This window comes from Scomber scombrus, chromosome 11, assembly GCF_963691925.1.
Source record: "Scomber scombrus chromosome 11, fScoSco1.1, whole genome shotgun sequence".
NCBI lineage: Eukaryota > Metazoa > Chordata > Actinopteri > Scombriformes > Scombridae > Scomber > Scomber scombrus.
Window position 1 is genome coordinate 10289579 of NC_084980.1, and position 120836 is coordinate 10410414.

The 120836-nt window shown below is 40.0% G+C and overlaps 13 protein-coding genes across 13 annotated transcripts; 6 read left to right on the forward strand and 7 right to left on the reverse strand.

Moving 5' to 3' along the window:
* Positions 1 to 462: 462 nt before the first annotated feature.
* Positions 463 to 3384, forward strand: zgc:153115 (uncharacterized protein LOC768186 homolog). The gene is made up of 2 exons (XM_062429317.1): positions 463 to 1186; positions 3054 to 3384. The coding sequence occupies exons 1-2, from the start codon at positions 682 to 684 to the stop codon at positions 3296 to 3298; spliced, it is 750 nt and encodes a 249-aa protein (XP_062285301.1). The 5' UTR covers positions 463 to 681; the 3' UTR covers positions 3299 to 3384.
* Positions 3385 to 12080: 8696 nt separating this feature from the next.
* Positions 12081 to 16341, reverse strand: LOC133990783 (procollagen galactosyltransferase 2-like). The gene is made up of 12 exons (XM_062429187.1): positions 16100 to 16341; positions 15647 to 15757; positions 15371 to 15488; positions 15136 to 15270; positions 14834 to 15038; positions 14300 to 14419; positions 13929 to 14002; positions 13716 to 13822; positions 12899 to 13031; positions 12688 to 12815; positions 12403 to 12609; positions 12081 to 12297 (listed from the first exon to the last, which is right to left on the reverse strand). Exons 1-12 carry the CDS (start codon positions 16339 to 16341, stop codon positions 12081 to 12083), a joined length of 1797 nt encoding a protein of 598 aa, XP_062285171.1.
* A 749-nt stretch (positions 16342 to 17090) lies between these two features.
* On the forward strand, positions 17091 to 19118 carry tsen15 (TSEN15 tRNA splicing endonuclease subunit). Its single transcript, XM_062429368.1, has 4 exons — positions 17091 to 17207; positions 17289 to 17370; positions 17905 to 18040; positions 18134 to 19118. Exons 1-4 carry the CDS (start codon positions 17139 to 17141, stop codon positions 18303 to 18305), a joined length of 459 nt encoding a protein of 152 aa, XP_062285352.1. The 5' UTR covers positions 17091 to 17138; the 3' UTR covers positions 18306 to 19118.
* A 796-nt stretch (positions 19119 to 19914) lies between these two features.
* Positions 19915 to 26391, reverse strand: zgc:55943 (uncharacterized protein LOC406337 homolog). Its single transcript, XM_062429238.1, has 7 exons — positions 26330 to 26391; positions 26074 to 26223; positions 24977 to 25118; positions 23197 to 23276; positions 22838 to 22908; positions 22589 to 22652; positions 19915 to 21133 (listed from the first exon to the last, which is right to left on the reverse strand). The coding sequence occupies exons 3-7, from the start codon at positions 25065 to 25067 to the stop codon at positions 21095 to 21097; spliced, it is 345 nt and encodes a 114-aa protein (XP_062285222.1). The 5' UTR covers positions 25068 to 25118; positions 26074 to 26223; positions 26330 to 26391; the 3' UTR covers positions 19915 to 21094.
* Positions 26392 to 26433: 42 nt separating this feature from the next.
* On the forward strand, positions 26434 to 30036 carry sec22ba (SEC22 homolog B, vesicle trafficking protein a). Its single transcript, XM_062428647.1, has 5 exons — positions 26434 to 26650; positions 28244 to 28353; positions 28935 to 29095; positions 29197 to 29343; positions 29635 to 30036. The coding sequence occupies exons 1-5, from the start codon at positions 26576 to 26578 to the stop codon at positions 29787 to 29789; spliced, it is 648 nt and encodes a 215-aa protein (XP_062284631.1). The 5' UTR covers positions 26434 to 26575; the 3' UTR covers positions 29790 to 30036.
* Positions 30037 to 30169: 133 nt separating this feature from the next.
* Positions 30170 to 33953, reverse strand: imp3 (IMP U3 small nucleolar ribonucleoprotein 3). Its single transcript, XM_062429431.1, has 7 exons — positions 33745 to 33953; positions 33083 to 33190; positions 32003 to 32077; positions 31814 to 31893; positions 31643 to 31694; positions 31112 to 31184; positions 30170 to 30958 (listed from the first exon to the last, which is right to left on the reverse strand). The coding sequence occupies exons 1-7, from the start codon at positions 33879 to 33881 to the stop codon at positions 30932 to 30934; spliced, it is 552 nt and encodes a 183-aa protein (XP_062285415.1). The 5' UTR covers positions 33882 to 33953; the 3' UTR covers positions 30170 to 30931.
* A 5788-nt stretch (positions 33954 to 39741) lies between these two features.
* On the forward strand, positions 39742 to 46586 carry slc35a3b (solute carrier family 35 member A3b). Its single transcript, XM_062429189.1, has 8 exons — positions 39742 to 39786; positions 40931 to 41177; positions 41414 to 41568; positions 42956 to 43078; positions 43260 to 43434; positions 45890 to 46008; positions 46187 to 46320; positions 46493 to 46586. Exons 1-8 carry the CDS (start codon positions 39742 to 39744, stop codon positions 46584 to 46586), a joined length of 1092 nt encoding a protein of 363 aa, XP_062285173.1.
* Positions 46587 to 49315: 2729 nt separating this feature from the next.
* Positions 49316 to 50914, reverse strand: fam78ba (family with sequence similarity 78 member Ba). Its single transcript, XM_062429339.1, has 3 exons — positions 50580 to 50914; positions 50118 to 50397; positions 49316 to 49558 (listed from the first exon to the last, which is right to left on the reverse strand). Exons 1-3 carry the CDS (start codon positions 50912 to 50914, stop codon positions 49316 to 49318), a joined length of 858 nt encoding a protein of 285 aa, XP_062285323.1.
* Positions 50915 to 51957: 1043 nt separating this feature from the next.
* On the forward strand, positions 51958 to 57406 carry cmpk (cytidylate kinase). The gene is made up of 6 exons (XM_062428885.1): positions 51958 to 52191; positions 53261 to 53407; positions 54223 to 54375; positions 54484 to 54560; positions 54835 to 54931; positions 56022 to 57406. The coding sequence occupies exons 1-6, from the start codon at positions 52048 to 52050 to the stop codon at positions 56061 to 56063; spliced, it is 660 nt and encodes a 219-aa protein (XP_062284869.1). The 5' UTR covers positions 51958 to 52047; the 3' UTR covers positions 56064 to 57406.
* A 604-nt stretch (positions 57407 to 58010) lies between these two features.
* Positions 58011 to 63974, reverse strand: bcl6ab (BCL6A transcription repressor b). Its single transcript, XM_062429412.1, has 9 exons — positions 63927 to 63974; positions 61810 to 61981; positions 61503 to 61724; positions 60565 to 61422; positions 60334 to 60461; positions 60064 to 60228; positions 59830 to 59960; positions 59593 to 59730; positions 58011 to 59399 (listed from the first exon to the last, which is right to left on the reverse strand). Exons 1-9 carry the CDS (start codon positions 63955 to 63957, stop codon positions 59256 to 59258), a joined length of 1989 nt encoding a protein of 662 aa, XP_062285396.1. The 5' UTR covers positions 63958 to 63974; the 3' UTR covers positions 58011 to 59255.
* Positions 63975 to 104882: 40908 nt separating this feature from the next.
* cldn1 (claudin 1) lies at positions 104883 to 106739 on the reverse strand. The gene is made up of 4 exons (XM_062429059.1): positions 106517 to 106739; positions 105497 to 105661; positions 105233 to 105317; positions 104883 to 105045 (listed from the first exon to the last, which is right to left on the reverse strand). The coding sequence occupies exons 1-4, from the start codon at positions 106737 to 106739 to the stop codon at positions 104883 to 104885; spliced, it is 636 nt and encodes a 211-aa protein (XP_062285043.1).
* Positions 106740 to 107926: 1187 nt separating this feature from the next.
* On the forward strand, positions 107927 to 111502 carry zgc:153913 (carboxypeptidase N subunit 2). The gene is made up of 2 exons (XM_062429390.1): positions 107927 to 108060; positions 108221 to 111502. The coding sequence occupies exon 2, from the start codon at positions 108226 to 108228 to the stop codon at positions 109801 to 109803; it is 1578 nt and encodes a 525-aa protein (XP_062285374.1). The 5' UTR covers positions 107927 to 108060; positions 108221 to 108225; the 3' UTR covers positions 109804 to 111502.
* A 7059-nt stretch (positions 111503 to 118561) lies between these two features.
* LOC133990743 (transcription factor HES-1-like) lies at positions 118562 to 120000 on the reverse strand. The gene is made up of 5 exons (XM_062429145.1): positions 119922 to 120000; positions 119721 to 119886; positions 119534 to 119629; positions 119329 to 119416; positions 118562 to 119013 (listed from the first exon to the last, which is right to left on the reverse strand). The coding sequence occupies exons 2-5, from the start codon at positions 119826 to 119828 to the stop codon at positions 118562 to 118564; spliced, it is 744 nt and encodes a 247-aa protein (XP_062285129.1). The 5' UTR covers positions 119829 to 119886; positions 119922 to 120000.
* Between the last annotated feature and the right edge of the window lie 836 nt (positions 120001 to 120836).

Sequence of the window (120836 nt, forward strand, 5' to 3'; positions counted from 1 at the left end):
AACCCACTTTCACCACACTCCTCAAGTCGTGAAATAATGGCGTGAGAGTTGGTTTTTATTTTCAAAACATTAGATATACCGAATGTATTTTGTATGCCAAGATAGAAAATAAAAAATTAAGTAAATTAAGTGTCATATATTAGAATATAACGTCTAGACGCTGCATTGTGCGTTTGTGTTTTGTTATACAATTTGTGATTTACTGGAAGACCCAAAGTAAGATGTGTAAGTTGTCAAATCAATGTGGTGCTTATTAGAACAAAAAAAATATTGATAACATTTTGGCTTTTTGTACAAAATCAAAGTATAAACACCCAAATTTTGTTTTGAACCAATAGACCGTGAACGCTTCGTTAGTCCGGGGCAGGGGGCGTAGGTTTGACCGGCTTCTCGGAGGCTCAGACACAATGAACCGTCAGACTGTGAGGGGCACGCATGTTGGGCTGGAGGTATTAGCACGGTTGTAGCATATTATTACTCCAAAATTGTGCCTTTATTTGATTTACTTGACTATTTTGAAACTGTTGATACACTGTATGGCGGTAACGAGGCTCAGTTGGGAACGGTTGCGTCGTCGAGTTTGATGAAAACGAGGTCAGGATCAGACTAACGTTAGCTCCTCCTGGCGGATTCCTCTTTCGTTATTTTAAGGTTAAACTAACTTAAACTAGACAGATAACAATGTCGTGGACTGCTTCGTCTGATTATTTTGCTGCCGAGTGTCTTGTATCGATATCTAGTGGCCCTGTGCTGCACAGACCCACCCCGGTCGCCCCCGCCAGCCAGTCGGCCACGGTGGGCCTGCTCCCCGGGGAGCCCGACGGGTCGAGCGAGGATAGGGAGGTGCGGGAGACTCTGCGGCTGGAGGGGGCAAACATGATGGCAGTGGCGGGTATCCTCACCGATCTGCACGGCAAGTTCCGCCCAATGTCGGCCTACTCTGAGAGCAGCAACTCCTCGTGTGGTGGGGAGAGCGGTTACACCACGTTGTCCGACCCCACCACCCCTACAATGACCCCCTCCGCCACCCCGGTCCCCGGACAGCAGCAGCAGCTGAGGGGGGGAGGAGGAGGAGGCGTGGGGGCCCCGCGGTCCCCGGTGAAGCGACATCAGTGCACGTTTGACGGATGCGACAGAGTTTACGGGAAATCGTCCCACTTGAAGGCACACATCCGGACACACACAGGTATGAAGACAACAACACTGTGCTTTCACCAGCACTTCATTTGTGATGTACATTAATATTTGACCCGTCAGCTTAACTTTGTGCATAACTTGAGCCCACTTGGTGCCGTGATCGTCCACACAGTCACTGCCATTATATCGGCTAAATATGAGAAGTGTTGTGTTCTTTTGTACTTTGAGGGATTATGCACTAGTAGCGTGGTGGTGCCTATTTTTTCTTTGGTCCAATAACGTGGGCCAAACAAAGGGAGAAATACAGAAACTCCCCTTTAGAGACTCTGACAAAGAAGTAAACTAACAAAAGAACTGGGCTGGACGTTAAAACCGGTGACGAAGGTCTTCCTCTCGACTGGATTTGCATATGAAATGAACGTAAGATGAAACCTTAACGTCGACAGAGGAGAGTTCATTGTCGGACACAGCCTATCCTGTTGATGGCAGCAGTCAGTGCTGGATGTTTTGGTATTTAGTTTTTTTTTTCTCTCTCTCTCTCTCTCTCTGTCTCTCTGGGAATCACCTCCCTTCCCTGGCGTCCACTGGCAGGTTGTTGTCTGCATTGTTGTCAGCAATGTGTAACTTACTGATAAAACGGACGACAAGTGCTGCAGAGGGAGGCGCGTCCGATAATGGATGCGTTACCCCCCCACTGTGTCTCATAATTGTACATTTTCACAGCCGATGTATAATGTTAACGCTTAGCTGTCTGGTGCTACTATGTAAAAAGCTAAATGAGCATGGACATTGACACATGAATCAAAATGATACCGAAACTTCACTACTGATTTGAAAATGTGCACGCGTTTTCTTTTTTTGCAAAATGAGGGGAATTGGTGTGTTCAGGGTCATTGAGCAGGCGCAAACGGATTAAGGGCAGGAAACGGCTCAAAGAAATTGTGGTGGTAACGCCCACAAAGAGTTCTGCAACAACAACGTGGCCTGGCTTTGTGATCTTGAAAATGGCACCGAGCATCCTACTGGCTTGTCCCGGTTTGACTCACGTTGCCTGCAGGAGATTAAGGATAGTAGTAGTTTAGGAAGACTATTCTGGAGTATCTAATTCCTAGATATGGTTTGTCACGTATAGAGCTTGATATTTTGTCCACTTAAAATCCATAAAATAACTGCAGGCAGTAGATTTGTGTCTCTAAATTGGTGTTTTAATGGACTCAGCTGAAACTCAAGTTTGCTGTAGGGGTGCAATCACACACTGCCTGCCATCATTTACAAACACAATCTGATAAGGGGAGAAAACCTTTTCAGTCCTTAATAGGTTAATTGAAAGGCAATTATCATAACAGCTTTAAGGAACATGTTTTACTATAAAGTGAAATCGAAGTCAGATGCCATTGTATTAAAATAATCATTAGATATTACTATTATTATTGGAACAGTTGAGCCTGATGCTTGGTTTTTATAAACAGACATACAAATACAAGAAACACACACACACAGTTGCCCAAATCAGAGCTGAAATGAAAAGTCAATTAATTGATTAGTCAATGGATATTAAATAAATCTGCAGCTATTTTAATAATCAGTTAATCAAGTAATTCATTTTTTTGAAGTAAAAATATCCCACATTCTCTCATTTCAGCTTTTGAAATGTGATGATATGCCACTTCTTGTTGTCTTATGTGACACTAAATTGAATGTTTTGGAGTTTTAGACTGTTGGTTGGACAGAATTATATATTTAGATGTCACCTTGGGCTTTAATGAGGTTATAAACCAATCAATTAATTAAATAATCTGCAAAGAATAGGCAGATTAATCCATAATTAAAATGTTAGCCGCTGTTTAACCATTCTTCTGCATGGGTTAACGCTTTGTTAATGGTTCTCCCTGCTCTTTTCTGTCTCCGTGCTGCAGGTGAGAGGCCCTTCCCATGCACCTGGCCAGACTGCGAAAAGAAGTTTGCCCGCTCTGATGAACTGGCCCGCCACACCCGCACCCACACAGGAGAGAAACGCTTCCTGTGCCCACTGTGCGATAAGCGTTTCATGCGCAGCGACCACCTGATTAAGCACGCTCGCCGTCATCCTGACTTCCAGCCCTCCATGTTGGGACGCAGCAAGGGCACATCCCCCTCTCCCGGCCCAGCCATGCACCATTGAGTTGGGGGCGGGGGGCAGGCTTACCTGCTTACGGGGGTCTGCAGGAGCACAGAAGGTCACAGTGGTTTCAAGATAACCAGCTACAATCAGATCCACTGATTAGCATTTAGCATTGCTGTGTTGTACTCTACAATGTGCACATACACACTCGTACACAAGCCAACACACACAGAGCTGGATGTGAGGAGGGAGGTAGCCTCATCTCTCCATCCACACAGATGAGTCATGTGATCACTATCAATCTGCTCAACATAACCAGGGTTGGGTATCAAGAACCGGCACTGAATTGGGACCGGCTCCGAATCCATAAGAACTGCAGAGTCAATAAGAAATGTGCTTTTCGATTCCACTTATCGATTCCTGAATGTAAGGTTTGGATGCATTGCACTATACACGCGTATCAGCACACGTGTATAGTGTTTACAATATGGCGGATTGGAGCTAGCTTTCAAAAGTGTGGCTAAGCTTCACAAAAACCAGTAATAATACAGTGAAATGTAATCACTGCATCAGTAAATACACACAAGGGAGGAAGGTCTTAGTTGGCGATTAATGTACTACAGAATGGTATAATCATGCAGTATTTTTTATTTTTTTATGTCCAAGGTCTGAACATTTTTTTATTGATAAAACCAGATGTCTGTTTTTGGTAAATCTGCTGAATTAAATACCTGACAAAGACAGGTAGTTCATCACATCGATGCAAAAAATCCTGTAAAACCAATAATGTTATCAAGCAGTGCTGCTCATTGATCTGAGAAGTGCCAGAGAGTAAAAACTACATTCATACTTCTTTTAAATGGCACAACAGATTTTTTTTCTTTTTCTTTATCTTAGAACCAAAAAGAATTGGAGCATACCATTTGTGACACATTTTTACCGTAACACAAATCCACTAAAAATAAAGGTTTTTGCTTTCAGCACATTTTGGTTTCTATGTTTCATCAGGATTCGATAAGAATTGGAATCAATAAGCAGATTTGAATTGATAGAATAAACCCAACCCTAAACATAACCTTGTTTTCTCAAACTGAAAACACTTTCACAAATTGCAGGGATTTTTCACGTTTTCTGTAAAAAATCAGCACACCCATCATCAGCCAAAACTCCTCAGTTTTCTTGTGGTTAATTTGTAGATTGTTGTTGAGTACCCTTTTATTTACCATGAGTAGCACAATATTGTGATGTTAGGTAGCGAGGCAGTGACTAGAAGCTTTTTTTTTTTTTTTTTAAGCTTTCTTTGGTTTATTTTTTAGCTTTGCAGATTCCATATTCAAGTTTTAGTGGTGACACATTCCTTAATGTTTTATTGCATTAGTCAACATCATCATTGAGGTGATATTTGTCAATATTTTTTCTTGTATAACCTATATAACTATAGATCAAAAATTAATTTTGCCAGAAAGTGGATCGAGCTTCACTGTAGAAGAGCTGTTTGCACGCCATCCTTAAGACTAGATCAGTTATCACCCATGAAATGCTGACACATAATACACAGTAGTATTATGTCTAATACTGATGCAAATGTATATAAGCTTTAAGCTTTTAATGTAGAATAAAATCGTAATGCTACTAGCAGCAGAATTAATACTGGATTGTAGTCCTTATATTAGGGGTAACAGTATACGCTTGATAGGATGGCATTACCTGTGAGTGTTGGTGTGTATGTTTTTTTTTTAAATTTGTGTTTTCGTTAGTGACAGAACTTGGAAAAGTGTGTATGTGATATCAAAGATATTTGGGGGGAAAAAAAGACATGAGCTTGATTTTTTTTTCAGCCTGCTGCCTTTATAAAGTAAAAACGCTCAATCGCTCTTCAGGAGTGTGGAGCCTGACAGCAGAGCACATTTCAGCATCTTCACACAGTTTTAGCAACAGATAAACCAGAGTCTTATGTGATAGTGCTGAGTAATTAAAAAAATAATTCCTATTATATCAAGCATTTATTTGTGTGGAAATCATAATGGGTAAAATCCAAATAATCAAAACATTGTCAGTCTGCTGCTAGTCATGAAGTAATACCAGTGGACTTTATGACCTTTTGTGGCAGGAAAAACTGGTGTAACTAATAACATTAACAATGGCTCTATTCTATGTTGGTGTGTCATTAAACCAACATGCACAGTGTCAGGCCGCTGTCGCTCCTTAATGCCATGCAGCCATTAATAATGTCATTAGTTACACCTGTGTGAAAATCAAAATGCCCACTGTGATAAATGTGTCACCGTTTACTATATTTGGTGGAAATGTTTAACTTTTGAGCAATCTGGCACTCAATGAATTAATCTTGTCTTGCCAAAAAACAAAGATAAAAATTAACAGTCATTTATTTCAGGAAGAATCTCTCAAAAAGATAACATACAAATCAAGCAAACCTCAAATAATTTAGATGTTTAAAATCTACTCGAGTACATACAGTATCCAGGTCTGATTCTAGAGAGGTTGAATCTTTTTGAAAATGTTTCCACACTGTTTGTCCAGCTCATGGACATATTCCTTTTATCTCAGTGAACAACACTTCTTCAGGAAACTCTGAAAGCCTTAAACTATGTCATAACTACTTTGCACCATGTTTACAGTTGGATCATTGTATAGGTATATATGGCCTCTTACGGGCTCATTACAGATACTCATTATGCAATATGGCACTTTTTCCTTACAGGTGTATTTGGCTAAATAGTGTAATGGCTTGCACTGTTACTATGCTTCTCCAAGAGAGCACAGTGGAACTTTGCTAATGTGTTGATAACCAATGGTTTGTAAAAACTGCCTTTTGTCCAAGTGCTTTAGAAAGTGTGATATAAGAACTGGGTAGTTGTTGATTTGAATTTGTTCTTGTTGATTTTAGTGTTTGCTTAGTCATCCAGGCCATCTCTTGTTGTGGAATTTGTGGTTTTTTTTGTACTATTATTATTTTTATTTTACCAGAAGGGACACAATTCAATGCTGTTCCCACATCTGTTGACATTGTTTCCTCCACACTAAGATCGAAGAGAATGACCGCAGATGTCTTCCTCATTTATATGTCAAACCACCAGTAGTCCATCTTCATATATCTCTTCACTGTTGATCTGGGTATTTTAATGGAAGCTGTACTCATCGGAATGAATGCAGTGCTTTGTACCGGTTCCTCTCCAGAGGTTTGATCTGTTGACAGTTTTTGGTTGCTGCTGGCAGTAACCTCAAACGCACGGACTGTTTAACAAATGAACTCACACAATGTACCTGTTTTCTACGTTTTCAAATCGAAACCTTTTCTTCCATCTCTTCTCACAAATGGAAGTGTCTCCTCACACAGACTCTTTCCGGGTCTCAAAGCTATAATATCACAATAAGAACATACCTCACTTTTTTTTTTTCCCGCGGTGTCTGTACAAAATCCATCCAACCTGTCTTTCAGAAATTCTTATAAAGCCATTGAGCCTTGGATTTAAAAAAAAATGTAATTATCAGCTGCACCAAGATGGTCTGTTATGTACCGTTGTCCTTATCTTGTCTTTATGCAACATCACTACTACCTGTGTAACAGAATTCCTTTCCCCTGCCTCAATGAAGTTCTGTTGTTAATAGACGGTGGTAAATGAATCTACTGGATAAATCTTGCACCAACAGCCCCTGTCTTTGAAGTCCAGCAGGTGTTTTGGTCACCAAGGGAAAGACTCTGCTGGATGGGACAGAGGCTTAAAAAAGGGGTATTGAAATGTAAAGCAAAAATACCTGTAGGTTGTCACTTCACTGCAGATATCGATTGAAAGAGCTCAGTCCAAATCTATTTGTTCATATCACTGAATGTGGCTTGATGACAGACGAGCATTATCCACTTTGGATTTAATTTTTATTGCGCTGCCTCGCTGAATAAAAAGCGATAATTTCTCTTGTCACCACACTAATTCAGATATGCACATTGTACAGAAACGGATGTTTTTTAAATTGATGCCTAATTTTTACATTAATGTAATTTTTTAATCCTCTTATCAAAGCTTTAGTTAAGGAAAATAGGAGGAACTGTGGAACTAAATAATTGCTGCAACAAGCTGTTTTGATATTTATATTCTCAGGTGTCTTAAATTTTGAGCATTGGTTGTTTCAATATTTCCTGTGCAACACCTAAGTACAAGCATGTTTTATTTTTTACTTAATGCTGAATAATTTATTACAAAAAAACGTATCATTTGTTTGGTTTAATTATTCTTTTCATAACTCATTTTGTGATATGGAACAGTACTAATATTAAATGGTTCCATTGTTTGCTTGACATGAAAATACCAGTGCTTTTTGAAAAATAAAAATCCTTAAGGTGGTTGCTGTTTCTTTCTTTCTTTCTTTCTTTGGTGGGAGTTTCTTATTCTCAATGATGATGACCACTGGCATCAGAGCATTTATTTCATATGCTGTGCACACACACACACTTGCAGGGAAATGACGCCTATGGGTTTTTTGTTTTTTTTACTTAAAATGAGCACATAGAATGAAAAAATTTAAACATTCATTAGAGGAGTATAAAATTGCTTTGATCTCAAATATGAGTTATATGCACTTTAAATACTTCTCTTCACACATAACATCAAAACTTGTAGTGACGTGTATAAACCAAGAAACCTGTCATAGTATAACATGATATAGTGTATGTTATTTTAAAAAGAGACTTCCATATTTTTGTAAATGGGGAAATTTGTTATAATGTGAAAAATATCCAGTTGAAAAGACAAACTAACTGTAACTCATTATGATATAATGTTAACAACAGAATGGATTCACCAAAACTATGTTGAACATCAGCTTCTTTATTCACTGTATCATTCATATAACTGCATCCTGATCCAACTCCATCCACAAGCTAGCTCTGCAGTATACATACAAATACTGTATTTACAACACTAAAGAACAAAGTTTAGCACTGTAAACCCAAAACAGAACACAGCATGCATGAGTGCATGCAACCATGAGTTGTGCAGAACAAACGGCAACACTACAAACCACACAAAAGCACTTTAGAACACTTGACTTCAAACACTGGTCAAAGCATTTTATATGCAGTCTTTCCCATATAAGGGAAATACATGGCCTGTATGTTTGATGCGCTTAGGAGACACCACTGGCATCAGAACTACAGACTCAGGTCTCCCTCTTGACCTCACAGTGCAACAGACCACCACCCTCCTAATTGAAAACATTTAGAAGTCAGTCAATAAACTGGGATACACCACCAGCCTTATGGTTGAGGGGGTGAATAAGAATAAAACAAATACAAGCTAATAAAGTAAAAAAAACAACAACAATATTTGCCAAATAATAACAATTTTCAAAAGTGTTTGCACAATTACATCTTGACAAATAATAAATGAAATGGAACAAGGCATATAACATACAGAGGCATGTTATAGTGCAGTTTGCAGTTTCCCGAAATGGAACACACTTTTCGGTGTCACAACTCCATACATCACAAAGAAACTGGACCTTGAACTTAAAGCAAAGTCCTACTTCCCCTGTCGTCTGGTGACCAGAAGTTCAAGGGCCTCTTTCGTTGTTTGGCTGCATGTTTCAGCCAAGCCTGTTTTTCCTATTGCAATGCAGCCCTCTTGGTCTCCTCAGCGCTACAAGATGGCGGGTAGCCATACTCCTCTGACCTCCTCCTGCTTTTCATCAGACTGTGCTGACATCTGGCTAAGTCCATCACTCCTGCTGATGTAATTTTTTGACACAGCTGTCTGCCTTTCCATATTTTGTGTCATCCCTCCTGAACATCTGCACCGCTGTCTTGTTGCTGGAATTCAAAGTGTATTTACCAGTTTGTATTGCGTTGAATGTAGATAATGCCATGGTTGTGCTCTTTGGATCAATGATGTCACCCATTTATAGAGGATTCCACCAATGGTCCATGAAATACAGACAGAGCACCCTTCACCACCTTGCTTAATTCAAGGTACTTTGCTGAATCAAAGATAATGTTGCCAAACAGGGATCCACATTGTACCTTAAGATCTCTAAAGGTACATAACTCCCTGTGGCTGTGAGGTGCTGCAGTCTGGTGGCCAGCTTCTTCAGGTGGATTCCATCCTGTAAGTGGCCTCTGAGGATGGGATCCAGAGCAGCCAGTGACTGCAAAATCAATCTTTCCGATTGTTTTCTAAATGTGCTCAAAACTCAGAGAACATAGTATCTTTCTTGTTGAGGTCGGCACGCAGAGACATTATCCTCTTTTGTGGCTTCTCGCTCACTTAATGTTCTCTGAAGAACTCCTCCAGAGGCTCCTGTAGCGTTCCTTGTCCTCCACACTCAGGAAGCCATAGTACAAGATATTATATTATAGGCAGGCAGAATGGTCTTTGTTGTGATACTCATATCATTTGCAGAGAGCCAGTGATGGGGCACATATCTTGGAGGATTGGAGGCAGGGATGTGCCTAACAAAGTTAAAAACAAACTGACATTCATCTGTGGAGCAACAATGTGTTCATGAAATAAAAAAAATGTTTATGTGTCTCTGGTGTGTTCTGGGGAAACATTTAAAACGTAGCCAACATTAAGGTTAATAGCTAGCCGTAATGGTTAATAGCTAGTCGTAATCTGCCAATTTACATGATGATCACTTGCTTGTGTTTTTCAGGTGTTTGTGTGTGTGTGTGTGTGTGTGTGTGTGTGTGTGTGTGTGTGTGTGTGTGTGTGTGTGTGTGTGTGTGTGTGTGTGTGTGTGTGTGTGTGTGTGTGTGTGTGTGTGTGTGTGTGTGTGAGTGTGTTCGAATAGAGGGTGAGACTGATTTGAATATTCAAATATTTTTAATGAAGGAGGAGGAGATGTTATTTTAAAGATTTAACAAGATAATTAAACTTATTTAGCAGAAAAAATCAGACACAATTATTTCAAGCAAAGCATTGTATATGGCTGGAAACATGAAAGGAGGGGAACTTTAAAGTAAGAAGCCAAAGATTACAACCGTTTCAGATTTGTGAAACCTTTTTTTCTGTTTGTGAGAAGAGACAACTACATGTTGCATCAGGCCTCCATTTCTGCCTTAAATCTCCTGTTAGCACACATTGGGCACTCTTACCGTGACAGAGACTCCTGTTAATGGAAAGGAATTAAGTACTTTTGTCTGTTAACAAAAACTGTATTATATACAAAAACCTTCAGTTTACTGTGAAAGCTTTTTTTGAAGCTATGAATATGATACCACGATGAATACATCAATGCAAACATACAGACCTACTTTTTTATGGACTTACCTTTGGACATAGTTCGTCTCATACACCATAGTGTGGGTGGTTACAATTTTGGAGAGATTAAGTGCTGAAGGGATCGGCCCTGGATAGTAGTGGCAGGTGTTTTCAGAGGAGATAAGATGTGGTGGTTATTGTTCCTGAGTTCTCAGTGTCACAGATAAGTCCTGCAGGCGTCAGATGCACTTTCGTGCTGAAAGGTATTCTGAGTGTAGTTTTTTGAGTTTTCATATTGTGTGGCTCACAAGTGATGCTGCTTTCAACCATGTGCCTTTCCAAATTGTCAATGTCCTCCCTCCTGCATATCTGGGGTGGCCACTAGGGTGCCTGGGGACTCCTGGAACATCCATCACATTCTCATCTTACAACGGATACAACGGTGTGATTTTCCCGTTCCCCAACACTGACAGTTCCACTGTCCTGCCACTGCATCAAATGTCCTCCCAAACTGACTCCACTTGTGTGTTTATTTCATTTGTGAACACTGAAAAAAATACCACTGTTTAGAGTATCCATCATCTCCAAAAAATAAACAACAGCAATCACACTGACCCCTCTGCAGTTGGTGTGAAGGAATGTTTAGTTCCTCACATTTGACACCTCACTCAGAGGTCATCATCCTTCCATACAGCCATATGCATTTTAAAATCTTTCTCATTGTAAGCATACTTATCACAATATCATCTACTGTGCTCAATAACAGCAGATTCTCACCATGTCTTAACCCAAGCAACAGATGAATGACAGACACTTATCCTAGTATATACAGATCTTGAATTAGCTGTACTTATAATGCATATTTATATCAAATATTTGTTTGTGTACTGTGGTTCAATTTGAATTTGAACATTTGGATTGGTGATTAAAAAATCTAAATCTGATAATCTACCAATACATACCCTATCCAGTCAATAGGGTATAGCTTTGGCTTGCAATGCAAGAGAGCATTATGAAATGACCTGGGAGCAGCTCTGACACAAAGGTGGGCAGTGATCCTCTTTTTATGATCCAGTTGACACCCTGCAGATTTGACAGGTCTGTGAGGTAAGTTTTAAGTTTTATTTCTGTATTCAGTTGATTCATTAGAAGGCGATGGAAAGTTTTTGTATGTGACACATTTCATCCATCAGGGCAACTCAAAAGTATTGAGTTTTTTTTTTTAATGTATTGCATTAAAAAAAATAAAAAGGTTTTTGTGAAATATACAATCCACTCTGAAAATATTAACTTAATGCTAGAGAACATTCCACACATCTTGGTACAATAAAAATTAATAAAAAATGGTGTTGTTAAATCAAGTTTTGATATGCATGTATGCGCATATAGACAATGCAAATCAAGTTTGTGGAATCTCTAAATTAACAAAAAATAATGTGTGCTGTCAAATTTACAGTGTGGTGGCACATATTCCTATGTTATACAAACGTGGTACACGTGCATACGATTTGATTCATATCAGAACAATCATATTCATATTGAACGTGGCAGATCACCAAACAAGGAACACAAAACACACACACACACACACTTAAACAGCAGCAGCTGCCGTGGCAGGTCAGTAGCCACTATTTGAGCTTGCTGTCTTTTGTCTCCTGCTCATGCCGGCGTTTAGCAAGGCTTCTGTCCCAGTCTGTTTCCACAGCCTCATCATCCCAGATAGTTGACGTCTCTGTGTCACTGAAGTAGCCAGGCTCACCAGTGTAGTGTGTGGGAAAGAGCAGCAGAGGCTCCACTGAAAATGTTCTCAGGTTCCTCTGCTCAAAATACTGCATGTACTCGTCTCTGAAGGAACAGGAAGGTCGTCAGAGTTTAGACAATAGAGATTTAGTACAGAAGGCTGTATATTCAGTAAAGCCAAACTAAAAATGTTTGTTTAATAGCACTCACTTGGGGTGCTTGTCGAACATGAGAGGTAGGAACTCATCAACAGGCAGCATTTTGTTGAGGGGTTTTGCATGCAGGAGTTTCTTGGCCCCCTGCAGGGACAGCACATATCCCAAAGTCCAGTAGGAGTAGCCTGGGTGCACAAGGTTACTGATTCCCTTTACCCAGTGCTCTGGTTCCTTCACTTGCAGCCTCTTACGGCCTACATAACTTCAAGGACACAGATATGTAAGTAAACAAATCTTTTAATCCAAATCCAAAATGGACACAATTTTAAAATTGTCTTACATGAGGTCCCAGTCAAGTCCCGATCCCTGTACATTTTTCATGATGGCCACAAGCCGGCTGCAAAATCTGGGCTCAAATCTCACATCATCCTCCAGCACAAACACCTGCTGCAGTTCCTGCTGCACCACCTAGAGGGCGATACATAATAGCCATGACCTCTCCATACTGCCACAGGAGTATCACTGCACTGTTGTACAGATAAAAGCTGTACCTGTTTCCAGATGTTGTAGTGGCTGAGGAAGCAGCCGATCTCCCCTCTAGTCAGCACACGGTCTGAATATGGGTCTTTGTAACCAGGCAGCATGTCGATGCCCATTGCCTGCAGCTGAGAGGAGTTCAAGGCTCTGAAAGCAAAATAGATTTGCTCATAATCACAGTCAGCTGCAAGACATTCAAACTGACTGCAAATGTTTCCTGAAAGGTGAAACCTTGTTTCTAATTTCTTCTGTCAATTTCTAGAGCAATAATGCAAAACACCCCATTAAAATTGTATACTAATACAGCCTATTAATCCAGCCATATTAAGTCCTTACATCTGGGCAGTAACATGTGTTTTATCACATAGGTAGGGCATAACGAGAGTGATAGGAAGAAACTAAGAAAAACACTGTCATGTATAATTTTGATGTATTTGTATTCTGTCTGGGTATTTCCACTTTAAATCTAATGCACATGTCTAAATTATTAGTTTCTTTGCTGATAATCAATGTAATCACACAAATATGATTACATTGCCATGCAGTAAACTACATAACAGGACATAAAGTAGTTAAAATGAGTTCCAGATCAAACAGCTAAAACACTGATAACATATTGATCAATTATGCATATCAGTACTTATATAATCCAACAACATAATACATATTAGAGCCTTAAACTGGTCATTCTAAATGATATGACTAATTTCGATACTTTTCCCGAGGTAATACCTTTATTTTTCACTGGACTTTCACTTGTAATGAAGTATTAAAATGTGGTTTAAGTGCATTCACTTCTGAATACTTGAGAACTGTTACTGTATGTCATACTTGCCATCCACCGCCTCTGTCAGTGTGACATTGATGCCTAGGACGGCGAGAGAGCTCAACATCCTCTCTCTTCGGTCTGCTCTGCGCTTCAGATTGATCAGAAAGATCTACAAGTGGAGGAGAATAAAGTGTTTGTTGAATTGAATCAAAACATCATAAACAGCACTAACAGGCTGGAAAATATTTCCTCAGTTATTAAAAATGCATCAATACCTCATCAAATCCTATCTTTCCTGGTTCTTTAGGCGTATAATGTACATACTGTGAAGGCTCCATGGTGTAGGAAACTGCAAAGAAAGTTCACATGAAGTACAGTAAATCTACCATTTCTAGCAGTCTTTTAGTTTCAATGGAATTTCTTGGATAAGTTCAACATCTACAGTAACCTGTGTGTACATTTTGAAATAAGAAGTGGAGGAAGTGAAATGAGTGGAAGTAGGCTTTAACAGAGGAGTGAGACATCTGTCAGGACTGTGAGAGCAAAAAGAGACCAAATATGCTCACACAGACAAGCTGAGGAAGTCATGAGCAAAGATTGAAGATTGAGAGCGGGAAAATCAAACAGTTGTATGCGTGGTGCTTACTGAGTGCTTCGGTCAGTGTGTGGGCAAAACTTTCTTCTTCCTCCTCCAGGGTCTGATGCTGCTTGAGGGGCACTGGTAAATATCCATAATGGTCCCTGTTGCACACGTACATCTGAGCACCTGCAGACGAGTCAGCTCATTCTTTTATACTATCACATAAAAATGATGTAGTCATACACAGCACAGTCTGTTTATTGTTATACAGTGAGTTGACTATGACATTAATAAGGGAATCAGCGATTATAAAATAATATAAACTTCATCATTATATGTGCAGTCATACTGGGGATTGAGTGAATCTATTGCCCACTATGCTCTATAGTGATGTATTTAAAGAAAACCTAACCATACCACACTTGATATGGTAGAAACCATCACTTTATTTAAGATGTCTATCTTCCTTGTTACAAACTGAAATGATTTATGAGTGTGTTTGAGTTTAATCTTCACATCAATAACTTAACTGTATGAGGTTAAGAAAAGGATTGTGTGGGTTGCCACTTAATAAAACATAAGTTGTAGTGTTGGTCTGACCTGCTTGCTCAGCAGAGAAAGCAAAGGCCATGATGTCATCTATATTGTAGGGGTACTTGGTGTGTGGAGGGTGGAAGGCCAAATCCTGGCTCACTGTGCGCCTCAGGTCCAGCAGGTAGGTGGAGTGTACCATCGGGACTGCAAAGCAACCCTTCATCTGCCATTTGCGAATGGGAATATATTCTGGTGTTCGCCTGTAGTAGCCCTATTGGGGTGTTGGAAGACCAAGAACAATCACTTTCTCAGAATTTCCACCAAATACTCTGCTCATGCTCTCCATTATGCTCTTTTTCAGATGGTACCTGAGGAGTCACGCCACACCAGAAGTTGGAATAGAGGTTTTTTGATTCCAACATGGGCGCCACAATTGTTAGATTTTTTGCTATCATGTCAGTCAGCACCTGACGGTTTGTCAGTAAGTTGTCACTGTCAACAAACTGAGGTACAAAAACAAGACTTGAACATCACATTCATTCATTCATACAAGTCATATCATATTATACACTCTGAGATGATGGATGGATATAGATATCACACCAATATATAGTCAGCCCAAAGTTGCCTGGCAGCTCTGACTGCTGCCTGCTTTAACTTCATCACGTGCACAACCCGAGAGTCAGGCCAGTGCTTTGGACCCTCCTCATCTGCATATGTGCTGAGAGAAAGAGAAAGAAACAGAATCAGTTTTCCCTTTATCGACATCAGAATTTATCAGATCAACTACAACTCCATTAAATGTAGGCTTAAACAGTATCAGGATGGTGAATGGGCAATGAAGCTGTTACATCATTTTATTTTAAAGCAGTGTTTCACCTCGGCTGCTCTATGGGTCTCCACTCCACTGAGTGGTACAGGTGCCGAACTCCTCTGAGCCACTCCTGCAGCATGGCTGTACTGTTGTCCTCACTGTGGTCAGACGCTGCCCTGAGATCACAAGGAGCATTACTCAACACAGACCTTTCTTTCTTTCTTTCTTTCTTTCTTTCTTTCTTTCTTTCTTTCTTTCTTTCTTTCTTTCTTTCTTTCTTTCTTTCTTTCTTACTTCTTTCTTTCTTTCTTTCTTTCTGTCTCAGCGGAGCCTATTTTTCTCACTCTTGTTAATGTTTTAATCCTATTTATCATTAGTTTTTTTAGTGTTGGCTCCATAAATCAAATCAGCATCATATAGCTACAGAAAAAGAGTTTCTATAGCTTACAACTTGAGTCTATATATTCCCAGAAATATAAACCCATTTAGATAAATTGATTGAATAAATTAGATTTTACCAGATGGAAATTCGGTCCTTTGGATAGTCCAGTCTGTCAATGCATCCCAAGAAGTATGGCAGGCTGTGCTGCGCGTTGCGTGCAAGGATGGTGATCAGTACTGTGTGCCTGAGCAGAGAGGACTCCCGCTCAGCTGGATGGTGGAGATGATCAGCTGGTAGCTCCTCTGCGCTGGTGTGCAGTAAGAGCTCTCCTGCTAAAATCACAATAGTTAATCCTAATCCCACAAATCCAAGAGACATATTTCCAGCAGGGCACCTTGATGTCTCTGTAGCCTCACACCAGTGCAACAGAGAGAGGAGAGAGAGAAGAAAAAGGGCAGACTCACACACACACGCTAACACACACATGCACACACACACACACACACACACACACACGCAGACACTGACTGACTGAGAGGAAAGCTGAGATTCAGATATTTGAAAAGTTGACATATTAATATCAACTGCTGACTAACCTATTTGACCTCGAGATGACCTCATTTAGTTGCTATTCTGGATCTTTCACTCAGATCACATGGTCGTCATCAGCAGATGTAATTTGCTGGGTTGTCATGTAAATGTAGATGTTTGGGTTGTCAAATTAGCATTAGTATTAGTTTTTTAAGGACTGCCCATGTTGACTTGATAAAAGATGAACTTAAATTGATATAGTCTGTCATATACTTTATTCTAAATCAATATAATTATTCCAGTTTGATTTTAAATGGTTAATGCAGTCATTCAATGTATTGTGTGAGTAATTATATAGATGGAATAAAATAAGTATGAATAAATAAAACGAATCATTTTCAGCAATTGAGTAAATTATGGACATTTCTCCCTGAGGAAAGTCTGTAAGGAGTCTTTTGGGCCTGTCTGACAGCCTTCGCGGAACACAAGAACGACTACTAATTTTCCACCCGGACCATTTACAGTGTAGCACGCCGGCAAACATTAAAAAATTGCTCACATGCCGTGACAGAAGCAGGATGTCCTGAGTCGAGGTTGCGCTGAATGAGAGTGTATTTCTTCTGCAGAGACGTTTAGTGACTGAAATGTGTGAAGCAGCAGACAGAGCAGATGTGTCCGAGAAACCTCCAAACTGGATCCTGCAGCATCCAGCGGTCAGTGTCATTGCAGCTATGTTGTGCAGTCTGAGGTCTGCTGATGGATCAACCTTTAACTATGTTTTTTCTCTGTTTTAGTTTCAGCAGATGAAGAGTCTGGAGGTTGGGGACAGTGCTCAAGTGCATACAGCTTTCCTTGTGTATATGGATCTGACTGAAGGTGAGTAAGTTCATTTTCCCACTCCATTCATTCAACTCATCAATTGTATTGTCTTTAAAATGGTTTATCTCAACATAAACATTTGAATGCTACTTTAAAGCATTCAGCACTCCCAAATGATTCTGCTGCTTTAGTAAATCCATTAATTGTATATGTTGTATATGCCTTTAAAGCCCACCATGTGTAAGTTGTGTGTAATTAAAATTTCCATATGTCCAGAAAATTCAAAAAGTGAAAAAAATCTGTTGTTTGAGAAATAAAAAAAACAGGAAAAGACAACACTTATGCCATATCACAATATTATGATATCCAAAAACTAAGACTATATCTAGTCTCATATCACAATATCGATATATCAATATATTGTCCCACCTTATACTTACCTTTTTAAAATCCACCTAATAAGCACAACACATTTTTACTTAACTTGACTTTTGACTCCGTACACATGAATTGCACACTAAAGAAGAGAAGTTTGTCCACCTTATCAAGAAAGCACTCACAGACTTGCCCTGTGTATCTTGTACTTCACAGTGCGACGGTGGAAAGAGGTATCTTGTGTCAAGAGTACTGAACTTGAGGCTGTTTTGCTGGAGGCGAGGGAGAAGGAAGGATCGCCCATCCACACAGTTCTCCCACTGCCTGTTCACCAATCTCTGAGCCACAGAAGGTGATAAGACCAACTCCCATGCGTACCCCTTCACAGGTCATTTCCCTCCATATCTGCACATTTACCACTGTTGTCCTCCTCTCTACTGTGCAGTATACGACATGTGCTGGACAGAGGGTTTCCTATGCTGTTGTGTGCGGTGGCATCAGACTCCACTCTGGTCTACCAGAGGATGACTGATGGGTTGGTGACACCAGAGCCACCTGCGGGCCCCTTCCAAGATGCGGGACGGCGGCAGCGCAGGAAGAGACGGACCCAGCCCTGAGTGTCCTGTAGAAGGAGGAACCTCGATGTAGTCGTTGAACTATAGCAGACAAGAAGAGTCTTTCAGTCTGTGTAAGCTGCTGCCAAAATAAGAGGTGTGCCGATGACATGGCAGCTGGGGAAAATGGATGTATCCTCAGTGCCCTTCATGGATGCTGTATGTGGTTATGAGGCCTGCCCTCCCTCTCAGTAAGAAACCACAGGCTACTTCCAAACAGTGAGGTGTAGATACATGGGTTTAAACCTTTCAGGCTTGTGACCACTTAAAATGGAGCAACCTGTGACCCATATTCACTGGATGCATTTGTCTCTGGTTACCAGGTCAAACAAAGTTATTTATGTAAGAACATTTTTACATGATGTGAAGAGGTACCATGATGCAATAATTCATAAGAAAGTTAGGGAAACTTTAGTGTAGTTCATTTTCAGAGAAACCGTTTGGTAACTTTGACAGAACTCTTGCATGTTCTCCATAAATCCTTTTGTTTGGGAGATTTGTTCTATATCCACAGTATAGAGTTGACTAGTTCGATATAATCAGGGATTTGCTCACACCACCTTACACCATATGTGGTCACATGCCTCCTCACTAACCTTCAAATTAGTTGGCTCCCAGTACAAAACATTTTGGTTACATTATAAGTAAAGCCTCTACGGTACTGGATGTTTTAGGTTTCTACAAATATTGATAATTGATGGTTAAAAGATGTTTTTAACTATCATAAACATATAACAAACATTTTAATGTAAATGACTCCAATATACATAAATGACAGAGTTTTTGGCCAAATAAAGGTACGATTTGTGTTCTTAATCATATTTTGTTAATTGCCTTTTATTTATTTCTTTAGCTGCAGTCAAAAGCGTCAACGAGGTACGTTTTAATGAATGTGTGTTCACATGTATGTGTTAAGTTAGCTAACTTTGTGCTGCTGTAGCTATTATCTGGGTTAGTTTGTTACATTTTTGGTTTAGCTTGTACACAGGTTTAATGAAACACAACATTCCATTACACCATAAATATTTGTTTATTTTAATAAAGTCCTGACTGTTTTTCATTTGATTGAAATGCTATGTGACCAATTGGCTTCATATTTATCTAACAGCATTAAAATAAACTTACCAGTGCTCTCTGGTGGACAAACTATGTAATGGCGACACTAAATGACCTAAAACATACAGTATCTTTAGCACTGATATATTAGCCAGCACTAATATCTCTGATAAGCTTAAACTACAGAATATAATAATGTATGTCCTAATTAGGGCTGAGACTAGGAATTATTTTCATAAGCGATTAATCTGTCAAATGCTTTCTCGATTAATCGTTAGGTAATTTGATCTATAAAATGTCAGAAAATTGTGAAAATGTTGATCAGTGTGTCCCAAAGCCCAGTTTTGTCTGGACCAACAGTCCAAAACCCCAAAATATTCAGTTTAGAGTCATATAAGGCTAAAGAACCAAAACATATTCACATTTGAGAAGTTGGAATCAAGAGACTTTGGAAAAGGTGTTCTTAAGAAATAACTCAAAACAATCAATTGTCAAAATTGATGGCAATTAATTTAATAGATGGCAACTAATCAGTTAATCAACTAAATGTTGCAGCTCTAGTCCTAACTGTATTTGAAGTGGTCCAATAATCATCTTATCACCCACACCCACAACACTTAAGTGTTTTCAGGAGCTCCAATGCATTGTGGGTATGTATGTTTGTATTACGTTGCACCACATTTAGACTTCGACCATTTCTTAATACAGTAATGTGGTATTAATCTTCAACAATACAATATGTCAGCAATATGAGTATATTGTTGACAAAATGATTCATCATCCAGCTTTATTTAAACCAACACACTTCTGCCAGCTGTGGGGATAAATTACTGAAAACACTTTTTTATTTTTTCTAGAAAAACAAAAGTTCAACATAGAAACTGAACACGACAACATAATACTGGTGAGCGAAATACTGAATCAGACTAACAATGTGACTTTGCAGTGCCCCCCCCTGTGGGGTTAACATGGAACAGATACTGCAGGGGGCGTCAGTATCCCTGCTGCGTGAGTGCATGTGTGACTTTATAATGGTGCAATAGTGTCTTAAATGAGAGGAAGGACTTGACTACATGAGACAATGATTACAACACTTCAACCCTGAGCCTTATATAACATGAATACTCTACATCGTAACAGAAACGGACAGGGAAAGACAAACACATCGTATTGGCCAACATATTGTAGAAAAGAGGTTCATACTGTGTCTTGGAATGCAGGAAGTTTCCTACCTGTTGACTTTTCAGGGAGGCATTCAAGGATGAAATATTCAAAATGACGCAGAAAGAGAGATTATTTTCACTATGAGTCAGTGTCCACAACAGCACTGGTTGCTTCTGCTGTATAAATGCCTACAGGACATCTCGGTAACAGCCATGTGTATATTGACCTTTCAGGAGTTATCCAAGCAGGGAAAGAAAAGTTCCTCGAGGTCCCAAGATCTCTGTCATAGTGTAATGGCTTCATCAGGTATGTAAACCTGAATATTGTTCTGCCCCACTGGAGAACCATGAAAACTGAACCATCTTTGACTTTGGTTGTAATCGTTCCTCTGGGATTGATCAGATGAGCAGGACGGCAAAAAGGTGCTTGATTCAAGTCAGTCAGTAATCCATTCTTGTCAGGTGTGTTTAATACAGTCAAAAACAAGACAGGGTCCCCCTTAGACATTGTATAACATGGTGTGGAGTGACAGTTCCTCTCATACTGGGACTGACGGATACACAACCACAGCGCTATGTCAGATCGTCCTCCTCTGAGCAGTAGTCCCGGCCCTGTGTACAAAACCGTGAAATATTACATTAATACTCTGTATTTTTTTCCCTCATTACCCTGGATGAAATCACTGGGCATGAAAAAGACAACATGGCAAAATATATGTGAAATTGCATGTCAAATGAATGTCCAGCCCAAATAAATGTTATCCGTGTTATGCTTTACATAGAAATACACTGTAAATGTGATTTAAAAAAAACTTTCAGTAGCTAATTTTGTTTGGTTTGACCTCATTAACATACATGAGGGGAGCAAAATATTAGAAAAACGTAATATAAAGCACTCCAGTACACCACAACAACCCACGACAACTTCAATAATAAACATAAAGTAGGATTATCACCTTTGTGACACTGTCAACAAAAACTAAAAATGTATACGTTCTGTGAAAGTAGAACTTATGGCAGCGCTGTTGTATTGGATTGCTCAGGTGTTCCTAATAAACTGCTAAGTGAGCGTAAAAATTGCACAATTTCCCAGAGCCTAAAGTGAACTTAGCTTAAGTCTTTAAATTGCAACAACAGACCAAAACTCACTCAATTTACAAAGATAGGACACAGAGAAAAGCAGCCAATTATCACATTTAAAGGGGTTGTTGATTAAGACTAATCAATAATATTGAATCGTCAACCAGCCCCCTTACACACCCATAGATGAAGTACAAAGCACAGCACACAAACTTGACAAGTTTAATTTTGCCTTGCCATCAAGTCACTCACAGAATTGACGTTAATTAGCAGATGATTTGATTCGCTGACATCGACATTTTTCATTTTAACCCACAAAAACTTTTACAGCAGCTATAAAGTTTTGTACTCTTTGCCAAAGAGAAGGAGCGGGTTAAAGAGAGTCCATGTCTCAAGAAGCTGTGTATTTTGCCAACTAGGGCGTCAGAATTCAGAGTCCCTGCTGTGCTCACATCATTTTCACAGTCACACACTCTAATGTTCACCTTAATACAAAAATGAAATGCTGCACTGTAAGCTGTTGTAAAGAGGAGCAGTGCTGTCACACAAGCAAACTGAGATGGACAAAGAAAGGAAGGAATTTGCTTTATTTTAGCCAACACTGATCCTGTAAATATGCCGTAATCTGTCCCGATAGCAATCCTCAGGACATTTCAGTTTTTAGCCTCAAAAGACTAGAACACAATGCGGCTACAAAACACATTTAAATCCGATTTAATGTTTTTAATTCTTTTCTTTGACTAGATCTAGCCACACGGCACAACTACTAAAAACATGTTTTCAACAAATAACAATATTGGTGGAATGCACTGGATGTAACAGATTGAGGCTGTTTTGTGGCATTTTTATGTCATCTGCTGTGTCCTCACTTGCCACAGATTTGCAACAGTGACAGGATTAACCTCCATTATGTCATTTAGCGTGGGCTTTTTACAAAAACACAGGAGCAAAATGCTTTGTCCCAGTAATGTGGCTGTCACTCCCTACCTTTTCAATTTTCTCATCTAACATCCTGAAGAATTCTTGCTGACTCTCTGACGAGTGGATGCTCCTGAAAGGAAAAACAGGACGTCAGGTTAGAGCTCCGCAGTATGGGGGGGGGGGGGGGGGGGGGGGGGGGGGGGGGGGGGGGGGACATAATGAAGACTTTAAATAACCACTGATACATGACCCAAAACAAATGTGGTAATGTATCACGCTAGCAACAAAAAAGCATCATAAGACAGTCGCACTTACAGTATCTTTCCATTTCCATTTGATCCTGTTTCATCCATGTGTTGACCTTTACCAAGTAGTGCACTTTTCTCCTGCAGGACATCCAACCAAACACATAAATAAACTAAATCAACCATCAAATCATTTTTTTTGTGTCCAGTCATTAAACAGCAGACTAAGAAACACAGCATGAGATACACAAACTAGTCAATAAGCTGGTGGAGTCTTATCATTTTTAACCTATGATATTAGATTATCGTTACCTATATTAATTCATTACACTTTTCATGACTTACTTGGTTTTCAAAATGTGCTGTAAACAGACAAACATATAGACATAACACAGAAAAAAATCAAACATAGAGAATAGAGTCACGCACGGTGCTGTCCTGGCCATCCACTCCTCCCTCGTCCCCACTGATGTACTTGACTTTCTCCACTCCTTTCATCTTGTACTCATCTGTGACAGAGTGAGAGACAGAGGAGCAGAAAGGAGCACATCTCCCCTTATTAATACTCGACAGCAGAGCCCGGCGGCAGGCACACAGAGGATGACCCACTCACAGCCGCTCTGATCAGCACAATCCTCCGGGTTAATAGTTCTCACAGTTCAGTACTTGGCAAAGTAATTATGTGCTTGAATTCTCACGCTCCAGACTAAATCCTCTCTTAACAATGGTTGGCAAGCGGCGAACACATGAGCTGTCAGCCTGATTCTCCTCTCCTCTCTGCCTCTCCATCTTTTCTCTCACACATGCACAGCTCGCCCCCTCCCCTATCTCACTCCCACGCATTATTACAGACATGATGCATAGTAATACAATACGCTTGTAATAAATCAGATGAATACTGCGTATGGTATACCTATTGTATGTCTAATAATAGATACAAAATGAGTGTTGTAATAAACAATATTTGTTTTATAGATGGTGAAGCCCTGTACAGATGTGACTGTTTGACATTTCCTGCACAGCTGCCTTTAGTAAAGCACTAATTAAAGAGTTCGATCAGCATATGACAGCTTGCCAATTAAGTCTTTAAATGTTCATCAAAGCACTGTTCACTGAAACCCCTCCATCAAAAACTTTAATACAAAACACATTTACATTTTTAAATAGTTACTGTGACTTATGCGACAGAAGAGTCATGCTTTTTTGTTTATATACTTCATTTATATATGAATATATTGGCATAAACAGCTGATATGATTTTGGTTAACAGACAAATACAGACAGAACATCAATTATCAACTATACTGAGTCACATTTCAAGCAAAAAAAAGTCAAATATTTAGTGGTTCCATCTTCTCAAGGATGCAAATTTGTTGCTTTTCTCAGTTTTACATTATTATAAATTGAATAGCTTTCAGTTTTGGACTGCTCATTAGACCAAAAAAAATCTGAAGATATCTTGGCTCACTGGATAGACCAAATCATTAATCAATTAATAAAAAAAAAGATTTGCAAATTAATAGGTATTGTACATAATCATAACACTTTACCTTCAGGCCCCCTATTTAGTATAAAAACGCTTAATAAATGGTTTGTAGCAATACAACGTAGTTATAAGAGGATTAATAACGTATCCTGTGAACATATCTTTTATATGTAACATATATTACAATTATGTTTTACTTTAGTCATTCATTATCATTATCACATTAATTTATATCTGCAATGTTATCAACCATTTATTACATGTGTTTGTATATTGCTTATAAATGCTAAATAGATGCACTTAAAGTAAACTGGTACTTACAAAAGTAACAGTTACAAAATAATTGTTAGTTGCGATCCGAGACACCATCGTTCTTACAAATGGTGGTAGCTACAGCTCTGTTTGACCTTTCATGCACACCTGCTGTTAGTAAAAACACTAATTAAATTAAGAGCTCCATCAGGATCAGAGAGCTTATTAAGTCTTCAAAGGTAGATCGCAGCACTATTGATTACTGATAACAGATTTCACACCTCTTGAACATATTAAGGATATATGTATGTAGCTATATATAGCTGGTTGCCCATGCCTAATGCACATTAAAAGGCCAGTTTGACCCCAAATGGAATCAAAGATAATAGAGGAGTATCTACATTTCCACCTGAGCAGAGAGGTGCATGAGAAATAGAGTAATATTAATGAGTGTGTGGTGAACAGACTGACCAGAGAGGAGGTCCCCGTTGCTGTAGGCTTTGCTCTGGCCCTCCTCACTGTTGGGCACAGCAGACACCTGCTTGGCAGAGGTGCAGCCCATCTCCTCCTCCTCAGCTGCTCTCCTCCTCACTCCTGAGTATTACAGGCACACCTGGTGAAGGGAGCAGAGGGCAGGTGTATGGGACTCAGAACACAGTCAGACCTTGTGATTAAGTTTTTATTTCAGGGAATGTCTGTCCTTAGTACAGACCAACAATGTTAAGAGTTAAACCTCCAATCATCATTTGGAAAGGGACTCCCCTAGCCTACACACGGTGGTAGAAACCCCCTGAACTCCTGCTTGAGAACCACTCATTTTTCATAATCAATTAGTCATGAAGCACCCCACCCTTGGTTTAAAACACACGGGCATCGCAATAAAAACAATAAAACAATATAAACAGAACGACTGCGAAATCACCAATCACAACGTGAGAGCGTCGGTGCCAGCTGCACCTCAACAATGAGGCCTTTCAATCTGTCGGGATGCCACTGAGCCAAGCAGCCGGGTCGTTTTATGAGTGAATGGGGGGTTTCTGTGGCGCTCAGAGGATTAAACTGTGGCCACGCACAAGTGCTCCCATCCCCGCCGTTACATCGGCCTGCAAGACCCGCTGCAACACGGCTAACATCACAGTACGTTGGACCAAACGACTTGAAGGTTTTGCATCAGGCTGATTGATCTCCATATGGTTGATCCTAAAAGGCACCGTCCGCTCAGCTGAGTCCAGCTGCAGAGTCAGCTGCTCCTCCACCTCCTCCTCCTCCTCCTCACCACTACCTTTCATTTGTACGTTTGTGCAGCTGCAGCCCATAAACGCAGCATCACTAAGCTATTGCATGTTGATGGCAAGAATATAAGAAAAAGGAGAAGTGTTAGGAAAAATGCATTCACTGTTTCATTTCACTACATCGTAAGGGAGGAAGTAATGATCAAGGTGCCTTATACAAATAATAACAAAAGATGAAGAAGGGGAAAAAAGAGAGCAGCCATTCCGCGGTCAGCAGGGAGCACCGAGGCGATATGTCCAAACAAACACTACGCTGCAGAATAAATGCAACATTACCTTTCTGGTTTATCCATGGCTCCTTCCTCCGGTTCAGTTTTACTCCAGACACAGGAGCCAGACAGACGGCATCTGCACCGCTCGGCTCACACAGGCATCAGCAGTGATGCAGTCACTCCGTCTGCCAGCTGGATCTCATGGCCTGATACTCTGTTAAAGTGATCAAATTGCGCCGATTAATTAGGACATAAAGAAGCGACTAAAGCAGCTGCTGATACGAGTTTAGACAGTTGGAAAAAGAAGGTTTAGAAATTACTTTTATTTCCAGCTCAAAACACACACAAAAACTCCACTTCTTTTTGCACACGGTTGTAGAGGCACCCTCTCCTTTTATGTGACGGCAAATTCACTACGAAGTTGCAATTGTATCTGTTGCCACTCGGAGGCATTTCACCGACGCACCGTGAACTTCCGTCCAACTCATTTGCTTCAAAGCTGACAGAAAAACATCCAAGGTTGGAAGCTCCGTGTCAACATCGACATCCACAACGACCTGATCGTCATGATTGTCCTGACGATAATCGCCCGTGTAGCGGACGGGATGCCGCTCGCTGCCTCCATTCAGGATGATGACCAGGTAAATGACTGAAAACTGCTCTACCTTCAACGTTAACGCCTTTAAGCCAAACTCCATTCAATTAATGTGTCGTTTAATTACAGCTGCTTTATCCACTCACGTAAAGGCCTTTTAGAATAAAAGGCTGATTATTTATGTCATACTAGTGAAGTCGGCACATGACTAAATGATCCATGAAGCCTTTAATTGATTGTGATTGTTACAGTATAATATAGAGTTTAATTTTGAGGTACTTTTCTTGAGTATTGATTCTACTTTATACTTCCACTTCACTACATTTCAGAGGGAACTATTGTATTTTCTACTCCCTACATTTATTTGACAGCTTTAGTTACTTTTCAGATGAAGATTTGACACTATGGATAATATAAAAAGCTTTTAAATATAGCACATTGTTAAAGATGAAACCAGTGGTTTCCAACCTCTTTGGCTTTTGACTTCTTACAAAAAGCAGTATGTAGTTGGGGTCACATTTCAGATGTCTATGAGTTGTTAACAGCTCCACCAAATTAAACTTGTCACATGGTTTCATTTCAATGAATGTTTAAATGGGCCAGTATTTCAAGATTAGAGATTAGATTGTTTTTTCTTCTTTCCTGTCCCATTAATCATCTCAGGACCCCTCAGATTGATCTGCTGACCTTTTGGAGGGGCCCAACCACTAGACTAAACCAGCTAACTGTGTATAAAACTAGCTCCACCTCCAGCATTTACAACAGTAACATGCTGATTACACACTGATGCTTCAGTAATAATAATCTAATGATGTCATATATAATAATATATCACTTATTGTAGAACCAGTACCTTTACTTTAATACTTTAAGCACATGTTTCTGTTAATACTTTTGTACTTTTACATAAGTAGGTTCTTTCACGCAGGACTTTTACTAGTAAAGGCTTTATTTACTGGCACTCAGGTCCTAGGTCTCTTAGATCTGACTACAAACCTCTCTCATATACCTTACAGTCATGACTCAATCTAAAAGGTGACAAAGCCTTTGCAGTTGCTGCCTCACAATGTTGGATCCAATTGCTTTTAGATGATCTCCTTTGATCTCTGTTTTTAAATTTAGGCTAAAGACACTTTTTATTCACTAGCCTTTTTGGCCCACTAATCTTTCAATCTGTTGTCATGTTTATAATTCAGTATTTGTCCCTTGTATTTGCCCCTTGTTAATTTTTATTGGTGTATTTGTCTTTGTGTGTGTTTGGGTTTATTTATCTATTTTTAATATGTTAATGTCCTTTTGTACAGCACTTTGGTCAGCTTAAGCTTTGTTTTAAATGTGCTGTAGATATAAACTTTACTTACTCTACTGTAATCTAGCAGTCAGCTGTAAAAAGCTGATTAGTTTTTTTACTTTTTGATACAGCTTTTTTGATTAATAATTTAGAATATTTATGATAACCTTTCCGTGGATTACATCATTTTGTTCTACAGAATATGACTATGTACTATCTGTGAGTAACCCTTCAGTTTGACTTAACCTCTGCCCCAAAACAGGGAGTGTCCAAATTGACTATTTATGTCATTTTGAGATTAGTCTTGATAACGTCATTTTATTAACTCTTATCGCTTATGTATATCAGTCAGGAAGAGACCTCCAGCAGTACCAGAGCCAGGCCAAGCAGCTGTGCCGGAAACTGAACGCTCAGAGTCCAGACCGCTGCACCCTGGAGGCTGGCGTAATGAACTTCCAGTAAGTTAACACATGAACAAGTGTTCACTGAAATACTGTATTTACAGTATGTAGAATCAAAAGTGTTTTTTTTTAAGAGATATGGCGCATGAGAAGAACAATGTCAGTTTAACAATGAGAATCACAGTTAAAACATAGAAAAATAATAATCTTGTAATCAAAGCGCATCTCAATGGATCAAAAGAAAAAACAAGCCATACTTTCTGCCTTTTTAAAAGGTGTTTTATTGCTGTCTTTTTTCTTAATCTCAGCAATTGAAAGCTGGAATATCTTATTGCTTGGAGGTGTATTGGCTGTAGTCCTTTGGAAATCCAAATATGGCAACATGGGCAAAGGCATTTATAATTATCTAAAGTATTTTTTACAGAGTATCGAAACAGTTCTGTTGAAGGGAAAAATAATAATGGGTTAGGATGAAGGATCACATTTATCACAGCTGCCGGTGATATTAGAATACATTTGTGACAGTCCTTGTACCTGCATTAAGTGTGAGATGAGGACAAGTTGAGCTTGTGAGAATAATGTTGTGGGAAGGCACCACAGTGGTTGTACTAATTCTGACTTCAGTTTCTTGTTTTTAGCTATTTAATAGAGCAGGGTGTTTGCTACCTGTCCCTCTGCGAGGCTTCATTTCCAAAAAAGATGGCATTTGCATACCTTGAAGACCTCCACAGAGAGTTCTATGAACAGTATGGAAGGAGAGTGCAGACAGTGACGAGGCCATATTCTTTCATCGAGTTTGGTAAGAAAGAGCTTTACATTCAAGAAACATTATATCTCCTATCAACTTCCTGCAGAAAGAATAAAAAAAAGTGAAGTTTATATATACATACATTGTTTTAGACACATACATCCAGAAGACAAAGAAGTCGTACAGCGACAGCAGGGGAAGGAGGAACTTGGGCAGTATTAACACAGAGCTGCAGGATGTCCAGAGAATTATGGTGGCCAATATTGAGGAAGTTCTGCAACGAGGAGAAGCCCTTTCTGGTGAGTACAGTCATGTTTAAAAAATATACCAGCACACAACACCAAAAGCACCTGGTAACATAATACATTCAATGTAATATTGCCACAACAGTTGCTTTATTATATATTTGTTGTGCTTACGGTTATGGGTCATTGTGATATTATGGATTGCATTGCATTAGAAGATATACGTGTTACTTTTATCCTCTTGTAAATCCCTTGCTTCATCTTCGATGCAACTTCCACTATTAATCAGTGTTGTAACCCCAAATGTCAAAAAAACTAAATCCACATTTACTTTTTTCACTTCAGCTCTAGACACCAAAGCCAGCAATCTGTCCAGCCTGTCCAAGAAGTACCGCAGCGATGCAAAGTACCTCAACACCCGCTCCACATATGCCAAGGTGGCTGCCGTGGCAGTCTTCTTCGTCACACTCATCATCTATGTGCGCTTCTGGTGGCTCTGATGGGAGTCTTAAACAAGAACTTTATTATTTGGGAGGTGTTTCTCTTTAAAAACCAAGCATTTACATTTATCATCATATAACACAGTGCCTTACAGGGGTCATGGACAATCTAGCCATGTTGAATGTAAATGTTCTCTCTGTACAGCTTTGTTACGCTACATATATTCAGCGTAAACTGAGCCATAGGTCTATAATGGGTTGGGTCTATGTTACAGAAGCAAACAGCTTCATGATGAGTTCTAAAAATTCTGTTTCCTGGAAGAACAGGGTGTTTTACAAATCAATGTTTACACAGTGGAACAGGGATTTCTTTCAAACTTTCGGCATAAAGAAGAAACCATCTATGCATACGCAGAGGTTTAGTTAAAAAGTCTTAATACTGTGATTCAAAAAATGTTTATTGTTCGCAAAGTTTACAGAATTGTAAGTCTTATTGATGAAAATATTAAATATTTATCAAATTGTCATCTATTTTACAGAAGTATGCATGGAAAACATCACATGGTTTTAACATCAGTAATGACAGTCTCTCTTTACATATACCAGCACTTCCCTGGTCTCACACACACATAATAATCCAATGAAGTCATGTTCACACAAATAACACATTATCCAGAGCAATAACTACATGAGAAGGAACAGTCACACATACACAACTCTGTTCAGTTCAACTACAAGTGTGATGATGATGATGATGATGGCCACTGTCACCCAGCATTTCATATTTTATTCTGCTGTGGTATTTTTAGATTTTATTTTATTATATCATATCCAATTAACAGTCAGTAAATGAGATCCCAGTTGCACATTCTGACTGCATCAGAGAGGTGCTTTGATTTTGAGCTTTGGTGTAATTGTTAAAACTGGAAAATCTTAATGTTAATTGATAACTTGCTGCAATTTAAACTGATTGATGGAGAATCTGGATGTATAGTCTTTTTCCTCCTTGCTCCACTGAAACCTCAGTTTTTGATAGTGGTGAGAACACATTTTCTTGCCACAATTTCCAAGTTTGTAGAAAATTTCAACTGATGACTCTTGGGGTGCAGAATCCCTCCTTTTGTTTATTTTGATGTTAAGAGTAAAAAGGTAAGTCTTTGTTCCTGCCCTCCAGCGTGTCAGATGGACATTAGGCAGCAGATTTATGCCACCAGATCAAAGTCGTCTCTCTGCAAAAGAGAAACAGAAGAAAAACATTCAACACAATGACACCAAGGTTTAATGGGGTTGATTCAAATACCAGATGGTCATTTGCAATTGCTGCATTTTTATTACAACAGTATGATAATACCATGTAGGCAAAACTTATAAATATTACTCACCTCGTCATTATAATTCATGACATGCTGTTTGATCTTCGAGGAGTCCACCCAAGTAACAAAATCCTCCATATTTCTGAAGAAAAAAAAGACAGATTAAAATGTGCTTTTTTCCCCCCACTCATCATTACTGGAACTAATGATTATTTTCATTATCAATTAATCTGTTGATTGTTTTCTCTATTGGTCTTTTCATGTAGAAAATGTCAGAAAATGTTGATCAGTTTCCCAAAGTCTAAGATCCTGGCCTCAAATGTCTTTTGTCCACAACACAAAGTTTATCGTAGAAGACTAAAGAAACAAAAAAATATTCACATCTTAGAAGCTGAAACCAGAGAATTAAAAAAAGTTCTTCTTTAAAAAAAAAAAAGGACATATGAAGACTTATGATGAATTTTCAGGCGATCGAACAATTGTTTAATCGACTAATGGGTAATGGGTGCTACTCTCATATTTGCTGTAAATGTATTGTCCTATAATATAGAATCTACAATGTGTGTGAGACAGGGCCTGGCCCACATGTTGGACACTAACCTGGTGACTAGAAATGCTGGATCTGTGACAATCTCAGGACCCACACGCACATCTGAGACTAAGTCAAGGACGCTACTGCGAAACAATCAGTGCACTCAGACATAGACACATAACAAGGAGGTTTGTAGGCATATTCACACACACAGTCATGAATCCATTAATGAAGGATACGTCCTTGTTCAATGAAGGTGATGGCTGTCTTCAGGTTCTGAGCCATACGTAGGTTCAGCATGATGCTGGGCAACCTCCTCCTGCAGGAGTCACACAGTAGATGTGTCATAGCATCCAAGCACTTAATGAAAAGTGTTAACATGCATAACATTAACACATGCTGTATAACATGTTTGTGGGATCATTTACCTGCAGAATGAAGATGCTGTGACTTTCTCTGTGAGTGACAGATTCTGTTTGGTTGGGATGAGTCCGATGCTGTAACTAATGTGAAGAAACAATAAAAATATCAGTGTGATATAATTAAGGTTTAGCAGTGTTTCTGTTATATACATAAAATGATTGCCGCCACTCAGAATTTTAAGACATGTCATAAAGTTGCAATTAAACAACTCTGCAACGGTCGCCTGCTCTCTTTCCACTTTGAGGATGAGTAACTGGAACAGTGACAGAACGTTGATCACTCGCAATGTCGTGACACCAAATAAACAACAGTGCAAGTACAGCATTTTCTGGAGATTTAAAGGGGACAGCTCTACCCTTGTCTGAGCCAGCTGGCAGTCTTTGCCCTCACAGTGCCAAACTCCAGTGTGAAATGTGAGAGAGACTTCTCAACTATGAACAATGTAAGACAATATCTAATATCTGACGTTAGAGATTGTTGGATTTCTGTCGATTTCCAACACCCCACTCATTTTTGTTATTGTTTCTATTTGTGGCTGAAGACAGTTGTAAGAACGGGATGCAGGGGGGACCGTCAGGCATCATACATCTTACTGAGCATCAACAGGCTGCTGCTGATCAAGTTTACCTATGACAGAGCTTTAGAGCCCTCCTTTAAAAAATAAATAAATAAAAAATTAAGTGATCTAAGCCAGGCTGCAAATTTTGCCACTGAGGCTAATATATAGTGCCCTCTGTAAGTAGTGGGTCAAAGAGACAGTATCTTTGAATATGGTACAGTATATATGGTATGGTATAGTATATGAATATAGTATATAGTATATGGCAAAGTATAAATATGTTCTGAAGTTTATTTTGTCAAGTGTCATTTTATTTCACATTTTTAATTTACCTATTGATATTCCCTTTGTACTGCCAATACAACAAAACCCTTTCCCCCTGCTGCTGAAAAAATCCTTGAGGAAACAGTTTTACAATAAGTTGTGATTTTAAAACAAGATAAATCAGAGCCACCAATTAAAAACTGTACAAAACCACAGATTGTTAGTTGTTTCTGCCAAAACAGGGTCACACTTTGATACTCACAGTTTCTCCAGTACTCGGTGTGTACTCTGAGCTCTGAAGCCATCTTTCTCATCCAGGTCTCTGATTTTCTGGGCCAGATCTCTGATGTTACGACTCAGCTTGTTATATCTGGAACAAAAGAGAGGAGACACACTGTTTGCACAAACACACTATACCCAAATATCTGTCTCTATAATATCCACTGGTCTACTCATACCCTCTTTAAAATTAGAGGAACTATAGGCAAATATCAGATCATATTTCAGTCAGTGTTCTGGGTACGTCTACATTTTTTGAAATGTTATTTTAACTTCTTATCTATTTATCTCTCAATGTACTAAAACTTGTAATGATGTGATTTTGGTGTGTTTAGAAAAGACTGGGATTATCCATTTATGTGTAAGGCAACATCAGGCTTGACTGAAACATTGCTTTCTTAACGTTGTAAAACAAACTAGAACAAATACATAGATATAAATTCACTGAATTTGGTATTTATTAAAATCATACTATTCAATACCAGATTCAGCTATTTGATTTACATGTCTAAACAAAAAAATATCATGGAATATTTACCCTGTTTCAACATTATTTTTGAAACAAACGCTTTCAACGTGTTTTTCAGTGTGACTCTATGTGTGTGTGTGTGTGTGTGTGTGTAAAACAGTAGCACAGATGCTCACTTGGTGTAGTCCTCCCTCTTCTCGAGGTGAAACCTCCGCAGCACTTTGACTTCCTGTAGGTTGTTGTCCACCTCCCAGTTGATAAAGTCCACCTTCTTCAACAGCTTCTGTTCATGGTGCTTTAATTTACGAACCATTTTTACACTCTTCTCTGGCTAACATCAATGTATTTACAAAGCTGAACACACTCACACGCCTCACATGCAGGAAACACAGGAAACACGTTTTCTTCTTCTGGTTGAATATCAAGTCGGGTTTGTCACAGCGCCACCTACTGCACCTACACTGAACATGACCCACTGTTTCTAAAGAGAGGTTTGAGTGAGTCAATGAACTGGAACAACGTTGTGTGTTATAGGTCATTAATAAGCCCTAACATAGCTTGGTGCTCTGGAGCCCTGTAACTGAGAAAATGTTGCTAAAGACAAAAACTATATACATCAATAATAATAATAACATTTTGTCAGCTTCAGGGCCTCTATAGCTGCAGCTTTTCGAATGTGAGGATTTGCTGCTTTTCGCCTTTTCTAAAATGTCATTATAAATTCGTTGGGTTCTTTTGATGGGTACAGGTTTAATGGGTACTTTGGTTGTGGCCTATTCTGTTTACATCCTGGTACTCTAATAGAGAAACAAGTGGAGTACACTGTGACTGCCACAGAATATCCTGACAGAAAGAAGAAAAAAATACTGGCAGATATGGAGCGAGCAGTGGCACAAAACAGAAGTGTCAAAAGAGTGAAGCGTACCACTGAGATTTTACTGTCGGGCTTTGTTCCAGTCTGCATGTTGTCTTACTGGGTGTCAGACAGCTCACAGAGCTCCTTTTGAACAAAAATGATCAACCACACTGGGAGTCCCAACACTGTGAGGGTGCCAGAAACAGGATCACAGACTTAAACACTGCCACACTCGATAACACGACTACCCAAACCCCTTGCAGAGTTCATGTACTGGAAAGCCTCAGAGTGGCAAGCATGGCTCCTGTTTTACAGCTTGGTATCATCATGCTATGTGAAGCACTTAGGCCTTCTGGTGTCAGCAGTATTTCTTCTTTTCAAAGAGACCATCAACTTTCAAGACATCAACAAAGCAGATAACATGATGTTTGTGAGTTTGTGGCAAGATTTCAGTTGCTGTCCTCACGTAAGAATTAGTACAGTTCTGCAAGCTGAGCCTTTAATTGTACCTTTCCTGCCACACCTGGATGGAGCTTTTCTTTTTTTTATGGAAATTGAGTTTCTTCTCAAGCAGATGAATGGAGTCTGAAGAATGCACAGATGCTCCAACTGGGACTACAGTGGATTACCTCCATTCACACTCCCCTAAAAGATGCAAAACTTTACAAAGCCTTAGCTGTGCTTTAGTATAAAGAGAACAATTTGTTAACTTTTGTTCATCAGCTGTGGAACCATTTCAGAACTTAAATTAAAGTTGGTTTAAAAAGCTCTAACCCTCTTGAATAACAGCAGCCCTTCTCCAGTTGTTTAGCATTATTGTTTTAAAACATGGTCTCTCCTGGAAACTCTGGTCCTAACTAAACATTAAGATTTAAATCTTAAAACTGACATATTTCATAAACAGATTTCAGTTTTTTGAACTTTTGGACTGTTTGTTTTAGTTTTTAACATTTTTATGCATATTTTGATGCAGTGTTTGGCTTTAAGTGTGTGCTCTCTGGATGCTTTCTAATTTAGCCTGTCCATGACCGACATGTGTTGGAAATAGTGCAAAATTCATTTCTCCAGCAGGTGTCACCAAACATCTGGTGTATGTGGTCTGAACAGGGCGACTCATTCATTCAGGACAGAGGAGGAGAGACTCCCTCCCTCTAAGGACTCAAAGCATACCGCAACATATAGGCTACAACCTACAACTGTGAAAGACTTTACTGTGTCTTTGCCACAGTTTATCTATTATTTTTACCCTGGGATTAACTTTATGAGTGTTTAAAGCAGAGAGAAGAGCAACAGGGAGCTACAGAGACTCTCCAGCGAATGACTGAAACTGTCTTCCACAACTGCAGATATAGGTAAGTGACTGTATGATGGAGAGAAAGTGACTCTTTGAGGCACAGAGGGGAGAAGTTAGACTATCAATGAGTTTACAAGAAGTAGCTCGAATGCTAGAAAAATCATGTGAATTAGGCTGTCTGTGTCTTAAGTATGTTAAATCAGTATGTCCTGCTACTTTTTAAAATCTGTACTCTGCTATTCTGTTGTCATCTGCTGACAGCTTCAAACACACCTCAGAGGAGCCTTTATGCTGGCTGAGATCAGCTTCATTTACTCAGTCTTTCATTTATCACCCTGTTGGCGGATATACATCCTGATCATGTTGTATTGTTCAATATTTACCCAGGTCAACTCCCATTAAAACAAATGTATAAAGGCTTTCCCGTCAATGCTTCCCATTCAGCTCTGCTTTTACTTCAAAGATCCACATCACCAACAGAAGGTGTTGGATTCAGGCCTTCTTGCCCGAAACAGTTTCAGTGTAGATCTGGGGCACCTTTGCTGTCTGACCTGTGTATCTCACTAGTGTTGCGTTACCCTGTGCGCTTTGTTGAGTTCCCAAAGTCTGTGGTGCTGACCGTGTTGAAGACCCCACCCTCGGCCACAAAAACCACTTTCTTTGACCTCTGTGTTCTTTGTAATCTAATGCCACATCTGCTTTGTTAATGTTAATGATCTCTCCAGCTCTTTGTCCTGCTGTGTTTGCACCTTCCTTACAAGGAACATCTTCATCTGTTTTTTGTTTTGGCTTGAGAGAATAGATAGTCTTACAAGGATGCTGTTGCTGAGACACAAAGAAACCAATTTTGGATCAGAAATGGAAACATCCTCTCATTAATAATTTGTAGATTTCTAGTGAATTTCTTCCTGCTTATAAAGCAAACAAACTACCCTCAGTGTTGGACAGAGTGGTGGTGAAGACTATCAAGAGGAAATGAAATGTGTTGTTAATGTTGTAATGAAGAAGGTTAATGAATTCAATTAATCTCATACATTAATTTCAGACAAGAATATTTCCTGGCCTCGTGGGAATGGAAGCATGAAGTTAAAAAACAATGAAGTCCCAGAAATACTATTGGAATATTTCATCGACCGGTCTATTTCATCAAATGACTGATTAAAACTCAAATTGTCATTACTCAAACATTTTTAAAAGAAACACTCTTTCCCTTTCTTTTTGTAAAAGTCCTTTGTTTATAACTTCAAAATGTTCTGCATCATCTTGTCGATTGAAGCACTGGATGAAGACATTTGCTGCTAAGTCTGTTGAGTTTGACACAAGCACAAAGGAAGCTTTTTTTGTGAATCTGCTACAAAGCTCTATATTGAAATGTCACACTTATCATCTGTGACAGGTTCAAAGATGTTGAGCTTGTCTGGGTTTTCTGACCAGTTTTCTCTCTGAAAGGCTGCTGGTGAATAGTGTTTTGTACAGATTCTGGTGTTGGGAACCTGTGTCACTGTGGCCCGCAAGAAAGGATTTGCTTTGGACTCAGATACAGCACAAGAAAAGGATCACTCCATGTGTTTAGAAACGTGTTGTCTGGACTATCAAAGATCTGAGTACTGGAAACAAGTGTGTGAAGTGTCAGAGATCAGCTGAGTGAAATCAGTGTTGACAGGACTGTTTGCAGTTTGTGTCAGGGTGCTAATGGTAAATTAGTATGGATTAAAAACCGAGATTGTAATTTTTGGGGGCAGGGATAGTAATCTGTTTGTACTTCATGTGTGAGGTACTCAGTTGCAGGGGTGGAAGACATAGTCAGACCCTTGAGTAAAAGTAGCAAAAGTAACAATGTAAAAACAGCAGGTCTTGTATTCACAAAGTATAGAAATACTTGCAAAATGTCATTAAAGTATCAAAAAGTGTTATAGTACTCCCAATGCAAAATAGTCTGTCAGTATATTAATATTACATAATTGATTGTCTTGTGATTACTGATGCATTAATGTAAGCTGTACCTAAAGTTGATCGATATGGGGCTTGTGTATGTAACAAGTAACAAGTAAGCATTGTGGAGTAAAAGTATAAAGTACTTTAGCAGAAAATGGAAATTCTCCAGTACAAGTTAAGTACCTCCAAATTGAGTAAATGTATACTTAGTTACCTTCCTTTTTTAAGCTTCTAACTTCCCTCTACTTCATTTCATTTGTCTGTACAGTTTGTTTCACTTTAAGCCTACTTTGTACTGCAAAGAACAGCATGCATACCTGGACAAAAACCTGAATTAAGGTGATAGTGAGCAAGTAAGCATAATTCAGGTTTCAGAGGGAGCTATGTATTCCTATCTGAAGGACCCATCAGCACATCAACCAATAAATAAATGTACACAATGGAACAATGTTTTTAAAATGAAAAACCACATCATTCACCACTTTAATACTCCCACAAAGTGATTTTCACTACTGCCTGGTGATATTTGACAGACGAAATAGTTTCTCTTTACTGTTCCTGTGATGTGTCATATTTCAGAGGGTGTGTTGGATTTGCTGTCCTTTAAATGATTAATTATTCGATAATTAATGATCTTTTAGCCATTTTTATTCACCCTTAAGCAGCTTCAAGGTTGGAAAGATTATCACATATATTGTCCATCAGGTGGAAATATTGCTGTGTCTTGTGCATCACTTTATACACAATTCTCTAAAATTAAGCCTGTCATGATATCTTTGGAAACTTCTGGATCTCTGCTAGAATTATTAAAAAAAACATTGTGGGTATGTGGGTTTGAACAACATTTAGCTAGACAGCGTGAGTTTATAAAGACCAGGGCTGCTGTATATTCAGGAGTTAACTATTTTCTCTTCTGTCTCAAGTACATTTTTGCAAAAGTTTTTGTGCACATGTGCAAGGAACCCTGCAAACCTGGAAACTGAAAATGAAAGCAGATAGTGTTCTTAATGTGTGCTAAAAGAAAGAGAGAGTTTGTTGTGTGTGTGTGTGTGTGTGTGTGTGTGTGTGTGTGTGTGTGTGTGTGTGTGTGTGTGTGTGTGTGTGTGTGTGTGTGTGTGTGTGTGTGTGTGTGTGTGTGTTAGAGGACACATGCACACATTTACACGCATAAACAGAGGAGGATTGTACAACCGTGCCCCTCTGCTAAGCAGTGCGGCTGCATAAGGAGGCCAGTGTGTTGAACACACCACACCTCTTATTCTGTCAACACTTCTTTGGCCATCGTGGCTTGTTGTACTTCTTCTTTTTTTTATTTACCGAAGCAGGATACTCACCCAGTTTATGACAGAGCTCAGTGCACTTTGTCTCTTAGCACCTCAATAACAGTAAAAATAGATTTATAACCCCTTTCCCATGTGATAGGGAAATTATACTCTAACAGAAATTATACTCTAACTCAATGGGAATTCAAACAAGAAAAGTATATATTGTGGTCAGTCAGATCCGTGTACACAGGGATTTGGAGCTTCTGGTGTTAGCAGGGTGTTGAGTCCATCTGAGCCATTCCCACTCTGCTGTTATACATTGTAAAAAGCAGGTATCATTTCTTCTTTCATTCCACCACGTGACTATAGCATACACATGCTCCACAGTCTGGAAGTGACATTGCTGCAGGACTGTAATATAGTTTCCCTCTTAGACTATCTTGCCTTCACCTCATAAGGATTTTAAACATTTTGAGGCACCTGTCACTGGCGTTGAGGTGACGAAGAAAAGCAGCAGTGACAGTTCAGAGATGAGATGCTTCAGTCAGCAAATGTGAGAGAAAAGACTGAAGAATGTTTGTCGCCAAATCCACAGGACGGCGGCGTTATCAGACCGGTAATACATGCAGGACAACACAAGACAATGAGCTTTTTTAGTGGTGTTTTGCTAAGGAGTTAAAAGATTAGATTTACATGTTTTGTGAAAATGGCACCAAACTTGTTGACTACTAATAGTTAAATATGTCCTTCACATTTAATGGCACATGTGTACTTCAGGATATGCTTTTGTTTTCCTTAGTGATACTAACATGTTACGGCAAATATGGAAATGTGTTTGTGGTTTGAGTTTGAGGCATCAGTCTTGAAAGTAAGACAAATCAAGTGGACATCTTCCAAAATTACTGTTGCTTTTAGTATAAAATTCCCACTTTGTTACTATCCTTCCACTGCAGCTCAACAGGGAAACACAAAGAGTGAATTTTAAACTAAAAACTGAGTAACTAGATCAGACTGCTGAAGGACTGTGGAATACATCACCCATCACTCACATTGAAAGTGTATTTGGAGGGGATCTATTAATGTCTAGTATCAACAAGAGGAATGATTACTACAAAAAAAACTTGTGAACCTATCCTTTAACTGCACATTTTTTATGAGGTACTACAATTTAGTTAAACTTTATTCCCTCAGAGGAAAAATCACCCTGTAGTCAGGTGCACATGGGAGAGAGCATAAACATAAATGTACAAAATTACACAAAACAAGGCTAAATAAAATTTCCTCAACTATGTAGATCGTGTAGATAGCGTTTTAACAATGTCTAAATTAGAATAGGAAATGAGTATAAGAGTTGCATCCCATGAGTGTGTGTGTGTGTGTGTAGGCAACAGGGGGATTTCCTCATCATAAATTCAAGATCAACTTTTGCATAAAAACAAACTGAAGGTGCTTCTAACAAAGTGTTCGTTAGCTGCTGTTTGTGCTTCACTAATGATTCACCAGTGGCCCCCCCGATTTGGTGCAGGATAGATTTTCATACTAAAGAAAGTATAGAAAAGCTAACATTAACTCGGAGCTTGTACTGTAAAATACACACTTTCCCCTCTGTCCCCAATCTTTACACTTAATTATTATTGCTAATCCGATGCTCATGCTCTGTGTTCCAAGACTGCAGTAAAGATGACAGGAATGTCCTAACACTTCCTCAGGCTCAGTTTAACTACCCGTTAACTACTGACCGGCATTCCTGATCGTTATACACACTCTCTACACAGCTTTGGCACTCCCTTCCTGTACACTTTCCCTCACTGTAGTCCTGCATTCTCATACACAATATCAACTGTGGGAATTGTAGCAGGCTGGTGTTTTGTTTAAGGACACTTCAGCAGCCTTGCTCTTATCTGGTAGGGACTACAGTGATTAGAGTTGTCTCTCCTTTCTTAGACTAAACCAGATATAAATTCTCTGTGCCTCTCTAACCACATCTCTTTTTCTTTATGTCCATCCTAAAGCCTCCTTTGACATCCCCTGACTCCCAGGAAGAGGCCTCCACGATGGTTGCGTCCTCCACACACTCCTCGAGGCTGAAGTATATGTCTCTTGGGGTGCTGGTGTTGCAGACCACGTCACTGGTGCTCACCATGCGCTACTCCCGCACCCTGAAGGAAGATGGCCCCCGCTACCTGGCCTCTTCTGCTGTGGTGTCAGCCGAGGTGCTCAAGATCCTCACCTGCACCCTCCTCGTCTTATCCGAGAACAGTGAGTATCGTTTCAGGTAGCATGTGTTGAGACTTGAGGTGTTTTTTCTCAGTTTTTTTCGTTCGTTTTAGCGATTTATTTCCCAGTCATAGATTAGGCACGACTGGTCACAAGATCTCAAATAAATGTTCCCCCATCTTCCTCATAATTAAATGTCAGATGTCTCTGCCTTTGTCTCTTCCCTCCGTGGGTGGTCCCCATGCTCCCTGTCTGACAACACATTTTCTGTCTGCCAGATTTCAGTTTGCGGGCAATGAACCAGCTGCTGAAGGAGGAGATTGTGAACAAGCCTGTGGAGACCATGAAGTTGGCTGTTCCTGCAGGGATCTACACACTGCAGAACAATCTGCTCTATGTTGCCTTGTCCAACCTGGACGCAGCCACCTATCAGGTTACACATGAATGTGCTGGTTCAAGTTCGCTGCATCTGTGTGTGTGTGTGTGTGTGTGTGTGTGTGTGTGTGTGTGTGTGTGTGTGTGTGTGTGTGTGTGTGTGTGTGTGTTTGTGTGTGTGTGTGTGTGTGTGTGTGTGTGTGTGTGTATGCGTTTTTGTTACGTCTTGGGGACCTTTTCTGGTATAAACACCAACCTTGTTGGGACCAGTGGTCCTCAGGGGGACCAAAGCCCGGTCATCATGAGGCAAATGATCATTTTTGATGTCCTGGTTAAGGGTTAGTTAGGGGTAAGATGTGAATTGAAGGTAGGTTAAGGTTAGGTTCAGAGTTTGGCTTTGAGTTAGGCTGTACACAATGAATGGAAGTTAGTGCAACATACTACAAGGATACCTGTGAAAAATTCTATGAAAGCCACAAAAATTCACAGTCAAAGCTATTCACTGATGTACAATTGAGAAAATGTAACCTTGTGTTCACAGGGTATGTTTGAGGATTTCTTACTGTGTGTGTGTGTGTGTGTGTGTGTGTGTGTGTGTGTGTGTGTGTGTGTGTGTGTGTGTGTGTGTGTGTGTGTGTGTGTGTGTGTGTGTGTGTGTGTGTGTGTGTGTGTGTGTGTGTGTGTGTGTGTGTGTAACTGAGCTGATTTAAATTTAGTTTAGCAGTCACCTCACTGTTTAAATTCATGACTACACAATTTAGTGGCACACAGTATTTAGCATACTTCTGGAGAGTGGTATCAAATTGAACTATTTACGTGAATAAGCATCCTTTTAACCCTTGTGCCTCACTAAGGACATTTTTGGCTTTTCATTTTTTATTTTCTCCGTAATTTGGGCTGTGTTGATGCATATGGCATCAAATTCTCCATGGGTATTCTTTTTAATATATATATTTTTAAATTTCAATCAATCACTTATAATAGGTCTATAATACACTGCGTAAACAAAATTGTTCCTGTGGGATCCTTAGGGACAAAAATGTCCCCATTTAAACCCATTAAAACAACATTTTGTGACCCCCATCAAGTGTTGACAGCATATTAATGCTGGGTCTTTTTGGTTAAAATGAGGAGATATCAACATGTTACTAAATATTACAGATGTAGGCACTCATTTATCTTCCTGTACAGAAAAGTACATACAGTATCATGTTCAGTATCATAAAGAAATAAGTCCTCCATGAAAGGGGAGTGTGACAGGAGCTAAAGTGGGTGAGGAACTTCAGCTCCCTATGTTGATCTTTCCAAGTCTGTATTGATCATGTTTGATGTGACTGATCTTCTGTCATATTTGCATACCTGACTACCTCTTTGTATTTTTATGTGCAGTGAATGTATCATTTCCTCTCTTTCTTAGTGGTGTGTTTTTGCTGTGTTTCATGCAGGTCACGTACCAGTTAAAGATCCTCACCACAGCACTTTTCTCTGTCTCCATGCTGGGGAGGAAGCTGGGCATTTACCAGTGGCTCTCCCTGCTCTTCCTAATGGCTGGAGTCACTCTAGTGCAGGTAACAGAAAATGTATACCAAACTTGCAGTATGCAAATAAACAAGTTTAGCTTTATGGTTTCTAGTGTTGTAATGTTGTATGTTTCTGTGGGATGAGTACGACTTTATTCAAAGATCAGATGTTTTACTCTAAGTGACCAGACCGATTTGAAGTATTCTCCCTGTGTTTTAACTTCCACAGTGGCCCACAGAGTCTGAAGGGGACACCGAGCAGAAAGTCCTGTCTGCAGGCTCTCAGTTTGTGGGAGTGATGGCTGTGCTGATGGCCTGTGTGTCCAGCGGCTTTGCTGGAGTTTACTTTGAGAAAATCCTCAAGGAGACAAAACAGAGCGTGTGGGTCCGTAACATACAGCTGGGTGAGTGTCTGTGCGTGTGCGTGTGCATTTGCATGTGCGTGTGTGTGTGTGTGTGTGTGTGTGTGTGTGTGTGTGTGTGTAAATGATTTTTTGTGACCCGTCTATTTTTATGACCCCTCTTTTATGTCCCACAGAAATTCACAAGCGTGTTCTGTGTGACACAAATATGAGCTGATAAAAAGTTTCATAATTTTTCAAAGGATGTGTTAGTTGTAGGTCACAAACTCAGCAAAATAGTTTCTGAAATGCCATGCCTATAAAACACATATAATGGAAAAGTTATATGTGGAATGAATGATTTATTAACATGAATAAAGCCATCAGCCACAACGTTTATGTATTTACAAACCATGCTTCATTAGAAAGCTGTGCCACAAAGAATAAACAGTCGCTTTCCTACTAACATTTGGGTATTGTGTTGTGTTAAAGGAGGACTCCACAGATTTTACACATGAAATTCAGTTTATTTGTTATGTGTAGCACTGCTCAGCTTGTGAAAACAGTTGTCTAGTGTCTTCTGTGGCTATGGCATCAGTGTGATCTGGTAACAAAGACAATAAACTTCAATTTAACAGACCACATTGTTTCATTGAAACACTTTATGCTCATATCGGTAAAACATTTGATATGTCCAGCCTGAAAAACAGCAGCACTCCCTTGAATCAGGCTTTAAATCCATAGCTGGGTCTCTTTTGTAACATGGCTCCTCTTATCTCTAGCTGCAAGCCTCTATTGTACGTTCCTCTTTTGTCATGTCGCTTGATTGCATCATCGCCTCAAGTTCTCGAAGTGCTCGAATCATACTCCCATCCATTTCCAATTAACACTGAACAACTCACATACTTGTGAGGATGAAATTTTATATTGTTTATGATATAATACATTGTCAACTCAAGTGGACATAAGGCTGCTTTCTCAGAGTGGAGATTAAAGTATTTATGTTGCATTGATGATGAATTAGCATTCATTATTCAGTCATAAACACTTCAGATGTTGTTCAGAATTTACCTGCTCCATGTGCTTAAATCAGTATTGTCGGAGAGTTAGAGGAGATGTAAAACAATAATGAGAAAAACCCCCAAAACTTTCCATTGAACTAATTAATATTCAAGTGGCTGACATGCTGTATTTCTCATGAATACCAACGATCTGTTGGCAACTGCTGCTGCCCTTTGATACATCATCAACACACACTGCTGGAGGCAACGGCTGCAGTTAATATGTGTAACAAACTTACAACTTGATAAATAAATTGGGTCCAATTCGACAGACTCTCAAAATACAACTGTATTAAGTATGACTATGCTGTATAAAATGGTCTACTCATCAGACAAAAGGACGTTGAAATCATTTGTCAACCTTTTAGTTCAGTGTCACTTCCCTATTTTCTCATAACATTACAAGCCAGATTAACATGTTTCTGACCAAGAAAAGTCTGATCCTCCTCCCATAGAGGTAGGAAAAAGGAGCTATGTTACCAGAGTGACCCAGTTGCAGTTGTTTTCCTATTATATCAAAATTCAAAAGTGTAATGTATCTTCTGTGTTACTAGATTACAGTAATTACTGTAAAGATTTGCCTATCCAACACCATATTTTAAAAGAGAGCTGTGCTATTTGGTTTTACAACATTCTCACTCATTCATTATAGTTTGTCTGATTGAGATTGTTTTAATTTCTGAATGGGGCAGAGCTGAGGCAGGGGGTAAATAGTTTACAGAAAGACAGTTTTTCGTCTTCTCTCCCTTAATCTCATTTGAAGCTTTTTAGTATAATAATCTTTCAAGCTTTGAAGAATTACAGACCAATCAGTCCACTGGTGTACAATTGAGAGGTTTATGATTCCTCACTCTCTCTCTCTCTCTCTCTGTGTGTGTGTGTGTGTGTGTGTGTGTGTGTGTGTGTGTGTGTGTGTGTGTGTGTGTGTGTGTGTGTGTGTGTGTGTATGTGTGTGTGTGTGTGTGTGTGTGTGTGTGTGTTTGTGTGTGTGTGTGTGTGTGTGTGTGTGTGTGTGTGTGTGTGTGTGTGTGTGTGTGTGTGTGTGTGTGTGTGTGTGTGCGTGTCTGTGCGTGTGTGTGTGTGTGTGTGTGTGTGATTTCACTTTGAAGTAAGAAAAAAGATGAAGGCAGGGAGCGTGTTCCGGCATGAAGAGTGCTGGACAAGGGGGAGAAGTTAAAGGCAGTTTTAAGGGGGCATGTCAACAGGCAGGGCACCTGTCAAATGTGTTGAAAGTATCACGTCTGTGTGCACTATAATGACATAAAACCTTATACTAGTTTATACTCTCACACCATATGTGCAGCAGGTTTGGCTCAACTTGGGTTACAGTGTCTCTTGTGGCAGTGAAGAGTAGTGAAACTGACTAAGTGATTTACTCCTGAACTGGTCTAAACTCATTCTTAACTCTAAACTAAAGCTGTTTCCCTTTGCTTTGCCTCATTTATTGTCTCCTCCAGGTCTGTTCGGCTTTGTGTTTGGCATCTTAGGAATGGTAATATATGACGGCCAGAGAGTGAGGGATTTGGGAATGTTTCAAGGATACAACACAATCACCTGCACAGTCGTTGTCTTACAGGTTTAACCATTATGTTTCTCTTCAGTCTTTTTTTATCATTTGAGTCCTCTCAGGATTGCTTATTTACAGCTGTATCTGTGATGTTGCGTGTTTTATGCACAGCTTTATGTTCATGTTCTTGTACAGGTGTCACCACATTACATGAGTGCTCACAAGGTGCTGTTTTCTCTGCCTGCAGGCTTTGGGAGGGTTGGTGATAGCAGTGGTCATAAAATACGCAGACAACATCCTCAAAGGATTTGCTACCTCTCTGTCCATCATTGTGTCTACACTCATTTCATATTTCCTGCTGCAGGACTTTAACCCCACTGGGTAAATTAACTCATTCTTGTGCACACTCCCACAAGGTTGAGCTTTGATTTGCATATTATTACTCAAGAAAAATACATTACTGCCTTTTTTAACATGAGATTTTTTTATTTTATTTTATTTAACTCAATATGTTTTGTCACTTCTTTTCTCCTTGGTCCTGCCTGTCTCTCAGCGTGTTTTTCCTAGGGGCAGTGCTGGTTATTGCTGCCACATTTCTTTACGGCTACAAGTGCAAACCCGCCTTTGGCAGCGCCGTCAAAGTATAGACGGGTCTTTGGACTGTGCTGCTTGACAGAGGAGACGACAGACGGAGCAGGACTCTATGAAGTATGACAGCGAGTTTGGCATGCTTACATTAAGAATGCAGGAAATGTGGATGTGATAGTCACTGCAATACTTCCGCGACACAAGACTGAATGTTTCCCGTCACTACTCTGGTAAAATGCTGCTTTGCATAAAAAATGGGGGTCAATAGTGAAACACATTTGCTTTGTAAGTTACTATGTATATACACCATATGACCAAGTTGTCTGTCAGTGCAATTTAGAGGGACCAAGAGATTAAAACCATGACCTCACTAAAAGGTGGAAACTGATATTTTAAATGTCTATATTTCAGTCATTTATTTATGTATTGATATGGGGAAAGGGGTGTATTTACAAAGCAAAAAGGGTGTTACTGGTGCTGAGAGAGCCTCCCTCAAAGAGAGGAAAATCCTCAACTGAGCTTCCATCTAGTGGTGGAATGAAGAGCAAACTTGCTGCAAAGAGGAGGGGTTAGCTCTGTTCAAAGATGCTGAATGTCCTTTTTTTTAATGTGATGAGATAAGATGGGATATGACTGCTTCGACCTTGCTGCTCACAGTCTGAAGGTTTATATCAAAAGAACACATTCTACTGTTATTTAAATGCAAAATAAAGGTCTTTGTGCAGGAACAAATGAATAAATTACGGCATCTTTTATGCTGGAACAACTAGCTTTGCCGTCATCTTTTTTCTTACTTCAAAGTGAAATGAAGGGATAAATTGGAGCTCTATGTTAACACACACACACACAAACACACACACACACACACACACACACACAAACACACACGCGCACACACACACACACACACACACAAAACACACTCACACACACACACTCATGCATACGTACAGAGCTTGGCACACCCATGAATACTCTTTTTTTTCCAGTTCCAGTTGCAGTGCACTCAGAAAAACCAAACCAGTCTCTATAGCAACAGATGTCTGAATGAGCTGCGGTGCAGCAACAAATGTAGACACACTGAATTAATGAAACCTATTTTAACCTCATGGAGTATTTACATGGTAGTAACAGCCATTTTATTCAACAAAGACCCTGACAAATAAATGAAGATAAAAACAGAATTGAGACACTTTAAAGAATCTCTCTTATTTGGCCAGTTTTTCTCCCTCTGTGTTCTTTTTTTGTTGTTTTGTTCATACAGTCACAGACAATCTTTGCATAGTTGTGGATTTAAGAGCAAAATTAGCATTTTGGAATGGAGGTAGTGTATGCGATGAGGTGGACAGACAGGGCAGATAGAAACAGATGGGAAGGTGAGGCGTGAACCTGGAGAGAAGCACAGATGGACGATGAGTCATGTGACTCGTGTGTGGAGTGGCAGGCAGGGACTTGGACGGAGCCTTGGACCATAACCATGACACAGGAATGCCTTCGTCTATGATTATCTGCAGAAAATTACTGCTAAATAGTGAATGTTCATGAAATGAGGAGATGCTGACCTCATAAGACCAAGTGTTAAAAAGTGGCACTTATCCAAATCAGTTCTTTTTCAAAATGTGGTCTGGTTAAAGTCCACACCAGATAAACTGTTAAGGGTACATTAAGAATCCCTGATTGTCAGAAAAATGTATGTAACTTTGTCTCTGTATTACAAGATGGCCTGATTACTGCCACATTAAATCTACCCTTGGTCTGAGTAGAGTTCGGCCCCATTCCAGCTATGATATATGAAGCTCTGACTGCTATCACCCTCTTGTTTTAAATTTGCTGTATGGCACTATTCCAAGTCATTTACAATGCACTTATTGAAAGCATAACTGACATTATTTATTAAATGTGGTAACAGGTCCGGCTCATCTCTCTGATAGTTTGTCACCCATCTGAATACAGTATCAGCTGCACTACGGAGGCTACAAGTTGGAAATATGTGCGTGGATTAGCAAAATTCCAGTGAAAACTACAGCAGATGTGTTTTTCTTCCAGACTTTTATGCCAAGTGGGTGCTCTTAATACAATCTGACTGATGCATGAGTTTAATCTTAACCTAAAAAGATTCATATAATACTTTTTGTCACTTTTAAATTATCTGAATACATCCTTTAACTCTGGTACTGAGTGTGCTGAAGGCCTTTATTGGCACTTACGAGGTTTAACCAGCCCGCATGTTTTTTTTTTCTTTTTGGCTGATGCGACTTCTCAATCACAATGTCTTCAGGTATCAAGTTATACAAAACAAATGCTATTCTTATTCTTCTCAAGGACAGTTTTTTCCCCATCTCTTTCACTCTCATCTCATGCAATAAGATCTACATAAGGATGCAGGATGCAGTTCTCGTTGTGTTCTAATACCTCTGTGGTACATCTAAAAACAGTGTTCCTTCTTTGCTAAAAGGCAAGCAGAATTCTCAAATGCAGTCCGAAATTTGTTGAGGGGCCAAAAAAAGCCTTGATGCAACTCCGGGGCTGTTGACACTAGTTCGTTGTGGACTTCCATTCTGACATTACACTGTGTCTGATCCAAGATAGTAACATCCTCTCTGGCTTCTTTTAATGGTCCACTTAAATCTTTCAAAGATAATGAGCCATTGGCATCTTCAGTGCAGGGAAACCATCAGTCCTTTCATCTCTGATAGGCTTCATGACTTCATAACCAATGGCATCCCCCCCCCCTCTCTTCTGCAAGAGGGAATGATTATACTTCTGTCTGTGCAACCATCTGAACCTCCTATTTTGGCGGTATGACCACTAGTGGTGCCCCCCTCCGTGGTCTCCACATTAGCACTTGGGCGTCGTTGGCATTCGGCCTCCCTAGCGCGTTGGGAGGGATGGGCTCCTGGTAGTTGAGGATGTGTGGTTGTTCCTGGTAGGGACGACCCACCAATGAGGCCCGTGATCCCAGAGGCATATCTGGGTCCACAGCAATGTCCACCCGCATCCGCCATCGCACCGTCTGCAACACGATACGTTCCTGAAGGAAGAGAGAGGTGAGAAGTTATTAAAGTTGATACATATGTGTGTGAATGATGCAGTCTTTAAGGTGCATGAAGAGTTAATTGTGCATTATATCATTCACTATTAAAAGATGCTTAGTTTATGTGCATCTTAATGAACAGAATATTAATTTGGCTTTAAGTGAAATATATTTCTTTTATATGAAGGAGGGAAGGACTATAACCCTTCGACAAAGACGATGCATAAATGCAGCATGCATATTGATACACATATTAAGCTTTTGATGGGCCATTGCAGGGGTTGTATTTAGGGGAGTTCAAGATAAAGATGTGATACTTTGAAACTTTACCCCAGAAAGGAAAGTGCATGAAGAGCAGATTAAATCATGTAATGTAAGTTTATAAAGATCTAAAGCAGATGTTTTTCACTCAAACTGAACCGAACATATCAGCATGAATGTATGTTTGGGGTGTAAAAGATAGAAAAAAATAACCTTTTCATTTCATGCATGAGGGAACAAACAGCCTCATCTAAATGAGACACAGCGCTGCTTTTGCTCTGTATTTTTGTCCTACCTTGGTGATGGAGTTCATGGCCACTAGCCAGGTGATGAAGCTCTGGTCCCTGGTGATGTGGGTCAGCATGGGTGTGTTGCTGTTGCTGATGGGCACAGCCCACGTCACACTGGGGTAAAAGTTGTCGTTCATGCTGACTGTCAGGCGGGACGGCTTGGACGTGGGGCCGGTCAGGGTGACCGTCTCAGTGGTGTTGCCGTACCAGGGGTAGCTGACGCCATCTGAGTCACTGATGGCCTTGACCCGACCCTCTCGCAGCTCTGGTAACTCCCAGCTGGACCTGCGGCAGTGGACGGAGGAGGACAGAAAGAGAGAGGGGAGGTGAGAGGCTTTTTTTTGGTAGTGGTAGGTGCAGAATCGTGGTCTAGATGTTCTGAGGGAGAAATAGAAAGAGGTGTGCACATCCAATCACTCAGTCAGGGGCAAAAAGTTAAAGCCTGGCGATATCTTCTGCACACTTACATGCCTATATCAGCATAGGTGTTGTAGAACTCCATCTGGGTGCAGGCTTGGATCCAGCCCACCACCCAAGTTTCGTTTCGGGGCACTGGTGGCATCACTACTCCTGCTGAGGCCCTAAAGTAAGGCGTCTTGTAACGGAGCACAATCGGTGAGTTCTCTTCAATGATGGTTGGACACTGGTCGATAGAGGCTGACACCTCATACACCACAATGTTCTCCCGTCTGATGCGGGGCTTGCATGCGATGCTCTGAATACAGCCCATAGTGCAGGCGACAAGCAAAATGAGCAAAACCAGAGAAGAAGGGAGCAAATGATACCTGGCCAGTATGCACATCAGTCCCCTCCGGGTTCCACCCTTGCCTGAAGAGCAGATCAATCTTTTAATTGCCCATCATCGCTGCTTGTTTGGGAGGAAAAAGGATGACAGTATGATGGGAAGTAACACAGTCACCATTCATCAAACATAAAAGCATCCACCAGCATATTTTCGGGATGATATGGAGGTGAGAGCGCAGTGGGGGACTGGAGGCGAAGTATCACAGATCTCTGCAGCCTCCTCCCCCCGGTCTGCCTGCTGACTGCCGCACTGCCCTTGGCGCTCGTCCCCAGAAACTGCAATCCGGCCTCCCCTGGGCTGTTGCTGCTTCTCCGCCGTGCGTCCGGAGGCTCCTCTGTTCCCTGTCGAGTCCACACGCCCGGCTGCACGTCGGTGCCCCTTGATCCTGCTGCTCTGCTCCGGGCTCTGCGCTGTCATGTCAAGTGGCAACAGGGCAGCCAGGTGCGTCAGAGGAGGGGGGCTGGATGCCTTTTGTTCGCTTGGCTTTGCTGTGTTAGCCCTACATTCGCGTGGCGCCCTCAAAAGAGAAAATCAGGCTCTTCATCACTTTGACCTACATGAGAAGAAGATTCATCTAACGAGCGAGAAAAAGTGTCTTGTGAAGGAGAGACAACGGGGCTGTAGCGGGCTATTTTAATGTGTGCTTCCATTCTCGGGGATGCATGAATGGTGCATCATGAATGGAGGCAACGGAGCGGTATAAACAGTGCAGAAAACAGTGACTATACCCCGCCGTCTCTCCCTGGTTAACCGACTCATCGTCCTGCCTCGTCGAACCGGGGAGCATCACGGACCGGAGAGCATCCTCTTCCAGCCGCGGTTCGCCTCGCTCGGGCTCGGAGGTGCTGATGCTGGTGATGGAGAGGCAGGGGAGGGGCGTCACCCGACCTCTGCACTGTAAAAAAAAAAAAGAAAGAAATAACAAGTGCATGTAGGCGTGGCTACGGGGCTACGTCACGACCACGCAGAGCTCCCATTGGTCGCTGAAGTCAATAGCGGATGTGGTGTCGTTGAGCTCCCAGACTTCCTACCACCGCTGACACTGACACGCATCCACTGGACTTGCCCGGCTAGTTTCCTTCTGTCCCCCAACCTCGCCTGTTCAAGTCTGTAGCAGGCGCAGCTGGTTTATGATCGGCAGTGTGTTTGGCACCGTGTCTCAGAGGGTGTGGAGCTTGTTTTACCGGGTATCGGAGATAATGAAGCCGCAGGTTGTGTTCGTGCTCGGCGGGCCGGGAGCCGGCAAAGGCACCCAGTGCACCAGGATCGTGGAGGTAGGCTGCGAGAAAGAACAATAGAAAACGGCCGTCTTTGAGAGCTTGTATTATCATATAAACACTATGTGGTGGAGTTCAGGATGCTTGTTCATTTTACTAACCCGCTGTATTATGAGATAATATCTACATTTCGCTGACTTCCGGTTGTCCTCTAAAAATGAGCCTAGCCAACGGGCTAGTTAGTTAGCCACACAGGGCTACTGCATATACGAACCTGTGTTGGCATGTAGAGGCTACAAATCAAAAATTAAGTGCTTTTCATCACAATAATCAGATATCTTAGTGTCTGAAAATGTTCACCTATTCTTAAGCTTTGCCTGAATGAACAGGCTAACGTAATAGAGAGAGTCACACATAGTCCAGCCAGCAGATGATACCCTATTGACATCTGCTCAGTGAAGTAACCTTATGATTTGACTGTCTATGCTGTTGGTTATGTAATGGTCAGTGAAATTCTGGACAAGAACAACAAACACAAACAGATGGTGACTAAGACATTTATTGCCTGAGGAACTTCTGCCCTGATCACCCCATACAAGGGTTACTGGATGAAGGGTCCAACATACTTACACTGATACTATTCACCTTATCTTAGACTGTAAATTGAAGTAATTGTAATTACACATCACATTACTGACATGTCATAATGGCTCTGTGATTGTTTGCATTGACTCACCTGTTGTGATTTTGTGGGAACCTTTCCTTAATGCATAATTCATTTGTTCACTGGCTTATGCACCGCCGTGGAAAAGCAGCATATATTTAACCGAGAGAGTTTCCGTGAGCGAGACTTTATGACTACTTCTGTTCATGGGTGTTGGCTGCTGTACTTCAAGTGTGGTGGTTATGCTTGAATGGCAGCTATGTATAGACACTCCTTTCATTCAGTACACAAGGACGGACTTCTTCCTGGTTTGTGAGTGACAAGGATTTAGCCAGTCTACAAAGTTTTAGAAGAAAACTACAAACTTTCTTTAAATAACTGTCACTTTCTCCTCAGCAGTAATTGACTCTTGATGACTGGTCTCGAGATGTTGTGGTAAATGTCCTTTGATTTGTCTCTCAGAACTACAGCTACACCCATTTGTCAGCGGGGGACTTGCTGAGGGCAGAGCGAGCTAGAGAGGGGTCAGAGTTTGGACAGCTCATTGCCACCTACATAAAGGAAGGCAAAATTGTCCCTGTGGAGATCACCATCAACTTACTGAAAAAGGTATTTACCAACTATGGGCTGTGAAGTTTGTAGTTGCCCAGCGAGATTCGTCTGCCTAGCCAGATTCCTGATTTGTCTGCCAGGAGTCAGAATGTTTACTCAGGACCTGTGTGCAAGTCAGGTTTCATTTTCAGGACCTGAGAAGATCATTGTGTGCTGAAATTAGACTTCAGACTTGACACATTTTCACAAAAACTATTGTAATATCAGGCAGAGTCTCTCTTATTTAATGCAACCGAGTCAATTTATAGTATATTTAACACAATCAACCCATTTTTTAAATAATTTATAAGGTACACAAACCATTTGCTTCTCCTGGTGTCACAAATGTGAGAATTATGTGTTTTTTCTTTTACATGAACATTTTTTGGATTGTAGGACTTTTGTTCAGATGACTCTGCTAACATGTGATTGGCTTTTGTCATTATTTTTGGCATGATGGTCTTTTTATAATGATTATAAAATAAATGAATCCTTTTTAATGCTCTAGTTTTTGTTTATAACAAAACAGTTGACATAATCAGTCACAGTCCAAAACCTTGTGCTATATGGATCAGTACAAATGTCTATATAACCTCCATATGCTTTGAAATAGTTTTCAGTTAGTTTGTTTGTCAGCATGATGAGACAGACTGATTTCACACAGACACATAGGAGGCATTTTGAATAATGTTTATGTGTCACTGCTCCTTCAATTATTCCGTCTCTAAATCTGAAATCAGGTCACTGTTTATTTGAATAAACAACTTTTGTTGTAAAATCCCATCAAAAGACTTTTTTTTTTTTTAATGTTGTTTTTGTCCCTGCTCCTAAAGGCAATGGAAGAGACCATGCAGCAAGATGAAAAGAAGTTCCGTTTCCTCATAGACGGTTTCCCCCGTAACGAGAACAACCTTGAGGGCTGGAACACTGTCATGGATGAGAAAGCAGATGTCAAATTTGTGCTTTTCTTTGACTGCGGCAATGAGGTACGTCATGGAAACCCCTCAAGCCTTTTTTTAGATGTGTGTGGAGTACTGAGCTGATTTCCTGGGAGCTGTTTTACACTGAGGACATGATCTCTGTCTTGTCCACAGGTTTGCATCAACAGATGTCTAGAAAGAGGAAAGAGCAGTGGACGCACAGATGACAACAGAGAAAGCTTGGAGAAAAGGTACAGTCCAAAACACTCGACTTTGAACGATATTGATTTTAGAACATTCTTTGCTTTTTAACAACTAATCTCTTCAAAAATGTTCGGCTGCTTTTGAATGTACGTTTCTTTTGGTAACAAAGTCCAACAAGCCTTTCTGATCAGTATAGATTTCTGTGACCCATTTAACTGACTGTTGGAAACCTTCATGTGTGCTTTTGACCTAATTCATGAGTTCTTTGAGTCCCCTGTGTCATCTGACCCCAATAACCAGGCATCTCTTTCCTTGATGCAGAATCCAAACCTACCTGCAGTCTACACGACCAATCATTGAACTGTATGAGAAACTCGGCAAGGTGCGCACTGTAGACGCCTCTCGTTCTGTGGATGAGGTGAGTAAATGGACACAGACAGCCATGAAAGCTACCCACAGATCTCTGAAGGGACATTTTGGGTGGAGGTGAAAAAAGCAAGTGACAACTAACTAACACAACTGAGTTTGATAGGTTGAAAAACATGTCAGTCAAGGCAAAAAAAGATTTTAAACAAAGCCCTCTTAAAGCCATTAAATCTTGTAAAGAATTTCAAAATACACTGAGTCATGGTGTGAAGGATTTTAGTGAAAAGAGTCCAGATAATAAGAAAACCAAAAAGAGGATCATTTTTATCAGATTGAAACATTTACCAGATTTTGTCCAGTCTTACATTAGTAGTCAAACTATAATGAAGTAGTTTGTTTTGTTTTGCAACATACTCCACCAGCTCCATTAAAGAAAATTAGAAGAGGAAACTGTTCACTGAGTCACTGTCATGTGACTAAATGGGGAAATCTTTCAGATGGGCGGAGGGGAGAACAACCTCAGCTGGAGTTAGAGGTGCAGTTCTGCTGATAGCCACTAGATTCTGTCTTTAAGAGAATAACCCAAACTTTATAGAAGTGAACTGGAAAGCTGGAGTTTGTTGCTCCAAAACAAACATTTGTGACCAAAGAAACAAGGATGACATCAAAGACGCTACATCCAAATTGTGATTTTTGAGGTTTTGCCCATCATTCATATCCATAGCTGCCAGCATTGATATGAATGATGGGATGGGATACTAATGTCAAAGCTAATCCAGGGCCAATGTGCTACTTTGCAAGTGTGAGAATTGACTTTCCAGTGAATTAGAGACTTTTTTTTGTCTAGAATTTTCAGTATGGGACACAAATCATTAATCCAAGCATTTGTTTTCAAGCATATACAAGCATGTGTACTTCAAATTATATCCTTCAACTGGAAATTTGATTAAAACCTGTGTGATTATCTCATTACTGGCGTTATTGTCCTGCTAGAATGTGTCTTATATCTCAGCAAAGAAGTTGATGAGTAAAATATTATTACCAATGAGTGATACTGTGAGATATAAATATGCCCAGAAAGACCCAGTTTTCTTTGAGTCATGACAAGCTAAAGTACACTCGAATGTTTTTTTCTCTTCCAGGTGTTTGCTGATGTGAAAGCCATCCTAGACAAAGAGGGTTGAGTTCCTCCGACTGCCAACAACATTCATTTTACCTTTTAGTTTTCTTTTTATCAACTGCAATTACACTATAATAAGTTTATATGTCCATCCATGAGACTTTTTACTTTTGGTTACTGTTTGTTTTTTTTGTTGTTGTTGTTTTCCATCTCTTTTGTAAATGCTGTTTGTTCTTTGAATGCGTTTGTGTGTGTGTACACAATATGTATTGGTGTGAATGAGAAGTAGAGATGCCTAGCAGCTACTTGTGATCAACTAGTGTGTGTTCTGAAGAGCTCACAGCTCCGTCATACACCGTCATTCATCATAGCTTGAGGCCTTTTCATAGGAATAAAATGTATTGTTAGCTTTAGAGAGACACTTCTTTTTGGTCAATCAAAAGACACCTATAGTACTGGAAGTCTCTGCAAAAAATAGTATATATCACTAATGTCTTCAGAGTATCATGTCATTGGAAGCAGGCGTACTGTAACACTTAAGACCAAATAGTTGTTTGACCAGATGATGACAGACTGGGATCCATTTCAGACTTCAACTAAACAGCCAATAGCCTGTCTGGTATCCCAATAAAATGCATAAAACAACTGCCTCAGATTTAATGGACGGTGACCAGACTACTCAGTCCAAGTTGCTTTTTGTGCCACGTAGAGTCATCAGGTTTGCACTGTTATCTGTGATCAACGGCTCACTCTTCAATGATTGTTGTAATCTGTACCTGAACACCTTCATGTGCTTCATCACAGCTATGATACCAGGGACTAGTCATAGAGAAAATAGAGGGATAAAAATGAACATTTTGTTAAATCTGTACTGTATCTGCTTGAAGGAGGGGGGATAAAACTGACTGAAAACGTACTGACTTTTGTTTTGCTCAATGTTCTGAATTACCTGCTTATGCATTTATGCCTAAATTTAGTTATTTGCCTCTGTGTTTTATTTTTTGTAAGTATAATACAATAGTACATTACTTAACAAGGTTTGGATATGTTTACTGCTCAAGAAATTTCACAAAATCACACATTCACATGGTGGCTTTTATCCTGATCAGCCAGAAGAGGGCGCTTGGCATCATCAAGTTAAACTGGTTTACTGACATTTCATTCATTCACATTGAGCTGGTTTTATGTTGGATGATAAATAAATGCTAATATGAATGTATTTTAATTAATAAATCAAATAATACATATATAAGTAAAAGCTGGAATTAATACCAAAACATGCAATTAAAGGAAGGAACAAATGTTTAATTACCAGCTATTTGAGATCAACTAGTTCATGTTCAGAACTAATATAGGAAATGTACAAATGCATTTAATCGATTTCTGCATTTCTATAAACTGTATCTGTGTCAGCATCTAAATATGTATTAAAATATGTGTTTTTTATATGATTTATAAATTTATTTATTTATGATGGTTGGCATCTAACACACACATACAGGCAGTTCGGTTGGCTAATCAAACCATCTGCGCTCTCCCAAATGTTCACTCAGCCACGTTTGTGTTATCCACAAAGAAGAAAGAATCCATAAAACTGAACCTTAGTTGAACTATACAGGGAGGTTTATTCAAACGATCTATTCTTTAATTCTTCAATTAAATCATTGCTCAAACTACTCTCAACTCTCCTGCTATTGTAATAAAGAATAAATCCATTATGTGGTTCATATTGACCTGCAGTGTTTAAATACACTCACAGAAAATGAATCGGTTCAAATCAGTAAAACGTTCCTATGGCTTGTTAGAGGATGTAGAAAGAATACATTTGAGTGTTATTTATATATACAGGTATATATTATATAAATAATTTAATAAACATTTCTCACACATTTTTTAAAGTGAGTAAAAGAGAAGGTAACAAGTACTTCCAAATAAATGAGTCCAACTGAGTTATAAAAATTTAAAAAATGAACACCACTCTTGCAATGTATGCTACATAATATACATTTTATTTTCATGTCATATATATACATATGTATATATATAAACTGCAGTTACAAAGACATTTGCTGACATACTACTAATATTCCTGAGCAGTTTTTAGCTTGAGGCCTGGTGTATCTGCATTTTTAAGAGCTACACACAACAATGATCAGCTTTCAAAACGACACCATCTGACATGCATACACATGACAATAGAGCAATGTACCAACTGTGAAATGCATCACAAAAGCAGTTCATAAGTACAGGGGCTTTCATATTGACAAACTTATAATGAATTAATAGTTAGTCTGGGAGGAGAGCCAATAGAAAAATGTGAATGTAAGGCACTATGAGTATACTGGTTCGTACATAATACACAAGGTTAGATAAAATACGATCCAAATTGAATGATCCCACTGGGAAAACTGGATCATTGCAGCACCAAATGTGATAGAATACAGCAAAGAAAAGTCTGAATATAAATAAGAATACAGCAAGTGCTAGGCACAGGGTTTAACAAACTGTTTCAACATGTTGAGAACATTTTAAGAAATACTTGAATGAAAAGTATGAAAATATATGAATTACAGCATTACAAGTATGTGCAAAATACCAACAGGAGCCTCAAAATTGAGAAACAACAAAAAGAAAAAGAAAATATGTACATAACAATGTTTAAATGAATGACAATCTGTACATATACGGACAATACGTACCACAAAATCTATGACATGACAAAATGGCAAAGCCCTTGTATGACTAACAACCAGTGAAGCTCACTGCACATAAGAAAAACAAATGTAATGTGAATATAGTCGTACTCTGCCAGCAGATGGCAATCTGAAAATATATATTATCTTATTTACAAAAACAGCTTGACTATTTCAAAGGACTACATGTTACCACATAAGCGGGCAAATTCATACCAATATCTGAAACAAAAATGTAACAGTGATTCTCAATCATAGAGAAAGAGGACTGTCCTTCAATGCTGACATTCTGCTGAGGGATGAAATAGAGAAATACCTGTTCAGATTCACATTCAAAATGTACATTCTGTTGTAAGACATTCATTATGACAAGCTTAAACTTCTACAATCTTTGAAATACCAAAGAGCTTACATCAAGTAATGTGCACCATTTACAAATGCATATAGGGCAAATATATATAATATTTATGTTTCTGTTCGTATTTAGAAAAAATAAAAACATCTTTCGACAGCATGGCGGCAGACGCAAAAAGAAAATGACACGTGACAGGACTGCGGCAGGTTCAGCAGGAGTTCACCAGGCCTGCCATGAGGTTGCTGGGAGTCCTGCGATACTGAGCCTTGGTGTTGGTGACGGCGCCGTGCTTCTGTCGGAGATGGAGTCTTAGCTGACTCTTGTGTCTGAAGTGGAGGTCACATTTTTCACACTGAAGAAAAAGAAGAAAATGTGTCATTTAGAATAACTTAGTTGACAGTTTCACCAACCCACTGACTCACAGCTCTCTAGGATTACCACTCCTGACTCATAACTATTGATAGGCACGTAAGTCATGAGAAGAGAGGATTACTCTCTTTTTAATCACCAGTGGATAAGACAGGGGCACTGAGTAGGAAGCTTACATGATAAGGCTTCTCTCCGGTATGAATGCGCATGTGGCTCTTGAGCGTCTGAAGGTGGCGGAAGTGCGTTCCACAGATCTCACAAGGGTACGGCTTTTCTCCTGTGTGAATCAACACATGGGCGCGAAGATGGGCCACCTAGAGGAAAAATAACATTAAATACCTACACATGGAGGCTGCTTGACTTTTCCATAGCTTATTTTTTTTCTTCTTGTCTATAAACGGTCTGGCTCCCACCTGGACAAATCTGGAGCCGCATGTCTCACACTTGTATGGCTTCTCTCCAGAGTGGATGCGGGTATGGGTCTTGAGGTTGGCTGGTCGGTTGAACTGAGCACCGCAGATGTTGCAGCGGTACGGCTTTGCACCTGCAAGTTTAGATCAGTAAGTTGTGAAATTAATAAATCAGTCACGTCCACGAAGTCAGTGTAATGATACGTCAAAAAGCTAACCAGGTGTTGTTAATCTTACCTGTGTGAACGGTCTTGTGGCTGGCCAAGTTTCCCTTGTAGCGGAAGGCGGCCTGGCAGCAGTCACACTTGTATGGCTTGTCACTGTGGACCTGGACCATGTGGTCTTTCAGGGAATCTTCCTCTGTGAATTTGGAGTCACAACTGCTGCAGAAGAAGGAGTTGTCTGTAGCAAATAAAAGGCAATAAGGTCAGTACACCTCTGTGGTTTTGTTTAGAATTATCCTCCAAAATCATTTGTGGTACTTCAAATATCTTTTGGAGAACTCACCACAGCTGGAGGAGGAATACTCTGAGTGTAGTTTGTTGGTGTCGTCTCGGCTGTATGAGTCTGGTGAAAGGTGACCGGCGTCCAGACACTGAGGGCTGTCACAGCCACAGGAGGAGCATCTGCGATGGCTGCACAAAGGAAGAAGACCACAGAGTTAATAGATAGTTGACCTCTTAAACCAATTTGCAGTAAGTTCTACTTTACTGTTCTGACAGTGAGATGTGGTTTTACCTGCTGCTGCTGCAGGTGCTGCTGCAAATGTCAACAGTCATGGGCATTTCTTCTCTTTGTTCGTTGGCTCCATCGTCACTCTGGAGTTCATTGTGTCCCCCCTCTCCACCACTCCTACAGGGGCTCAGTGTGGGGGATCCGGTTTCAGCGCCGCATCTATGAAGCTCCTTTTCATCCTCATGAGGAGTTTGGTTCATAACAATGAACTTGTACTTCTTCCAGTTGCGGGCCTTAGTATCTTTGGGGCAGTCTGAGGGTTGTTTGAGGCTTAGGGCTGCGTTTCTGCTGCTGCTGGACTCTGTGGGCGAGTTGGGCTGGCAGTCAGATCTGAGGGGGCTTTGAGGGCTACATATTACACCTTTGCTAAAACCTGGAGACAGTCTAAGGCAGCTGGTTTGTGGGTGCTGAATGCTGTCTTCCTCCATGGGGTCAGCAGGCCCCTGAGGGCTACCATGGGCTCCTGCTGCTCGGATAATAGCGGTGGGGAAACTGGGGTGGGATGGCACAGGGTGGGAGATGATAGACTCATTGTGAGCCATGTTGGTGTTGGGTACCTGCGAGCATCGTTTCTGGGACAGAGCCCCTCCTTTGGGAAGGGCGCTGATCTTATGAGAACCTTCCAGCTTCCCTGCAGGCATATGGAGGTCACCATACACATGGTAGGAGCCAGAGGTGTTGATTCCCCTGAAAATATTGGGGATGTAGCCTCTGTACTCATGCAGAGACGATGAGGTTGATGTGTGGTTGTTTCTTAAGTCTGGCTCTTTTACATCGACAAGCCTTGAAGCGGGGTTTTCCTCAGTCAGATGTACTGAGCTGATCTGTACCTCCTCATTCTGCATATTCAGGGACTGATGCCTGGAGAAACATATAATTCAGTGTTATAAAACTCCAACTCCATGTTTACTGACACTTGTCAAACTTTCTGTTATCCTTACCTGGACTTGATGAACCTGTGACAGGTGTCAGCCACATGTTCCATCTGGAGGTAGACGGCTGCATTCATGGTACCGACCACCAGACTGTCTTTCAAGTTCAGACAAGATGTGTACATAAAGTCCAGCAAGATGGAGAAACTCTTGGGATCCACTTTGGGGTCTAAGCTGATGGCACTAAGGTTTGCGTTCTCAGGATTCATGAACACAGAATAAAAGAAACCACTGTAAGAAAAAAAGAGATAAAGGTGAATTCAACTGTTACATGCTAAAAAATGTTGTTTGTCACATCTTGTCTCGTGGCGCTTACCTGCAGGCCACCAAGATGGCCTTGTGAGCATGAAACTGCTGCCCTTCCACCTGAATGGTAACGTCAGTCAGGATGTTCCTGCTGCGGAGGCGGTTGAAGTTGAGCAGGACGTCGCCGGCATGGCGCGTGAATTGTATGCAGCCATCTGCAGTCATGGCCATGCTGTCAAAATCTGAGCAGGGGCAAAATCAATACATTTTTTATTTATTACTGATGATCAAAAAGCTTAATGAGGGCACACACACACACAAAGAAGAGGTACACATACTGTATGTAGACTGAATAGAAACACATGAGGTGCCAACTGTTGGGCCAAACTGAGAATAACTCTGAAGTTATATCTCTTTACTAATAATGATAAGAAGAAGAAGAAGAAGAAGAAGAAGAAGAAGAAGAAGAAGAAGAAGAAGAAGAAGAAGAAGAAGTAGAAGAAGAAGAAGAAGAAGAATGTTATATGCACAATAAAAATGTAGGATAACATCTTCTGCACAGAAATCATCTTATATTGTAATATTCAAACAAAATCCCAATTTAAGCCTTTATTAGAATCAGAAAAGATAGCCAAATAATACACAATGCTTTCTCAATACCGCTCTTATTATATTATAAGATGATAAATACTTGTATTATGTCTCTAACTGCCCTCTAACACAAGCCACCTGCTCTCAGAGCTTATAATCAAAACAAGCTTTGAAGCCAACCCTTGTAATTGACTGTGTTTGAACAGCAGGCGGCGCCATTGCAGCGAGAAAAAGCAAAAGAGACGTATACTAAAAACCATGTCAGCCATGCTTCACCTCATATTTCACCGTAGGCTACCGACGGTGATATTACATGTAATCCATACATTTTGACCCAGATTATTATTGAAAAGTTATATATTTCTGAATAAGTCAACGCCTAAAGTTTACAACTTAGTAGAACGAGGCTCATTTTGAGACAACAACAAATCACAGTACATATAATACATTTACAAACTAAACACAAACACAATCTGAACTTTTGAAGTAGTTATGGTCAGCTATATTTCTCTCGTCTCTCCGTTTTTTGTCGGAGCACTTTTACAGCCTCTCTCAGGCCAGACTCCCGCTGGCAGCCTGCAGCCTGTCGGTTGTAAACGTGTTTGACGTTGAGCACATTCCGTCCTGGCTGCTCAGGCTCAGATTAGGTTGCCAGTACACAGAGAGGTTTCCTGTCCCCCGATATAAGTAGAACTCATCTCATTTAACTCAATTAACATTTACACCCCCACCTCCTGCTGCTAAACTCATCCCGAGTTATTTCTAAACCTCAAATATTGGACTGAACTGAGGCAGCAGGATTTTGTAGGATGATTTCGAGGAGTGGTCCTCTCCCTCTTTTTTTTTTTTTTTTGTTGTTGTTGTTTTTCTTCTTCTTGCTACGTAACTTTCGTCTAAAAACCACCGAGCAGGCCGACACAAGCAAGTCCGTTCAAGTTCACAAATAGTGATAGCTGTCATGTCTGGGGGGGAAAGTCTCCTATTTTATGTTGGTTTTTTTTAAAGTGTTCACTCGACTAAAAGCTATCCTGACAATAGTCTGCCATGTGCTGGAGACATTAAGTGAAATGAAAAGATTGTTTGGCGACAAAAAGAAAAAAAAATGCGCAGAGAAAATAGAACGCGACTGAACCAGACAGACCGGTCCTGTTGCGCCACTTTTGATGGCAGGTAAACAACTATATATGGTGCATCAAACATGACAAGCAAAATAAAAAAATAGCTACAATAATAATAGTAATAATAATAATCCTGATTAAAAAACTGCTGCCTGAGTTCAAGGTTGACGTCGCTAAACAGCGGGTTGCTCCGACTTTAAAAGCAGCTAATACTTGGAGCACAAGTGATACAATTAAATCCGCACACACAGCCTACAGTCGCACTTCCGTCTGAAACAGACACACAGTGCAGTTGTCAAAGCCCAACTTTCATGATTTACATCTGTTAGTTCACGTCTAGCTGAAGGAATCACTAAACACTCCAAATACTGAAAAGAAATACAGCTCTGGAGCAGCCGAGGCGGCCACATGAGCCTCTCTACTCCTTCACTAACGCTTCTGACCCAATGCTGAGAAATAGGAAAGGAAAAAAAGTCACCTTGTAAAAGTTTCCTCGAAACTCTGTGCATCACCACTTCTGAGAATCCAGTTCTAAGAAACACTGCAGCTCAATTCTCGGAATTTCTACAGAGGACTGTACCACTTCTCCCGGGGCGGGGCGGCTGCTCACCATCGTCTGCCTCGTATTAATACATTACCATAAATACGGTAAAGTTTAACACATGAGTGCTTAACAAACGCTCGGGATTAAAATATCTTTGTAGGTTTAGTATGAAATGTTTGAGAGATTTTAGTTGTTAATTCGTAATTTTCCGGGGCTGACTTGTGCTCCTTGCGTAGTGGTTTGGTCCAAGTGCACGGTCAGCTGACTGAGTTATAAATACCGTGGGGAATATGAGAGCATGTTGTCGCTGTAAACCTGCCCGAAGTGCAACAAAGTGTCGAGAAAAGTCAGTCATCCTCTCTTCTGATAATTAAAAATATACTGAATTACATGACTTTACCGCCACATGCAAGCTTTTTATTTCACACGGTTTTTTTCTCCTATTGCTCCCTAAGGCTGCATTAGCATGTCAAAGTTACAATGATGATTTAAACGTTTGCTTTGGCCGGAAGCCTTGTGTGTAATCTGTTTAAAAGGAAAAGGGTAAAACAACACATTTCTGTCAATACCTTATAGTGTAAGTAAGCTTTATATCAGTGTCTGGTGGTGGGCCTTCAGGGAAATTCTGCATACTGATTGCCTCATACAAAGCTGACCTGAGAGCATCTGTGGCCTTTTTTTGGATACAGATACAACTATTAAGTTCTATTTTTAATGTCAGATATAGACTATAGATAGCTGTGCGTGCGTGTGTGTGTTTGCATGTGTGTAAAGTCCTCAAGTTGCAGTCTCTGTGTTCCCACCACTTCCTGTCTCACATCACAGCTGTATATTAATCTGGGTAGATGCAACAAAGTACAAAAAGTCCTGTGTACTTACCAATGAATGAGTCAACAATTCATATTCAAATTAATTAACATCATGATAATTCAGAAGGGACCACTATATACTTTGGTAAGTTAATGAACCAGAGTGTACTGACTATAGATATAATAAGTAATTGTGGTGATATATATATATTTATATTATATAAATATATATATCACCACAATTACTTGATCAGGATTATGTGTGAGTCGGCTGCTAAATGGCACAAAAACAGTTACAAATCACTACTCCTTTATTACATAATTGTTATTATTTTGTTTCTCCTCACACAAAGAGGTACACTGTTTTCCTTTATTAATTCTTTTATAACTTGTCAGGTAGTAGTTTTGTGTACATGAATGTGAGAGATGATAATAGTGTACTAAGTATTACATTTTCAGCCACATTCATCTATTAAAGAAAACATTTATTTATTACCTCTCCAAATAAAATCATCTTTTTGTCAGAATATGGCTCATTACTTTAAGCAAGCACATTTAACATGAGCATGTTTCGCTTTTTCCACTTACCTGCTCATTTAAATCTCAAAATCTGTTGTTGTTTTTTTTTTTTATGTGTGGAATTGCCTTCTTATAGCATCGCCTTTCACCCTCACCAGTGAGATTCATGCAGTGGGGCTTGGCTGAACAAACATTTGGGCAGGTTGGACCATTCATTGGAAGGAAACTGCACTACAGTAATTGAGAACTAGAGCGAGTAATTGTGACCTTACTGAGGACCATGACCGTCACAGAAATAAAACATTTAGGCTTTTTATATTTGCTTGCACTTGGTTCACATGACCTCATCCCCATTATCAATCGTGGTCTTGTTCATTGATATTTTATGCTTTGATAAGCCCTCACACACCTTTGTTTTAAAATGTTCAAAATCAGTGACTTTGAATACATCTTAATGAAAATTTGAATCTTGCAACAGACATCATCAAGGTAAAGAGACTAGCAACACATTACAATATAAAGGTCATATTATGATTAATTTTTTTCCACATTAAACACTGAAAACTGTCTTAAGTTGTTAACAAAAATCTTGTACAAATATTATTTTACTGCTAAAATGATCACCCCTCATTCCACCCACACATAGAAAAATAAATAAGCATGTAAAGGGGGGGAAAAACTGCAAATTTTTTAAATAATTAACTCTGAAGACTGAATCTTTTCCCATTAAATAAATGTGAAGTGCAGCCTAACAGGTCCAAATTACAGCTGTTCAGGTGGCCATGGCAACAAAGAGGTGTATTTCTAGTTAATGTTTTCACTCTAGATGTTTTTCCCCTGCGGTTATCTTTAGTGGCCTAAGTTACTGTGGGTTGTTCATCTTCACATCCTTTGAAAGAAGCGATGTTTCCTGGTCTGAATGAGAAGAGACAGAATGTTCAGTCAGAGAGCTTTGACAGAAATTGAACGTCTGATTTCCTGGTTTAGTTGTTTATTTACAGGCAAGAGGATGCATAGATTTGATCAGTCAGCCTTTTCCTTGCATATATCGTGCAGCATCTTTAACTTCACATCAGGGGTTTCGCTGCAGTGCACGAGCAGATAAGCTAGAGCAGATGAGAAACACTCAAACTGCTGTATGTGGTAGATATCGGTACATTTAAGAATCTAGTCAACATTAATTGCACAGACATGGTGCTTCTGTTTGGTTTTGCAGAATAAATGTCAGCCAGCCTTTTTTTTTTCTTGCAAGGAAACCAGACTTTGCTTTACCACAAGATAAAAAAAAGTATGTTTTGCTACGTGAAAGGGTTCATGTTAAAGCAACTGAAAGGGTACTTCAGTTGATATGTAACTGTGCTTCCATAATGTTGTGGAGTTAAAAAAGAAAGAGGTCAAAGTCAAAGTATCAGAGGTTGAGATATCCTGACTTTTAGTCATTGGAGTGGATCAAATATTCAAAAATACAATCCTGCATTTCCCATAATCATGACTACGTCACCATGGCATCGTCAGGGTTATTTTCTAAAATGTATAAAGCTCCCACTAGAGCTACAGACGACACTGTACAACTGTTTTCACTGACTGCGTTAATACCATAGATTGTATAAAATAATGGACATGTCACCCATTGCTTTGTGAACTCAGGTTTTGAATCCTCAAGTTTAGCATTTTAACTGTTGCTATCTTGGATTTTTGGAGCCAGAAGTGATGAGAAGTAACAATATTTGGATGAGAGGGTGGAACATCTGACCCCTTAGAGGGTCTTTTAGTAGAACCAAACACTGACCAAGACTTTTTAGTCAAAATATTACAATTAACTGTGATGAACTGATACACACTGAAAAGGCTCTCAAAGGCTTCTCTATAATATGACTTCTTTTTGGAGCCAGCAGAGTCGCCCCCTGATGGCGATTAGAGAGAATGCAGGTTTAAGTCACTTGCACTGGCTTCACTTTATGGACCCAGAATGACCCACTTGGTTAAAACTAATCATAATGACCATCATGTGTAAAAGTTTGTGTAGATTCCCTTAAAAATGTATGAGTTGCAGGATGATCAACAACAAAGCAGTGTATTTGTTTGTGATCACGTGTACCTTTTCTATTTTGTCCCTATACATCCAACAGATGTGTTTTTTTTCTGTGTGGCTGCTCTGAAGAATGCATGTCATGAAAAAAACACTGCAAGGGATTTCGCTAGCCAACCCTGGAACAAATATGCTGCTGCTCCTCTCCTGCTTAGCCAGTTAAAGAGCCTGTGCTGTGTGTTAACAAGCACTCCCAACCCCCTCTCGTGAACTCAACTGACCCAGGGCCAAGACGCAGGCGGATATCAACGTGCCTGTCCCAAAACATGACCCAGGCACATGGTTGCCTGACAGGGATCAAAGGTCACGTCGGTAAAATATGGCTCTAAAACTAGTTCAGTCCTCACAGACATGCAGCCTGAGGGGGGAAAGAGGCACGTATTCATTTCTGTTGAGCCAGGCGCATGCACTTGAATTTGGGGGAGCAGCAATCTTGCAAGATCTACCTATCTGTGCTTGCATGCATTTTCAGACAGCTGTTTTACAGCCTGTACCATAGAAAGGTAACAAACAGCTTGCTAGGATCAAAATGTACAACACTTAAAATACCAGACTCATTTATTTATAGCACAAAGTTCAGTGTCATTTTTCAGCAGCTGTTGATGAGGTATACACTGCTAACAGTACATGTAAGACTGAAGACTACGTTGGCTACATATTGAACTTTGAACTGCTGTCATGCTAGCTGCACAGGACTTTATGAAAGTATACATTTAAACTGCAGGTGGTATGCAGTCTTTGCGTAATAATTGTTGAACTTGAGAGGACCCTGTTGAGTCAAGAGTACTGCAGTGTCAAACAGCCAATAATGTGTTGCCTTACACAGATAAGGAGGGTCAGCTCTATATCTTTATGTTTAACCCAAGTGTGACTGCTGGTTGTGTGGGTGTCTGACCATAAACTCTCATGTTTCTTAGGTACTTGCTGATAAAATAAGATCACAAAGTGTGCATGACCTGACGTAACATACAATACAACACACTGCAGACTTCTAACACTTGGTCAGTTAGTTGTAAAAAGACAAAAAATGATCAGCAATGATTATGATAACCAATTAATGGTTTAAATCAATGTCAAGTAAAAATACAACATTTCCATGTTGCAAGACATTGCTTTGGGCTTCAGGAGATTGTAACAAGCATTTCAACTATTTTCTATCATTTTGAATAATCAAGAGAATAATTGTCAGATAATGATTGAAAATGATAATGCAAATATTCATTAACTGCAGCCCCAAGACACTGTAAAATTGGCTTAAGAATAGAAAATGGTTTCTGCCTAATTGCATTTCAAGCTATCACATCAGTGCTTGCTGCAAGATACAGTGTCAGACAGCTACTACAGTGTCAGGTAGCTACTATTAAACCTGATGATTTAGTCACCAGTTTGGTATGAATTTTTGCCGGCAGCATTCTGACATTCATACATTTTTGTACAGCTAACTTCCTGTGACAACATATCTAAAGACTTGCAGTCTTGTCTAGAACAACATGATTAATTAGATCTCTTAATATGTCGCAACACGTCTTCTTATGTTGCGCATTAGGGTTGAGGATAAGTTTCACATTAGAATAAAGAAAAGTGCAGTTTGCTCTTTCAACATCATACAGGAACCCTGATCTTCATTACATTCATATCTGTGGTTTCCTCAGCCTGGCTTGACTGCTGCGAAGGGGATGTGCTTCTGCTAAGTTTCATATTAGCCCATTGAGTTTCCCCTCAGCAGTAGTGATATGAATCTTATAAATCCTCGGTTTTGTATTACTTTTATTATTTATAATGTATTGGTATGTTTTCTTTACTTATTGTTTTTGCTTTCCAAACAGGAGCTTCTGTTGTTACAGATGCACAGAGAATTTAAACGCTGGCAGGAATTCAGAGCATTGCTGTTTCATCCTCGTTCACCTGAGCACTAGGTAATAACAGTAATAATTTAAGGCTTAAGTTAATTAATTATGTAACATCAAGCAACTAAAATTAACTATTCATTAAAACAAAAACAAAAAAACATATTACATTTAAGATTTTTTACTGTACCGCGAGTCTCTGAGAGTGTGTTTGCTGAAGCAAAAACAGGCCAATTTGCATCATTCTTCACCAAAATATAAATCACAATATTTGGATCATCCTTTTGGTTTCAGATCATCTGGGGACAGCGACTCATGTCCTTGTGGTTCAACCTCAAATAAAATGCTTAGAGGGGATACATGAATGGTGGCTTTGTTGCACCAAACCGAAGAATGCATCCTCAGTTGTAACTGGCTAAATGGATTGTACATGCAGGAGAGAGGTCAACTCTGAGGACCACTCTGTATATCCACACATAGAAATTGATGTGTCACTCTCTGGGACTTCAGTAATAGTTTGTTGAAAATGTATTAATGGACAAACAAAGATTTGTCACCATAAAGATTCTCAGAAACTATTAGCCTGACAAGCTGAAACTGGCTATTTTTATTCTTTCATTTTAGCAGTTTATCCCTTCGCATTCATAGCTTTTAAATCTACATTTTATTAGCTTCGCCGTGTATAGTTTTATCCTGCAAAAGGTTTTGCAACCGTTTTTGACTATGTGCTATACAGATTAAGCTTATTCTAATGATTCCAAGAGTGCAAAAGTTCAGATGTTGCTCAGCAGCCAATTCATATTTGGGAAAAGTACAAAAAATGATTCACTAAAGTGAGAATTGGGCATAGTCTACATTTTTTTGTATTTTTGTATTGCTTTTATCTTTAGTACATGACAGAACAGCATTTCATATTGTGAGACATTTTTGTCGCTTATAGTACATAATAAAAATAAAATTAAAATAAATAAAAAATTAAAATAATATGAATAAAATCAAGAGAATAAGGGACATAATAATAATAACATAACGAGGAAGAATACCAATGAAACATATTGTAATATTGATTACTCTCAGGAGACAACCTTCAGACTATATTCTTATCAGACTGTATGATACGAGTCTAGAAAAGATCCCAAACTGGTTACTCTTGTTTCTGTTATTTACCGTCTTAAGTTCCTATGAAGCTATTTTAATCATGGTGCTGCCCGTTCTTTTAGATTTGATAAATTTAGGTGTTTTCCAATGTCAAGAAATTGTCCTGGCAGCCACTGTGATGCCTACCACGATTGCCGAAAATTCACCACTTGACATGTTGTATATTTGGGTTCTGTCCCTCTATCAAACAATCTTTGGAGATAGTGGTATTTTCCCTCCTAACAAATTGCTCAAATATTCCACAGTAGTTCTCCAGAAGGGTTACATAATTGGACATTCCCAAATGTGGTGTAACAAAGTGCCTGTCTCTTTCTGACTTTTCCAACACAAATTGCTATTTATTAAACTCATTTTACTGAGTCTTGTGGTGTCCAAAAATATCTTATTATTTTGTATTAGGTGAATTTCCCTTTAGCTTCCCTCATGTATTTCCCATTGTTGGATATCATTTTCAGCCATTCCTCTTCATCCATTGCACATCTCTCATCTTTCTCACAGTGTTTTTAAGCTCTTATAGTCATCGCTGAGCAGTTGGTTGTTCTGTAAAACACAGAAGCAGGATGGTTCTCCTCTGGTAGCGTGAACTAGTCCATGATGTGGTTTCCATCTTTTTAATGATCCTGGAAATAATGTAGTTCCTGATTTGTATATACTTCTGTTGTTATTCTTTTCCTATAAGATTATACTTTGTTATTATGTCTGAGTATGACATAAACGCACCTGTAACGACCTCAGACAGGAAGGAGGACTCAAACGCTTAACTCGAAGGGAATTTATTAAACAAAAAACGCTCTCAAGGAGGATGATAAAGGGGAACAAAAAACGCTCACTTGGACAGAATGAAACAAGGCTTCTCGGGCTGCATGACGGTGACGCTGACAAGACAAAACGAACTGACACAAGACAAGGGAGACAAGGACTATTTGAACATGAGGTAAGGGGACACAGGTGGAACCAATCAGGGGCGGGGTTGACAATCACAGTGGAGGGAAGGCACACAAAGGGAGGAAGTCAGGATCTGAAACAAGAGGGAAAAGGTGAGTACAAAATAAAACAGGAAGTGCATGACAGGACGGGACATGAGTGACTTGACTAAATTAAAACATAAAGGACCAACACATGACATTAACAAATTTGACGAGACATAACAGTACCCCCCCTTCTAGGGCCAACTCCTGACGGCCCAGGACTCCCAGAGTGGGCATAAAAGTCCCTGACCATACCCTTGTCCACAACAAAACGTGAAGGGATCCATGAACGCTCCTCTGGACCATAACCTTCCCAGTCCACCAAAAACAGTTTCCCACGGCCACGGTTACGAACCGCCAGGAGCTTCTTAACAGTATACACAGGCCCGCCACCGACAATCCGGGGGGGCGGAGGGGGGGCGGCGGCAGGCACCAGAGCACTTTCCCTGACCGGCTTGATCTTGCTGACGTGGAACGTGGGGTGGACCCTCAAGGACCTGGGAAGGCGTAGACGCACAGACACAGGGTTAATGACTTTTGATATGGGAAATGGACCCACAAACCTGGGAGCCAACTTCCTGGAGTCGACATGAAGGGGCAAGTCCTTGGTGGCCAACCACACCCTCTGGCCAGCCCTGTAGGGAGGAGCTGGCTGTCTGTGTCTATCTGCAGCTGCCTTCATCCGAGCTGAGCTCCGGAGGAGGGCCCGTCGAGCACCGGCCCAAATCCGCTGACAGCGTCTGACCATGGCATGAGCGGAGGGGACCGTGACCTCCCTCTCATTGGCAGGGAACAGGGGAGGCTGGTAGCCGTTGACACACTGGAAAGGTGAGAGACCTGTGGCAGATGAGGGAAGGGTGTTGTGGGCATATTCCACCCAGACGAGGTGGTCGCTCCAGGTGGTTTGGTTCTGGGAGACAAGGCATCGTAGGCACGTCTCGAGCTCCTGGTTGAGGCGCTCAGTCTGCCCGTTCGACTGTGGGTGATACCCGGAGGACATGCTCACCGTGGCACCAAGGAGCAGGCAAAACTCCTTCCAGAAGCTGGAGATGAACTGCGGCCCTCTATCTGAAACGATATCACTGGGAAAACCATGGATCCTGAACACATTAATCAACATGACCTCTGCAGTCTCTTTGGCAGAGGGTAACTTGACAAGAGGGATGAAGTGCGCCATCTTGGAGAAGCGATCGACCACTGTCAGGATGGTCGTGTTACCTTTAGACAGCGGCAGTCCTGTTACAAAATCCATGGAGATGTGGGACCATGGTCTTTGAGGGACTGGCAGCGGGTGCAGCAGGCCTATTTGGGCCCGAGGTGAGGCTTTATTTCGTGCGCACACGGGGCAGGCCGCCACATATTCTGAGACCTCCCTTTCCATGGTCGGCCACCAGAACCGCTGCTTGATTACATAGATGGTTCGCTTGACGCCTGGATGACATGTGAGCATGGACGTGTGAGCCCAGTGGATTACCTTGGAGCGTAATGACAGAGGGACAAACAAACGGTTTTGTGGACACTCACTTGGTGCTGGGCTCACATCATTAGCCTGCTTCACCTCTGATTCTATCTGCCATGACACCGCTCCAACCACACGGTTCAGTGGAAGGATTGTTCCGGGTTCTTTGGCAACAGGTTCAGGGTCATGAAGACGGGATAGAGCATCTGGTTTAGTATTTTGTGAGCCTGGGCGAAAAGACAGAGTGAAGTTGAACAAGTTAAAGAACAAGGTCCATCTAGCCTGACGTGAATTGAGCCTTTTAGCTTTCCTGATGTATTCAAGGTTCTTATGGTCGGTCCAGACTATAAAAGGTTGTTCTGCCCCCTCCAACCAGTGCCTCCACTCATCTAGAGCTGCCTTGACAGCCAACAGTTCCTTGTTTCCCACATCATAATTTCTTTCTGCAGGTGTCAACTTACGTGATAAATAGGCGCATGGATGCACCCTGTTGTCTTCGGCGGACCTCTTGGATAACACTGCCCCAATGCCCTGATTGGACGCATCAACCTCCACCATGAACTGCCGCTGGGGGTCCGGAACCGTGAGCACAGGAGCTGTGGTGAACCTTTCCTTGAGGCACCGAAAGGCTTTCTCGGCTTGGGGGGTCCACTGAAAAAGTATCTTGGAGGAGGTGAGTGCATGCAGTGGTGCAGCAACAGAGCTGAAGTTACGAATAAACTTTCTATAAAAATTGGCAAATCCCAGGAACTGTTGTACCTATTTCCTGCTGTCCGGAGTTGGCCAATTAGCCACCGCACTGACCTTTGCTGGGTCCATCTGTACCTTGTTGGCCGTGATAACGTAGCCCAGGAAGCTGACAGTAGCTGCATGGAAGTCACACTTTTCACCTTTGACATAGAGCTGGTTCTCCAACAGCTTCTGAAGGACTTGACGAACATGAAGCACATGTGACTCCTTATCTGGTGAAAAAATTAGAATATCGTCGATGTACACAAACACAAAAATGTTCAAAAACTCTCAGAACATCATTCACAAATGCTTGGAAAACAGCTGGAGCATTGCATAGCCCAAAAGGCATGACCAGGTACTCGTAATGACCATTAGGAGTGTTAAAGCCCGTCTTCCATTCGTCTCCTTCTCTTATCCTGATGAGGTGATAAGCATTCCTGAGGTCTAACTTGGTGAAGACGGTGGCCTTTTGGAGCAATTTAAAAGCAGATACAATTAACGGAAGCGGGTAACGGTTCTTTACGGTGATGTCATTAAGAGGGCTATAGTCAATGCATGGCCTGAGTGAACCGTCTTTCTTACCCACAAAAAAGAAACCTGCACCAGCTGGAGAGGAGGAGGGTCGGATTATTCCGGCCTTCAGTGAAGAGGTTAGGTATTCATCCATGGCCGCTCTTTCCGGCCCAGAGATGGAGTAGAGACGTCCCTTGGGGATGGGGGCACCAGGTAACAGGTCAACGGCACAGTCAAAAGGTCGATGAGGAGGGAGAGACATGGCCTTCCTCTTGTTAAACACATCTTTTAAGTCATGATAGCATGAGGGTACATTACATAAATCTGGACAGTCAGTGTCAATGCTGCGTTCACTTCCTGGGCTCTCAGGGATGTTGGTCTGCCTCGCCTGATTATTTTTACATGTGTGCACAGTCTCCTCCCCACCCCTTGATTTCCCCTGAGCGCCAATCTATGTGAGGGTTATGTTTTTTAAGCCACGGAAACCCCAAAATCAGTGGATGCTGTGCCGAGTTAAACAAATGAAACTGCATAACCTCGGTGTGGTCGTCTTTGAACGTCACCTGAATGGGTTCAGTACAATGAGTCACTCTAAACAGTCGACGACCATCCAAGGCACTGGCAGTTACCGGATGGGTCAGAGGAACAGTCTTAACCTTGTTCTGTCGAGCTAAGCTCCAGTCCATGAGACTTTCGTCTGCCCCAGAGTCAATTAAAACCCCATGAGTAACTGTCTGGTTGTTGATGGAGAATTTTGCCTGGGTCAGTTGACGAGGAGGAAAGGCGGAGGTAAGCCTGCTCACCAGCGCCCTCCTCATGGCTGGTGAGCTCGACCCTTTCCCCGGACAGGTGGCAAGTTGATGGCCTGGCTGGGCACAGTAGAAGCAGCATCCCTCTTGCAGACGACGCTGTCTCTCCTCTGCAGTGATTTTGGTTCCCCCCAGCTGCATAGGTTCCTGTGGCTCTTGGGGAGGCCGCATTCTCCCAACACCTCCTGGCATGGGAGACGAAGTGGCCCTTGAAGGTTGGAATCCCGCAGAGTAACCTTCGTGACCTGGAGGACGAACTGCAGCCCGACGCCGCTCTCTCTCCCATTCTCTGAGCCTGTTGTCCACCCGAATAGCCATGGCGATGGTGGCTTCCAGGTCCTGCGGGAGCTCTAAAGGTGCTAAATGATCTTTTATGGGCTCAGTAAGACCATTCATAAAAGCATCTATTAGTGCGGGTGTGTTCCAACCACTATCTGCGGCCACAGTGCGGAACTCAATGGCATAATCAACCACTTGGCGCTGGCGCTGTTTGAGCTGCATGAGGACCCGAGAAGCATCTCTGGCAGGTGAGGAGTGATCAAATATTTTACTTAAATTGTCTTGGAAATCTGCGAGTGACTGACAGATATTAGAGTCTCTGGACCATTCGGCCGTGGCCCAAGCGGCGGCTCGGCCCGTTAAATGGGACACAATGAAGGCAACTTTAGCCTGGTCTGACTCAAAAGCTGCTGGGTTGAGCTTAAAGTGCAGGTCACACTGGACCAGAAAGGTTCTACAGTCACCTGAGTTTCCAGAGAACTTCTCAGGGGGGGCCAACCGCAGGGATATGGGGGCAACTGGTCCAGTAGGTGCCGCAGCTGGATTCTCTGCCGGTGGTGTCGCCAGGGGGGCTGTGCCTAGGCGCAAAAGGACTTGGTGTAGTTGACCCGCCAGGTGGTTAACCTGAGAAGTGACTGAGGCTTGAAAATCCTCCTGACGCTTGGAGAGTTCCTCCACACCCCGGCCGACGGTGCTTAGCTGCGTTGCATGCTGATGGATCTTTGTGACCTGTGCAGCCATGGAGGTTTGGAGATTCTTCAAGTCAGCTGAGTCCATTGTTGGTCAGTTCGTTCTGTAACGACCTCAGACAGGAAGGAGGACTCAAACGCTTAACTCGAAGGGAATTTATTAAACAAAAAACGCTCTCAAGGAGGATGATAAAGGGGAACAAAAAACGCTCACTTGGAGGACAGAATGAAACAAGGCTTCTCGGGCTGCATGACGGTGACGCTGACAAGACAAAACGAACTGACACAAGACAAGGGAGACAAGGACTATTTGAACATGAGGTAAGGGGACACAGGTGGAACCAATCAGGGGTGGGGTTGACAATCACAGTGGAGGGAAGGCACACAAAGGGAGGAAGTCAGGATCTGAAAGAGGGAAAAGGTGAGTACAAAATAAAACAGGAAGTGCATGACAGGACGGGACATGAGTGACTTGACTAAATTAAAACATAAAGGACCAACACATGACACAAGACAAGACATTAACAAATTTGACGAGACATAACAACACCCTCTTCATCATCATACAAATCAGGCAATATATGATAACCCATTAAGCTGCCATTTCTTCCAATATACTGGTGTCTTTCTGATGCTAATTATAAAGTTATGCCAAATAATTGTTGTGATAATTTATAGATTTTATGTATTTTGGTGCAGATCTCTTTGGAGTGAGACATCATGGGATTCAATACATGTTGTGAACACTGAGATAATCTACCAGTTTGTGAACATGCAAATGACAGCTTATTTTCAATAGTAATCCACTCTAATACAGTGCATCCGGAAAGTATTCAAACCCCTTCACTTTCCCTACATTTTGTTATGTTACAGCCTTATTCCAAAATTGATTAAATTCCTTTTTCCCCCCATTAATCTACACACAATACCCCATAATGACAAAGCGAAAAATGTTTTTTAGAAATGTTTGCAAATTTATTAAAAATAAAAAACTGAAATATCGCATGTACATAAGTATTCACACCCTTTACTCAGTACTTTGTTAAGGCACCCTTGGCAGTGATTACAGCCTTAAGTATTCTTAGGTATGAAGCTACAAGCTTGGCACACCTGTATTTGGGGTATGTCTCCCATTCTTCTCTGCAGATCCTCTCAAGCTCTGTCAGGTTAGATGGGGAGTGTCTCTGCACAGCTATTTTCAGGTCTTTCCAGAGATGCTGCCACCACCATGCTTCACCGTAGGGATGATATTAGCCAGGTGATGAGAGGTGCCTGGTTTCCTCCAGACGCTTGGCATTCAAGCCAAAGAGTTCAATCTTGGTTTCATCAGACCAGATCTTGTTTCTCATGGTCTGAGAGTCCTTTAGGTGTCTTCTGGCAAACTCCAAGCAGGCAGTTATTTGCCTTTTACTGAGTAGAGGCTTCCGTCTGTCCACTCTACTATAAAGGCCTGATTGGTGGAATGCTGCAGAGATGGTTGTCCTTCTGGAAGGTTCTCCCATCTCCACAGAGGAACGCTGGAGCTCTGTCAGAGTGATCATCGGGTTCTCGGTCACCTCCCTGACCAAGGCCCTTCTCCCCCGATTGCTCGGTTTGGCTGGGTGGCCAGCTCTAGGAAGAGTCCTGGTGGTTCCAAACTTCTCCCATTTACAAATGATGGAGACCACAGTGCTCTTCGGGACCTTCATGCTGCAAAAGAAATGTTGCACCCTTCCCCAGATCTGTGCCTTGATACAATCCTGTCTCGGAGGTCTACAGACAATTCTTTTGACTTCATGGCTTGGTTTCTGCTCTGATATGCACTGTCAACAGTGGACCTTATATAGACGGGTGTGTGCTTTTCCAAATCATGATCAATCAATTAAATGTACTACAAGTGGACTGCAATCAAGTTATAGAAACATCTCAAGGATTATCAGTGCAAACAGGATGCACCTGAGCTCAATTTTGAGTGTCATAGCAAAGGGTGTGAATACTTATGTACATGCGATATTTCAGTTTTTTATTTTTAATACATTTGCAAACAACTCTAAAAAAACGTTTTGGCTTTGTCATTGTGGGATATTGTGTGAAGATTGATGAGGAAAAAATAGGAATTTAATTCATTTTGGAATGAGGCTGTAACATAACAAAATGTAGGGAAAGTGAAGGGGTGTGAATACTTTCCGGATGCACTGTATATCCAATTGTTTAAAATCCTCTATGAAAGACTATACCTCTGAGGAGATAGAGTAGCCGGTACAAAGGGACAAAGCTTTGTCTAAGTTAAAGGCGGATCTGATTAACCTTAAGCTTTACTAAGTCCAGATAAGACTAATTACATGCTCAGCACAAGATCAAAAAAATTATCTTTTAAAACTCATGTTGAGTAACTGACAAAGAAACTTCAATTTAAATGAGGTTTCTGTGTTAGAAATAAGCAGTGCCTCTCTTTTAGCAGCAGGTTGTAGATGGTACAAGCAATATTTGTATCAGTACTTGACTGCAGATGTAATTTACACTGGAAGGAAAAAAGCATCCTAAATAAAAGCGAGGGATTCACCCGTCACGTGAGAGGGCAACGACTGGGTCTTTTTCTGTCCAATTCAACCAAATCAAATATAATAATCTTCTCATGTTGTCTGTTGACGACCTATTTTTTTAAATTAAATCCTACTTAACCAGGACGTATAATGCTAGGTAATGTCTTTTCCAGGCGTTAGGCCAAGATCTAGTTAAAATCTTGCAATCCAGGTTAATCAGATTTTAAGGTCAAAAATTAGAGGAGTAGAGTTTGTTGTATCTCTGTCTTTGTTAAGCATTACTTACAGCCTCATTAAATGTGGGCGGGAGAGATCATAATATAGAAGTCTCACAATATATCTCTGGTAATACTTTAACTGGTACTGGATATCTATATACTGATTATAGTGCTCCACTAAAAATCCACCAAGGCCAGGTGACCTTGCTTTCATTTATGACACAGCATTCCTGATTTCAGTCTCTTTTACTGGGCTATCTAATAATTCCACCTGTTCGGATGACAATCTAGGCAGATTACTATTGGTTAGAAAGAAACAAAACAGTCAGTATAAAGTTCTTTATTAAACTGTTGCATGGCCTCGTTTATTTCCTCTGTTGAAGAAACTATTGTATTACTTTTTCTTAATTACTGGTGTTACATTATAGCAGTTTTGTTGTCTGTCAAGTAAAGCCTGTTTTCTGTCCCCCTTTAAAGTTTTCCTAAGCCTAAATAAGGTGTATTCCTGCTTTTTTATTATAAATTTCCTGCAACTGAAACTTAACCGTACATATATCTTGTTATAATTTAATTGAAAAACGTTTTGATAGCTCTATTCCCTGATTTCTGATTTCAGTTTTCAGTTTCCAGTTTCTTTGAGCGTAGCCAACTTTGACAGTATGGAATGTGAAGTATTAACCGTCAATATAAACACATTGCAACACTGTACCTCTCACTGCATATTATCTGTGGAAAAGTACCAGAGCACACCATGTCACCATGGCGTGTTCCCCTGTTGTTTTACAGCAAAGCCTCGGGGAGGTGGTGTGTGTGTGTGTGTGTGTGTGTGCGTGTGTGTGTGTGTGTGTGTGTGTGTGTGTGTGTGTGTGTGTGTGCGTGTGTGTGTGTGTGTGTGTGTGTGTGTGTGTGTGTGTGTGTGTGTGTGTGTATGTGTGTGTGTGTGTGTGTGTGTGTATGGGTGAACAACTGTGTGTGAATGTATACTTTTGTCTATATGTGTGTGAGAGAGTGAGGGAAGTTATTGATGTTATCCTGGGTGCCTCTCCAGGGGTTGAACTTTGGAAATCTACCTTCAGCAATGGGCAGCTGGGAAATTTGGATGAAGAAAATGAATGAGAAATTGTATTTAAAGATATACAAACAGGACTGTGTCTGTGTGTGTGTGTGTGTGTGTGTGTGTGTGTGTGTGTGTGTGTGCGTGCGTGCGTGCGTGCGTGCGTGTGCATGTGTTTGTGTGTGCGTACGTGTACGTGTACGTGTACGTGTGTGTTTGTGTGTCTGCCACATTTGTCTATGTTTCCGTGTTTACTCTAATACATACTGCACCCCTATACATGTCCTTATCTGCCACATGCCAGGAAATGCTGGCAGCCGACTAACATTCAATGCATATCATCTTCTCTGATGTGAAAAGATATGTTGCTGTAAACAGCTTTAAAAAGCAGAATTTAACTTTATATTTATTATTTCACTTTAGAAACCAAAGCCTTCAAATTGCAATCACTTGTCTCCCTTTTCTTTTGATTCCCCAACAAATCTGATGTTATGCAAATTGACACGGCCGGAACCTGTTTGGTTTGTCCTCCTCTTTCCCAGAGATGCTGTAGAAACACCACACAAACTTGAAGTGGGCAGTTGTGAGAATGTCACTGAAATATAAACAGTGGCTCTGGATGATTCTGGAAGGCAGCCGGCGTTTTTTTTCTTGCGCATGCTTTGCTCAACATTTTGTAAACAATGCAGGAGAAAGGTCTAATGTGGGACTGTGGGAGAAAAAAGTACACAGTTCAGTTTGAAATGCTTGTGAATGAAGTGAAAAATGTAACAATGAATGTAGTGTGACCAGATGATGGAGAGCCTGAAGGTTTTTGTTCAGAAAGCATTTGAGAATCAATCAGCTCAGATAACAGCCGAGCTAGACACTTGTTCATTTATATACTCGATATACTTTCATGTATTTATGGAATGAGATGCTTGTGTTTCACATTATATAAAGGCAATTGCATTATACCCAGCTGTTATCGGATGTTAGATAATTCACCTTCTCTCTGACATCAGTTTTAATTAATAAAATCAGTCACATAAAGTCACTGTAGTTGGCTTTTACCACGGAGCAAAACATGACAACATCATGATCCATTAACAAGCAACAACTGCAGTCTAATCAACATTTATCTGACTCACAAAGAGAAGATTACATTCCTTGCATTATATTGTTGTGATGTTTTCATTGTGTGCAGTCTCTGAACAGTGTGAATAAACATAGTGTGTGTAACCTTAGTCAAATGACCTCCTCTGGGACATTCATATGAAATATTTACACCCATTCACCGTTCCCCTCAGAGATTTTGATTCACGGTGTAGCTGCATATAATAGTGACATTATTATGTAAGAATCCTTTTACTTTGTTTTGTTTGGTATTTGTAATTTTGCAAATAGCACCTGTAGTTGAAAAATGATGATGTATTCAGATGGCTCCAAAAAACATCCAGATCAAAAAGTGAGTACTATCAAACCTGAAACGGTCAGATAAATTGAAGATTGTACCTTTGAGCTAAGCAGATAAGGCTCAGGGAGAGCAAGGACATAATACCATTAGTTATAGTTTGGCCGGCAGTGGCACTTGTGACCAATACGCTCATTAGCAGTTATTCCAGATGTGATGTGTGAATAAGATAACTTGGTGATCTCTGGAGAAGCCAGAAGTTCATGCTCATCCCATGCTGAATAGTCTGTGGGGGAAAAAAATACTGTCTTTCATAGCAAACAATATAAACGGAATTGGCAGCAGCAGGATTTTGACTGATGATGCCAGAAGTCTGCATACCAAAGAAGAGGGAAAGTTGGAACATCAATTTCTGCAGACAGGCGAACGTTGCTGCTAGATTTGCTTGAGTTAAACCAGTTTTCAACAGCAATTTTTGCTATTGTGTCATACAAAAACCAGGTTTACTGCAGGTGTTTTCAAATAAGGGACTGTATGAAAATGATTGGGTTTTTGAAGAGACAAAATGCAACACCCTCCCCATAATATCTCAAAGTAATATAACATTATTGAAATGCTACAATTCAATTTGTCAGTAATAATTATAATTATTTAAGATGGTCTACTACAATTTAAATCAGAAATGGCAAAATCATTTTCAAAGTAAAGCTTTTTATTGAGCTGCCACTGACACATTTACATTTCTTTGACACATTTAACTTTCTGTTTCCTGTTAAAATGCAGAATGAAGTAAAGGTGGAACCTTCTGTAGAATAGTGACAAATGACACACCATGGGTAACTTTCAGTCACTAAAGACCCTTCCCACCCTACCGTTGAATACTCTGCCTTCAACAAAAAGAAAAACATACATTCTCGATCCCCAGTCCCTAATGTAAAGCTTCAATAAACTTTGCTCTCTGCATTTAAAAAGGTAAACATGTAACTCAAAACAATGTGCAGATTTTCAAAAATATGAAAGTATTGCATAAATGACAAATGTAACATCCCCATGATTTCAGACCTTAATGAGAAAGAGGAAATCATGATGTCCGTAATCACAAAGTAATGATCATCATTTCTTTTGAAATGCTGAAAAAAAAGAAAAGCAACAACTGAATTACACAGTAACCATAGTAATGGTTCCCCCAGCACTTCCTCCGTATGATGTCTGACATTTCCACTTTTAATCTTTCATCTTGCCAACAACATCTCTCCTATTCTTGTTTTCTGTGGAAATCACTGTCAGGTTCAGCTGCCTCCTGGTAAAGGAAAGTATTCCATGCATGTTCATGCCACAGAGCCGACCTTTAGCGGGGGTTGGGGTTTGCATTTGGAGCAGCCATCCACAGCGCAAACATCACTGCATGCAAGTTATATGCAAGTTATCCAGTGTCCGTCATTGGACGTCTCCAGGAGACGGGCCCAGCAGCATGTTAATGGTAGACAAGGGTATCATTAAGGCTCTCTTAGTTACCCCTGCTGATATCTATCACGGTGTAACCTGAGTGCTAGAGACATGTGCTTCATACTGCCCAGCTGGGTGCATAATGACTCATTACTATTGTGCTGAGGGTAAAATTACTATTCCAAAGCATAAATCCTTTAAAAACACCGTCATAGCAGCTACAAGGAAAGCTGTCCAAAGGTTTTGACTGAGTTTCTACTTCCACAGTTTCTCCCTCTCCGTTTGTTGCGAGCACCACCCAGGAGCAGAGCTGGGGAGTCAGCAGGCGAGATGGTGCATTATCCTCCCACTAAAGCACATTTGGAATATGTTGTTTGGTTTTCTAACCTTTTCAGTCTCTCCAAAATAACCGTATGATTTATTGCTGTATGAATTACACGTTCTGAAAGGGAAAAATCCTCCCTCAAAAAGCAGCACAGGGAACTGGTGGTTCTGCAGTGGAGGTATTTGAGTTAATGTGTAACCTGTGTTAATGTTTTTTCTTTTGTTTTGTTTTTGTTAACCAGGGTTCAGAAAATATGATATCCCACAGCAGTGGATATCTGCCCCTCTCCGCGGGGCTCTGTGGCTTGGCTTGGTTTTTGCCTGACAGTTAAAATATATGTGCTGTTAGTTTCAGGAATGCTGGAGTAACATGAAAACATGGGAGTGTCACTCACGGAACAGATGTTTTGCTTTTAATCATTCATATTGTGCTAAAGCTTTCTGACGTTTCAGTGCTTTGATTCTCCTTTGCACAATAAATGCCATTACGTTTTCTTTGTCCCACTTGTTTTAAGAAAAAAACCTTATGGAAAAAGCAGTGCAGTGACTATAATCATAGGGAGAAATCACTGAGTTTAGTCTTTATTTTTCACCTAAGCATCTTTTCCTTCTTTATGTAATATCCTAAATATGGGAATAAAATGTTCACTTACAGTTTTTGGAATATTTCCTTAATTTGTTGTAATTAAACTGTGAACCCCACAACTATATTACTGCTCCCCTGAATTTTATATTTAATTCATCATAGCATAGCAAACACTCTTTTTCTCACATTTAGCCCTATGTTTTGTTCCCCAGCAACAACCATAATGCAATATTAATAATAAATACTTGATATTTAAAAACAGTTTGCTCATAAAAGTATATATTTTTTTAACTATATATCTCTCTTAAAAACAAAGTCATGACCCCTTATTCCCTAACCTCAAGTAAGTGTTTTCTAATTACTGTAAATACATGACTATTATGTTGTCATCTAGAGCAAACGCTCAATACTCTCAGTAAATGCTATATTAGCTGGTTGCATTCAAGCATTAATTTCCAGCAACTTCCACGCTTGAAGCTGTTTTTTTTGGCAACAATGTGATTGAGTTGACGCAAAATTTACAATCAGCACAATTTGCATCTGCAAAGGAAATCTATGTGAGGTCCATAAGATGCAGGAAAATCACAAGAGAGCGAATCTGTGGATCAACAACGCAGCACTTTGAGGAATTGGATCACAGGCAGCAAAAACCTCAACGAAGCAAAAACCCAACCAAAAAAATTCAACTTGTGCAGCATGCAGGCCTTGATCCAAAGTTGTGGCGATGGAGGCAGAGACCATTAAGTTATTGTTCAGTCTAACATGACATTTACTTGCAGTTTGGGTCTAATCTGAATAAGATGTTGAAAACAATGAAAAAATAAGTGCATTTATGTCAGATGAATTAATATTTAATGTTGTATCAGTGTTCTGTGGCAGGGAGGAAGCTGAGCTTATGTTCTTTACTTTTTGTCATGTTCACTCTTACTATACGCACACAGAGCAATGACTATTTTTATTGCTGTGTGAGGTAAGTAGAAGGTGCTATTATTGCCATTTCTACTGTGGTGGTTGTAAAAATTTAAAAATGTTACATATTTTTCTCTGTTATCTGTTGCTTGCTCTGCTTTCTCTTTATTTAGCAGGTTCTTTATTGCGCTATAAACAAGCTTTTTATGTAACTTTGATAACACTTTGCTCAGAAGCGGCCATGTTTCCATGAGTGATATGTACTCTGTTTGTCTTGTGTCAACTAAGGCTACGTTCCCATCATTGAAGGTCGGACTATACACTGAGGTGGTAAATCCAGTTTGAGAAGTGTGACCTGAAACATGATGCTGTGTGCAGCGTGCAGCAGTGCTGTGCCTCGGACTGTCAATTGAAGGAATGCTTATTAATTACAGAAATGTCTGTGGTATTGAATATTGTAGGGGAGTGTTTATATTGTAGGCAGTGTTGATTTTATAATGTCTCTTGCATGCTAATAATTTCAAACTTGTCTTTTAATTATACTATTTTTATTACAGTTTGTGGGACTTTAGAAAGAAAGAAAGAAACAAACAAACAAACAAACAAACACAGATACAAAGAAAGAAAATGGTGGAACACAATCATGTGAGTGTAGCATCATCACCTTTCACACAGGGGTTAAAGGATAGAATTCCAGGTCATCTCTTTGGTTTCACAAGACTCGCCGAGGCACAACCACAAGTGTAACCCGAGCCAGAGGTAAACAACTGTTCCACACGGAAGCGCCGGGGAGGTGTGAAAAGGGGGGCAGCGCTGTTCAAGAGACAAATCATCAGGGTTATTTGGGAACCCGCCATGTCGTAGAAGGGCTCACTGTCTAGGCCTTGCATCTGACACCTGCAGGTGACAGATTTCCAGGACTAGTCAGTGTCCTCTGCCTGGATTAGTTTGCTCTGGGGTGCGGTAACACTGACAGGAGACAAGAGGGAGGAAACATAATATCATCACACGTTTGCTATGGGGACACGGTTAGAGTTAGAGCGGCTCCTTGCTGTAATGTATGTATCTATGCTCATGATGACAATGAGTGAGGGCGCCAGGAAAACTGAAATGTTCCATTATTCATTCATTATTCTTTATTTTCTCTTTGGAAATATTAATGAAAAAATTATTTACAATGTGGAAGTGCAGTCAGAGAGCATTACATTCCTACAGAGCAGTAATGCTGGGGTAAATTAAAAAAGATTATTTTACCTTTTTGCTAAATATGTATTCAACCCAGGCTTTGAATCTTTTGAGTGCATGGAAACAGGTATGTCAGCAATGCACTTCATAAGATCAAGGGCCCAGCCTCGCTCCATATCTGACCAATGATAGCCGATGATCCTCATCCAGGTCAAACAGTTCACACACAGTTCATAGTCTGTCGCAAGAGATCTGGGGGGATTGAAAGATTACATTTTCTGCCAGGACATGGGAGAGGATGGGAACCATCACATAAGCCCTGCTTTGTTTAGCCAACTTTAGTTATACTGGCATCTTTGCTGGCTGTATGTATATTTTTTGCATTTTTGTTGAAACAGTGTGGAGAAGTGAAGACATAGAGGAAAGGTGAGGCAGTGGATGTAAAAAACAAAAGAAAGAGAGAGAGAGAGAGAGAGAGAGAGAGAGAGAGAGAGAGAGAGAGAGAGAGAGAGAGAGAGAGAGAGAGAGAGAGAGAGATGGTTTTTGGAGTGGTTGACCAAAGAAAATGATACTAAATGTGCAGTTCTAGTTTTTCTCAACGGAAAGATCTGCTAAATAATTTTCCCTTACAAGAGGAATACTGCCATCACCAATACTGACTTGGGATCAGAGCTCAGCTCAGTGTATTTACTGTGCTGTTAACTATTTATTATCAAAACTGAGTATTATCAGGACTTGTTATGTTTGCTTGGTGACAAATTAATTGGTCACCGTTGACACAGACTGTGATGTGAGCATCAGATGCTTGGCAAGAGGAAGGTACCTGGCAGACTACATGGGGGGATCACAGCACCTTTCACACAACTCACTGTATGACTAAGAGATGATGCACAACACTTTTTAGCATTCACTTTCAAACACCAGTGGAATTACCCTTTTATACCCTGTTGCACATCACAGGTGTCTCACAAATTAGTGTGAGATCACATAAAATGGCTGTCACTGCTACAAGACTAGTTAAGCTAAAAAAAACCAAAAAGTGTAAAGTGTCGTGGTTGATAAAACTGTTTGACGACTTTCATATTGACAAAAAAGTCATTTCCTGTTTGGATAGTCCTCATTACTCAGACCAGTCTGGCTTGAGGAGTGACAGCTTTACCTGGCTGTGATCCAACATTCCTAGTCTGCCTTTAGAAAGCTAGTGAGACTCATATACAAGCACTATAGTGGTATATACACACATTACAATATGTGACAACTGAGCAAACACTACTTCTGGAATGGGGCAGGCAAAACAATGATTATCTAATTTTTTCTATCTAGCACCTAAACAACACTCCAGTTTTTAATATAGCTGAGCACTTCAGATGTTTTTATGTTTTGTTTCATGCTTCATCTGCATTCAAAAATATGTCAATCAGCTGTATTTTCAGTGGTTCAAGTTCAATAAACTAGCTGCACACACTAGCCAAATTAAGCAGTAACCACACTTAGCATTTAGCATCAACAAATAACATATTCAGCTACATGTGTGATCTTAAAATGTACAGTACTTTTGTCACTGTTGGACTTGTTGCTTTCAGTTTGTCTTGAAGAAACTTTCACACCTTCTGAAGTCCCTTTACAACAGAAACTAACAATTCAAGTTCTTACTGCAGCATAGTGACAATGTACCACTAACAGGGTGTAAACCACAGGGGAGCCAGGGGGAACTTGGCTCCTCTTAGTAAGACATGAGCTCCCCTTGAAACACGATTTGGGAAATTTTTTGGGGGGGGCTAACCCTAACCCTAACCCCTCTAAAATATTTACAACATCTTCATCATCACGGTGTGTACAATTAGGCAATTGTTGATGTGTGATTCAAGCATTCACTTTGATAAAGATACTGCCATGCACACGATTCTTGTCTCAACCACTGAAGCGTGGCTGCACAATATCATAAACTTAACTCACTTTAACTCAGAGATCAGAACACCCTCCTTCCCACGCCCCACAGTAAAAAATGAGCTCTTCTGAAAACCATGGCATAGTTTGCACCCTGACCACTAATACCAACAACAACCAAGTCACCATGGAGAAAAAAGTGAAAGCTGTTTTTTGGCATCTTTATTTTCATCTTCTCAGCTAGCAGTGCTGTTGCATGCCTGTAATAACAAAAGCTGACTTTTTCATTCTTACGGAGGAGGCTGTTGGATTTTTTTAGGGGACTTTGACACTAAAGACTGTTATTTGCATCCTAGCTCTTACCAACAGTTGATATTCATTCATGACTATGATCCTTCTGCCAACATTTACTTCTTACTTTTATTTTTGTACATTAACTAAAACCCTCATATGATTTTCTTTTTCTTTAACAGTATGATTTGTCGTGGATGGCACCGACAAACAACCTATTTTGTCATTTAAGTATGAGGTGTTGTGGCTTAGGATGCAAAATAAAGCATTGCTTCTTTTTTAACATTTTTATGTGCATGTCAAATCTTCTCCACTATTTTATCCTTGAATAAATATGGTGCTCTTTTAGATATTTTATATTTTGACAACCAATCACATAAAACAACCAAACCCAAAAGTGAAGTGATCTTACTAACAAGTACTGCCAGTATAGCCAAAGCCTGATATACTGCAGCTTATTCCTGCCATGGACTTGTGGTTTTTGGACTCTGTGTTTTTGGACACTTGGTTTCCTGTATTCTAGTTCTGTTGTCCAGTCCTTTTGGTCATTTGGTTTTGCTTATATTATTTGGGTTGTTGTTTTGAAGGACTGTCTTGCATTATTGGTTAGCTGATAGTGTCACGTACTTCTGTTTTTTGGGTTTTAGTTTTCCGTTTGCTCTGTGTTTCCCTTCTGTGTTCCTGCACAGCTACTCAACCCGTTTTCCCTTTCACACCTGCCCCACATCATGCTGGTTTGTTGGACCTGTTCTGCTCCCAGTGTTTTTCCCCAGCCTGCTGTTACCTTCACACCTGTCCTGTAAGAATCTCATCAGCCCAGTCCTGCTCCCAGTGTCTTCCCCGCCAAGCCTGCCCTTCTGTCTTGTCACGTGCTCCCTGTTCTCTTATTCGTTCTGTCTGTATTTAAGTCTTGGTTTGCAGTTCAGTTTTGTTGGATCTTCTGTTGGTTCAGTTGAGTTTTCTGCTGGCCTGTTCCGTTCAGCCTGTTCAGTCGTGTCCTGTATTCAGTTTTTTTTTTTTTTTTTTTTAATCATCCAACTTTTTTTTTCAAGAATAAAGTCCTTTTTCTTCAGCCCTGCTTTTGCCTTCAGTCTCTACATTTGGATCCAACTGCTCTGCTATTTAGGACAATTCCTCTTTATTATAGAGCTCCATTGTTGTCAAAAAACTCTTGAGTAACAAGGTTTGCACTCTTAAATACAGGTTTTAAAAGATGGTGTCAGGTGAATACAGCCAAAAACAACAGTCCCATTTCATAGAGGTTTTCCACACACTGTTGCACTGGGTTACACGGTTCTTCATTATTGTCACATCCAATCTTTTTTTTTTTGTGTGTGTTTTTGTTCCTGTCTTATTTTGAAAGATTTTCTCCTTGTGTGTGGTTATTTTTACTTCCTGGGTTTTCCTGCCTTAGTTGATTTCCTCATGTGTAATCGCCCCTAGTGTATATAGGTTTTGGTTTTTGGTTCACTCTCTGTTCCATCTTCTGTGTTGATTTTCCCCCGTGTTGGTTTACATCTGTTAATTCTCATCCTGTTTTATGTTTTGGTTCGGGTTTATTTATGCCTGTTTTGGTCCTGTTTATTTTAGCCTTTATTAAAAAACATTTTTCTTCAGTTACAATCTGCCCTGTTGTGTTCTCTGTGTGTGGGTCCACCTGCTCCGCTTCCAATTTGTGACAATTATCCACTGAACAAAAAAATAAACGCAAAACTTTTGTTTTTGCTCCCATTTTTCTCTAAAACATTTTCTATATACACAAAATACCTATTTCTCTCAAATATTGTTCACAAATCTGTCTAAATCTGTGTTAGTGAGCCCTTCTCCTTTGCCGAGATAATCCATCCCACCTCACAGGTGTGGCATATTAAGATGCTGATTAGACAGCATGATTATTGCACAGGTATGCCTTAGGCTGGCCACAATAAAAGGCCACTCTAAAATGTTCAGTTTTATCACATAGCACAATGCCACAGATGTTGCAAGTTTTGAGGGAGCGTGCAATTGGCATGCTGACTGCAGGAATGTCCACCAGAGCTCTTGCCTGTGAATTGAATGTTCATTTCTCTACCATAAGCCGTCTCCAAAGGCGTTTCACAGAATTTGGTGGTACATCCAACTGGCCTCACAACCGCAGACCAGATGTAACCACACCAGCCCAGGACCTCCACATCCAGCATGATCATCTCCATGATCGTCTGAGACCAGCCACGCAGACAGCTGCTGCAACAATTGGTTTGCATAACCAAAGAATTTCTGCACAAACTGTCAGAAACCATCTCAAGGAAGCTCATCTGCATTCTCATCGTCCTCATCAGGGTCTCGACCTGACTGCAGTTCGTCGTTGTTACCGACTTGAGTGGGCAAATACTCACATTCGATGGCGTCTGGCACGTCGGAGAGGTGTTCTCTTCACGGATGAATCCCGGTTTCACTGTTCAGGGCAGATGGCAGACAGCGTGTGTGGCGTCGTGTGGGTGAGCGGTTTGCTGATGTCAACGTTGTGGATCGAGTGGCCCATGGTGGCGGTGGGGTTATGGTATGGACAGGCGTATTTTATGGACAACGAACACAGGTACATTTTATTTGATGGCATTTTGAATGCACAGAGATACTGTGACGAGATCCTGTGGCCTATTGTTGTGCTATTCATCCACGACCATCACCTCATGTTGATAATGCACGGCCCCATGTTGCAAGGATCTGTACACAATTCCTGGAAGTTGAAAACATCCCAGTTCTTGCATGGCCAGCATACTCACCGGACATGTCACCCATTGAGTATGTTTGGGATGCTCTGGATCGGCGTACACGACAGCGTGTTCCAGTTCCTGTCAATATCCAGCAACTTCGCACAGCCATTGAAGAGGAGTGGACCAACATTCCACAGCCCACAAACAACAACTTGATCAACTCTATGCGAAGGAGATGTGTTGCACTGTGTGAGGCTAATGGTGGTCACACCAGACACTGACTGGTTTTCTGATGACCCCAGACCCCCTCAATAAAGCAAAACTGCACATTTCAGAGTGGCCTTTTATTGTGGCCAGCCTAAGGCACACCTGTGCATTATTCATGCTGTCTAATCAGCATCTTAATATACCACACCTGTGAGGTGGGATGGATTATCTCGGCAAAGGAGAAGTGCTCACTAACACAGATTTCTGAACAATATTTGAGAGGAGAAATAGGTCTTTTGTGTACATAGAAAATGTTTTAGATCTTTGAGTTCAGCTCATGAACAATGGGAGCAAAAACAAAAGTGTTGCGTTTATATTTTTGTTCAGTGTAGTTAGTGTACTCTGTAGTTTATTTAGCATCAATCACATATACTGTACACAATCCTTCATAATCTGTATATACCCACTAGTGCACCAAATATATTATTTCTCCTGTTTGAGTAAGATTTAGTCTTACTGAAATGATTAGCCTTTTTTAAATTAAAACATATGTTTTTGATTTATATAGACAGTTTAAAGAGTGGTGTCAATCTTCTCATCTAATTCTCAGCAAGAAAGCGTATGAGCATATTTACTAAAATGTCAAACTTTTCCTTTCATCCTACTCTGTAAGCTCACCTCAAACAGATATACAGTACATACAGAGTATCCCCTCAAGACATATTGGAGTGGAGGGAATCAAATCAAAGCACCTGATAGGACATTTCTGTCAATTTCAGAGTGGAAAAAACAGCAGCAGCACACTCACAGCTTCCTGTTGTCATCTGTACTTTTTTGTTTGTCCCCTGAGTGACACTCACATGTTCCTTGTAAATTGAATCAGATGGGAACACTGTGTACACACCGTGCCTGCCTTGAATCAAGACCCCATGATCTTCCCATGACTACTTGAAGACTAATTGCAGTTGATGTTCTTGTCTATAGTGTTCTTTTCATTAGCAGCAGCCTTGTGAAAGCCTGTGTGTTCAGAGGAGGACCATCAATTCTTATTTGTTGCATGACTCTATGGGAAGGATTGATTTAAACACTTATTCATGCCACATTAAGTGTTTTACATAAGCTTTACAGTGTAATTTGTTCAATTTGCTGTGGAATGTAAGCAGAATCATATTATCTGTACTAGGTAATCGCTCTCTCAGTTATCAGATCATGCTATAAATGCAGAAATATCACTATTATTGTTGTTGGGGTGGGGGGTTGTATTGGCAAGATTTTACACTGATTGTGCTTGAACAATACAACCATAGTCAGCTTTAAAAACCATAATGTGAATGTTGATTATCCTGAGGGGTTTTTCTTCCTATTATTCTTGGGCAGTTTCTCTATAGTGAAAGATATATAACATTATAAAGTGCATTAATATGCTTGAGGAAAACAGTATTTTTGTAATGGGATTATCTACTCAAAATAAGCTTCCTGATGACATGATAAGCAGTGTTGTAATGTAACGAAGTACAAATACTATACTTAAGTAGAATTTTCACGTATCTGTACTTTATTTTGTTATTTATATTTCTGGCAACTTTCACTTGTACTCCACTACATTTCCTAAATAAAATGTATACTTTTACCCCAATACATTTCCCCTAACCATCTTCGTTACTTTTTACTACAAAATACAATCAGAAGAAATGTGAGTTGGTGACGTAATGCCTGTTTGTTGTCATGTCAACCGCCAAGCGCGAAGAAGAAGAATTACCGCTTGTCCAGGCATGTCACATTATTGATACCATCAAGGGCCATCCCGTCTACAGTGGTGAACTTGGTGAACTCCGTGGCTGTATTTGCAAGAAATGTTTTCGTACTGTGGAGTGAAAGATTCTTCCTACCGGATTAAGTGCCTCTTATGCCTACCAAGAGTCACTAATGGCCAGGCTAACATGTGCTAGTTAACTTTGCTGATTAGCCTATATGCAGATATTTAACTACACCAATTACCCCCCCAAATAAAGTCAACACAAAACTCTTGAAGACATGCCCGTAATACAGAATGGTTAATAATGGTTTCTGGTATAGCCTAACTGGCAGGCTGAATATTTCCTCAGGTAAGTTAGCTACACCAGTGGAGACAATGTTAGGCCAAATAATTGCAGGTTAAAGAGGAGCGTTCAGGATTATTCACGTCTTCAAAAGCACCATGCGTTTTGTTAAACTTGAGATTTGCTTTGAATTAATTAACTCAAAACTCAGTGGTTATAGGCTATTGTTGGATTAATGTTATATATTGTGAATGTAGACATTATTGATCAAAGTCAAAGTGCTTTTATTGCCACACAAGGAGTTGGTGGATTTTTTTTGGGTAGATCAGCTGGTGACAGAAGGCGGAGAATCATTGGTGTTACTGGCCATTGGATTGACCCCAACAGTCTCAAAAGATGCTCAGCAGCCCTGGCCTGTAAACAACTGAGAAGTTCACACACATTTGTTGTGTTGTCAAACACCCTGAATGACATCCACTCCGAGTTTTTAAATTCGGGGGAAGATTGTGTGAAGAACAACTGACAACGGCTCCAACTTCATAAAAGCAAGTTTTTGGTGAAGATGAGAACAACAATGCAGTCGGAAGTGATGGTGATCCTGGTGGTGCATCTCAACCAGGAGAGGACGAAGAGGATCAAGAGGGGGATGAAGAAGTGGAGATTGTTGATGTGTCAGCGCTCCTGAATGAAGATGACTTCCACTTATCATTGGTCCATTTTACTTAATTACTCATCCAGTTGTGTTTTTGTTTTCATCACAGGTTCAATCCAGCTGAACTCGACTTTCTCACAGAGTATGCCGCTGCCATGAGCCAAGTTGCCCAGACAACCAACATCTTGCAAGCAGAAGCAAATCCTACTTTAATATTGGCAATTCACAAATCAAGTTGGTTGTTGGTTGCTGAACCTCTCTGCACAACAAATTTACCCGTGGTTACTAATAAAGAAATCTTGAATGATGGATGCATGGAGTGTACATACAATTAAAATAACAAACCTTAAATCAAAACTTAAATTTGGGGTCATGTTAGAGAGTTGCATTAGATCTAAATAATTTATATTTTCATCCTCACTATTTCAGGAATTGACTACATCAGATAGTACATCGAAGAACCCTCCCTTCAGCTAGCAGATGCCAACCATTCCAGTTCATCTGATGACGATGGCTTCTTCTCTGCCCTGCAGTCGTCTCAAGCACAAGATGGTGCCAAACAGCTGGATGGATTGGCCTGTTCAGCATATCACATGAACTTGCTGAAATCCTTCCCAGCAGTGTGCAAGCTTTCCGTGAAGCTGAACACTCCTCTACCTGCCTCAGCAGCCTGTGAAAGGCTCTTCAGCATCGCAAGACTTGTCTTCAGTCCAAGAAGAACCCTAACTCTTGTACTTTTACTCTAGTATCGCTTTCAAGTACTTTATACAAGACTAATAATAAGCTAACGCAAACAGTAGAAGTTTCTTTTCTCACAGGACGTTGAACAACTCCCTCATCTTTTTCTCTCAGAAGTCACTTTGTATTTTTAGGACAGGATTACTAGACAGCTAACAAAATTACTAGACAGCTAACAAAATATTTCACAGTGTTAAAATATATGTTAAAAGTCAATAGGGGGGGTGGAAATCTTGCTTACTCATCTTAATCAATATCATCTTACAAAACTTTGACTGAACTGAATTTGTTTGGTTCAGACCCCTAAAATAAAGGAATCCTTTATATTCATACAATAGTATCTTTTCATTGTGAGTGGCCTCAGGATGCCTCTTCATGCCCGGAGGTCAGGCCAGGTCATTACAAACACCATGTGCTGCACTGTTTGACAAATAGTTTGTTCACAGTCTTTGGTATGTAAAAGCCACTAACAAGTATTTTAACCTTGTCTGTCATTTCAGGACACTAAAATTTTCTTTTTTTCCCACGAAAGTTAAATTTAATGTGTGTTTTTAGATTTAATCGTCAGTGAATGTTCAAAAGGGTTTAAATAATGTAAGAAGGAAAGCAATTTGTTACTTACAATCAGTTACTTTTAATGTTGACACTAACAACCAATAAGTTTATTATGATTGCCCTTTCATATTCAAAACCAGAATCTGTAATAAGTTGTTTTACATTCACATAGAGACAAACCAATCACATCAGTGTGTAAAATTATGAATACCATATTGGTATTTTATACACTTTCTGTAATAAAACATCCAAACACAAAATTCTCATCAGATGCGGGTCCTTGGGACAAAATCTCTTCAAAGGGGGGTCCATGGTTTAATTTGTGTTAGTTTAGTGGTCCTTGGTGTGAAAATGTTTGAGAACCACTGGTTTCAGAGACCCCCGGTTCTATTTTGTCAACTGAAGTCTTAAAGTGAAACATTATTTAATAACTAAGCAAAAGTTTGAATAATTTTTTGAATGGGGTCTAATAAAATACTCTAGAGGGAAATGAAGCGCATTCTTTATAGAGAGATGAATGAAGGATACACATAAATAAAAGTAACCCTTCTGTAATTAGGACACATACTGAGTTAATTTCCATCCTTTCTTGATGCCAGGTATGTCCGGTAGACCCAATGAATGTACTGAATGAATTAATGAATCTCAGATGACTGCACAGATAAAAACTAAAATCGAATTGTGGGCCAATTGGAGAACTTTTATATCGTTTTTGTTTGTTTGTTTGTTTGTTGTTGTTGTTGTTGTTTTTAATTTTTCTCCCTTTTTTCTCTCTTTTGAAAGGCCAGCTCCACTGCACTGTGGTCACTGCTGATTCTCTCTGTTGGCCATGTTTCCTGCAGTGCACATAGTGTTACCAGACAGTTCTTTTCCCTTTCACTGAGGAGCTTCAAGCTTTTTTCCTATTTTCCCCTGTTTACAATTTAGTCATCTGTCAATTCCCCATGTGTACTATGTTCCCTGTCACTGCCAACCCCCCTCTGGCATTCTAAGAAACATCAATACACTCAAAACTGCTGCTTGTTGCTGCTGGAAACATTGTTGTTGAAAGCAGTGGGCCTGACGCGTGCGGTTATTGTGTCTGGCAATGCCCTTTGTCTTATAGCACCTGTTAGGGCAGAACGAATTACACAACTCTCTGCAAAGTGGCTTCCAAAGTCAACCTAAGAAGAGGTTTAATCAGCCAAAGTAACTAGAAACATGGATTGAATCAATTTTAACTGACAGTTTGAACTGTCATAGGGGTATATAATTCCCAAAGATTCATAATATTTCAAGTAGGAATTTGTAGTGCAGAGAGACAGCACAATCCCCAGCTGGTTTCCCACCTGTGGACACTGCCACTTATTGAACCTCTGTCTCAACAAGGTTTTTCCAGGACAACTATAGTATTCAGATCAATAATATTAAAGAATTTGGACCAGTAGTCAAACTCTGAACACAATACCAAAATCCTATTTATGTGGTATGAAGGAGTAATCATTAAACATACTAGATAATGTTTTTTTATCCACAGCCTGCAGCTGGTTGTTTCTTGGATAAAGCACAACAGTGAAAGCAGTAAAGTCGGTATGTGTTTGGAACAGAGAATTATTTCTGGCTTCCCATGTCTCATGATCAGAACCATGTGTCCGCCACGTGGAGGGTTCACTTTATTTGTTTAAGTCTCGAGGAGAAACATTTTAGTCTTTCTTTTTAGGACGAAAAGATGGAGAGATGAGTAATACTCCACTTTAAAACATTTAAGAGAAACATTGCCTCGTTGCAAAGCTGTCTGTCTGCGGCTCTGACTTGGGAAACCGATAAGAGTAACGAGTCCTATTTATGACACAGTCGGCATTAAAAACAAACTCCAGAGAGTTACCACAAAGTGAAATGAGAGCACAAAAAAATGACAGATTCATAGATAGATAAACGATACTCCAATAATTTATCAGATTGCTTTTTAAACAGGATTACACATGGAAAGCTCTTATACTTTTAGATATATTGTATGTTTCAATATAGTTGGAATAATACAGCACAGAAAAAACACATTTAGGTTCCAGGCAAATGTTATTTTCACCACATGTTCATCAGTAGACACTTTTTAAAAGGTCATCTTATTTCTGCTAGTTGTACTATGTTTATGAGAAATGTTTGGAGATTTAAACCAAACTTTTTTCAAAACCAAAGGCAGTGCAACATAAAAGTATCACATACTTGTAAGTAAACTTCAGGGCCATAAAATGCATGTTTGTTCAGATACTTTTGGGGCCCTTAAGGCATTAAATGGTCAATTTAATGGCATCATACCCTGAATATTTGGGCAAAATATTACCCCTGAGGCCCTTTGTTTACCTAACTCTAATACATGTGTGTAGGTAAGGTGTGGCATTAATGTGTGCGCACTGGAAAGTAGAAGTAAAGGGTTTTGAATTCAATTGTCTCCTGCTGTCCTTCAGATGGGAGGAGGCAGGGAGCCAGTGCAGCGATGCCTGGCAGTGTTTTCACGTTTAAATCACTTACACCCAGATCCCGGCCGTGCTTTTCTGGATATTGTGGAGCTTCTGTGAGACTCCTGCCAGGGATCCATAATCTGAATCTGCCAGAGTGAGAGAGAGACTTTGGGAACATTCTTGAGATACAAGAAGACGGAAGCTTGCAAAAGAGTTTTATCTTTAAATTTAAAGTCAAGTGAGGGTCGGATGCTGGTCAGTAGGGAAGATGGCTTTGTTGTGCAACAGAGGGAAGATTATATGTAAATGTTAGACTCTGAGAGTGGGGCACCAGCTAGGATGTCCTTGGTTTTGTTTTTGCTGAACTAAAGGAAGTCATGTGCCATCCTTAGTGTCAAGGCAGATGCAGAGATATAACGAAGCAAAAGAGAGCAATGCACAATGAACGTGGTTTGTTTTTTTGAGCTTCATGTTTATGTTTTATGGTTTTACAATTGCACGTTTTAACTATTTGAAAAAGTATACCCTATCATATAGCTGTCACTGTGTTGTATCACCAAATTGTATCACGCATTACATAACGTGGACTTAAAATTGTGGCATGCGTTGAATCAAAAATAATGTCTGTTATCATGAAGCAGAATATGTGGAATGAATTTTAAAGATATATTGTATGTGCATCACAAAAATGCATTTCTGAAAGATTTACCAGTCTACCTCCTGTTCTCCATGTCATGGATGGAGACATGACACCACATGGTGTTTACTCCTGACAAATATAGTGGTGGAGACACTGGTTCCCATGGAGACATTCATTTGTTTTGTTCTGGTGTGCAGAAAGCGATCCAGGTGTTGAAGGAGGTCAGCAGAGTCTGAATAAGTGTTAATGAACCGAGAGCTGCAGTGTTATGAGTTGCAATGGGAGTCAATTAAGACTTACATAATGTGATCACACACGCACACACACACACACACCCGCGCACGCACGCACACACACACACACACACACACACACACACACACACACACACACACACACACACATATACACTGTATACTGTATATAGATGATCCTTCAAGCTTAACTAATGAGATCAGCTTGACTTGGAGATTTTTCATTTAACTTGGCAGGAACTTTAAATCTTTATTGTGTGTTTGCGGTTGCATCCATGCCTTTCTGTGTGTGTAGATGACTCCCCTTTATGTAAATCCTCTCAATCAGTTTAAATTTGTGCTTGTGTTGTTCTCATGCCGTGCCAGATTTTTAAACCTAACAAGGAGCAAAGGAGGCTGATCAGGAGAATGAATGCACAGGAGAAGCCCTCTGAGCACTGAACTTGATAGTTTCACCAGGCGGTCAGTTACTCATGTCCTTTTCAAGACGAACTCCCCCAGAGGACTCGTATGTAACCGAAAATATTCCTAAACACTGATCCTAACAAGTCTGTCAGCAGGCGGGTTGTTTTTCTGTTATATGCTGTATCCTGCAGTGGGACCCCTGAGTTGAACCCAACAGATTACACCAGTGGAGAAAAAAAAAACTGAGAAGCATTTTTTTCCTCATTCAGTATCACAAAATCAAAGCTACAGCAACCAGACAAAACACTTTCAAACTGAAAAACAAAAAACTCTCCAACGACTTCTGTTTTTAATCACAATTTCCTTTAAATTATCACAGAATTTTGTAAAATTATACAACATGATGTGGCCACAGACTGTCAGCGCAGTTGTCCAGGTTACAAGAAGCTTGTCTCTGTGTGTGGGGTGTGCTAACTCCTGCTTGCTGAGTGGATTAACAGATCAGGTCAATTTGAGCCTTTCAATGGAGATCACTGTCCTGACCGAGCCGCAGGAGGTTAGAATGACAGCCTGCGAGTTTAAAACCATGTGAGAGTGCACCTCCGCAGGTCAACCTTAGAAAAACCTTTGCCCTGAAAATCAGTGGTGGAAGAAGTGTTATGCAATAATATAATAATGTAGAAGTAGCAGTTAGTGTTAAAGTTGATCTAGCTTAAAGTAATTTAATTACATTATGTAGTGCTGTGTATTTTAATCTGTAAAAGTGTGTTATATTTTTGTATGTAAATCATTAATCCAATAAGTAACTAGTTAATATAACTCAGTTGCAGTGGAGTGAAAAGCACAATATCTTCCTTTGAAATGCAGTGGAGTGGAAGTATAAAGTGGCAAAAAATATATACAGTGAAGTACAAGCACATCAAAATTGTACAAGTAGCTGAGTAAATGTGCTTAGTTATAGTTCACCAATGCTAATATGGATATATGTTTTTATTTTATTTTATTTAAATGTATTTGTAAAGGGACTGTGTACAATATTAAACATGAATGTTGCTATTTTTATGTATTGTACCAGAGTTGGCTTAAAGCTAATTTACATCTACAGTCCCTTGGCAGGTCACAAATATACTATAACATCAGTGCAGATCATACACTGTCCATTAAATGTCACTTAAAGTAGGTAAAAGGAGCAGCGTATTCAAAAGTTTCCTTCCAGTTATAGCTTCAACTTCATCAGTGTACAGCAATCAAATATACCTAATAGTATTCACATGCAATTATTAATAATTAGTTTGTATTATAATAAATATTAAACTAGCTGGATCATTGCCTTTAGTTTAGTTTAGTTTATTTAGTCTAGAAAAGGACAATGTAAATGGACATTCATTTTATATTTGATTTTACAAGGAATAAAAAGATGATCGCACCAGATTTAACCAGAAGTTAATTTCCATGTGTTGTTCTACAGTAAACAAATAACACAGAACACTGTGCATAATACTGTACAAAACACAATATATCTCTGCCTTTTAGGAGAATAACTGCAGTGAGAAAACGTCTTTGATCCGTATTAGTCATTTACAGAAATGAATTGAAGCAGAGATACAATATTGAGAGAGGAAAACAATGAAACAAAACACTAACAAATTATAGTTCAGAACATCACCTTTTTAAAAATATCTACATTATAATCTGCAATAATTTAAAGAACAGGTGGTTGGGATTACATTTCTATCCTGGACGTGTAATCCACTCAATGCAGCAAAAATCTTCAAGACGTCATTATCCCCCCCTCTAAGAGAGCTGATATTTTTTTTAAAGACACAGCTGCTAAATCCTGAGCAACATCTAGCTACAGAGAAAGAGTCAGACTTCCACTTTATTATGATTATATTTTCTGACAACATGTTAATTTGTTTAATAAATAATAATAATGATTGTAAAATCCTGGATCATTCAAGTAAATATTTCACAAATGTCATACCTGAAATTGCAGACAGAAAACAGCCTTTCCTTGAATGCTGAAACACATATCTGATCATTCAGGTTTCTGCTGTATAATATAAAGTTGATGAAGAAAGTCATAACGAATACCTCACATTGATTGTAGCTGACACTTTAGCTGAAGCGTCTCAGGATAGTTTTTTTTATAACCAATAGGCCACAATATTCAAGACAGAGATGATTTTGACAGTAGTTTGGTTCCCAGTTTGATTCTGTACCTGCTCATTGATTTCTCAGTTTTTTCTGTCTGGCAGCTGCACTCTGCTGATTACAGCAGTTTGACTTAGAGGATCATCTGGATCATCTCCAGATCCAATACAGCACTAAAGAGAGGGGAAGCCCTCGAGTTAAGTGCTGCTCTGTCGATGCACTTCATCAGTCTAAATGCTGAGTTGTATAAAGATCATAAAACATTTCATTCTAAATGGGTTTTATTGCAGCATATCCTCATATATTATGTGTAATTTGCAAAAATGCAGGTCAGGTGTTGCTGCTGGGCATAACCATGCAAACATGCCTTTAGTGTATTCAGCGTGGAGCAACTGTTCATACAGTAACTTTGGAGCAATAGGATTTGGGCATTTAGCTTTCATTCATTTAGGTCAAGTCTGTCTGAGAGTAAGCTGTGCAAAAGGTCAAACGTCAGATCTGAGTACATAGGTTTGTATACATCCCCTACTTGGACCCATTAGCCTCATTCCGTAAGATACTTAAACATTTACATTTAAGTTGCAGCAATGCAGCAGCAGACCAAGATCCAGTTTCAGGCCACCAGCATCTAAAGATGATGGTGAAGTAGAGCACAAGCCAGAGACAGATTGCAGTGTAAAAGGAATTGTGAAAAAATGCTAAATGATAATAATAGTGTGGTAATAGTTAAGAGGTTAAAAAAAGAGGTTTATAATATGTAGTTTCTCATATCAATCATAATAATTGTTAATGCTGAGAAGTGGATCTGTTTATCTGTCTGATTTGCTTCATTTTGTTCTGTTTGTGAGTATTTCCAGTGTCATTTCTTTAATCCATGTTTCACTGCTACATGTTCTTATGTAAAAGTTGTAGCATTAGTATCCAATGATTGTCTTTTCTTGATTATTTATTATTGTTGTATAATTTTTGCTGTTGATTTATGTGAAGTAAAAATGTTACAGCCTTTCGTGATACATTTTAAATGCTCCATTAACTTCATAATAAACCCGATAATTGCATACTCATTATCTGCCAATGTCATCTCAAGTAATTAAATTCTTGTCTAACTGTAATAAAAGATCATGTTCATGATAGATCAAACTCTTAATAGAGTTTTTAGTCATCCCATAAAATACATAGTTTACTGGTATCTTTGCTTTGATTTCTAGTCAAAGAGTTTCAGGTATGTTGCTTGCGGTGGAAAGTAAAGCAAAGCTTGATCTCTGTTGTCCTCTAGTGGTCACACACTACCACTGTTTCAAAGTTTTCACACACATTTTTTATTGTACTACAAAATGTTGTATGTAAGATTTTGGTCTGAACTTCATTCCAGATACTGTAATCCATCAACTTTGAAGGTAAAAGTAGTCTATCAAAGCACCTCGCCTCATTTTCGCTGTTTATCTTCATATATAACATATTGTTTCACTTTATATATTAAATATGTTAATAATGTCTTCTTCTTTTAATCATTTAAGGTAATCTTTTTTATATTTATTAATACTATGACTACATTCCCTAACTTAACTTAATTTTTGGTGTACATCCAACTAATACAACAGTTGACACAACAGTTGTATAAGTATTTATGACAGTAACAGAGTCATGATCATCTTCCCATCACTGCATTTAAACCAGAGGACCTGAACTGTCTGTGTACGTTCTCTTCTCAAATGTTGCTCCTCAGTTCAGGAAGTTAGCCTTGAAAAGCCTCAATGCAACATTGTCTGTACTTAAAGGTTACTGACGATGTTAAGATGATTCATTCATGCTCGCTGTATTTTTATCTGACTTCTTAGGAAGTGAACTTCCTTCCACATGTTACACAGTGGATGTGAGAATTTCTGTCTCAATGTAGCTTTGAGCTCATTCATCTAAAAACGATGAGTCCAATACCTTCAATTCTAATTTTAATGATACCCCAAGATATTATTAGAAATATTAGAATTTCCAATTTCCCCACTAAGGGATTAATGAAGTACTTCTTATCTTATCTTATTTAAAGAATCGTTGTAGTCTGCTTTAACAACTCATCGCTGTGAGAGAAATACTTTTGTTTTCCTTTTGAATCTTTTCCACTTCTTCTCTCTGTTTGCTCCAACATGAGCTTGTCATTTCCATTAGTTATTGCTGTCTATAGAAATTAAAGACAAACACAGTAAGTACTGGATGCTTTTTTGTGATGTAGGAATAAAGTTTACTTCTGTTCCATCTACAGATTAACTCAGGTTGAAACCTGTAGGACTGTAGTATTTGTTTTTTTTTTAAATTAACTTTGTGAGTTTCCACAGTTTATCTTTGAGAATAAATCAGTGTATTGTAAAAAATGTAACTCAGCATGAGACACAGTAGGCCTTAGCTCAGTGTTTTACTGTAAGACGCTGACAATGTATAACTGCAACAAAGCGGGTTCAAGGCCAGCCAGAGACCTTTGTTGGATGTCTTACTACTTGCCTCTGTGTTGACTCTCTCTAATGTATCCTATCTAACAAAAGTAAGTTATGAAGAAGAGAAACATTAAGAACATGTTATTTATAGAAAGGGACATTTTAAAACTGATACATTTTACATGCTATAATACATCATTTCTATATTTAATGTATCATTATTGAGCACTTTAAATCATTTTTCATTTAATTCTCAATAAGATGAACTAATAAGACATCCTAAACCAGTGGTTTCCAACTTGGGGTAAAGATATATCTGAGGGTTAATGAGATTACTAACAAGATACGAAAGAATAATTAAACACATTTCTGATTTATATAATCTGTGTCCTTTTGTTATGAGATACAACACCTCTTTAGATCCCTAAAACTGAAGCAATTTGAGACCAGATCATCATTTTTGGTTGTACAGCTTGTCATTCATAAACATATAGAGCCTGCGACAAGGTCTCAAAGTATTCTTTACTTAAAGGGTTCCAAAAAACGAAACTGACATTGGAAATTACTCACATTATTTCAACTGTGGCAGCTGATTTGTTTTGAGCGGCAGATTCAAGGTTTACCAGAAGGTGGAGCTCTCTGCTGCAGATTCACTGAACTCTGTGAGTTGGAGCTGACACAGTAGAGACTCATTGTCATCCGTCACCAAAGCAGATAAAATCATGTTTGTGTTTGTTTGTATGTGAGTGTGTGTGTGTGTGTGTTTGTTGGAGATAGAGAGGACGAGAATGAATTTCTCTGAAACATATAAAACATTGCACAGAGAGACGATCTGGTTGTATATGACGTCTTCGGGATAGGATCTGTGTTCTTCATGAACTCTGATGTCTGCACTCCCTTTGTGAGTAGACGTGTTGGGGCAGGAGCAGGTGGTCTGAGGTATGCCTGTCAGGAGTCGCTCCCCTACTTCTTGTCCTTGTTTCGATGAGTTTTCCTACCCTGAGGCAGCACTTAACTGCAGCACTCACAGCTATGTGAAGGACGATGAAAACACTTTAAAAAAAATGTTTTCATGTATTCTTTTAATTTTCTTAAACCTAAACTTTTTTAACCAGACATTTAAATCTTCTTTACCACTGAAGGTGATGTGAGTAATGATCTGTGTTTCTGTCAGAACTGGCCTTTGTGTTGTGGGGACATGCTGTGATGAACCCATTTCAAACATGGGGGGGGGGGCGGGATGATGATGACTACTCCTTTAACTATGTGTTTGTTTAAAGCATAAAGCCGGCAAAATTCAATATTTTTCTTGTTGTCGAAAACTTCCATTAGAAGACCAAAAACAACTTTGATTTAATCCTTGTAATTATTTTTTACTGCTGTTTGGGTAATTTAGATAATTAGATAAAACTCCACTATGGCGCTCCATCTCTCTAGCTTTCAGCTTTTAATCTACCTCTGACCTTATGTATGTGTCTGCCTGTAAATTTCTGTTTTAAAGGTTTTGGGCCAATCAAGCTGCAGATGTTAGAGCCTGATCCTGCTTTACTATCTACATGTATGTGTAACAGACACAACAAATACATTTCAATACAAAACAAAGCACCTAAAAATAGGCAAGGAATGAGGATTTTATTTTACAAAATATGAGTGAATAGAGACAAAATCCCAAACCTCAGCAGATTGTAATAAGTTACTATTCAGAAATTGTGTTCTTACTCACATCAACATAGCCTACTACAATACAAACGATTTAATTTCAAAGTGACATTTACTGTCGATGATTTGAGTGGATCCTTGACAAGATTTTAGTTGTTTTTTTAAAATGTGTACTCTATACTGGCTACCAAAAATCCCAACAAGTATAAACATACACCAACACAACACCTGCAAATTTACATGCTGCAAAATATTACACCAAGCTGAATCATACATGACAGACAGTGGCAAGACATAGCTGCTGTAAAGACAGTGCAGGGGCTAAAGATGGAGTTAAAGTCCGTCTAGACGTAGTCCTTGTCCGGCTGGCCTGCAGAGCGGGATGGTGGGTAGCGTGGAGATTTTCCTGAGCCCCCGCTGGAGCAGTTACAACAGAGGAACCCCCCTCCTATAATGATGAGACAGGCAGCTCCCCATCCAACGTACAGGGCGCTTCCAAATTCAAACCTGTGAATGATGCACACATCACATTAAGTTGAGATATTGAGAGAATTTACCTACATCAATTCAATATGATTCATATCAACAACAAACATCCGAGCTGTTACACAAGAGAGCGTCTGTCTCCTGAATGACGTACAACTGCAGTAATACCTGATAATTAGTGTGAAATGGCAGAAGAAGGCAACCTCACCTTGAGTTGGTCGGAGTAAATGGGTTATAGAAATCCTTTGCTATTCTGTTGCCATACCAAGACGTTCCCACCAGAGCAAGCAGACCTGGAAAACCACGAGCGGGAAAACTATTTCACTACAAGCTAAATCATGTTCAAGCATCTTTGTATTATAGAGGTTGAAACAAAACATTCATTGTGGTCCATCTTCTTTACATAAAAAAGCCAGTTCTGATGTTCAGACAGTGTGTGTTCTTGCATGTGTGTGTCTGAATGAACTCTGACCTGAAATAATGAAGATAATTCCCCCAGTTAGAGCCACTTTGCCCTTCTGCTGTGGCTCCTCTGCCAAACAGGTTGTGCACTTCATACCCACCGTCGCCACCAAGATGGCAATGAAGCACAGCAAGATGGAGCACAACATCAGCCCTCGAGTGCCCTGTACAATCCCTGCAGACCGAGGTCATTTTATTAAAGCAGGTTTTAAACTGAATCTGTAAAGTTATTTACACCTTCAAAATGCATTACAGACAGTGATAACACCACTATTTCTTATTTTAAAAAAAACATCTGGGTGGCCACAATTAATTCAGACTTATTATCATGATCCATATAAATAGCAAATCACTTAGAATATAGTTAATTAATCGCCATATGAGTCTCTTAATTCAATGTCAGTGTACCTCTTGTTGTTTACAGAAGGCAGGGACACAGATAACATGAGTCACATCCAGCTGACTGGTACTCAAGATATTCCTTTGAGGATATTTTTAATCTGAAGGATGAGCATTTTATTATATATAAATTATAAACCCATTTACATTTCACATTTTACACTATCAAGCCCAGTCTGAAAACTTAATATCCTTCTTATTCATTCTATGTCCTTTGTTCAGTCTGTTTTTCTTTGATCAGCAGGCTGCTGGTATTTGACTGACATGTCTCTGCATGCATGAGGTCTTGTAGAGAGAAGAGGGCACTTTCTTACACCTCTAGGGGAATTTGAATGACCACAGAACTTTACATACTCCTGTTTTACATTGATGTTTTAAATCTCTAAAAACCTTTCATAAATCAGTTGCATGAATTTACTGTTAAACCAGTTCTTAATATCCCTTAAATAATGCACCGTTCATGGTGACATGATCCATTTATTTCCCACATCCAAACATTTGTATAGGAAGAAAATTTACTTCATAAACAATAATTATAGGCTTATCAGTAAACACTGGTGATGTACTATAATATGTTGATATGTGTAAGGGGATGTCACTGTTAAAGGCATGACATGTAAACCAACATTACCTGGTAGTTGAAGAAGTGAATCATACACTTTACACTGAATTTGACCCGTGCTCTGTGACACACAGGACTTCCACAGCCCTTCATACATCGCCTGGGCTGTTATGATGTTGTCTCCTGCATATGACGAAGCTTTCCACTCCACCATGACTGTGGATGCTATGGAGCCAATGAAGCCCAAGAAGGCCAAAGTGAGGCCAAGAAGCTGTATTCCAGCGTTGGCCATTGTTAAACCAAGCAAAGTAAAATGGAAAAAAAAAGTTTTAAAAAATCCTCCAAGTTATGTAGAGATTGAAAAATCCCCAAAACAACTTCCTTGTTGTAGTTACTGAGGGTTTTTGGCAGGGGGATCTTTTCCCAAGCAGTGCTGACTACCTGTGCATTTTGAGTAAGCTGGAGGGGAGGGAGGATCCAGGAATACCATCACCTCTGTCTGAGGTGAGGAGTAAGAGTATGACACCTAGTGGAGGTAATGGTCTGCTGCAGAAACTCTAATGACACCTGAATCTCCAGATTTCAAGTCTTAGTGGGAAATCCAAAGCTGATGTCAGTTTCTGTTCATCTCAAGTCTGCTGTACTTACAGAGCCAAATAAATGAAAGATGTAACTATTATATGAGACTGCAACTAACGATTATTTTCACTATCAATTAATCTGTCAATTATTTTCTTTAGTAATTTACTTGTTGTTTGTTTTGCTGGAACAAGGTCATTTCTGTATTATTTGAATGATTTGTATGAATTGAGTGGACTATCAAAATAGTTGGCAATTCATCTCTGCTTAATTGACTAATCAATTAATTAATTTATCATTGCAGCTGAAATGACACATAATAAAAGATGATTCACCCTAACCCTTAAAATAATTTAAATGACAAACTTTATTTGGACACACTGCCTTCATCTCAACCACTGAAAATCCATATCCAAATACTTTTTATAATTGAAATTGTCACGGTCATGTTTTGTGAGATGTCAGATTCATGTTTCATGTCACTCTGTGTAAACTACTCTGCGCTGCCATTTTGGCCAGGTCTATGTCAAGATTGGTTAAATAAATAAAATAAGCACATTTATCAGTAGAGATTGGAGTAGTTGTACTAGTATTTGTTATTTCTGACTATATAAATTAAAACTGGAAATAACTGGAAAGAGTGACGAAAGCACAGATCTGTTTGTTTTGTTTTTGTAAACAGTGACTCAACTCTGACAGACTTTTGCTCAAACTAACCTCAAAAAAGCACCAAAAAACGCATTTCTATCTTCTATACATGTATACTGTAGTTATGTATCATACTGTAGCAACAAATAAAAGTCAACTACGCTGTTCTTTTTGTGTGCTGATTTGTTGAATTACAGGAACGTCTGCTGATCTCAGGAGGATCTTTTCTGTTGAGAGCAAATTAAAGCATGACAGGAGCTGGCCACTGACCAAAGGTTTTGTCTTGCCTAATTCGGGATTGTTGTGTCGTGAGTACTCTCAGTCGGCTGGCTCAAAGATCCATAGGGAAATTAGTGTCAATGCTGCTTGATCCTTGTCAAATAAAGGTATGTTGAATTTAATTTATTTAAATAAGAGAACACAGTTGTTTTTAATGATGTGACTTATTTGTCAGATTTAATCATGAGTGCCTATATACTCTTATGTCACAACAATGTCAACTTTGATTTACTTTCATTCTTAGAAACTATTTTCATGTTTTGACAGTGAAAATGGACAAACAATCGCTCCTGACTTTGCTCCTGCTGCTGCTTCTTTGTCACAACGGCGACACAGAGTCACAAAATGCTTGTCCATACAAATGCCAGTGTTTCACTCCTGTCCAAGTACTGTGTGCTGATGAACGCATGACATCTTTACCCAGAAACATGTCCAAGCAGGTCAAGGACTTAATCATAATGACATCAGCCGTGGCTTACCTGTTCCAGCACACCTTAGAGGATAGCCCCCAACTCAACAAGCTTATCTTTTTAAACAATGGCCTGCGAAGCATTCACTCTCGGTCTTTTGAGACTCTGACAGAGCTGCAGGAGCTGGAGATCAGTGGGAACCCCTGGCTGGAGAACTTATTTCTGGGGACTTTTTCAAAGCAGGGAAACCTCACAAAACTGCTGCTCAACTACAACAGGTTTGGGACTGTGCTTAATGGCATGTTTGACTCCCTTAAAAACTTACAGACTCTGCAGATGAGGGGCAACATCCTATCAGATCTGCCCACATTTCTTTTCCTGAACCTGCATAATCTGCGCATCCTGGACTTGTCCCAAAATAAGCTTGAAGTGGTGAAAAAAGAGACTTTTTCTGGTCTGGCTAGACTGGAGATCCTGAAAATTAACAACAACCTCATAAGCAATATTTCATCAGACACATTTTACAATGTTTCTCAGCTGATAGAGCTTAACTTGGAGGGGAACAAGATATCAGAAGTTGCTGATGATACCTTCTCTGTGTTAACCAATCTGAGGGTGCTGAACCTCCGTGGAAACCTTCTTACAACCTTCAGCGATAAAGTGTTTGGATCAGAAGCTTCAAATTTAATGGAGCTGAACCTGAAAGGCAACAGGCTGACACAGCTGTCCTCTCTAAGCAGTTTGACTTCTCTTACTGACCTCATCTTGTCTTCCAATGAGCTTGCAAACCTTCCTGAAGACATTTTCAGAAATATTACAGCCCTGGAGAATCTGGACCTCTCTGAAAACCAGCTCGCCTTCCTGCCAGAAGTGATCTTTCATGACCTCTTAAGCATCAAAACAATTCACCTCCATAAGAACAACCTGAGCAAAGTGGACGCCAAACTGTTTAAGGACCAGATGCTCATTCAGCAACTATACCTGTCTGACAACCAGCTGGAGAGTCTACCGCTGGGCATCTTGGACCCGTTTGTCCTCCAGCACACTATGAGACTGCATGGGAACCCCTGGAAATGTGACTGCCACATGTGGTATCTGCATGACTGGGTACTGAAAAACAGCCAAGACGTCGAGATGCTTGACAAGGTCCTCTGTGAGAGCCCGGGTTTTCTGAGGAAACAGACAGTCGTCTCCATTGACAATAACCAGCTGTTGTGTCGGGTGTCTCAGGATGAGCTGCCTGATCTCCGCAGCTGCAGCCTGCAAGCTTCCATTGACACCATGACCATCAAGTGTAAAGTGAATACATTTTCTCCACTGACTGTGAAAGTACAGTTTCAGGAGGATGACGGTAGTGTTATGGAGCATATTTTGAAGAGTGAGTTGGCCAAACATTCTCAATGCAACAACGAGACAACAATTGAAGGTCCCGTTGAGTAGATTTCCACCTCTATCCAAATTTACAAGAATTTGTTTATATGAATTTAGTCTTTCCTCATACTAAGAGTCACATTTTGACTGTCAGAGTCAATACTGTAAACAAACCTCTAACTCAGCAGCTGATAACCAGTATACATGAATGCTGCTGAATGATAAGAGGGGTGGATGAACCTTTTCTTACAAGGTTCAAAGTTCAACCAACAATTTTTTAAGATCCTGTCAGCGCTAAAAGGAACTGTGAGTAACATGTTAATCATCTGCCTACATGTGTTTGGATTGTACTGTGTTTAACGTCCAGTAGATGCCTCTGGTTCTCCTCTTTATGTACACAGTGCATGACTGTCTTCAGCCTTCTTGATAACGAGTGAGCTGAGGTCGCAAGGACAAGGAAGTATCATCAAGAATGTTTGACTATTTCAATACAGGCTGTGTAACTTGAAATCATCAATACGTTTTGGAAAAGCAGCACATGTTAAAAATGTCAATAAATTCACTTTTACCATTTAGAAAAGGCAGGAAACATTGTCTGTCCTAAAGGCAAAAATATACAGAATTCTTGCATCATTTGATCATATGGTTTTAACACATAAACTTACTTTCTTTAATCTGGAGCTTTTGTAAAAAAAAAAAAATTTAAAAAATTAAAACTCTATTTTTAAAAAAAAAACTCTATGGAAGACAAATGCAAAAGAAAGGAAAATGTGTACAAAGCAATGACAAGGTTCACACTTCAGAAGATTTTTTCACCTGAACATTTTAACACCTTAACCACACCATTCACCCACCCTATTTCCTTCCATCCATCATCCCACAGTGAGTAGTCAATGGTGAAAATTAAGTTCAAATGAAGCAGGAGAGTGGACTAAAGCAAAAAAGAAAAGAAAAAAAAGTGGAGTGGAAAATTAGTGGTGTATTTATTTTTTAAGATTTTTACCTTGAAAATATCTAAACAGATCAAATTGCAGTAATTTATAAAAGGTGTTCATTTCCAGTAACACTGATAAATATACAATTTATAAACAGTTTCTTGACTTTGCTAAGTCTTTTTCGTCAAATTCAGAGGAAGAGAAAAGATGATAAGTGGAGCTGCAAGAATTATGAAGGACTTCAGAGCTTCTTTAAAAGTTGATCGAGAGCAGTCAGTCACCATCCTCTGAGACTCCCCTCATCAACCCATTGCTCCTCAATACTGAGAGGGATGATAAAGAGTGAGGGTGCAGCAGGGAGGAGGGAAGCCTCAACACAACAAGGCACACAGATGGCTACACCTTGAATGCAGCACTCTAACCCACAGTTAATAAGGGTCAAAGGCCAGAGGGTCGATTGGGTCCTCGGTTCGAGTTGAATGACATCACAATTCAAATGACAAAAAAGGGGTGGCTGTCTTACTTCGAGAGTTCGGAGGGATGGCCTCAAGAGTAGGTAATCCTCTTGACCAAAACTGTAGGGTAAACAGAACATTTAACATTTAAAGTACAGAGCTGTTAGCTAATGAGCACCAAGACATGTGGAAGTCGTTAAATGCATGTTTTTTTTCAGTAAGAGCAGAAGGGTTCACAGTTAATAACATATAAATTATTTAGAACAGATAAAGAGGAAACTGAATAGGAGACAAACAAACCACCTTCACCTAGAAATATGGATGAAATGTATTATTTTTAATGATTGCTATTAATAAAACTGAGTGCTATGATCCCGACTAACGCCATTGTGAAGTGATTTTTTAATTTATAATGGAAAAGAAAGCTTTAATCTATATACAAAAAGAAGTCAACTTGTCATTTTTGCATTGTAATTGTTACTAACAGTTTCTACATTTCTACATTTTAGCCTCCATTATTAGCTAATTGTTTTGGTTCAGCCTCACTGCTTTCATCAACTGTTTGTTTTCTACAAAAAAGCTGTGAGCGACTAGCTTGCGAACAAGTTCAGCATTTAGCAGCTATTTTTCTTGGAAGTTTTTAGAGACTGAATCAGTGCTAAATGGGGAAGAACAATATAGACTTAAAACCATTATGTGGCCAGAAACTTGACTCCAAAAGAATAATAATGTTTCTCCGTTTCAGCTGGATGTAAAAATAACAAACTGTTTGCTAACCATTACCATATCAGGTGATGCAGGTTTGAGTTACATTAGCGGTTTTATGCAGAATTTTGTGCTCATTTAGCTGTATTTGTATAAATGAAATCACTGAAGGGTCCAGCATGGTTTCAGAGGTTAACAGAGTTATCTTCAACACCCATCTGTCAGTATCCTTAACTGCCAGTTACTCTTATTGCCTGGCAAACTTGCAACAGCAGTGTCTGAGTGCTTTCCTGTGAGGCGGGATGAAAAGCAGCTCTTACCCCCCTGGTCAGAGCCCATCTCTGTCCCGCTTAGTGGGCAGATAGCGTTGGACACCACGCTCCACACAGCAGCTCTTCAGAGGGGAGAGGAAAGAACCAGAGGGGAGGACACGTTATCTGGTGAGACACACAATGTCCAAAACAACACAAAGCATTGGGGGGTTTCCCACAGAGTTTAGAGCGGCCGGTGAAGAGGGAGGTGGTGAGGGCAGTGCAGGGTCCTCAGGACAAAGAGCAAAGGTCATCTGAGACTCAGTGCCTGGACAACAATTCAAGAGGAGAGGTTTTGATCTAAAAATGTTAACTCATTTCCGATCAAGTTGTGTGCCACGAATTTGATCACTCATAATGTCATATAGTAAACAAGGGCTAAAAACATAAAAGTAAATGGAATTTTTCTCTCTACTCTAATTATCACGCTCCTTGTTTTTTCCCCTGCACCACGTAAATGAGTTCAGCCATTCGTGAAATGATAACCAACACCAGTCATGTCTATTAGATCCTCTCTCTCAGCCAATGAGAGGGTGACACACATCATCCATGATACGATGACCCATACATCTCAAGAACACAAATAGGCCATTTTGCACACTCAAAATGTGAGCCTTTCCTACAAACAAGAGTCAATACCCCTTTACCCTTCAGTGCACCCAGACCCCCGGGTGGAGGCTAAATTGGTGTTGCTGACCAAATTAAGAACAGCTGACCTGATGTTGGTGTTAAGTGGACAGGGAGATGTCACCAGAATGGTAATCTTTTAGCATACTGGTACATTGCCCTTTGTCTTATCCTGCCTATTGGAGGATAACAAGAGGCTATAAGCTCCTTATCATGACATTACAATTATCGAGCATGAATCGGGAACTATGGCCCTCTGGACCTTGCTCTCATATGGCTATACTTGTTTTGTTCCCAGCCCCCCAGATGGAGAGGTTTTTTATTATGCATGCTTTCAGCCCTTCATTGTATATTACTAATCTTTCTAGTATGTTGAGCCATTGCATGACCTAGCAGTTACTTGCTGCAAGACAATTGAAATACCTCCCACACTCCAACTCCCAGCAGCAGAAGTAATTTCTGAAGAGGCGTTTGTTTCACAATCTGAAGGCGTACTTAAACAATTCCTGAGTGTATCTTACAAATTATGGTTTAGTTCATCATTTCAGTCATGATTTCATGGAAAAACCTTGCAGTCTTGGATCCATGTATCAAGAGAAAATCTCTAAGTAATCTAAATGCTAGAGTCAAAATTATTTTATTGAAAAAGTAGTTAATAGATTTTAGTCCAGATGCTCTGCAGCTTGTTTCCAAAAGGTAAGTAGCCAAACTGATACGTCAGAGTTCTTCCTGATCAATCTAAGATCCGGACTAAGACCAAGTAAGTTTTTTTAAAGGACTGGACAATTTTCTATTTATTTCTTATTGTCAACACACCTCATACACAGAACCAAGCCATCGATGAATTCATCCTATTTACAAGTGTGGTGCATGTATCCAAAGCATCATATTCCTCTGTTATTGTCCAAACCATTGCAATGGGTGACATGTTCCTTTCCCCTGAAGATTATGGTCATAGTAGTTTAGAAATACCTCCACAGACTAATCACACCAATCACATTTTAAATCCCTGGAGTGTATTCCTTCTATGGCAGACATGTGTGTGCATGTCTGGGAATACATCTCTGTTGACTGAGCTTCAGTAGCTTGTTGTGCTACATATCACAACTTCTTGACTTTGTACTACATTGTAGATTTCTCAAAGAACTTGAGTACATTTCAGTATAAAGTCAATAGGATGTGATATGTAACACATTAAAAACTCTGTAAACGCAAACATGTTTTCAGGCATTACACAGAACTAATCTCTGGAGCTGTTTCTAAACAAACTACCTTGAGCATAATCAGTATGGTGAAGGAACATGTTAGTGTAGCGATGTGCCACACTGGTGTATTTTTAAATGTTTTTGGACATTGGATGTCTACGACACAGAGAAATAAGATATATCAGGCTTTGGATACACAAACACAATATGAGTTCATTGTTCGCTTGGCTCTGCACATTAGATTTCTTGACAATAAGAAAAATATATAAATATCACCAGCCTGATCCTTTAAGATGAGCAATGAGCATCGGCCTAATGGATTTTCACAATCTGGCGACACAAAATTTGTCGTTTAGGAAAAGTCTGGTTTATTTTGGATACACGGACAATACGAACAACTATCACACCTGTCACAAACCATTTGTGACCAGGCAACAGTTTAACTAGATAGTCTAAATCATTTCTACAGTATGTGGAGGTAAAACCAAAATTAATATATAATAGAACCAAGAGTTGTAGAGGGATGTTGATCACTGAAAGTAGACCTGAGAACAGGAAAAACGTGTCACACATTCTTGCTCCATATCTATTTCTCTTTCATTCATAACGTTTCAGCCCAGGAAACAAGCACTGGTACGTGGTATAGGCCACACCCCAGTAACACATCAGACAGTGATTACATAATCATGTTCCACCAATGACAAAAAACAATCAAGAGCCCTTCAGCGAGTCAAATCTTTCAACAAACAATGACAAGAATTACAGCCAATTAACAGTCTCCACATAAAGTAACATAAACAATCGGGTATAGGTGTTAAAGTAGCTGAGGCTGGTACTGATTGAGGAGGAGTGTTCCAGGTTGGTCTCTCAGATTTTTACCTCTTTTATATACCATGAGAGACTACTCATTCAGATTCAAGTATATGCAAATGTTTTGTTATTATTCCCTTTATTCCCTGTCCATTTTAAATGACAGAAATTCAGAACATAACTTGAGGTATGTAAAACATTACTTTAACAGCTATCGCTGAGGGCAACTGTTGCTGTGGTTAATGTAGTCAGTTTTAAACATCATCTTAGAGGTAAAGAGATCCCTATAAAAGCACTTATTTTATGTCACACTAAGTCGGCCATATATCTCATCACTTGCCCTTGTGGTAAGTCATTGGTCATATCATATAAATGTATGTAGATGTAAAAATATGAATAAACCAGTCACAGCACATTTTGTTGAACTGAATCATCCAGTTTCCTCTCTAAGATATATTAGTATTTGAGAAAGTACCACTCCCTCCAGGAGGAGATAACTTGGAACTATTAGATCCACTATCTGAGAACTCTGTCATTTCATGGATGAAACTTGAAGTGTTTCCTGTAATGTACCCTTATTTATTGAATATTTAGATTTGGTTGTTTATGATGTTTATCTAGAGCTGATATATCTATTAGACATCTATTCAAAATGTATTTTTAAACATATTTGAAAAACAAAAGTTATGTCAGAAATAATCCCTCCTTGCACTGGAAAAATGTGTGTGCTTAAGCCCAGTAAGTACATCTTGAAACTGATGGAAATTCAAATAATAATGATGTTTGATCAGCTGACTGCTCCAATGTCTCGCCTCAGTGACACTTTCTTTAGCAATGATCTCAACAATTAACTTGGTGACTACAAAGTTATTAGTACCACTACAAAATTACAAAAATAAGACCCATGTTGTAACAAACTAGAATTATCCTTTAAGCCTCCTTTTATCATTTGGAGAACTCTTCCAAGTTCCCTCATTTGATGCCTCTCACGTGGTTTTTCAGTGTTGCAGAGTTAACCAGACTTAAAAGTTACAGCTGTAATGGGAGCATCCGTATTATGGGGTGCTTGACTTTGAAAGGACCCCTGCAGTGAAAGTGTATCTTTATGGCCCTCTTCATAAGCCTTCATGGGCATATGGCCAAGAAACGCATGAAGCCAAAGAAAACAAGACCCCCACCCCCATCCCCGACATTCAATACAACATGTCTTTTGAAGATGCGATGACTCGTGATGTATTACCAGTGTTAGTTGGTTTTAATGCCACACCATCAGCACTCTGTGCGGGTCCAAAGTGATAAATTTTCTACTACCAGTGTAATGGTGTCATGTTGATACTAAATCCAACCCCGGAAGCTACACTTCCACCAGTATGTTGCTTGGTTTTTCAAAAACAACCAGCTAAATCAAAAAGGGATGAATTGGAGCAAAGGGACAAAGAGCATTGTTCATTCACCAGTGATATCAAGTGCATAATCTATTCATTAGCCTTGATGTGAACCGCTTTGGACTACTTCGACCCCCATCAAGCACCATAACAAGAAGAATACTACGCCGATTCACCCACAGAGGCGGAGGCGGTGGAGGTTTCCGGTGTGTGTCAGAGGGAACCTGTCACTGTTGTCACTGTGTTTGTGAGAGGAGGCCATCAATCATGGAGCACAGCGAAGGGGCACACCCATCCCAGATCATGTTTACCAATCTCTGCTTTACAAGGTTTAGGAAAATTGGGCATCTTAACTGACTGGGGAGGGGCAGGGAGTGGGCATAACAAACCTTTGGACAAAAGATGGAGGGAGGGAGCCAACCCCAGTAAACAGTACAAATTTCCTCAAGAATGGCGGTCATCTGTTGAAGCTGCTCCATCCAAACCCACTCCAGGTTCTCCATCAGATATAGTACTGATAGAGGCAACCTGTCAGCACTTCACAGCTCCTCTTATCTGAAGAGCACAGCCTGGCCTGAAGAGTTCTCCAAAGCCTTTAAAACTAGGACCTTTGGGAGCGGCCAACAATAAGCCTTCTTTAGTACGGTGAAAGTGACAGCATGGTCCTCTCTTCCCCTCCTCCCAGCTATTAAACCTCTTCCTGGATAAACAAGGGGAAGGCCCTTTATGAAGATGGAGAGGGTCACAAAGAGAGGAGCCATTGAGCCCCTGAGGGGCCCGTCTTTGTTTTTGTGTTTCAGAGGGTCTTCTCAAAGGATGCTCTGATAGGGGGGAGCTCTATTTTGTCTTTTAGTCCTCCTTACTGCCAGTCTTCCCTCAGCTGTGCCAAAACAGAGATGTAAACTTAATCGACTGCATCATTTGCACAAAGTGAGGAGTTCTAATGACTTCTGGAGTGACAGAGAGATGAGTATAATGACTTGCATTTTTATGCTGAAAGCCAGTTTATATTTATATATATATATACATATATATATATATACATTCATGAGTGCAGAAAATGTATGCATGTTAATCTGCTTTTCAAAGACACTTAGAAACATATTGGTTAGTGCTTTATCTTTCATTATCTGATCCCTTAAATTCCGTGAATATTAAAATAGAAATACATGGTCATGGATTGTGTAAGTCTGTTTGGCTCTGGAGGTGCCGCTGTTTGATGCTGTCAAAGGGAGGCCCTGTCTTCTGGTGATGGACTGCCTAGTCTGTTGATGGGTTGCCAGATATAGGGCAACATGCTGTTGGAGCTGCGTTGTCTCAGGAGTGTGAATGAGGGGCACCTGTGACCTCTGGTCACGCTTTGCATGTGGCCTGCTGTGTGAGCACCACGCTCAGGACACACGCTGGGACCGTCAGCTCGTCAACTGTCCACTAAATAGACGATATGACTGCACTCACAGATGAGACACTGTGCAAACACACACTTAATGTACAAAAATAAGAGCAAGGGTTCAAATAATTTTTTATCTGATTCACTGTCTGCTTTGTAAAAAAGTGGGATAATGGGAGCAGTTCTCTTCAAGTAGCAGTTTTTGCAGGGAAGACACTTCAAGAATTTTCTCTAAACTGTGATTACAGTAATCATTGAGTAATACCAGTGTCTAACTCAGTCGTGTCTTCATTTAGCGCTTTCAGTTGGTTCACAATTCATGCCATCTATTTCAACATGATTTCCCATCTGGCAGGACGGGAAAACAGCCTGCACGTGTCAACAGACCTGCTCTGCCCTCCTGACTGGGCTGGCAGCAGCCTTTTGGGCCCAACATGACCTCTCAGGTTCCTTACCTCATTGAGGAGGTGTTTATTTCTAGTGAGAAAACAGATTTCCCTGTCGCTGCAAAAGGGATGATCAGATGGGACAAGGCAGAGATGAGGGGGGCTATGATTAAATAGCTGCTGTGCAAGAGGTGTTACAGTTATTGGAACGGGTCTGCCATGAATCAAAGTGTATCAGTGTATTAAAGTATATTTTAAAGGCAGGACAGGTTCACCTTCTAAATAAATGGACACCAACATGACTACCTGATGGATGAAACTTATGAGGCAGTAACATGACAAAAGTGTAGTAAACATCATAGAAACATTTTATTAATCTAAAAAAAAAAATACAGTGCTTTTCAAGAGCTTTTAAATGAATTTGTTGCTCACATATCAAAAACAGAGAAAATCACAGCAATTATCAGGTCCATAGCATCTCCCAAAGTCCATATAACAAAAACACAAATGTGTGTAAACATCGGTCTCTCGAAAACATTTACAAAATGTACAAAAATATATATATATATCACTGTGTGATAGTCCTTTTTTTCACCTAAAATCAGTTGAGCTGAGTTCCTACCACGGTCTCCACACAGAGTCTGAGGTGGCTGGGGGTGCAACAGGTGACATGTGATGGCTGTTTTGTGCACTCAGAGGTGCGAGAGCTGCACTGGGAACAAGAAAAGCAAACTGTCCATCCGGCGTTGGCACGACCTGGAAGCCACCATACAGCTTCATCCCTTCTGGGGCAGCTTGCAACGGTGAGCCACTTTTGCAAGGCATCTGTGGGGCAGACGCAGCTGGAATCTGTGTCCCAGTTTGTCCGAGTCCCAGTGGGCCTGGATGAGGTGTGTAGAAGTTCACAGCATTGATCTGGGTCACGCAGGCCGCCAGGTGGCTGAGGAGTCGAGTCCTCACCTCTGTGTTCACACCTTCACTCGTGGACAGGAAACGGGTGACCTCTCCAACGCACTCACTGTAGCCCGCTCTGTATTTACTCAAGACGGATGGGTCTATATTCACAGCAGCTGTAGAGGGAAATACAATTACATAAATCATAAATACACTGATCAGATAGATAGATAAATAGATAGATAGATGGTATACATCCTGAAAAAGAATATTACAAGATATGGCTATGAAGAATATATGAAATATTATTAAATATTTATTAATACTGCTGTTTTAAATATTTATTTTGCCAGATAAGTCTTGTGAAATCTCTTCCCAACAGTAAACATGTCAGCTGTGGGTAGGCAATAAATATTGTAAGACCGTGGGAACATATTTACCATCTAAAGTTAAATATCATCATGATGAATCCAGAAATAGTGTTCACATACCGGTCATCTGGAGTCGTTGCAGGTTCCTGAGGTGCTTCACAGTCATCTCAAGGATGTCCGCCTTCTCCAGTTTGGAGTGTCTGGAGCTCTAAACATGACAGTGGCGATTCGTTTTTAGATTTTTTCAGTATTTTCCCCCGAAATAAAACAAACATTATCTAACTAGACTAGTATTAAAAAGTTACTAGTTATCAGTGCATCTTACGTCTGTCTTGAGAGCGTCCAGGATGAGGGTCTTCAGCTGGCCCAGACTCTCATTGATCCGCGCACGTCTCCGCTTTTCCATGATTGGTTTAGAAGACTTCAAATGAAAAAAAAAAAAAGTTTTACTCTATGTTCAACATTGAATAAAGAGTTGCTAAACAATTTAAGAAAAATAAAGGCTCAGATACCTTTCTGCTCTCTGTCTGAGTCCGGGGTTTTTCAGGTGTGGAGTCGCCACTTGCCGGGGTGGCAGCCACAGCACATGGAGATGTTCTTTCTAAAGTTCCGGCTGGCATCTTCAGATTTACAATTTCCAAGAGTGAAAAAGTAAAAAAAAGAAAGAAAAAAAAAAGACTAATAAATAGCAGGAATGCTGCACAACATTACACAAAGAGTCCTGTCTTCTCCTGGCGGAACCACAGGAGCAGTTTGCTGATGACAAATGTCTGAAGTGGCTTCTGTCTTCGCGCCAAGGTGATATCCAGTCCGCTCCTGTTTGCAGCTCCGCGTGCAGGTTTTATTTATAGAGCCCGAGACTGCACGCGAGCGGCTCGTGTGCGAGTTCCCTAGGTTCCATCACTCTGCCCAATGGGCGTGCGGGACACGGCGCACGGGAGGCGGTGGGCTCGTGCTACAAGGCGCTCCCATTGGCTACCTGTCAGAATGCAGAGAGTCTGTTTCACAAAGAGGAGTGAGGACAGAGTTTAATATGAGCAGAGCTAGTTCTCCTCAGGTGTCTGTTCAGTATCACAGCAAATTATTGATTATTGATTGATCACTGCAGTCAAGGGAGAGCATGGATTAGGTTGTCGGAATATTTAATCATGTGTAAAATGTAGCTAATAAATGGAATATTTTGCTCTAGTTTTTTATTTTTATTTTGGAAAGGTTCGTTATTTTGTCTACATTATTATTATTATTATTATTATTATTATTATTATTATTATTATTATTATTATTATTATTATTTACATCTATCAGTAGCTGCCACACCTGTAATTAAAATAAGATAAAACCATTAATCATGGTGGTTAAATCATGTCAAGAATGAACTGTTTATGTCGATTATGTAAAAACACTGTTACTGTCTTAGCATCACAAATAAAATGCATTGGAGCACTCTTTTTGTTTGTTTGTTTTATTATTTCAGATTGAATTGTTTGGATTTTTTGGCTCTTGGTCAGAAGATTTATGTCATCACTGTGGGCTCTTATACCTTGTGATGCAGGCATGTGTCATTATTTTATTGGGTAAATTATACAAAAGTTAAAGGTTTGAATAATTTTTGATCCTTTTAACATTGT

Bases quoted from the DNA above. Each gene is read 5' to 3' on its own strand.
- LOC133990743 (XM_062429145.1), bottom strand. From the start codon at position 119,828: ATGCCAGCCGGAACTTTAGAAAGAACATCTCCATGTGCTGTGGCTGCC. The intron at 119,417-119,533 runs GTAAGATGCACT...TGTCATGTTTAG, and splicing joins TGGACGCTCTCAAGACAGAC to AGCTCCAGACACTCCAAACT. The intron at 119,014-119,328 runs GTATGTGAACAC...TTCCCTCTACAG, and splicing joins GCAACGACTCCAGATGACCG to CTGCTGTGAATATAGACCCA.
- bcl6ab (XM_062429412.1), bottom strand. From the start codon at position 63,957: ATGCACAGAGTTTCGAGGAAACTTTTACAAG. The intron at 61,725-61,809 runs GTAAGCGCCACG...TTTTTCTTACAG, and splicing joins GCCATCTTGGTGGCCTGCAG to TGGTTTCTTTTATTCTGTGT. The intron at 59,961-60,063 runs GTAAGATTAACA...CTAAACTTGCAG, and splicing joins CCACAAGACCGTTCACACAG to GTGCAAAGCCGTACCGCTGC.
- zgc:153115 (XM_062429317.1), top strand. From the start codon at position 682: ATGTCGTGGACTGCTTCGTCTGATTATTTTGCTGCCGAGTGTCTTGTA. The intron at 1,187-3,053 runs GTATGAAGACAA...TCCGTGCTGCAG, and splicing joins ACACATCCGGACACACACAG to GTGAGAGGCCCTTCCCATGC.
- tsen15 (XM_062429368.1), top strand. From the start codon at position 17,139: ATGTGTGAAGCAGCAGACAGAGCAGATGTGTCCGAGAAACCTCCAAAC. The intron at 17,208-17,288 runs GTCAGTGTCATT...TCTCTGTTTTAG, and splicing joins GGATCCTGCAGCATCCAGCG to TTTCAGCAGATGAAGAGTCT. The intron at 18,041-18,133 runs GTGATAAGACCA...TCTACTGTGCAG, and splicing joins CAATCTCTGAGCCACAGAAG to TATACGACATGTGCTGGACA.
- cldn1 (XM_062429059.1), bottom strand. From the start codon at position 106,739: ATGGCCAACGCTGGAATACAGCTTCTTGGCCTCACTTTGGCCTTCTTG. The intron at 105,662-106,516 runs GTAATGTTGGTT...CTCGGTCTGCAG, and splicing joins TTCACTTCTTCAACTACCAG to GGATTGTACAGGGCACTCGA. The intron at 105,318-105,496 runs GTCAGAGTTCAT...GTGGTTTTCCAG, and splicing joins AATTATCTTCATTATTTCAG to GTCTGCTTGCTCTGGTGGGA.
- cmpk (XM_062428885.1), top strand. From the start codon at position 52,048: ATGATCGGCAGTGTGTTTGGCACCGTGTCTCAGAGGGTGTGGAGCTTG. The intron at 52,192-53,260 runs GTAGGCTGCGAG...TTTGTCTCTCAG, and splicing joins AGTGCACCAGGATCGTGGAG to AACTACAGCTACACCCATTT. The intron at 53,408-54,222 runs GTATTTACCAAC...CTGCTCCTAAAG, and splicing joins CCATCAACTTACTGAAAAAG to GCAATGGAAGAGACCATGCA.
- LOC133990783 (XM_062429187.1), bottom strand. From the start codon at position 16,341: ATGTCTCTTGGATTTGTGGGATTAGGATTAACTATTGTGATTTTAGCA. The intron at 15,758-16,099 runs GTAAAATCTAAT...TTGTGATCTCAG, and splicing joins AAGGACCGAATTTCCATCTG to GGCAGCGTCTGACCACAGTG. The intron at 15,489-15,646 runs GTGAAACACTGC...TCTTTCTCTCAG, and splicing joins AGACCCATAGAGCAGCCGAG to CACATATGCAGATGAGGAGG.
- fam78ba (XM_062429339.1), bottom strand. From the start codon at position 50,914: ATGTGCATACTGGCCAGGTATCATTTGCTCCCTTCTTCTCTGGTTTTG. The intron at 50,398-50,579 runs GTAAGTGTGCAG...CCACTGCCGCAG, and splicing joins ACCTATGCTGATATAGGCAT to GTCCAGCTGGGAGTTACCAG. The intron at 49,559-50,117 runs GTAGGACAAAAA...CTCTTCCTTCAG, and splicing joins CCATGAACTCCATCACCAAG to GAACGTATCGTGTTGCAGAC.
- sec22ba (XM_062428647.1), top strand. From the start codon at position 26,576: ATGATTGTCCTGACGATAATCGCCCGTGTAGCGGACGGGATGCCGCTC. The intron at 26,651-28,243 runs GTAAATGACTGA...TATGTATATCAG, and splicing joins CCATTCAGGATGATGACCAG to TCAGGAAGAGACCTCCAGCA. The intron at 29,344-29,634 runs GTGAGTACAGTC...TTTTCACTTCAG, and splicing joins ACGAGGAGAAGCCCTTTCTG to CTCTAGACACCAAAGCCAGC.
- imp3 (XM_062429431.1), bottom strand. From the start codon at position 33,881: ATGGTTCGTAAATTAAAGCACCATGAACAGAAGCTGTTGAAGAAGGTG. The intron at 33,191-33,744 runs GTGAGCATCTGT...CTTTTGTTCCAG, and splicing joins AAGAGGGAGGACTACACCAA to ATATAACAAGCTGAGTCGTA. The intron at 31,894-32,002 runs GTAAATGATCCC...TGACTCCTGCAG, and splicing joins ACAGCATCTTCATTCTGCAG to GAGGAGGTTGCCCAGCATCA.
- slc35a3b (XM_062429189.1), top strand. From the start codon at position 39,742: ATGGAAATGTGTTTGTGGTTTGAGTTTGAGGCATCAGTCTTGAAA. The intron at 43,079-43,259 runs GTAACAGAAAAT...TAACTTCCACAG, and splicing joins CTGGAGTCACTCTAGTGCAG to TGGCCCACAGAGTCTGAAGG. The intron at 43,435-45,889 runs GTGAGTGTCTGT...TGTCTCCTCCAG, and splicing joins GGTCCGTAACATACAGCTGG to GTCTGTTCGGCTTTGTGTTT.
- zgc:55943 (XM_062429238.1), bottom strand. From the start codon at position 25,067: ATGGGCTGCACCTCTGCCAAGCAGGTGTCTGCTGTGCCCAACAGTGAG. The intron at 23,277-24,976 runs GTCAGTCTGTTC...ACTCTGTCACAG, and splicing joins CAACGGGGACCTCCTCTCTG to ATGAGTACAAGATGAAAGGA. The intron at 22,653-22,837 runs GTAAGTGCGACT...TTTTCCTTTCAG, and splicing joins AATGGAAATGGAAAGATACT to GAGCATCCACTCGTCAGAGA.
- zgc:153913 (XM_062429390.1), top strand. From the start codon at position 108,226: ATGGACAAACAATCGCTCCTGACTTTGCTCCTGCTGCTGCTTCTTTGT.